The sequence below is a fragment of the Haliotis rubra genome, unplaced genomic scaffold (assembly GCF_003918875.1).
Source record: "Haliotis rubra isolate DU_JTF1 unplaced genomic scaffold, ASM391887v1 Scf21, whole genome shotgun sequence".
Taxonomy (NCBI): domain Eukaryota; kingdom Metazoa; phylum Mollusca; class Gastropoda; order Lepetellida; family Haliotidae; genus Haliotis; species Haliotis rubra.
Genome location: NW_025766114.1, coordinates 720,394 through 864,572, shown reverse-complemented (window position 1 = coordinate 864,572; position 144,179 = coordinate 720,394). Strand labels below are relative to the sequence as shown.

At 38.4% G+C, this 144,179-nt stretch overlaps 1 protein-coding gene across 1 annotated transcript; it reads left to right on the top strand.

Moving 5' to 3' along the window:
• Nucleotides 1-37,572: 37,572 nt before the first annotated feature.
• Nucleotides 37,573-135,921, top strand: LOC124276542 (protein MON2 homolog). The gene is given in 18 exon segments (XM_046712180.1): nucleotides 37,573-37,674; nucleotides 62,687-62,752; nucleotides 63,495-63,605; nucleotides 69,334-69,509; nucleotides 71,747-71,909; nucleotides 73,397-73,657; nucleotides 77,257-77,388; nucleotides 77,391-77,457; nucleotides 81,711-82,303; nucleotides 83,252-83,395; nucleotides 84,580-84,708; nucleotides 126,278-126,395; nucleotides 129,234-129,300; nucleotides 129,973-130,033; nucleotides 130,544-130,670; nucleotides 133,733-133,940; nucleotides 134,500-134,582; nucleotides 134,995-135,921. Coding segments are annotated over 17 exon segments (2,613 nt in total). The 5' UTR covers nucleotides 37,573-37,674; nucleotides 62,687-62,749; the 3' UTR covers nucleotides 135,165-135,921.
• The last annotated feature ends 8,258 nt before the right edge of the window (nucleotides 135,922-144,179 follow it).

The window sequence follows — 144,179 nt, the reverse complement described above, 5'->3', positions numbered from 1 at the left end:
ACTGAAGATGATGGTTGCAAGGGACTGTCGTTACTGCAGTGTCAAAACAGCCCAGGAAAAAAATATCTGTGCAATTAAAAACCTGCTTGATGACTCCTGCTGTAGGCAGTAATTAGTAATTTTTTATTGTCCATTGAACTCTGCTCATGAAAGAAAAGGACGCAATCCTATTTTATCAAAGAGAAATGTTTAAGAAAGGCAAGATATATGGTCGTCAACTTCTTTATTGTGAATAACACGACGTTTCGGAGCGTATGCTTGCTCCTTCATCAGGTGAATTCCCCATACACTCCGGAAAAAACCGTGTTATTCACAATAAAGAAGTTGACATCCGTAAATCTTGCTTTTCTTATGCATTCCACTTCTAAATGCCCTTGAAAGATTTGAGAAAGGTTTGGTCTCAGGTTATTTTGTAAATGCAAAGGTACAAGGTGGTGTGGTAATGCTACATAAAATGTCTAAAAGTGCAAATGTCTTAAACTTTTGATTGTTTTAAGTATGGCATTAGATAAATACTATATCTGAAATAGAATGTATTATACCCTCATAAAAACAGTATTTATGCCTTTCATAACATTAATTACGTACAAGGCAAAAAGCCTCTAGGTATGTTTGAGTAGGTACTTAAATAAGTAGTTTGATTTGACCTATGAAAATACAAAATAATAATGTCAATAAAAACATAGGTAAATGTTTATGAAAGTATTAGCATTTAGCTTTAAGACTTAAGTTGTATTCTTCTAAATATCAATGTCATTACTTACTCAACTTCCTGAGATAATTTATTGACAGTTTAAATGTTATATAGTTACCAGTGTTTTATCCCATTAGCACCAACCAGACCAATGTTTTATCCCATTAGCATCGACCAGTCCAGTGTTCTATCCAATTAGCACTGACCTGTTCAAAGTTTTATCCCATTATCATCAACCAGTCAATGTTTTATCCCTGTGAAGACCACCGTTTTTATCCCATTAGCTGACACCAGACCAGTGTTTTATCCATTAGCCAACACCGGACCAATGTTTTATCCATTAGCTGACACCAGACCAATGTTTTATCCCTTTAGCCGACACCAGACCAATGTTTTATCCCAGTAGTGCTGACCAGTTGAGTGTTTTATGCCATTAGCTTACACCAGACCAATGTGTTATCCATTAGCTTACACCAGACCAATGTTTCATCCCATTAGCCAACACCAGACCAATGTTTTATCCCTTTAGCCGACACCAGACCAATGTTTTATCCATTAGCCGACACCAGACCAGCGTTTTATCCCAATAGCTTACACCAGACCAATGTTTCATCCCATTAGCCGACACCAGACCAATGTTTTATCCCATTAGTGCTGACCAGTTGAGTGTTGTTTTATGCCATTAATGCCAAAAGCCATCTAAGCATCTTTTCACAAGGCAAGTTATATATACATATTTTAACATCTCTTGGTACAACATGACCTGGGATTGAACCACAGACCTTCTGCTCCAACAGCAACCACTCAATCCCCTAAACCACAGAGACGGTCTCATATATTTGGACACCAAATTTCTTACACAAACACACTAGGCTATCATGAATAATCCAGGTGCCTCACATAACTTTTTTTAGTTTTGTTTTTTATTTATATTTATATTTTTAATACAAAAAGATGAAGAAAGTTGCTTAGTTTGCCACCTTTCTTTACATGGGAATTCCAGTGTTGATGACTTGTTGTTTGAGTGTATGAATTTTGTACATTTGTTGACAAACAGTAATGTATACAGATGTCTTAAATGGTTAGTGTTCACATAAAAAATACAAACCAACAAAATAAAAATATTTTTGCTTCAATGTATCAAAGATTTGGATGATAATCTATTGTTAATGTTGTTGTTGGTGAGTGTGGTTTAACGCCGTTTTTAGCAATATTCCAGCAATATCACGTCCGTGGACACAGAAATAGGCTTCACACGTTGTGCCCATATGGGGAATCGAACCCGGGGCCTTCAGAGTAATGAGCGTACACTTTAACCACTGGGCTACCCTACCACCCCTTGTGACTTTAGAGATAAATAATCAAGATAAAATAGTTGTGATGTTAGACTTGTCTGATTAAGTTTCATTATACCCAATCAGTGTTGATCTTTTTGGAGCACAAGTGTATCTGCTTCCGTATATTTCAGACTGCCTTAACTCTGCCAACACCAGTCAACCAGAGGCATTTACTGCCATGACACCGAGTTCCCAGAGACTCTGAGGTCATAGATGAAGCCTATGTTTGTGAAGGAAATTATAAGCTTGTAAAACGTTATTGCTACTACATCCCATACACCATTTAAAAGATCTAATCCTACTGTTGATAAATATGAAGTTTATTTTTATAATATTATTCAAATAATACAACTACAACTTAAATAAAATTATTTTTGAATGAAAATGCAAGCTTACATTTATAACGTCCAGATAAACCACGAAAGAAGCAAAAACTATGGCGATTTTTTTCCATTTGTGACATGTCATAACATACCCGTGCCTTTTTCTATTATATTTTCATTTTTATGTCATCAGAAAATTATTATAAAAAGATTTCTTAAATAATATGTATGGTCGCTTATTTCCCGATATCTGTGGCTTTCCGCTCGGTAACATGACATAACAACGGAAAATACCTCCGTTTTCGAAGCTTCGTATGAATGACATGCGAGGCGAATCGTTTGATGTCGGGCATCGTTCGAAAGCTCTGAACATCAACAACATCACTGAACCCTTGCCAAGAGTATTTTCACAGTTGTAAGAAGCGATTTTATTGGATAAAGATTGGTTTCTAATGACGCTTTTTCGCTACAGTCTGCTATAAGGGTCGTGATTGGTCAAAATCAGACATGTGACAACCAGTCATATTACGGCAATGGATACCGTCCTCGTAGATGAAAGTTTTGGGTAAAATAATGCTATTTTGAACATATTAAGCAAGAAATCGCTACCGTAAATTATGGAACTTATTGGACGTATCGTGCTAGGTTATGACCTGTGACAAAAATGCTTCATGTATATATTTTCGCATTAAACATCGTGTCCGAGCGTGAAGATTGAGGCGGTGAGAGCCGAGATGTCACTTGTCAGTGACTTGACTTACATTACATGATCGCACAAAAAAGATGGAAATAGTAATTTTATATGTACGTTTGACAACTTTTATGAATGTAGTTGTTGATTTTATTCATTAGTTTATTCAATTTATTTAATGAATTCCTTGAAACATCGTTACTTTGCACTTTGACAATGTTATTGTGGACTCGCTGCCGAAGCATGTGTCCGAGAATCGTTGTTTTCAATAACATTGCGTAAAATAGTTTATAATTTTAATTCTGCTGATAATATATGACAAATTGAAATTTAATAAGTGTTTTCAGACTTTGTGAAATGTGATAGATTTAATATATGTCTCATTTTCTCATAAGTCAGGTAGGTTCCTAAAATATGTCTCATTTAGACGTGACTACTGCCTGGCCGATTAATCGGCCTCCGGTGTCTGGGGACTCATAAAGTTGAGGCCGATTATTCGGCCTGCGGTGTTGAATGGGTTAATGCAGCTGGAACATGTCAGCCGTAAAACAACATTCACTCCTCAGACACACCCTCTGAATCAGGATTCTTTCCATGTAATGTTATCTGATAATTACCCCACAAATAATGGTTGTTTACTCACAACCGCCTGATATTTAAAATATACCTCCTCTGAGACGAGCCTGGCTTTTGTACCCACTGACTACGTATAGTCTCAGTTTGGTGTGCTTTCTCTCAAACATAGTCTTTACCGATAATCAGTGACATTTTGATAGGGAAACATTAGGTTATACAACAACGTACCTGCTTCAACCTGGTGCGTATTTCCAGAATGTACTCAGCTCGTAGATTACATATCAAGTAATCAACAAACCGATAATTTGTGACACAAGCCTGAAGAGTGTTTGAGACATTTATTCTTTATTTTGCAAAGGAGCTTCGTACATTTAGTGCTGGAGGAAGCGAGACGCCAGGTAGTGTTGATAAGAGCGGCATCGAAGCCAATTTCCTTATGTTGTCAGTTTGGGGTTTGTGTCAAGTATGTGGCCCTTTATCGGATCAGTGTAATGTACATGGGTAATTTGTCAGGACGAGTGGTTTACCTATCTGTATGTACATACTTGCTGCAGGATTCTTTACAGTGTGACCTTGTAAACAAGATATACATGACAAGCCAACAGCTGTTTCCTGATGTAAATATCAAGTGCTTGTACCTTTACGTTTTGGAATGGTAAAAAGGTTACATGCATCGTCTTGACTGTAGAGGTTCTAGAAGACGCACTCTTGATGCAAACAGCAGAAAGTTTGTAAGTGGCTTGATGAACCCAATTGGTCACAGATGGTACCAGTCGACGACTCTGACTGAACATGACAATGTGTGTTTTTAATGGCTTAATGCAATGGACACATAATGTGAGACTAATCCTTCTCTGAAAATAGCGGCAGTGGGGTAGCCTAGTGGTGAAAGCTATCACTCGTCACGTCAAAAACCAGTGTTCGATTCTCATTTCTGGTGTCCCCTGCTGTGGTATTGCTGGAATATTGCTGAAAGTGGCATGAAAACTCACTCACTCACTCACCCAAACTCACTCAAATTCTCACTCACCCAAACTCACTCACTCACTCACCCACCAAAACTCGCTTCTCTCTCACAAAACTCGCTCACTGCTCACTCACTCACCCACCAAAACTCGCTCGCTCGCTCTCTCACTCACTCACTCACTCCCTGAACATGGGGAGAACCTTGCTTGTTGCAGTTAGGTCAGTCGGTTGAAGGGAATATTATGATTCATGGACTTTGAGATAGACTAACATATTACCCAGAGTGTTAGATTTCAATTCATGGAGCTCTTATCCTCGCTAAAATCACTAAAGTTTGGTCATTTTGTTGGATGCACAATTCAAAGGTGGCCTCATTCAAGATTGTGGATATAGAGAACTGAACTGTCTCCATTATCCATATCTGTGTGAATCAAATACAGTTGCGCCTAATCTATGCATTAATTCATGATCTTGCCGTGCCACACTTTTCTTGCTCTATCTGGTCATTGTGGCACAGCAGTCATGGTGATCAAGTGGCCATTGTCGCGACAATATGGCTGACCCTGTTGTTGATCCCCTTTAACCAGTCACACATTCTTCAGAATATTACTGCATCATAGCAGATCATTTAACCTGTCACCAATATTCTTCACAAATATAACTCCATGATAGCATATGATTTACCCAGTCACACATTACTCAGGAATAATACTGCATCATAGCAGATCATTGAACCAGTCACCAATATTCTTCACAAATATAACTCCATGATAGCATATGATTTACCCAGTCACACATTACTCAGGAATATTACTGCATCATAGCAGATCATTTAACCAGTCACCAATATTCTTCACAAATATAACTCCATGATAGCATATGATTTACCCTGTCACACATTCTTCAGGAATAATACTGCATCATAGCAGATCATTGAACCAGTCACCAATATTCTTCACAAATATAACTCCATGATAGCATATGATTTACCCTGTCACACATTCTTCAGGAATAATACTGCATCATAGCAGATCATTGAACCAGTCACCAATATTCTTCACAAATATAGCTCCATGATAGCATATGATTTACCCAGTCACACATTACTCAGGAATATTACTGCATCATAGCAGATCATTTAACCAGTCAATATTCTTCACGAATATAACTCCATGATAGCATATGATTTATCCTGTCACACATTCTTCAGGAATATAACAACACATAGGCGAAACAGGTCCGTACGCTCGTAACAGTGTTGATATAATTCAGATGTATTCCAGGCAGATAACTGAACTGGCAAGTTACTAGTCTGGCTCTTAGGTAAAACTACATTATCAGTGGTTCATATTTTGAAAGGGAAAATGTGTTTGTGCTAGCTTATAATGTTATGTGGTGCTGTGGACAGACTGGTGTAGTCTTCCGAGAGCTGAAGTTCAAACCCCTTTAAGTCAAAACCAAAAGAAGAAAATGGATGTTGTTGTTGCCCTGGCTGTCACTTGGCATGATTGGGATCAGAGATGCACTGGTTTGTTGGAATTTAGTAGTGTGTAGGTCACCCTCACCTCACCTCACCTCACCCTCAACCTCAACCTCACCTCACCTCACCCTCACCTCACCCTCACATCACATCACATCACATTACCCCTCACAGCACATCACCCCTCACCTCACCTCACCTCACCCTCACATCACCTCACCCTCACCTCACCCTCATAACACCCTCACATCACCCCTCACCTCACCTCACCCTCACCTCACCCTCATAACACCCTCACGTCACCCCTCACCTCACCCTCACATCACATCACCCTCACCTCACCCTCACATCACATCACATCACACCTCACCCTCACATCACATCACCCTCACATCACATCACATCACCTTCTACATCACATCACCCTCACATCACCCTCATAACACCCTCACATCACCCCTCACCTCACCTCACACCTCACATCACATCACCCTCACATCACCCCTCACATCATCCCTCACATCACCCTCATAACACCCTCACATCACATCACCCTCACATCACCCCTCACCTCACCCTCACATCACATCACCCCTCACATCACATCGCCCTCACACCTCACCTTCACCTCACCTCACCCTTACATCACCCCTCACCTCACCTCACCTTCACATAACTCCTCACATCACATCACCCTCATAACACCCTCACATCACCCCTCACCTCACCTCACACCTCACCTCACATCATCCTCACATCACCCACATAACACCCTCACATCACACCTCACCTCACCTCACATCACCCTCACCTCACCCTCACCCCTCCACCTCACCTCACCTTACCCCTCACATCACATCACCCTCATAACACCCACATCACCCTAACCTCACATCACCCTCATCACATCACCCTCTCATCACATCACCCTCTCACATCACCCCTCACCTCACCCCTCACATCACCCCTCACATCACATCACCCTTCACATCACCTTCACATCACCTCACCCTCACATCACCTCACATCACATCACCTCACCTCACATCACATCACATCACATCACCCTCACATCACCTTTCACCTCACCTCACACATCACCTCACTTCACCCTCACATTACCTCACCCCTCACCTCACCCTCACATCACATCACCCTCACATCACCTCACCTCACATCACATCACCCTCACATCACATCACATCTCACCTCACCTCACCCTCACATCACATCACATCACCCTCACATCACATCACATCACCCTCACTTCACCTCACATCACATCACATCACCTCACCTTTATTTAAGTGTTCTCAAAGTTATATATACAATCAGGAACCATTTTTTTATTTCCTTAACATATATGTTCTACAAGCCTCTGATTCTACTATTTTCCTTCAATTAATCACAACCAACAAGGTTTATGAGAAAACTTTAATGTTACCATTCTAGGAAGAATATCTTTGTCACAAGTGACTGCATCCTCCACAAAACCGGCTTTTGACATTTTCCCATTTAAAAATCAATTGACTAAATTCATTTAATATTGATTTATGGTTGATAAATGAGAAAAGTTTATACATAATAACATCTCTTGTGTTTGTGTTGCAAATGTGTTTTATTTTTATATAAATCCTACTGCTACATTGATAGGCTTACATGAAATATTTTTGGATATTTTTCGGCTTGACAGATTTAAGAGCTTGAACGTAAGCAAAATGAAAGATTGTAGGTAATAAAAACTAATTCAATTATGTTTATACTGCAAGCAATTGGATCTTTGGACTTTGTCGACAGTAATCTGCTCAAGGGGGGAATCATTCCTGTTTGTAATTACTGCCTTTGCGTAAAGTTGCTGCACAGATTTCTTTTCTGGTTTTATTCAATCGCTTCTTTTGCTTTTAAAGTGGAAAAATCTCATACATTTAAAACTTTTTGGGAAGGCAATTTGAATTTAAAGTAGAAAATGAGCTCCCTTCAAGCAAGAACAAACTTCATTTCGTGGACTTTTTCAAAGGAGCTTTGGCTTTAAAATTCAATAACTTTTATGAAATGATTTTCACCCTGATCATGGAGGAAGGCTGGGGTTTGTTATCATATCTCTGGGGTAACATCTGGGAGGTGATTGTGATAAGTGCTCATGTGAGAGAGTATGGCAGAAAAGATTCAATTTCTGTATCTGAGACTACCAAATCACATTATCAGAGGGAAAGAATCTTTGGGATCCAATTATGTCCATTAAGAATAGTAATAATTTGTAAGTTCACAGTTGTCAGGCTCCCCATTGTTCTCGGTGCCCTTGGTTCGGTACCTCCTGATCTCTTGGCGCAGATCAGGAGAGTGCCCGGGTTTTCCACCGGGAGCACTGCCCTTCTGACACTCTGGGTAATGCAGAAGGCTGCAGTGTTGGGGAGTCTGCATATTCTCCAGAAAGTTCTTTCTCATGCTTGTCCTGTGAGACAGTAGGGGAATATTGGTCAGAATAGTTCCCCAGACCCTCATACGAGTCTCAAGAGGAGACAGTAGGGGAATATAGGTCAGAATAGTTCCCCAGACCCTTATACGAGTCTCAAGAGGAGACAGTACAGGAATCTGAGTAGTGGACCCCCAGTACTTCTGCGTTATTGTAGATCCTTCGGGAATCCATGTCAAAACATATTGCTTTCTGTGACAGACCCTATAGGAATCTGCATCAACATAGGTCCACTGTTCTTCATGCCTGTCTGAAGAGACCCTTTTGCAGTCAGAGTCAAAGAGGTTCTCAGTACCCCGAGACCCATCTTGAAGACAAGGTAAGCGTTCAGTGGCAATGTACAGTTCACCATTTTCTCAAGATCTTGACTTGATAGTATTATATGAAACAGGGACTCCCTGGTCGCCCTTGTTCTATTTGGATGATATTTGGTCTCAATTTGTTCCATTCAGCCTATCTTTGGCCTCCCAATGTTCTGTTCAGACCATCTTCAGTCTCCCTTCTGTTCAGACCATCTTCAGTCTCCCTTTGTTCTGTTCAGACCATCTTCAGTCTCCCTTTGTTCTGTTCAGACCATCTTCAGTCTTCCTTTGTTCTGTTCAGACCAACTTCAGTCTCCCTTTGTTCTGTTCAGACCATCTTCAGTCTCCCTTTGTTCTGTTCAGAACATCTTCAGTCTCCCTTTGTTCTGTTCAGACCGTCTTCAGTCTCCCTTTGTTCTGTTCAGAGAGTGGTGGTGGGGTAGTCCTAGTGGTTAAAGCATTGGCTCGTCACGCAGAAGACCTGGGTTCGAATCCCCACATGGGTACAATGAGTGAAGCCCATCTCCGTGATATTGCTTGAACATTGCTAAAAGCGGCGTAAAACCAAACTCAGTCAGTCAGTCAGTCTGTTCAGACCATCTTCAGTCTCCCTTTGTTCTGTTAAGACTGTCTTCAGTCTCTCTTTGTTCTGTTCAGACCATCTTCAGTCTCCCTTTGTTTTGTTCAAATGATATTTGGTCTTCCTTTGTTCCATTCAGACCACTTTTGGGCAGATCCATGGGTTCTTCTTTTCACATAACGTCCTCACCTAGGTTTATTATTTGTATAGTGTTAACTACAGAATAAAATAACATTTTCTCAACTCATGAATCTTAAAAGACCTTTGGATAGACCTTACACCTATAACAAGACGTACATCCTCTGTTCTCTGTAAGCCGTGAAGAAGTAGGATGATCAGTTTCACATCATTCAAATCCTGATGGTCAAACCCTTCAAACACATTCGTCACTGACCACCATTAAAGCCATTGTCCAGAGTCCACCTAAATCAGCGGGACTCATACGTCTGTCTTAACGTCTGCACCCTTGAAATACGCTATTCCTCAATGTGAAGTCTGCCATTTTTCAGCCCGGATTTCCAGTCTACCACGTCATTTTTAACTAATGAGAAGGCAACAAACTATGTCATTTATTTATATACTTGACAGAGAAAACTGTGGGTAATGAATAAGTTCCATATGCATACCAAAGTGAAATACTACTTTTCAGTTGTATTAAAGTTCATACATCTTTAATCTGTACAGAAGTATTTTGTCTCAATGGAACCATAATTCTGTATTTCCATACTTCATAGCTCCTCGCCATTTTTTAAAGATCAGTTAACATTTCTAAGACCATGAAAAATATTACTTTAGTGAAATGTTGTATTTTACTGAGTACATCATTTAGTAATAGTCACATCTGTTGGTACCATTAGGATATTAGCAAATTACATCGGGACACCAGAAATGGACTTCACATATTGTACCCATGTAGGGATTTGAAAACCAGTTCTTCAGCGTGACAAGCAGGCACTTTAACCAGCAGGCCACCCCTGTAGGAGAGAACCAAAATAAATTGCCATTAAAAGTTTGTATGTTTTGTATTGAAATTGGGTCACTGGTTAATGGACCTGTCAGAAGAGTGAATGCTGTAAATTTCGACAATGTCAGGAAAAACGTTCCTTCCTACAAACTGGACGCAATCATATTGTTATTCATTTTTTGCCAGATTTGGTTTCTTCAATTCAAGGTTGTTGTTGTTGAATTGTTGTTGTTGTTGTTGAATTGTTGTTGTTGTTGAATTGTTGTTGTTGTTGTTGTCATTAATTCTAAATACATGGCTGAATGCTGCATGCTAGGCGTGCCATGCTTGGTAAACCAGGTCTTATTGGTTCGGCATTTGTGACCACTTGTTGTTATTTCGGTGTCCTCCCATTACGCAGACAGGCAGTTCGCAGACGCCTTAAAACAACAACATTTACAGTTCAATGAACAGCTACTACCTGTTACCTACACAATATAATGGAATAGTCCAAATAAAAACACAGGAACAATCTGAAGCTAGACAGTAATTTGAATTTTTGTTGCAATATAAAAACAGTTGATATTCATAAACATTTCGGTTTAACCTAGTCTAACGTGAGTTGGCATCATTTGCTACCAAATAGAATAACTCCAGTTTTCTTCAGGATTTACTCCCACCTGTAGTAGGCAACCGGACAAACTATGAGTTAAGAAACTCTGATTATTTTAGCCAACCATGTACAAGAATGAGGTACTCAACATCATCTTTTATTCCATCAGCAATTAAAATGTGGAATAGTATTCCCTTAGCTATTAGAAATTGCGACGAGAAGAGAAATCATTTAAGCATTTATCATTCAATCACAACAAAGTTCTATTTACACACAATCAAACTTCTCTGTAACCTGTTTCAGACTTACCCTACTCTACTCAAAAGACAGTGGACTGTTCCATTATACCCGTAGGTGTTACCCTAATTAACCTTCTAGTTCAGTGTCTGTCACCTTGGTGTCTGTCAAATGGGAGATAACCGTTATTTCGGATAACGCTTTGGAAGTACTTCATATTGTCATATGAACATGAGAACTACTTTAAACAAGAACGATAACTCTATTCTTGCTTAATTCCATTGGTGAAAAACATCCTTAAAGCACCTGTATATTGTATTGCTGGGTTTTGTTAAAGAATTAAACCTGTTTAAAGCAACCAAAAGGAAAAAACAAATATTTGTTGAAAACACATTCTTTCATAATTATTACCAGCTGTTCCCCATTTGCCAACTGTACATTTCTAAGTATGGTTAAAAAATCACAAATGGGTTATTTTTATTGAACAGGCAATCAAAATAATATTATTGTTGCTGTAATAAGTCTGAAAACACATAAATTACTTAATTATGTCTCAAACTGAGGACTTCAAGTAATCTTGTTGCCATACCCCAAGTGGAATTGTAAAATGAATAGGTTGAAAAATCTGAAGGACCCCAAGAACGTCCAACTAAAATATCCACAGTGAAGGGAAATGTAAGCACAATGTTTTAAGATTAGTGTTGATTTGTTTTATGTAGATATATTGTTTTGAAACTCATATTCATAATTACATTACTTATAGTATGCACAAGCTCCTTCGCACTGCTTGACACCTTTGTTCCACATGGAGTATTATCACTGCCAGTATTCTCAGAATCTCACAATTTCACCTCTAAACCCAAAACAGTGCCATGACATTTTTGTGTTTGTCCTCGGAAGTGCAATTATTGTGAAGTGGAAAAAGGTTCTTGAACAAATTACTATGTCGTTGATGAATTTACATTTCTTTATTTGGTTTAAGATTGCAGACTTTAAGTTCACCCTTAGGTTCTTTTCATACTAATGATATGTTTGTTGAAATGGTAGTGAAATTAAAACTGACAGACAAAGAAAATAGTTTGGGAAGAGTATTTGGCATCATGACAGTCATCACTTGTTTTCAAACAAAACTGTCAATCGGTAGCAAATTTTCAACTCCTTGCATGGTTGTGTCTGCCCAGCACAGTGAAGAGCTGTGACCGGTAGAGAGACAGCCAAGTGAGCTCCAAGACTCTGTTATTGCTGTAAGGAGCTTGATGAATGAACAATTAAGGAGGTTTTAGTTTAGTTTTAGTTTTAGTTTTATGCCCCACTCAGCAATGTTCCAGCTATATGGCGGTGAATGAACAAGGAATATCACTGATCATTTGGATCTAACAAATTATGTTTGATCCATGTGTTTGTCTTAATTCTCTTTTATGATATTTTCACTTTTTTGTGTGTGAAAACTGCACAATCAGCTGACTAATTTGTCCCATGTCATTTCTCCCAGGTCAACAGATATGTAAACCAAGAGTGTCCATGTGCAACTGATTATTTGACATAGCTCAGGAGTCAAACTTTCACAGTTTTTATCCACATGAAAATATGAGAAATTTCATGATTTTATTGACATACTGTCTGACCTGTATTAACTTGAGCTTGTTTTTAAAAAATGTGAAAATTTCATGGAAATGGTTCTGCAATGATAGGATTTGAGAAAATGTTTCCATTTGGTATTATCACAGGGGAACATTTCTGCTGATCTCCCAATTCCGCAGATTTAGTTACACTTGGGCAACTTTTATCACAGATGCTATTACAATATACACATGAAACATAATAGTCATTCAGTCTTCCAGATAACTTACAGTGTGTTTTTCTGATTAAAAAAACCCATTCTCATGCTTGTGTTATTGTTTATCAGAGATTTCATTTTAATGTTAGAGGTTGTGCAATTAAGCACAAACTGTCTGTCATATGTGAAGCAAACATAAAGTGTCTAAAATTGCTTTTGAAGACAGACAATATGTTCCCATGCTTGAGTTACTCGGTAAATGAGGGTGTAAATAATATGTTATAAATAATGGATCTCTCTGGGCATACAGAGGGCGGTGGGGTAGCCTAGTGGTTAAAGCGTTGGCTCGTCACGCCGAAGACCCAGGTTCGATTCCCCACATGGGTACATTGTGTGAAGCCCATTTCTGGTGTCCCTTGCCGTGATATTGCTGGAATATTGCTAAAAGCGACGTAAAATCATACTCACTCACTAGTTTCCCATCATTACAGTATTGGCCATCTCCAATGCCAGTTTTTAACTATTTTTCTGGTTGTTCAATCACTATAGCACTCTGCATTAAGGAATCACATCCCAACTAGAACAAAGCAAATACTAATTGGTATGTTTTCACAGGATGACAAGAGTAAACTTCTTTTCTCGCTCGTTTTGACAGTTGGATTGTTTCATGTTCATCTCCTGGACATGTATCATTTCTGTACTCTGTCCTAGCTGGTTGCACGAACATAAACATGAAAACGAAGTTGCGGAAGAAATGGCCTAGCTAGGACAGAATCTCCCCCTTTTGATATAAGAACAAGGGTAGGGAAGAAGTAACCTTTAAATAAAGTTGATTCAAGGGGAAGGTTTCGCCAGGGGGAAAATTTTGCCAGTGTTACACCGGGTTCGATTCCTCACACGAGTACAATGTGTGAAGCCCATTTCTGGTGTCCTCTGTCGTGATTTTGCTGGAATATTTCTAAAAGCGGTGTAAAACTGAACTCACTCACTCACTCACAAATGTATTTTTTATCACCCGCAACGTGTTTTGCGGGGTGTATTAAAATGGACTCCGTCCGTCCGTCCGAGCGTCCATGCACATTTGACCTTTCCGAAGCATAACTCTAAAACTGTTCTATATTTCTTCACCAATCTTGGCACATAGATAGATCTGATGGTCTACTGGAGCTTTTTGGTAGTTCTGGATTTCTGAATAAAATATTTTTTGTGTTTCCATGGCAACAAGTTTGACAGACAGAAATTGGTGGTAGTGCTCTTTTCCGGAGCAGAACTTTAAAAGTTCTTTTTCTTCACTAAACGTTGCACATAGATAGATCTGGTGAGGTACTGGTGCCTTTTGGTAGTTTTGGATTTCTGAATAAAGTGTCTTTGGCATTTCCATGGCAACAAATTTCACTTTGACTGAAATTGGTGGTAGTACTCTTTTCCGGAGCAGAGCTTAGAAACTGTTCACTGTTTCATCACCAAATTTCATACATAGGTAGGTCTAGTGGTGAACTGTTGCCTTTTGCTAGTTTTGGATTTCTGAATAAAATGTCTTTTTTGCGTTTCCATGGCAACAATTTTGGCTTCATATGAATTGGTGGCAGTGTTCCTTTCTGGAGCAGAACTTTGAAACCTTTCAGTACTCTCCTTCCACTTAGCTATATACACACCAAAACATTTGACATCATCATAACTCCGCTTAGTATTTATCACAATAAAGCAACATTATTTTTTATTACAAAGTTACATTCTTCATAATAAAATAGAGAAACTTCTATTAATTATCTTATGACATCTTTTGACATTCAGTTTCTTCTGTTTCTCGGCAGTATCTTATACCTGCAAACATTTGATAAATTGCGATAGGATGTCTGTGCTATTAAGTCTTTAGTGTCAGGGAAATGTTCACATCTTTCAGGGAGAAGTTTAGAATAGCAACCATTAATTTAAATGTTAAACTGTCATTGCACTCTATGAATTCTAAATTTCTTAGTACCTCGAAAGGTCAGTCTTCCTTATCCATATTCATTGAAGATGTTTTCTGGGCTTTAATTTGTACGACAAACACATACAAATCAAGAAAAAATAATTTAAATATGTCCTAATTGAATAACTTTTCTCCAAAAAGGACAAAATAACGACTGGGGCTAGATTTAGTCTTAGATTTGTATCTATTTACATTTTTAGATTTGAAATTATATTTTTTCTTCTTCGTACTGTCTGTTGATAATGGCATAATTTAGAGAATAGCTTCTCTACCCTTTAGGTCTCTCTTTGGGCACCGACAGTGTTGTTTGTAACTCCAGCAGCATCTATTCAACCTATCCCTACAAATTCTATGAAGCTTGTTCCTTGTTCAAGAATCCCAGCACAATCTATGATCATATCGGATAAATGCAAGCATTTTCTAGCTTGATCGGCTGATGACATGTCCCATCAGATCTGTCATGTTGTTCGCTGTTTGTTTTTTTCGACTACCAAATCAATCAGTCTTGCAAAGTGTTCTTTCTGAAGAGGTGTTCCCCCACCATGATATTGCTGGAATATTGCTAAAAGCGGTGTAAAACTAAACTCACTCACTCACTCACTTTCTGAAGACTGCACCTACTGGTCATAATTCATATTCATTTTGACACGTCAGTCTAAGTAAACTTAGGCTCAGTATCGTTCCTTACACTGCTATACTGAGTCTAACAAACCCTAGTAGAAGGTCGCGTCAGCTAACCTTTATAGCTACCTATGACCCTCCAATCAAACGCGAGATGGCCGAACGGATTTAACCAATCAGACAATGACTACTTGTTAGGGTTCGGCGAGACTTACAAAACGGTTTTTGGATTTTCTCTTCCCTGGTCGCTGACACTGATCTATCAACAAACGAAAATCCACATAAAACACAGATGTTTGAGCTGCAGTATATACGCTTATGGGTTTCTAATGACATGGTTACTATTTGCTTATATTTTCGCAAGATGACATCCTTGAATATTGACAAAAACGCTATTTTCAGCGACTGTTTACTCATTGCGGGTATCACTTGGAAGCGATCGTGCGGAAAATAGCATTCGGAATTGTTTGAGTTTTTTAGGTAAAGGTTCAAATGGTATGTGCGATGTTAACTTTCGCGATTTGGTAAGCAGTGTTCTATTTGGTCAGTCCAAAAGGTTAGCTGACGTGACCTTCTACTAGGTTTTGTAAGACTCAGTATAGCAGTGTAACGAATAATACTGGGCCTAAGTTAACTTAGACTGTTTGACACGTGGAAAATTTTTCAAAAACTGACATCAGTGACAAAAATTATGTCCGATAAATTTCCCTATTTTGACTTGTGCCATACATTCCCAATTTGTTTCAGTTGTACAGTTGACTACAGTCCGTTTGATTTCATTCGAGACCGATGAATTGCTCACTAACACAAAATCTAATAACTGCAACAAAACCAAATTTTGCACAGTCACATGAAATCGACAGACCAACTCTGATGATTTGTCTCATAATTTTGGTTATCCGAATAAAAATGTTGTTTAACAACCAATCCATATTTTGTTGTCAATTTTCGCTATTTTCTACAAGGGGTACCACTTGCTGGTAGAACAGCCGTCCGTCCGTCCCGATTCTTGTTAACGCAATATCTGATGAACTGTTGTACCCAATGTTTTCAAATTTGGTGACAGCCTACATTGGGGGATTACGCCGCACCAGTCAATTTGGGTGACCTTGACCTTATTTTCAAGGTCACCATGACACTTTGACCACATTCAAACTCTTGTTAAAGTGATATCTCATGAAATTTTGTACCCAATGGCTTCAAATTTGGTTACAGCCTACATTGGGGGATTACACAGACACTAGTGTATTTTAGTGACCATGACCTTATTTTCAAGGTCACCACGACACTTTGAACACTTTTCAAACTCTTCTTAACACGGCATCTCATGGACTGTTGTACCCAATGTCTTCAAATTTGGTGACAGCGTACATTGGGGGATTACGCAGACACCAGTTGATTTTTGGTGACCTTGACCTTATTTTCAAGGTCACCACGACACTTTGAACACTTTTAACTCTTGTTAACGCGATATCTCATGGACTGTTGTACCCAATGTCTTCAAATTTGGTGACAGCGTACATTGGGGGATTACGCAGACACCAGTTGATTTTTGGTGACCTTGACCTTATTTTCAAGGTCACCACGACACTTTGAACACTTTTAACTCTTGTTAACGCGATATCTCATGGACTGTTGTACCCAATGTCATCAAATTTGGTGACAGTTTACATTGGGGTATTACACAGACACCAGTTTATTTTGGTGACCTTGACCTTATCTTCAAGGTCACCACAATACTTTGACTGCTTTTTAAAGGCGATATCTCATAAAACTTTGCACCCAATGTTTTCAAGTATGTTGACAGCCTACATTGGGTGATTATGCAGACACCAGTCATTTCAGGCATCTTGTATGTGACCCAAAAATAAAAAGTAGTAAATATAGATATTCCATGCTTTAGCGGCGGGGTACATTGCCATATCAGTGGCAAACACTTGTTAGATTTTGTGTTAGTGAGCAATTCATCGGTCTCGAATGAAACCAAACAGACTATAGCCTTTGCATGTGTTATTGATAGGTACCACCAGTGGGGCAGGATATACTCAAATTTTTATCACCACTATTTAAATTACCCGTGAAGATCCAGGTTAGATTTGGTCTTCAGTAACCCATGCTTGCCGTAAGAAGCAACAAACAGGATTGTGTGGTCAGGCTCGCTGACTTGGTTGACACATGTCATCGTTTCCCAATTGCGTAGACTCATGCTCATGCTGTTGATCACTGGATTGTCTGGTCCAGACTCAATTATTTACAGACCGCCGCCATATAGCTGAAAGATTGCTGAGTGCGGCGTAAAACTAAACTCACTCCCTCACTCCTATTTGTGTACTATGACAAGCAGAGACAAGACTGTGAGTTAAATTATGGTAAGGGTCTTCGGGTCCAAGTGATGGTTCGGTGAAACCCCTTATCTAACTGGCGTGCTGGTCTGCTTGGGGAATTAGCTCAGCAAAGAGTCCGAAGTCACAAGAGGCTAATTACAGTTTTATTAACAAGAACAAAAATAACATGGGGTGGCCACAGAGAGTCGGTACAACCCTCTGGGCTGAGGGTTAGAGATGACCAGTGTTGGGAGTCTAAACCCTACTGACTAACAAATGGAGTTGGTGACTATTTATCTAAAATTGAAACAATAAAAGATTCCTTGAATGATACAAAATGGGTGTTCCCTATATTAACCAATGAAATACAGAATATGCGGTATGGGGTGTGTCCTACAAATGAAATGACCAGACAGGGAGAGTACTTAATCCTACTAATCCTATTTCAACTGGCACTAATTGTGTTGACACATGTCCTGGAAGCTTCCTAATTTAACTGGCACTAATTGTGCTGACATGTTGCTTGGATAGTTATGGTGTTACAATAGATGGCTTAATGACCCTAATTTAAAGTGTTTGCACAATATATTTTAATGGAGGTGATGACATGTTTACTTTATCAAAGCAGTTCATTAAATCGTCTAGACATTACTTTGTCTTACTGAAAGGTTTGAGTCCTTGAAACCTTGGGCTAGGATTTATCTTGAACATCTGTGATATTGTAACTTATATCTTTTTCAATAGTATGTCTGTGAGATGAGTTATACTACTTTTGACTGGAGTCTTTCTCTAAGCTATTACAGATACATGATGAACTAAATATATTCTATATTTTATATTTTCCTAATATCTGAATCCTAATATATCGCTTGTAGTGGTTATAATTAATAATGAATTTTCGTATGAATTATTATTCCATGATAACTTCCCCGCTGTCTGAAAAAGTTTGGTCCCCAAACTTGGACAAAATAAAAAAAATGATTCTTAGATGGACAATGGTACAAACTTAGTTGATGGACAATCATCTGAAACTGGTAGTACAGTAAATAATAATTATATATATAATATTCTTTCTTGGTATTTGGGCAGAGGTTGTTTCTGTTGTCATCAGGGTATCTGGATGTGGAATCTGGCTGGTTTGGCACTGTACTGGTTCATCTTGAAGTGATGGAGGTGCAAGAAGCGCCTTGTGATGGTTCCACATCTCGAGTTTGGAGTTGATTTGTCAATTATCCCATGCAGATAGATGATTTTCATGAAAATACAAAACAAATAAGAGTTAGCTTGCGGTCAAAATATATGAAAACTTATTCTGATGGTTTCAAGTGTTGGAATTACATACAAATGAAATGTACATGAAGTAAATATATGGAGATACATTTCCCTGCAAATAAATTTGAGTTGTTAATGCATAGAAGAAACAAAATGACAGTCGTGACCTGGAATGAAATGATACTATTTGCGTTGGACTACACAATGTATGTGGGTATATTATATATTGATATATAATATTGTGTATGAGCAATTATATATAGATGTGCTAGTACATATAACAAGTGCATAGGTTCATTGAGCTCATACATATACATATTTTGTTTTGAACCATTTGTTAGGTACCTTGTTAATTTGGCTGATTTTGTTAGTTTCAACTTTTAAACATCTTAATTGTTCAGGGATTTTTGTTTAATTCTATTTTATTTTAGCTTTGGTTTATTTTGAGTTTACTTCACTCAAATTTTGGTTCGATTTTGTGTTAAGCTAAGTTTGTTCTGCTTGATTGCAGAGTATTTAAGCTTTTCGTTTAAGTGTTTGCTAAGTTCATTCTGCTTGATTGCAGAGTATTTCGCTTTCGTTTTCGTGTTGGCTAAGTTCGTTCTGCTTGATTGCAGAGTATTTAAGCTTTTCGTTTCGTGTTGGCTAAGTTTGTTCTGCTTGATTGCAGAGTATTTCGCTTTCGTTTAGTGTTGGCTAAGTTTGTTCTGCTTGATTGCAGAGTATTTCACTTTCGTTTTCGTGTTGGCTAAGTTAAGTATGAGTTCACTTTGCATTTGAGATTGGTTGATCAGGTCAATGCTCAAAATCTGTTGTGATGCAAATAACTCAGATGATCAGGCTGATGTCATTTGCTCACAACTAGTGATATCAGGTAACACTAAGTGAAATGACAGGACAAATATCGTTACCCAGAGCTAACAGATCCATTTATTAGCGAGGTACTGTACCTTTTGCAGGAATATGACTATCTGGCGACCACAGGTGTGGGTAGGAAATGAATATTGGTAAGGTATATGGCATCTGTAATCAGTGTGCACTGCGGTATTCAAAGGAGCCAACAATGCCGATGCCTTCTTCTTGTACAAAAGAGCGTTTGGATTTATAGATGGGTAATTCACCAGGAGTATCATAATCCTCTGGGGTGTCAGTATCAAACCATTTACAGAGATCCACCCAGCTCTCATTGATGTAATCCTGTATGAGGTGGAAGGAACAGCTTCAAAATACGCTGTATGATATCTATGATCATTTTGTCATAGTTATATGAGACTTTGACATAGCAGTCTCCTTGAACTATTTCAATGCCCACAACTCTCTTTATATTTGGATTGATTTTCGTAGGTGTATAGGTTCCATTGGGTATGGTTCAACGTCAATACTTGGTCTGTAATGTTTGATTGCTGTCTGAAACTTTTTGACAGTACATTGACTGATTTATCGTTTTGTGTTGATTCTCTTTGGTTGAAAAATTTGTGATTCTTCAGTGGCCGTTTTAAATCGTTTTCCTGACATGTTTTTCTTGGCGTGAAATTCTCTCGGATTGAGTCTGGAATGGTGCTGCCATATTCCCATGTGTTTCCTCTTTCTGGATCTGTCCATTTCACTCTGTAGTAGATTTTGTTATTTGCTCTCTTGGAAGCAAGAATTGAGTGAATGTCATCAGGATTGAAAACCTTAGGATCATTTGTTGGCGTTGGTTGTTGGGTTGGTTGTTGAACTTGACTTGCTTCTGATTGTGGCCTTGATTTTGGCTGATGATGCTTGTTGTTTATTCCTCGTTTTCCCTTGTTTGTATTTCCTTTCTCCTTGCGATTGGTTGGATTACTTGGACCTGGGGTGCTCTGCTTCTGCTTAGTAACTGTTGCTGGGGCCAGCAGAGTTTTCGAGTGGATTTCTTCTTCATTGGGAGTATTTGGTTTGTCTGCCTTCGTTTTGGATTGGTTTTCTTACGTCTCTGTTGTACAGGTGATTGATCTTTGGTTGAACTTGTTGACTGGGCGTTGTTGCTGTCAAGCTGTGGGTGGATTGACTTGTTCCTCGTTGTTATCTCGGCGTCTGAATCCATATTGTTGCTGTTGTTGAGGTATGGTTCTGGCGGATACTGTAGGCGATCAGCTGGATCGAAATATAGCTTCAGGCGATTGGCATGGACCAGTGGTTTGTGTAATTTGTCGTCAGAACCCGGCGTAGTTTGTAGGTGAAATTTGGACCTAAATGAACAATGTAGTAACTACCATACCATTTTTTTGTTAACTTGTTGCAGAGGCCTTTTTCTACTTTTTGACAATATAGCCAAACTCTTTGGCCTGGGGAGAAATCTGGCTCTTTAGCCTTACGATTGTATTGTTCAGAATACACCTCCTTTGCTCGAGTGGTGTTTTCAGCTGCAATAGTCCTTGTAATTTCTAACTCCTCAAGCAAATTTGAAAGATAGCTTTTGTGGTTGTGGCCTAAATTTTCCTTTGGAATTAGCGAAACATCTTGTGGAGCTCTCATTTCTCGGCCAAAAGCATAACAAGCGGGGACTTTTGGGTTGATGAATTTGGAGCCATCCGATAGGCCATCATGATGCCTGGAAGAAACCGGGGCCAATCATTTTGAGTTTTGTTACAATAGGCTCTTAGTGATTGATTGATGTAGGAATTGAGCCTTTCTACACAGCTATTTGTTTGGGGATGGTATGGGCTGGTATGAGTGAATTTGATTGCCAAAAGTTCACAAATAGCCTTGATTAATTTGGACATGAAGTTCTGACCTCTGTCTGAAATTAAGGTCCTTGGAGCGCCATATCGGCAAAATATTTCTCTCACGAGAACATCTGCTACCTCTGTGGCTTCTTGGGTTCTGAGGGGAAAGGCTTCACACCATCTAGATGCTGCATCAGTGATGACCAAAATGTGCTTGTACTTATCTGGTGTTGTTGGCAAAGGACCAAGGATGTCAACATGCCATCGGGTGAAGACTTCTTCAACAGGTAGTGGACGTAGAGGTGCCTTTTTGCTGTGGTAGTGCCTCTTGGTCTGTTGACATACCTCACATGTCTGGACATATGTCGCAATTTCGGTGTACATCTTGGGCCAGTAGTATTTTGGTCTCATGGTGTTGTGCATCCTTTCTTTTCCATGGTGGCAACCGCCAAACTCAGAATCGTGGTAGGATCTCAGGACCTGATTCCTGAGAGTTCTTGGAACTGCCAGCTGTTTAATGAATTTGTCCGCATGGCCCTTCTGTCTCTGTGGGACAAATCTGTATAAAATTCCTTCATCGATATCAAAGGTAGTGGCTTCAATAAGAATCTTTTGGCGATCCTTTTCATTTTCTGGAAGGACATCATCTTCTTTGTAGTCGAAAATCTGTGTGAAATCTGGACAAATCCTTTGTAGATGGCGTAAGTTTGGATGTGCATTAATATTTACCTGAACCATTGTGGCTTGTGTGACATCGTCACTTGTAGCGTGTAATGCTGCAACAAGCGTTTGCTGGTACTGTTTGGTAGTCCGCTTCATATTCAAAGGTGACAGACAAATGAGTTGTCTGTGTTTCACTAACTAAGTGATTAACACTTGAGTGTGCGCAATCATCCTCAGTCTGAGTTGATTGGGTGGCGTGTGAGGATAGTTGTGGGCTTGTTGAAATGTTGGTATGGCTTCTTTTCCCAAGTGAAGTTACTGTAAAGGCGGTTTTCTCAGCATCTTCTTCTGTTTGATTCTGACAGTTAATATTTTGCTCATATTCCCTGCGTGAGCGCATCGGCATTCCGTTGGCTTTGCGCTCGCGATGAGCGATATCAAAAGTATAGGTAGACAGTTCTAATGACCATCGCCCTAACCTACCTGTGGCATCCTTGATGGATTTGAGCCATTTTAATGCGATGTGGTCTGTAGACAGTGAATTGGGAATTTGCAAGGTATGGACGAAATGATCTAATGGCTTCAACTAAAGCTAAACCTTCTTTTTCTGTGATGCTCCAGTTCTTCTCGCTGCCGTGAAGAGCTCTGCCTCAAAAGCTATAGGGTGTTCATTATTCTTCTTGTCTTTTTGACTTAAGACAAACCCTATGCTCATATCGCTGGCATCAGTTCGCGAGAAAAATTCTTTGTCAAAGTCTGGATAAGCCAGAGCAGGGTGTGTTACACATAGCATGTTTGAGTGTGTTGAAAGCCTGATCACACTCAAGTGACCACTGGAACTTTGGTTTCTTACCAGTTTCTGCCTCTGAATGCTTTTTAACAATGCATTCAATGGCAGTGCTATTTTAGCATAATCTTTCACATATTTTCTGTAAAAGTTTGTGAGGCCTAAAATGAGCGAATCTGTTTTGTGATTTGGGTATTGGGAAGGTTTTAATTGCCCGACCTTTTTGTCATCAACTTGAACACCTCCTCCATGGGATAAAACATGACCAAGAAATGAAACCTTGTCTGTTGCAAAATTGCATTTTGATGGCTTCAGTGTTAATTTTGCCTGTTTGAGATAGTAGAAGACTTGCTCCAAATGTTGGAGATGTTCTTCAAAGTTTTGCTGTAGATTATCAAATCATCAATGTAAATCAAGCGCAACTTTGAAAAGCAATTTTCTTAGCACTTTGCTCATGAGTTGCTGAAAACAAAGTGGAGAATTAGTCAAACCCTGGGGCAAACGTTTGAATTGATAAAGGCCTTGATGGGTGACAAAAGCAGTTTTATGCTTTGAGTCTTCATGTAATGGCACTTGGAAGAAGCCATTGGCAAGATCTAAAGTGGAGAAAATTGTAGCTTGGCCATTGCCGATGTGATCAACAACATCGTCAAAAACAGGGAGTGGCCATGACATTGGTAATGTGACAGAATTTAATTTTCTGTAGTCACAAACAAATCTATATGAGCCGTCACGTTTCTTAACTAAGATGATGGGGGCTGAATACATTGAAGTGGACTCCTCAATTAAATCATATTTGAGAAAATCTTCTACAAGTTCTTCAGTGACTTTTTGGAGATGAGGAGACTGACGATAAGGCCTACACTTAACAGGGGGATGGTTGCCCGTGTCAATGACATGCTCGTGCATGTCAGTTTTCCCTAAATCTGCAAGGCTTGTTGAAAACATGTCTCTATTTTGTCCTAAAAAGCTGAGTAGTCTTTGTTGTTGGTCAGGCGTCAGTTGTGTCATGGTCAAGTCGAATCCTAAATCTTGAGCAATTTTGACATAATCCCTAGTGTCAATGTCTGTTTTCTTAACGTCAGTGTTAACTGTATTGATGAAAGGTTGGTTGCAGTCAATTTCAAAGATAGAGTGGCTGTCAATGTAACTAAATTTGCCTACAACTGTACCCTTGTCTAAAACCTTTTCTTCTTGGGAAGGATTCATAAGCCTAAATGTAGCAGTTTTCCTGTGCGCTTTTGAGAGGGTCCTGCCACCTGCTACTTCAGAATGAGCAGTGAGGGAGGCAATTGGTTCAATGAGGATGAGGGAATCATCTTTTGCCTCAGGCAGTTTTACCTTAAAATGAATTTCACTCTGAGGGGGCATATAAATTTGATCTATTGTTTTTGCTAGTCCACAAATTTCTTGAACTGCAGTGGCAATGAAATTGATGTATTGCCTATCTGAGGTGCTGTTGCCTATTATGAGGGAATGGCAGCTATAATCTAAGACTGCATCATTGTCATTGAGGAAGTTTTCACCTAGTAGGACTGACTGTGGTAATGAGGGCAGGATATAGAATTGCTGTGAAAATTCCTGATCTTCAATGACAAAATCTAACACAACTGAACCCAACACTTTGTGCAATTCGCCGCCAACACCTTGAATGTGTGGAAAAGGTGAGTTTCCAAGTACAGGGTTGTTGAAAGCTTTGTTTAGAAAAGCAAAGCGAAATGCAGCAAATGGATGCCCTGTATCTATTAAACAAGTTGTTGTTTCAGTGCCAAATGTTACCTGAATTACACTTTTGGCAAGGGGCGTAACTAAGGACACAGTTGGAATTTCACTTGCAAAGTTACTTTCCATACCAGACTCCATATTGGCCATGACACCTTATAGTATGTACCGTACTATAATTAAGAAAGACAAGAAATCAACAATGTAAAGTAGTACTTACAATTTTTGAAGACTTTTTCTTCTTTGGTTGGTGACTTTAAGAGTTGGTGGTCCTTAATCCAGTGCTGAGATCAGAGGTGGATGCAGTCTCTTGTTATTCCATATGTTCTTGTTACTGGTTGTAGTTAGTTCCTGGGCTCCGAGGTTCGAAAATCGTTGATTCTCCGCCAACTATTATGGTAAGGGTCTCGGGTCCAAGTGATGGTTCGGTGAAACCCCTTATCTAACTGGCGTGCTGGTCTGCTTGGGGAATTAGCTCAGCAAAGAGTCCGAAGTCACAAGAGGCTAATTACAGTTTTATTAACAAGAACAAAAATAACATGGGGTGGCCACAGAGAGTCGGTACAACCCTCTGGGCTGAGGGTTAGAGATGACCAGTGTTGGGAGTCTAAACCCTACTGACTAACAAATGGAGTTGGTGACTATTTATCTAAAATTGAAACAATAAAAAAGATTCCTTGAATGATACAAAATGGGTGTTCCCTATATTAACCAATGAAATACAGAATATGCGGTATGGGGTGTGTCCTACTACAAATGAAATGACCAGACAGGGAGAGTACTTAATCCTACTAATCCTATTTCAACTGGCACTAATTGTGTTGACACATGTCCTGGAAGCTTCCTAATTTAACTGGCACTAATTGTGCTGACATGTTGCTTGGATAGTTATGGTGTTACAATAGATGGCTTAATGACCCTAATTTAAAGTGTTTGCACAATATATTTTAATGGAGGTGATGACATGTTTACTTTATCAAAGCAGTTCATTAAATCGTCTAGACATTACTTTGTCTTACTGAAAGGTTTGAGTCCTTGAAACCTTGGGCTAGGATTTATCTTGAACATCTGTGATATTGTAACTTATATCTTTTTCAATAGTATGTCTGTGAGATGAGTTATACTACTTTTGACTGGAGTCTTTCTCTAAGCTATTACAGATACATGATGAACTAAATATATTCTATATTTTATATTTTCCTAATATCTGAATCCTAATATATCGCTTGTAGTGGTTATAATTAATAATGAATTTTCGTATGAATTATTATTCCATGATATACTACACTGGAAATTTTGTTCATTTCGGGCTTCAGCTCGGCCTGTACGTTTCATTGAGGTTCGGTTTAATTCACCGAATACAGCATTTTGCGCTGTTATTTTTTTGTTTTCGGCACGGCTTATTTTCGTTTGTTTCACATTGGTTATGTTCATTCCATTGGTAGGTTTGTTTCGCTTTCATTTCGCGTTGGTTAAGTTTGTTCCACATTGGGACGGTGTATTTTCGCTTTCGTTTTGTGCTGGGTAAGGTTTGTTCCATTTCAGGACGGTGTATTTCGCTTTCGTTTTGTTGGCTAAGTTGGCTGCTTCGGTGGGATGTTCCGGCTTTCGTTTCTGTGTTGGTTTGTTCTGCTTCGGTTCGCTTTTGCTTTCGTTTCGTGTTGGCTAAGTTTGTTCTGCTTCGGTGCAGAGTATTTCGTGTGTTGGCTAAGTTTGTTCTGTTGGCTAAGTTTGTTCTGCTAAGTTTGTTGCAGATGTATTTCGCTTTCGTTTTCGTGTTGGCTAAGTTTGTTCTGCTTCGGTGCAGTGTATTTTGCTTTCGTTTCGTGTTGGCTAAGTTTGTTCTGCTTCGGTGCAGAGTATTTTGCTTTCGTTTTGTGTTGGCTAAGTTCATTCATGAGTTCACTTTGCATTTGAGATTGGTTGATCACGCTCAATGCTCAAAATCTGTTGTGATGCAAATAACTCAGATGATCAGGCTGATGTCATTTGCTCACAACTAGTGACATCAGGTAACACAAAGTGAAATGACAGGACAAATATACGTTCCCCAGAGCTAACAGATCCATTTATTAACGAGGTGCTGTACCTTTTTGCAGGAATATGACTATCTGGCGACCACAGGTGTGGGTCGGGAAATGAATATTGGTAAGGTATATGGATTCTGTAATCAGTGTGCACTGCACGGTATTCAAAGGAGCCAACAATGCCGATGCCTTCTTCTTGTACAAGAGCGTTTGGATTTATAGATGGGTAATTCACCAGGAGTATCATAATCCTCTGGGGTGTCAGTATCAAACCATTGACAGAGATCCACCCAGCTCTCATTGATGTAATCCTGTATGAGGTGGAGAGGAACAGCTTCAAAATATGCTGTATGATATCTATGATCATTTTATCATAGTTATACGAGACTTTGACATAGCAGTCTCCTTGAACTATTTCAATGCCCACAACTCTCTTTATATTTTGATTGATTTCACGTAGGTGTATAGGTTCCATTGGGTATGGTTCCACGTCCAATACTGGGTCTGTAATGAATGATTGCTGTCTGAAACTTTTGACAGTACATTGACTGATTTATCGTTTTGTGTTGATTCTCTTTGGTTGAAAAATTTGTGATTCTTCACTGGCCGTTTTCGTCGTTTTCCTGACATGTTTCTCTTGACGTGAAATTCTCTCCGAATTGAGTCTGGAATGCTGCTGCCATATTCTTTCCCATGTCTTTCCTCTTTCAGGATCCGTCCATTTCACTCTGTAGTAGATTTTGTTATTTGCTCTCTTGGAAGCAAGAATTGAGTGAATGTCATCAGGATTGAAAACCTTGGCATCATTTGTTGACGTTGGTTGTTGGGTTGGTTGTTGAACTTGACTTGCTTCTGATTGTGGCCTTGATTTTGGCTGATGATGCTTGTTGTTTATTCCTCGTTTTCCCTTGTTTGTATTTCCTTTCTCCTTGCGATTGGTTGGATTACTTGGACCTGGGGTGCTCTGCTTCTGCTTAGTAACTGTTGCACTGGGGCCAGCAGAGTTTTCCGGAGTTGCTTTCTTCTTCGTAGGAGTATTTGGATTGGTTTTCTTACCTCTCTGTTGTACAGGCGATTGAACCTTTGTTGAACTTGTTGACTGGGCGTTGTTGCTGTCAAGCTGTGGGTCGTTGACTTGTTCCTCGTTGTCATCTACGACGTCTGAATCCATATTGTTGCTGTTGTTGAGGTATGGTTCTGGCGGATACTGTGGGCGTTCAGCTGGATCGAAATATGGCTTCAGACGGTTGGCATGGACCAGTGGTTTGTGTAATTTGTCGTCAGAACTTCAGCGCAGTTTGTAGGTGAAATTTGGACCTAAATGAACAATGTAGTAACTGCCATACCATTTTTTTGTTAACTTGTTGCAGAGGCCTTTTTCTACTTTTTGACAATATAGCCAAACTCTTTGGCCTGGGGAGAAATCTGGCTCTTTAGCCTTACGATTGTATTGTTCAGAATACACCTCCTTTGCCCGAGTGGTGTTTTCAGATGCAATAGTCCTTGTAATTTCTAACTCCTCAAGCAAATTTGAAAGATAGCTTTTGTGGTTGTGGCCTAAATTTTCCTTTGGAATTAACGAAACATCTTGTGAAAGCTCTCATTTCTCCACCAAAAAGCATAACAAAAGGGGACTTTTGAGTTGATGAATTTGGAGCCATCCGATAGGCCATCATGATGCCTGGAAGCAACCGGGGCCAATTATTTTGAGTTTTGTTACAATAGGCTCTTAGTGATTGATTGATGTAGGAATTGAGCCTTTCTACACAGCTATTTGTTTGGGGATGCTATGGGCTAGTATGAGTGAATTTGATGGCCAAAAGTTCACAAATAGCCTTGATTAATTTGGACATGAAGTTCTGACCTCTGTCTGAAATTAAGGTCCTTGGAGCGCCATACCGGCAAAATATTTCTCTCACGAGAACATCTGCTACCTCTGTGGCTTCTTGGGTTCTGAGGGGAAAGGCTTCACACCATCTAGATGCTGCATCAGTGATGACCAAAATGTGTTTGTACTTATCTGGTGTTGTTGGCAAAGGAGAAGGGTGTCAACATGCCATCGGGTGAAGACTTCTTGAACAGGTAGTGGACATAGAGTTGCCTTTTTTGCTGTGGTAGTGCCTCTTGGTCTGTTGACATACCTCACATGTCTGGATATATGTCGCAATTTCGGTGTACATCTTGGGCCAGTAGTATTTTGGTCTCATGGTGTTGTGCATCCTTTCTTTTCCATGGTGGCAACTGCCAAACTCGGAATCGTGGTAGGATCTCAGGACCTGATTCCTGAGAGTTCTTGGAACTGCCAGCTGTTTAATGAATTTGTCCGCATGGCCCTTCTGTCTCTGTGGGACAAATATGTATAAAATTCCTTCATCGATTTCAAAGGTAGTGGCTTCAATAAGAACCTTTTGGCGATCCTTTTCATTTTCTGTAAGGACATCATCTTCTTTGTAGTCAAAAATCTGTGTGAAATCTGGACAAATCCTTTGTAGATGACGTAAGTTGGGATGTGCATTAATATTTACCTGAACCATTGTGGCTTGTGTGACATCGTCACTTGTAGCGTGTAATGCTGCAACAACGTTTGCTGGTACTGTTTGGTAGTCCGCTTCATATTCAAAGGTGACAGACAAATGAGTTGTCTGTGTTTGTTATGTCACTTGTTATGCAATCATCCTCAGTCTGAATTGATTGGGTGACGTGTTAGGATAGTTGTGGGCTTGTTGAAATGTTGGTATGGCTTCTTTTCCCAAGTGAAGTTACTGTAAAGATGGTTTTCTCAGCATCTTCTTCTGTTTGATTCTGACAGTTAATATTTTGCTCATATTCCCTGCGTGAGAGCGCATCGGCATTCCCGTTGGTCTTTGCCGCTGCGATGAACGATATCAAAAGTATAGGTAGCCAGTTCTAATGACCATCGCCCTAACCTACCTGTGGCATCCTTGATGGATTTGAGCCATTTCAATGCGATGTGGTCTGTGTAGACAGTGAATTGGGAATTTGCAAGGTATGGACGAAATGATCTAATGGCTTCAACTAAAGCTAAACCTTCTTTTTCTGTGATGCTCCAGTTCTTCTCGCTGCCGTGAAGAGCTCTGCCTCCAAAAGCTATAGGGTGTTCATTATTCTTCTTGTCTTTTTGACTTAAGACAAACCCTATGCTCATATCGCTGGCATCAGTTGCGAGAAAAAATTCTTTGTCAAAGTCTGGATAAGCCAGAACGGGTGTGTTACACATAGCATGTTTGAGTGTGTTGAAAGCCTGATCACACTCAAGTGACCACTGGAACTTTGGTTTCTTACCAGTTTCTGCCTCTGAATGCTTTTTTAACAATGCATTCAATGGCAGTGCTATTTTAGCATAATCTTTCACATATTTTCTGTAAAAGTTTGTGAGGCCTAAAAATGAACGAATCTGTTTTTGTGATTTGGGTATTGGGAAGGTTTTAATTGCTTCGACCTTTTTGTCATCAACTTGGGAAGGTTTTAATTGCTACGACGTTTTTGTCTCTTGAACACCTCCGCAGGATAAAACATGACCAAGAAATGAAACCTTGTCTGTTGCAAAATTGCATTTTGATGGCTTCAGTGTTAATTTTGCCTGTTTGAGATAGTAGAAGACTTGCTCCAAATGTTGGAGATGTTCTTCAAAGTTTTTGCTGTAGATTATCAAATCATCAATGTAAATCAACGCAACTTTGAAAAGCAATTTTCTTAGCACTTTGCTCATGAGTTGCTGAAAACAAAGTGGAGAATTAGACAAACCCTGGGGCAAACGTTTGAATTGATAAAGGCCTTGATGGGTGACAAAAGCAGTTTTATGCTTTGAGTCTTCATGTAATGGCACTTGGAAGAAGCCATTGGCAAGATCTAAAGTGGAGAAAAATTGTAGCTTGGCCATTGCCGATGTGATCAACAACATCGTCAAAAACAGGGAGTGGCCATGACATTGGTAATGTGACAGAATTTAATTTTCTGTAGTCACAAACAAATCTATATGAGCCGTCACGTTTCTTAACTAAGATGATGGGGGCTGAATACATTGAAGTGGACTCCTCAATTAAATCATATTTGAGAAAATCTTCTACAAGTTCTTCAGTGACTTTTTGGAGATGAGGAGACTGACGATAAGGCCTACACTTAACAGGGGGATGGTTGCCCGTGTCAATGACATGCTCGTGCATGCCAGGTTTTTCCTAAATCTGCAAGGCTTGTTGAAAACATGTCTCTATTTTGTCCTAAAAAGCTGAGTAGTCTTTGTTGTTGGTCAGGCGTCAGTTGTGTCTTGGTCAAGTCGAATCCTAAATCTTGAGCAATTTTGACATAATCCCTAGTGGCAATGTCTGTTTTCTTAACGTCAGTGTTAACTGTATTGATGAAAGGTTGGTTGCAGTCAATTTCAAAGATAGAGTGGCTGTCAATGTAACTAAATTTGCCTACAACTGTACCCTTGTCTAAAACCTTTTCTTCTTGGGAAGGATTCATAAGCCTAAATGTAGCAGTTTTCCTGTGCTTTTGAGAGGGTCCTGCCACCTGCTACTTCAGAATGAGCAGTGAGGGAGGCAATTGGTTCAATGAGGATGAGGGAATCATCTTTGCCTCAGGCAGTTTTACCTTAAAATGAATTTCACTCTGAGGGGCATATAAATTTGATCTATTGTTTTTGGTTAGTCCACAAATTTCTTGAACTGCAGTGGCAATGAAATTGATGTATTGCCTATCTGAGGTGCTGTTGCCTATTATGAGGGAATGGCAGCTATAATCTAAGACTGCATCATTGTCATTGAGGAAGTTTTCACCTAGTAGGACTGACTGTGGTAATGAGGGCAGGATATAGAATTGCTGTGAAAATTCCTGATCTTCAATGACAAAATCTAACACAACTGAACCCAACACTTTGTGCAATTAAGCGCCAACACCTTGAATGTGTGGAAAAGGTGAGTTTCCAAGTACAGGGTTGTTGAAAGCTTTGTTTAGAAAAGCAAACGAAATGCAGCAAATGGATGCCCCTGTATCTATTAAACAAGTTGTTGTTTCAGTGCCAAATGTTACCTGAATTACACTTTTGGCAAGGGGCGTAACTAAGGACACAGTTGGAATTTCACTTGCAAAGTTACTTTCCATACCAGACTCCATATTGGCCATGACACCTTATAGTATGTACCGTACTATAATTAAGAAAGACAAGAAATCAACAATGTAAAGTAGTACTTACAATTTTTGAAGACTTTTTCTTCTTTGGTTGGTGACTTTAAGAGTTGGTGGTCCTTAATCCAGTGCTGAGATCAGAGGTGGATGCAGTCTCTTGTTATTCCATATGTTCTTGTTACTGGTTGTAGTTAGTTCCTGGGCTCCGAGGTTCCGAAAATCGTTGATTCTCCGCCAACTATTATGGTAAGGGTCTCGGGTCCAAGTGATGGTTCCGGTGAAACCCCTTATCTAACTGGCGTGCTGGTCTGCTTGGGGGAATTAGCTCAGCAAAGAGTCCGAAGTCACAAGAGGCTAATTACAGTTTTATTAACAAGAACAAAAATAACATGGGGTGGCCACAGAGAGTCGGTACAACCCTCTGGGCTGAGGGTTAGAGATGACCAGTGTTGGGAGTCTAAACCCTACTGACTAACAAATGGAGTTGGTGACTATTTATCTAAAATTGAAACAATAAAAAGATTCCTTGAATGATACAAAATGGGTGTTCCCTATATTAACCAATGAAATACAGAATATGCGGTATGGGGTGTGTCCTACAAATGAAATGACCAGACAGGGAGAGTACTTAATCCTACTAATCCTATTTCAACTGGCACTAATTGTGTTGACACATGTCCTGGAAGCTTCCTAATTTAACTGGCACTAATTGTGCTGACATGTTGCTTGGATAGTTATGGTGTTACAATAGATGGCTTAATGACCCTAATTTAAAGTGTTTGCACAATATATTTTAATGGAGGTGATGACATGTTTACTTTATCAAAGCAGTTCATTAAATCGTCTAGACATTACTTTGTCTTACTGAAAGGTTTGAGTCCTTGAAACCTTGGGCTAGGATTTATCTTGAACATCTGTGATATTGTAACTTATATCTTTTTCAATAGTATGTCTGTGAGATGAGTTATACTACTTTTGACTGGAGTCTTTCTCTAAGCTATTACAGATACATGATGAACTAAATATATTCTATATTTTATATTTTCCTAATATCTGAATCCTAATATATCGCTTGTAGTGGTTATAATTAATAATGAATTTTCGTATGAATTATTATTCCATGATAGGTACAACAAGGACTGGTCGGCTCTTAGTGGGGTATTCATGCTTCACTGCGGCATGGTATCTCAGTGGGCTAGCACTATAAAACCAGCTTAAGTCTGGGCTAGTGCAAGCAGCCGCACATACACATACATACACACGCATGCACGTCATCATATGAGCGAAATATTCTCAAGTACGACGTAAAACCAAATTTCACCTCACCACACCTAGGTCAAATGCCTTTACCAAACCCTAAGGTAGAACGCTGTCAAATTTATCCAATATAGTTGGCTTATTTTCAGTACCTCTTTGTACAATTTCTAACAAAAATATTTGAAAACATGTTGTTTTTCTTAAGAAGTCACATAGAAAAGGGAAGGTTTAAAAATCTTATTTCATAGCTAAAAGTGGCCCACACTTACTGTACACTTTCATGTCAGCCTTATTCAGCTGATCACAGATTTCAGGGGGATTCCAGGGACGAATGGGATCAACAAGGGCCCTGTTGTCTAAACTTTTGTGCAGTTGTATCACTTACACAATCCAGAAACCTTTTTCATGGGTTCGAGTCCCTAATTTGCCCCAACAATGTTTCTAGGTTTGCAGCTATGTTGATAGTTTCAGCAAGATTGTGACATCTAAGACACGCGTCAGTCCAATCTTTCCTCCCACAATCAACACGCATGCACGTCGTCATATGAGCAAAATATTCTCAAGCACTACGTTAAACCCAATTTCACCTCACCTCACCTCCCACAATGAGCTGACATATACTTTTAACAACTTTATTAAACTTAGATCACTTGTTGAGTAATGAGGCTTGTGTCGCTGTATTGTTTACCTGGCTGGTGGATCATCATCGTGCTCATGCTGTCAACCACTGGTTTGATTTACTCTTGTAAATGAAGATATGGATTACTTGAATTACAATAGTTGGTGCTTTAATGAAGACATGGATTACTTGAATTACAATAGTTGGTGCTTTAATGAAGATATGGATTACTTGAATTACAATAGTTGGTGCTTTAATGAAGATATGGATTACTTGAATTACTATAGTTGGTGCTTTAATGAAGATATGGATTACTTGAATTACAATAGTTGGTGCTTTAATGAAGATATGGATTACTTGAATTACTATAGTTGGTGCTTTAATGAAGATATGGATTACTTGAATTACAATAGTAGGTGCTTTAATGAAGATATGGATTACTTGAATTACTATAGTTAGTGCTTTAATGAAGATATGGATTACTTGAATTACTATAGTTAGTGCTTTAATGAAGATATGGATTACTTGAATTACTATAGTTAGTGCTTTAATGAAACTATAGATTACTTGAACTTCAATAAAAGTGCTTTAAATGAAGATATGGATTATTTGAATATCATCTGACAAAAGAAATAAGGATTTTGTGAATTTTAGTTGTCAAATCTACTGTCACTTCATCTAATATAGTAATCTGCTTTGTAGGATGCATTGGTTGTTACTTTGGACAAAGAAATTATCAGATGGTTGTTTACACGATATAGGTGAGCTTCTGTACCTGTAATACACTTGTTTCAAGGATAAAATTCAATTTAGAAAGAACAGACGCATTACTTAGAGTTACACTTTGAGGCAGGTGCTTTCTTACCCTGCACCTGAGACAGATTTGTCATCCAAGAAACTTTACCATTATAACTAGAATTTCTTAATAAACTACTTTTTTCACAAGCATGATGGTTTGTTGACAGTGTTTTTTAGGCAAGGAGAAATATGAGGACTCGGCACTTTTAAGTTTTAACTTTTGACTTGAGTCTAAAACTTGAAGCATGTCAAATATTCTTTGATGCTGGACTCCAAAGCTCCATAAAAATCCTAACAAAGAGAGATGTGTCACTGGTTCCAACATACTTATCCTCAAATCCCTATATCAAAGATTATCTGTAATCCCCAATACTGCAGTCCTCCAAGGGCTCACTATATTTACAGAGTGTATTTGAGACAAGTGTAATATGTACCATGTTTTCTCAAAAACTCAAAGAATTTGCTGGACGTTTTAAGATCTCAGATAAAAGAACCAAGTTCAAGTCTGTCAAAATACTTCATTTTTCAGCTTGGTACACCACCATTCCATAACACAAACTATAGGGAGAAACTTTATTCCTTGATCCGTGGGACTTTTGTCATAATGTGTGGTCACCATAGATACAGTTACAGTTATCTGTCTTCAAAGGTACAGGATAGTGTTTCAATAACAATCAAATAGCCACCCCTTGGTTGACACATGTCATCGGTTCCCAATTGCGGAGATCGATGCTCATGCTGTTGATCACTGGATTGTCTGGTCCAGACTTGATTATTTTCAGACCGCCGCCATATAGCTGGAATATTGCTGAGTGCAGCGTAAAACTAAACTCACTCACTCCCTCCACTGACTGACCTGCTAGAAGTAGTGAGTGAGTATAGTTTTACGCCACACTCAGCAATATTCCAGCTATATGGCGTCGGTAGAAGTACAAGTAAAGGAGACAAGTGAGACTGCCTCATCTGTGTCGTATTCAGACCTATGCACAAAGATTCAGAGACAAAACACTTTCCTCAAGAGTGTATGACAAGAGCGATAACTTCAACTATACAACAATCAACTTTCTTCTTTCAAGAATATTCCAGCAGTTTCAGCCTTTGTTGTTTACATTACAAACTTTTGAAGTACAATCAAGCATGTTCTTTCCACCAAGATTTCAAAGGATGCCATATGCTGAGATGTTTCTCAATCAAGATTACATCAGTGAAGGCTTTAGTAAAGCTTTCAAAAAGTTTTACGGTGGAGAATGTTTCTAAACTTGTTGCATCAGTTAGATATATTGTCTGATGCAATTTCCTATAAAGATTTACACCATACGTTCTTGATTCTTTTCAGGTTAACAATTAACGTGCCTTCACATGTATTTTTGACTGGTGTCACTGGGTAGGGTAGGATACACCTGGTATTATACTCCCTTTATTGTGATTCATAAAATCCTCTTCACGATATAGTTGGAATTGTACAATCCACATTTTTGTCAGAGATTTATGATGAATGTAGAAAGGGTGTTTTCACCTGTAACATAAATGTCTCTATATTAAAAGAAGTTTTGACTATTTTGTTACTTTCCTTTATAATTTGGTACCTCTGATGCAGATATTTTTCTGATTCACATAAGTTTTATGATAAACTTTTGGGCATTTTTTTCAAGGCTTAAGTTGGTAATCTCTCCATGATTAGAAAAAAGACAACCCTAGAAACTATTATTAGCTTTCATCAGTCCTTTTTCGGGGGTTACGCAAGATTTGGATTATCAAAGGTGCTGCAATTTGCTGTGCAGAGTTGTGTCCCTTTGGCATACCAGGAACCTGTTCTTTTAGGTTTGAATCCCAGTTCATCTTGAAATGTTTGTAGGTTTTGCAGCACCATACCTGTGCTTATGGGTTTCGACATGGCGGTAAATGTCTGAGGCCTGCATTTCTTGTGTCTGTCACACTCCCTGACAACCATATCCATTTAGCTGAGTGAGTGAGTTTGGTTTTACGCCATTTTTAGCAATATTCCAGCAATATCATGGCCGGGGACACCAGAAGTGGGCTTCGCACATTGTACCCATGTGGAGAATCAAACCCGGGTCTTCGGCATGACGAGCGAATGCTTTAACCACTAGGCTACCCCACCAACCATCTGAACTCTTACTACAAACATAGATTACAGGTACTTAAATGGGAATCAATGTGGCTGTTAATAGTTTATTTGGATTTATTGAAAAGTTTTCATATCTCCTATATTTATAACTCAATGTAGACAAATATACAACCATATAACCCTAAATACTGAAATTTAGGGACAATGAGCAGGAAGTAATGATAAACATTATCATCCTTAGATAATTGTACCTCTTAATTTCCTTGGATGGTTTTACTAAATAAATAATAATTATGATGTCTTTATAGTAACGCATGGCTGTCAGGTTGTGTGAGGGGTTTTATGCTTCTCATATACAAGTGACAAGATCCTGCCCATATTTGTGAAAAAAAACATCTGCTAATCAATATACAGAAAGCTGATTTATCTTCAAGTAAAAGTAACAATTATCATCAGTGCCGTTCATTTCATCCTAATTAGCATCACAGCAGCCCCCAAACCACATATCTGTAAGCACACTAGGTCTCTGACTTTCACAGGGAACAGATTGTGTCAACACCTGTTTGAGGCAGGATCTATTTTTAGCATTGCCTTCGTGTACAAGGCTTGTAAAGCGGAAGTGCACTGGGAGAAACAGACAGGCCATTTTATTCAGTATTGAACTCCAAGCATTAATGATAAGGCTGAATTAGGGTGAGTATAATCCCAGGGTGCATTGTAATCCTAAACAGGGATGCTATATACCATGATATCCAATGGTGATGATAATGATCACACAAACAGGCTGTCAGTCATATGATAATCTCAGGTCTTCATCATCTTTGAAGATATTTATCTCTCTAAATAACATTCCGATCTCAATGCTTAAATAGTCATGTGATACATGACCTGCACGACAGCATGACATGCTGTCTAAAATATCTTTTCAAACTTGGAGGTGATCTTCACTATTTACCCAGTTTGGGATTGACAGCCATTACCCAGTTCATCTTGATAATCTCCTGTTGTGTTGGGTTACTAAGTGATAAATCCAAGCATTATTCTGATCATGTATCTATGATATATCTACGATTGGGTAATGATTTGTGTTATGTAATCATTGTCATTGTTGTTGCTAAACACAGAGTTTAATGAAGATGAATGTCGACTTACTTTAAATAACTGGCATTTGTAAGCACCTTCGTGCGTTAACATCGAAAAGAATTAAATGTGAGAAATGTGATACAATACCGGCATAATTCTTTCTAACAATGATGATGAAGCTTTAAAACCAAACCATTGTGATGTTAAATGGACTCTAATTGATGTGAAATACTACGATGTTCAGGACATAAGTTAGACACAATCATCTCAATTTAGACACAATCATCTCAACTCATGATGGATAGACGTTTCTTTTACTTTGAGATAAGGTTGTTAGATAAAAGTGTATGGAAATGTGATTGAAATAGAATTCAATTCACAATAAAAATGTTTTTAAGCTCTTAATTGTAGGAAGCACACGGAAAATGTGGCATGCAACTATGTTGCAATGTTATCTTCATGAGATGGCATTATATCACTGTTTCCGTGGAATTTATGTAAGATATATCATATATCTATGAATACACAATGCCAGTTACAAAATGGACAAATGTAACATATACTATACTATTTTGGGATTACACCTTCTCAGTAAAGTACAGGTTCTAGACTTTTGTTGGGTTGAGTCCCATCTGGGATTTGAACCCATACTCTCGGAGTCAGACACCTAATTGCCAACAAAAGTACTAGACTCTGTATTTTACTGAGAATCTGTACTCCCAAATATAACATATGTTACATATGATATCTAGACTGAAAAGTCACATGGAAGTACTCATGATATAAAGAAAATAACCAGCAGCAATAGTTGTGTCTCAGAACCAACATATATTCTTAATAAACCAACCCTACCCTAGCCTCTACTTACATGTATTCTTCAATCTAGCACCCCTACCCTCGGTCCGTACATACCTCTATTCCTCAATCTAGCACCCCTACCCTCGGTCCCTACCTACCTGTAATCCTCAATCTAGCAGCCCTACCCTCAGTCCCTACCCTCAGTCCCTACCTACCTGTATTCCTCAATCTAGCAGCCCTACCCTCAGTCCCTTAGTAACCTACCTGTATTCCTCAATCTAGCACCCCTACCCTCAGTCCCTACCTACCTGTATTCCTCAATCTAGCACCCCTACCCTCAGTCCCTACCTACCTGTATTCCTCAATCTAGCACCCCTACCCTCAGTCCCTACATACCTGTATTCCTCAATCTAGCACCCCTACCCTCAGTCCCCTCAGTCCCTACATACATGTATTCCTCAATCTAGCCCTACCCTACCTCAGTCCTTACATACATGTATTCCTCAATCTAGCACCCCTACCCTCAGTGCCTACATACCTGTATTCCTCAATCTAGCACCCCTACCCTCAGTCCCTACATACCTGTATTCCTAAATCTAACAGCCCTACCCTCAGTCCCTACATACATGTATTCCTCAATCTAGCTGCCCTACCCTCAGTCCCTACATACCTGTATTCCTCAATCTAGCACCCCTACCCTCAGTCCCTACCTACATGTATTCCTCAATCTAGCACCCCTACCCTCAGTCCCTACATACATGTATTCCTCAATCTAGCAGCCCTACCCTCAGTCCCTACCTACCTGTATTCCTCAATCTAGCACCCCTACCCTCAGTCCCTACCTACATGTATTCCTCAATCTAGCAGCCCTACCCTCAGTCCAAACCTACATGTATTCCTCAATCTAACAGCCCTACCCTCAGTCCCTACCTACATGTGTTCCTCAATCTCGAACCCCTACCCTCAGTCCCTACCTACATGTGTTCCTCAATCTCGAACCCCTACCCTCAGTCCCTACCTGCATGTATTCCTCAATCTTGACCCCCTACCCTCAGTCCCTACATACATGTATTCCTCAATCTCGACCCCCTACCCTCAGTCCCTACATACCTGTATTCTTCAGTCTAGCACCCCTACCCTCAGTCCCTACACACATGTATTCCTCAATCTAGCTGACCCACCCACAGTCAATACATAGGTGTTCATGTACCCAGACCCTATCCCTACATACCTGTATTCCTTTTTCTGCTCAACCCTCAGTCCCTACACAGATGTGTTTCTCAATCAAGAAGACCAACCTCAGTATGATACTGATTTGCCCTCATACACAGCACAAAACTCTCTCTTCATAGGTGTATTTCGTAATCAAACAAGCCAACCCTCATTTTCTGTACGGATGTCTTCCTCAGTTAAGTAAAATTCCCACATGGGAAAAATGTGTAGCAATCATTTGCATCACCACCTTTGAGGATATGTGCTAGTCTGTGTCTCACATTCCTGATCACATTACTTTCCCTACTGCCCAGCCTAAGTGAAGCAAGTCTAGATTTCCTCCTAATTTCCCATCTCACTGAGGCTTCTTTTCATTTAACTGAGATAATTGAGATTTTTTGTTACTATCAAAATTATTTATATTCAGAGACTAAGAGCCTGACTGTGCCTGAGATATTCTGAAACTCAACACCAAATAACCGTTGGATTTAGGCAACACCTCTCTGTTAAACCTCTTCCACAGCCCCACTCCCAAATCTATATTACTCGCTTTTCCTGGATGCAAGGCATTGATCGACTCCCATTTGTCCCCAGACCTATCGTTCTGTCTCCATCCTCCAGCTGTACACAACAGCGTTCACCGTTCAACCCTATCACATAGCGTTCAGCTCACATTTCTGACATCAGCCTTCCTCACACGAGAGACTGACAGATTGTGCATTGGACACGTATCGGTGCATCTGTCCGGCGTAACAGTGTTACCTGGTACATGTTGCACATTAAGGTCAGCCAGGCTTATGTATGTAAATATTCATGATGAAAGAGGCATGTGTTCTGTTAGTAGGGCTGAAGGGGTCGTTGTCGGCACGGGTACTACAGATATGTACCCCAGGTACGTTTCTGTATACAGAAACGTACCTTGGCCATTATGAGAATACAGAAACGTACCCTAGGATGATTCCATTCCCATTGTGTCGTATTCTTGACCGGAACTGTCATACTGTTGTATTAGATACATTTGATTGCGTTATGTAAGTAATGAGAATACACAGTAACGGATATTTCGTGATGCACATGAATACCACTCGGAATCAGTTGAACAGGGAACAACTACATACAGTTTCGCTTTTGGATTGCGGAATATGGACTCGTCCACCTTTTAGGGGTACCGGGTACGTTTCTGTATTTTGACTTTGTTTAGGGTACATATCTGTATACAGAAAGGTACCTGGGGTACGAATCTGTAGTACCTGTGCCGACAACGACCCCTTCAGCGTTAGTAAGCATGTTGAATTTTTGTGTGTTGGGGTCTGTGAGACTCATCCTATTGGGATCCAGAGTTTGTTTTGTTTGTTGCGCTTGTTTGCAAGCTATATGATGATGGTCTGTAAGTATTGAGTCTGGACTAGGTAGTCCAATGATTGACGTCATGAGCATCAATGTATAAACTTGTGACATGATGACATGCATCAACCAGGTCCTCAGGCCTGACCACCCGTTCCCGTTAGTCGACTCGACAACAAGCATGGGTTGCTGAAGACCAATTCTAACCTGGATCTACGTGCATATTGGACTCAAAAGAAACTACTGATCTCCACTCTTGCCTGCTATATCCCTAACAACTGTTTTAAGATAATTAGGTGATCCAGTTTGATGCTGATTCTCCACCCCTATTTGCATGGACTGGTGCTCATGCTTTCAACCACTGGTTTCTCCAGTCTATACTTGATTATTTATATGTATTACATACTAGCGCATGTGAAATATAACAGATTTATTACACTTTAATATTAAAGGAGAAAAAAAAAGATGGTTTATATACTCATGGAAAGAAATAAGGGAACATTTCATGAGAAAATAATTTTTATGTGTGATGTCCCATGTGAAACACAATGGTGAGCAGTGGTTGTTTATCATGTTTGTGACACTCTCTGGGCAAACATTCAATTCAATGACTTGTCTCAAACATAAAATTGAAGCATCGAACACAGTGGCAAATGTACATCTACACCATTTTGTGTTCAAATAACATTAGTGTTACCTCAATCAACTGAAGGTCAAATACGCCAATGTCTGCTGTCTGTCATGTATAGGAGAAAACACGCCCCCACTGTTTTGGTAGAGAATGTAAAACCGAAGGAAGAGGGAAATCATGAGGGGCTTTACCCCCCAGGGATTTCCCTCCTCCCAAGGTTTTACATTCTCTACCAAAACCGAGGGGAAGTGTTTTCCCTAACATATAAACCGTCAATGATGGATAATTATAATGTAGATGATCATTTAATGAAGCTACATAACAATAACTGCAGCGCAAATAAAATGAATTTAATGACAGTAACTATAAATAGATAATTCAACCCCCAACATCTTACTTAGTCGGCTGGGTGGCCGTGAGGTAGAGCGTCCGCTTATTAATCTGATAGATGCGGTTCTAATCCTGCTTGGGAAAACATTTGCACTTTGAAATTGATCTTGGACGATATTTTTTAATTGATTTCAAACACTCATTTATCATTTGAATGTTGATGTTCATATAGAGTTAGCAAAAGATAAAACCTGGGAAAAGGACTTACTTGCAAAAAGTAAAACCTGGAAAGAGGTCTTACTTACAAAAAGTTAAACCTGAGAGCAAACAAAAACCTCAAATTCCGGGAAAAGAAGAGATGCTTAATATATAGTGAGAAGCACCCTTCAGGTGTATATGCATTGTAAACAACCTTCCCTCAGGAACCACTGGACCAGTGAAGGTGAAACTTTATCACAACAGTAATGAACCCCTATTGGTCAGGAGATCTGAAAACAAATTTCTGAGTCTTATTGAAAAAAAAGCAATTTATGTCCTTTGCTTAGTCATTTTTGTTCATTATAATTTTGACAGCGTTTTGGCCTTTGTGTTTTTAATTTGGTTGCCTATAAATTCTCTCAAAAAGCCTACAGTCAAACACTGTGGTTTTGAAGTTGAAGGGATTTATGTAAATACTAAAATTATCCGAGGTTAGGCACAATAGAAAAGTGAATGCATAAAGAAAGAGTATGAAGAGACCAAGGTTTTGCTTCATGACAACAGCAAGATCAACACTTCACCCTTTGACATGACGTTTGACTGTATAGGGTGTTAAATGTGTCTTCTTAGATGAAATCTAGTGGTTAAAGCGCTGGATTGTCTGCTCCAGCTCAATTGCCCACAGACTACCATCATAAGACCCTGAGGCAGCAATCCCCATATGGGTACAATGAGTGAAGCCCATTTCTGGTGTCCCCCGCCGTGATATTGCTGGAATATTGCTAAAAGCGGCGTAAACCCCAGCTCACTCACTCACTCACTCACTCGCTGTGTTCTTGCTGACATTTTAAACTGCTGAGTGTAGGTGAGCTACAGTGCCCTATTTTTATCTATCAGTACTTTAATGAATCTATAACAGCTTGGAGCTGACAAGAACTACAGTACACTTCAAGGTGTCCAAAATATTTGCCAACCCTCTGTCATTTGAAAGGAAGCGGGGAGTTACCTCTGGTCACCATCAGCCTTTTAAAGCAGCTCATCTTGCCTTTTCCACCGTATCAGTTATGTTTATGTAAAATACACTTTGAAGTGATGGACTCTATGCCAGTGCTCTCCTTTGAAGACTTTCCAAACCTATTAAGAAGGTAATGTTTGATGTCAGAAGATAAAACATTTTGTGTCAGGGCTGGGCTAGATGTTCGCATCAACCTCAAGCTTGACACGATTTGACTTGAAATGAGCTAAAGAGCTATTTTTGAACTTTGCATTGCAATTGTTGGTGTATGAAATGCTCTTAGACAGGAGTATGACACTCAGATTGCCTTGGTTGCTGTCACTCTCTTGTTCAAAATAACAGCCATGATGTGACGTCTCTGAGAAGGACTCAATTACTATATTTAGTGAAGTGAAAGTGTTATATATACCACTGACTGTCAAATATAAAAATGCTGATTTTTTGTAGTTATTGTAGATAAAGAGCACACTGGGTAAAAATAATGAAGTTGTGTTATCCATATGATTATAAAAATGATTATGGCTTGTCCATGAATCTGTTCTGACCAAGCTGTCTGTAGTGAAATGTAAGCAGAGTCAGAATACTGGTTTCAAAATGGTTGGACAATTACTTAAAGTATAGGCCATGGATATGTTGACTTTTTAGCATGGGTTTATTTTCATGTCCCCTGTCAGAATGCTATTCATGCAAACACAGTTATAACATGCAATGTGTTTTTGATGATTGTTCTGTTCTAGTGATAACAAATTACATATTTGGGTTGAAGTGGTATTTTTGGATGTCATCTGGATTATTTCTGCTGCCATTGGATCTGCTTAGTTTAACTGGGTGTATCATCAGTTGCTTAGTGGTTAATAATACGAGCACCATTCCTATTTGTGTTGCGACTATGCTTGTCGTAAGAGGCGACTAACGGGATCGGGTGTTCAGGCTCGCTGACTTGGTTGACACATGTCATCGGTTCCCAATTGCGCAGATCGATGCTCATGCTGTTTCATCACTGGATTGTCTGGTCCAGATTCGATTATTTACAGACCGCCGCCATATAGCTGGAATATTGCTGAGTGTGGCGTAAAACTAAACTCACTCACTCACTCCTATTTGTGTACTATGACAAACAGAGACAAGGCTGTGAGGTAAATGCTAACAGCAGAGTTTGGGGCATTTAGTGGGGAAATTTGGAGCCTATGCCTGTATAATTGTTGTGAACATTTTGTGCAAATATTGTTGGAAGCAAATTTGCGAGTTTAGTAATAATGAGGCAAACGACTGTATTTAAACAGTGGGAAACAACCAACTTTACTGGATAATGAGCCAGATCAGAGTCTAAGCCATGAAATTAAAAACAGCAATATAACCAGTTGGGCTGGTTATGTGTTTGTGACTTAATCTCTGAAAATACAACTTCTCCAATGGGCCAACTAGAGTTCAGAAACGGACAGTTATGAGTCGATGCCTTGGACTTTATACATCAGTATAGCCAGGGATACTCTACAACAGGGATAGGTCACTCGCTTGCTTTCTTTACCATTTGCACTAATTAACGTGTGCCTCGTCATGCTCCAACGCACACAGTGACTTGGTTCGGCCCCAGCGCAACTTCGGCTGCGTTTAACAGTACTTCAGCCAGTGTATTGTATAGGTCGGAATTTTACAATGAATGAATGAATGAATTAAGAGCAAGAATTTTATGTGAATGAATGAAAGAAATTAAGAAAAAGAACAAAAGAAAAAGAACATATGTGAATGAATGAAAGAATAAATGATACACCACGGCCATCCCTCCCCAAACATGTTAAAGAACGCAAAACTATCGGTAGAACACATGTTAACATCAGCTGTCCTTTTTATAAAAAATCTACTTTGAGACATTTTTTTACATTAGTAACTAATTCAGATATCTTATTGCATGTGTGGAATGACATGGGCATTGAAAGAATGTTAACTGACACTGTCACAGACCCCTCAAGAACAGAAAGTTTAGAACTATCACAAAGCCTTGCAAACACCTTTCCAGTTTTGTCAAATACTAAGATCAACAAGAAAGAAAGAAGTTTTAGAACTATAACACTCAAGCATCACAAGCACCATGCAATGGCGTATCAGAACAGATCGGCGATATGTCATATTTTTCACACACCTCAAATACACAGTAACAAAAAATAAAAAATAAAACTATCACTATTACTTGCAAACACCTTTCACCTGATGGTATATTCCCCTCATAAAAATTAAAGGTGTATGTGAAAGATGTTTTAGAACACTAACTAGAAACACTCAAACAACGCCCTGTAGTATTTCAATGGCAGATCGGCGATATGTCATATTTTTCACACACCTCAAATACACACTAACATTTTTTTTTTAATTATAAAACTATTACTATTACTTGCAAACACCTCTCACCTGATGGTATATTCCCCTCATAAAAATTAAAGGTGTATGTGAAAGATGTTTTTGAACACTAACTAGAAACACTCAAACAACGCCCTGTAGTATTTCAATGGCAGATCGGCGATATGTCATATTTTTCACACACCTCAAATACACCCTAACAAAAATTTTTTAGTTATAAAAATATCACTATTACTTGCAAACACCTTTTAACAAAAGGTATATTTCCCTTCTAAAAATTAAACGAATATGTGAAAGAAGTTTTTAGCGATATAAGTTAGTCTTTCTTCACTGTGTACTGAGAATTGAAGCCAGTGAGCTACAACATGCCCACTTGAAACTTTACTACAAAGCTACTGTAATTATACTGACACTAATAACAAGTATTTGACTTAAAATGAAGTGACAGAATAGGTAACTTATCTTCTACATGTAGGTTTTCAGTTGTCACAACACTCAGCGTATGTAATCAGCTGTTGAAAATAAACCGGGCTCAATCTTAAAAACTACGCTGCCGCCATATTGGCTGCACTGGTCACGTGACGAGCCGAGGCATAGCTTAGGAGCTTTCCGAGGAGTGACCACTCCCCCTTATAGAGTCTCCCTGGTATAGCCAACCTTACTACAGCTTGTTCAGCTTGACCTGAGCTACTCTACATATGCATGACCCGGGAGGTCAAATGGCACAAACGGCAGGTCGAGTTAACTTCATTAGATAGGGGGAGCAGAGAATGTTAACAATGTTGCTGCTCGCTACCTAAAAGCCTGGATCGGAAACATTAAACCATCTGTAGCTTCTTTTGTAAGTTTAAAGAAAGTTAGGACATTGCTGGCGATTTCTCGACACTGAGATGTCAAAAGGCTACTTTGTCTCTGCTGTTCGGACATGTTGACAATCAACTGACAAAGATGCACCCCTTCACAATAATAGACCCAACCAGTTGTGACACGGTCATGTAATGCATTAGTATTCACTTGATCAGGTCAAACTGAACAAGCTGTAGGACAGGGGTAGCTGTTGATCTATGACTTCAAACAGCAGGGTTTTACATGGCGCGGGATTCCTGCGGATTTGACGCAAAAATTTTGTTAAAGACTCTCAAAATATTATCATACAAGTCAAGCTTGACGCAAGTTTTATGAGTGACCCTCAGAATTCAGTTCAGAGTCAATAAAATCGATTTGATAGCAAACAATGATAGTTTTTTGTGAGGTCTTCATTAATTTAGATATTTCTTTCAATTCATGTTAATAACTGTATGTTACAGTGAATAAATCACAAGCCTGATTATTTGTTCAGTATAGTGGAGTTTGTTATGACTGAACTGAACAGTGAAAAATATACTATTTATTAACTAACATATAAATGACAATACAACACAAAACAATAAAATCTTTGCAAAACTCTTGCTTTTTTATATACACACATAAATATTATGCAAAAATGTCCAGGACTCCCAAATATTGAAAATGACTCCCAAAAATAAATACTGTGGGTCACTCTTTTTTCAAAGTCTGTGCAAAACCCTGAAACAGCCAACTTAACCTGCAGATGGTCCAGTTCTGGACCAAGGACAAGGCCTATAAATAGCTTGACAGTTAACTTAACAGGGGATGGATTAGACTTACACTAGTCTCTAAGGTAATAAATGATAGCTTAAATGATAATTTCTAAAAAATATCAATAAAAAACCACATTGTCCCCCTAACAGCCAACTTGGCAGGGGATGTATTAGGCTTGCACAAGTCTCTGATGTAATAAATAATAGCTTAAATCATAATTTCTAAAAATATTAATAAAAAGCACTCATTGTCCCTCTAACAGACTGGTAAACTGTCCACTTATCTAGACTCTCAAAAGGAGAGAATTACTGTACATCCATGGGTTTAGCACTCATACATTCTTGTAGCATGGCTAGGAATGGATGATCTAGTTCTAAATCGGTGCCTAGGACTTGAATAGCAAGGCAGCCAACTTTACTAGGTGATGGACAAGTTCTGTTCCATTAAAAGAAATGGTAGCCTCTGAAAAAGTTATTTCAAAAGACCAAAGCAGTAACAAAAGTTCCAGCAAGGTTTGGGTTGAGAAGTATCCTCTATACAATATAGACTATGGTCAGTAACTAATCTTGTCGAGGCTGCAGGCTGACAGTGAATCTTGCCTGGTCATGTAAAGCAAGCACCTGTCAGACTTTGACCAAACACAAAATCATGTTACGAAAACTGGTAGATTATCGTTTTCTGAGAAGGTTTAGTAAGGAAATGCCTCCAAATTCACTTGATATTTGTTAAGAATTAATTTTGATGAATGGTTTAGGCTTAATGCATTTTACACTCTCAATCCTAAATATTCTGTGATGGTGCCTCTCGGGTAATTGGATCTCTTCAGGCTGCTGAAGTTCACTATCACGCTTTTTCCGTCTCCCCCATGTCACATTTATTCAGAGGCATGGAAAGTTGTGCAAACTGATCAGACAGGAATTTTGTTACATGGCTGTTTCGATTTAGTGGAAAAGTGTTGTTAGTCATTGTAGATGTTTTGTTTGGTACGAATCGCAGCACTTTAATTCAAATTTAGGGTAACATGTTTTTGCAAAGAAGTAAAAGCACTTTGAATTATTTTATTTAAGAATTAAATTGATACAAAATTGATACACCTTGTTGGATTTAAAAAAAAGAATAATGCCTTTGGCATTGTGTGTTGCAGTTTGGGGCCATCTGCACAAACGTGGCTTTGAATGTAGCTGTGTTATTAGTTTCAGTGCTGTTGACACAAATAGGGTAATGAACACCAAGGGCACTTCCAAAATTGACAAATGGGCTTTAAAGTTTTAAAACAATACATGCCAATGAAACTAAATATTTTTGAAATACACAGCCAAGGGTGATAGGCAATCTTAATAGTATTTGATGTCATTTTTTTACGCTGTAATGACGGTTGTGTGTGAGCACTACCATTGCAGTACACAATTGGACAAAATGACTACTTCGGTGATTGTTTAGTGCATTGATTGAACATCAATGTGTCAACATTATTGTGAGTGAGTATAACTCTCCCACTTGTTATTCTTAATATTTTTTGTCATTGTTTGAATTTAGGATCGCCAGATTGTCATTTTATGTATGTTTTTAGGGTCACCGTTGGATGTTGATCAATGAATAACATTCTAAAGTTGATGTTTGATGACTTCTACTACCAACATTCAGTTCGGTTTACTGGCAGTTAGGGTGTCAATATCAAGGCACCAGTGACCCTTGAACTTCCGGGTTAGAAGTGATCTTCAGTAACCCATGCTTGTTGTAAGAGGCGACTAACGGGATCGGGTGGTCAGACTCACTGACTTAGTTGACACATGTCGTCGTATCCCAATTGCGTAGATCGATGCTCATGCTGTTGATCACTGGATTGTCTGGTCCAGACACGATTATTTACAGACCGTCGCCATATAGGTGGAATATTGCTGAGTGCGGCGTAAAGCAAAACTCACTCACTCACTCAAGGCACGAGTAACACTCAATCTGGTCGGTGTCACTTAGTGTTTTGCTCATCAGTTTCTACACGATTTTACTGAGAGTGAGATTCACACCGCTGAACTAAATGATCATTCATACAGTACACTAGATACACACTGCATGATTTGATCAAATAAAGTAAACTGTGGTAATAGTGAACACAAATTGTCATACATAATGCAATGAGTCAAGACCCTAGGTGTATATACATGTATGGTCAACCAAACACAATGATGGATAGCATAGTGGTTAAAGTGTTTGCTTGTTATGTTGAAGTCACAGGTTTGATTCCCCACATTGGTACAATTTGTGAAGCTTATTTCTATTGTCGTTCCCTATAATATTGCTTGAATATTGCTAAAAGTGGTGTAAAACCTCACTCACTCACTCACAGTTGACTTTTGAGGCTACAATGGGGAATTTTGGATCTACTCACTTGTTTGTTTGTTTGTTTGTTTGTTTGTTTAAAGCCACATTTAGTGATATTCCAGCTTCATGACAGCAGTCTGTGAATAATCATGCCTGGACCTGACAATCCAGTGGTTAACATCATGACCATTGATGTACACAAATGGGATACAATGACGTGTCAACCAAGTCAACAAGCTTGACCATCTGATTCCGTTAGTCACCTCTTGCAACAAGCATGGGTTGCTGAAGACCAATTCTAATCCGGATCTTCACAGGTTCTGTAATGGAATCTTTACACGAACGCATTAAATAGAGAGAAAAAAATGAAGAATTGTTTTTATCTTTCATAGCAATGATCAAACAACTGATGATATAACTTTAAAAACTAAAATATTTCCAATAAAAAAGTAATAAAAATAATGTTTTTGTTGGATGCAGTTACATTATAACATTTACTTGTAGTAATTAAAGAAGCGCCAACACCATAAATGTTGAACAAGTATAGTAACAAAGTCATTAGTTTCAAGCTTTGTACGCTATAAAAACATCAGTACTTATATAATGTAAACCTATAGGTACACACATACTTTATGACATTCAGATCTGTATTGCTTGTTTATACGAGATGTATATTTGGTAAATCTGGTTCTGAGATAATACAGAGCATAAAGAATGTATAGGAAATGTCTAGACTCACCCAGTACCAATTGTTTTGGATTATTTTGAGCCAAAGGAAACAATAAGGGGTAAACAGCCTATTGGCTGCATATGGTGTAGAAATTACAGATTCCCTTTTATGCGAGTTGTTATGTAGTTAGACGATTAACAATAAGACTGCAGACCACAAAATAACATTTACGTATATTTGTGTTTTACTTTTTGATGACCTGTTTCGGTCTTATGGTTCGTGGTCCGTGTCTGTCGCTGAAGTTTCATCTTCTCCTTTGAGCTGGCTATAAGAATGTCATTTAAAGTTCACCTTAAATCATTTTCTCTGCTGGCTATAAGAATGTCATTTAAAGTTCACCTTAAATTATTTTCTCTGCTGAAAGGAGCTAACAGTAGCAGTAAATCTAGACTAACATCTAGTTTCTGAAATGAATATATTTTATAGACAAAAAATGTTCTTAAAAAATACTCATAAAATATAATGAAAAGGAGCCCAGAGACTTTCTTCATTTTCAGAAACTGTGGCAATCTAGACTTGCCACATATTCTAGACTTGCCACATATTCTAGACTTGCCACATATTCTAGACTTGCCATATATTCTAGACTTGCCACACATTCTAGACTTGCATGGGCTTTCTGGGATATATTTGTTTCAAGGTCTGTATGACAGATTACAGTAAATCTGAATTGCAAGGATAATGTCTATAGTCTGTTTGGAGTGAACACGTACCGATGAATTTCACATGGTAGTGAACCACAAGTTTTGTTAGTCATGTTTCATGTGTATGTGATTGTACGTGTTTCAACCATTTGGTCGTCTGCCATTGGCCAAGTGGCTTCTTTAGCGTGTTGTAACCACCGGTACTGTATACAAAGGTACTGAACATTGTTGATCTGTCGGCTGAATAGCAAACTGCTCACTGACAGGATACAATCTTAGCACCTGACACTTGCCAACCAGAGCCCCATTCCTCAAAACGATCGAAGCGCTACGACTGTCGTAAGTCTATGTTAAACTATGGGAGATACGATCATCTTAGCGCTACGAGCACTGTGAGGAACTGGGCCCTGGATGCCATTGTACAAAGATAAAACAATCTTAGTACAAAAGTGACCATAACTCCCATTCTTTAACATAGACTTACGACAGTGTTAGCGCTAAGGTTGTTTTGTACAACTGCACCTTGGTGATCAGATCACGCCCACCTAAGAATGATAGATAAAATTCATCACTCATGCTTTATCATGTCTTTGTTACCCAGTATTTGGTTTTTTATCAGTAATTATCATTATCAGTTAAACAACATTTTTATCTCTCTATTAAGTAAACTGAAATAGCGTTTGATAGACAACTATTTCACATCTGAAGATTTACACTCAGTGTTCATATTACAGGCGGTTGGACTGTTGCAACATGATCAGAATTTAATGTAGGACAGGATATCCTCAGTAAATAACAAATTTCGGCAAATTTCAAAAGTGTTTGACTCTCCTCGTCACCTTTAAGCAGAGTTTTATAAAACTTGATTTCGAAAATATTATCATTTGCAATAATCTTGATAATATGAAGGAAATGAGATATTTTGAGATACAACGTAAAAGTGTTCACATCTAATATCAAGAAAAACAGTTTTTCCGCTGTTTCTCAGCTGGCGTTGATTGTTCAAGGTTGGCACCAAGTGAGGCTTTCTGCTTTTGGTAAAGGAGATCATTTCTGAAAGTTTGCAGTATAAATTTTATATGTGTTTCTTGAAAATATTGAATTAAATTCAGTAATTTATAGAAAACACTGAAGAAGGTCAATTCAGTTTATTTAAAGTCCAACAATATTACGCTGTAGAAAAATCACAGATTTAGCATGCATGGAGAAAATCGATGGATTTGTGCAAATAATTGAAATTGCAGACATTCATGTAGGGGATTTATCAAAATCATTGACACGTTATGACAGAAAGTGTCTGATTTTCTTGCTTTCTGTGAAGAATCCTGCAACTTTAAGACATTATGCAAATATGTTGATAACGGTTTTAAGCTGAAGTGGATCTGCTCTATTTAGTCCCTGATCTCTATGGACGTTTGCTTAAGGACAAAAGTCGTATTGGAACAGGTGAAAAGTTCTGAACTTGGAGAAGATTTCATCTGCTTCGTTGAAGAGATGTTTACTAGAATCGACTTCAGATTGGCGCTTCTGTTACAACCTAGAATACATGTTGTAGTGATTAACTGAAAGGTTCTGAGATCAGCTAACAGTAGTTAAACATATGGAGATTGTTCAGACCTGCATGGTTATGTCATACTAGTGTCTCATATTTACAGTTATGTTGCAACATTATTAGTTTTGATCAGCATTAAACTGCTGTCAGAGTGCCATATTTTGCATGTCTTGTAGGACTAGTATTTAAGTTTAAAAGGTATGGAAACTCACTTTAATCTTGTGATGCAGATTTCATGAATTTCACACAAAACATCAGAATGACATAAATTTCATTAAACTTTCCTTCTGTTCATTGACTTGACTTCAGCAACATGAAGTTGATATAAGATTCATTGAACCGTCTTTATCGTCATTAAGTTTACTTCAGCATTGTCATCTTCATAGAACTGACTTCAGCATCATAGAATCGACTTCATCTTCATTGAATTGACTTGTGTCATTAAACTGATTTCGGCTTTGTCTAACTGACTTCAGCATCATAGACCTGACTTCAGCATCATAGAACTGATTTCATCTAAAATAGAACAGACTTCAGCATCATAGAACTGACTTTATATTCATAGAACTGATCACGCCGAAGACCTGGGTTCGAATCCCCACATGGGTACAATGAGTGAAGCCCATTTCTGGTGTCCCCCGCCGTGATATTGCTGGAATATTGCTAAAAGCGGCGTAAAACCAAACTTCAGCATCATAGAACTGACTTTATCTTCATAGAACTGACTTCAGCATCATAGAACTGACTACAGCATCATATAACTAACTTTATCTTCATAGAACTCACTTCATAATAGAACTGACTTCATCTTCATAGAACTGACTTCAGCATCATAGAACTGATTTCATCTAACTCAGAACTCACTACACCTTCATATAACTGACTTCAGCATAATAGAACTGACTTCATCATAGAACTGACTTCATCTTCATAGAACTGACTTCAGCATCATAGAACTAACTTCAGCATAATAGAACTGACTTTATCCTCATTGAACTGACTAGTGTCATTGAAATGGTTTATCAAATGTGCTTATCTGTTGACAAACTGAAGAGCTTTTTTCATTCCAGCAGGATTATCAGACAAAGTTAGAACACAATGAAGCCAGCGCTACATTCTCCATTTTTAGCTTGTATATTGTGTAAATACGTGACGAGAAAGACAGAGACGAAACCTGACAGGAGTATCGCAGGTATTTGTGTCTCTTGTACAGTAGACGTTAATCATGTCTCATGTGTTCGACAAAGACGGGACAATTTGTTGGATGTTTCTCATCATTTTCATTCATTGGTCTCAGGTGCCTGTGTCTTTGTTATCTCCAGGAACCATTGTCAGTGTTGATTGACACGTTGTAATGGACAATGGTTGACACCGGTCTGGAGTTGTATTTTACAGGGTCTAACAATGATCCTAACACGCACATAATGATTCATTATTCTGACGATATCATAATCATGCATTGCTTCAGGAGTAGCTTAACTTTCACAAAAGTCACTTTGGAATTGTTTGTTGCCGAGTTTATTATGCAAAGTATGATGGTTACATTTTCACTTGGTTTGAAGTTGAATTAATTCATGAAAGCCTAATGATGTCATACTGGTAGCATAAATATATTTTTTAAATCAAACTTTCTTGTTCTTTCACATTCTTTTGTGTTTTTTAAATTTTGAGTTTTTCTCATTAATTCGAAAAGTTAATGAATGACTTTGTAATGTCTGTTGTTTTCAGTATTTTCATGTTTATGTTAAAAAATCAAATTGAAAATTGAAAAAATATATTGAGCTACCAATGTGGCACCATTAGGCTTCCATATTAATTTGTTGGGGTGAAATTGTCAGGAATAGAATACTAAAATAGAATCATACTTTAATGCCTTTTCAGGAATTTGTGTTACATCAGCAGAGCTACTGACACATCAGAGAAATACAAAACATATTTACATAAATTCTTTGATTTAGGTATCTTCACATTTGTTTAAGAGAGATATGGTACTAGGAATAAAGGATGTACAGGCTCTCTTAGTTTTCACAATTGGAACTTAGCGGCGGCCTGAAGGGAGGAGGTTGTATTTTGAATTTAAGTAGTGAGTACGGTCAGATATCATTTTGACAGCTTGATTCACGATTTTCCGCTCATATATTGATGACAAACATTCAAATCTGACTCCAGCGATTTTACTTGCAGTAGAGCAGTGTTAACAATTTTGTCTATTTTAGATTTGAGATGAACTGAGAGAGACCCGTACCAACAATGGAAGGAAAATGTTAAAATACTCTGAATAAATTTTTCATAAAAAGAGGACATCACAGATGGGTTAACATTAAAAGGTCTCAGTTTACGCATGAGATGAAGACAAATAGCAGAAGGATCATGTAAAAAGTCCTGAACAAGTTGAAGAATGTAGCAATTCCTGGGTAGGACAAGAGAAGGAATCTGACTTGAAGATTTTGATTTGAAAAATAGATGCAGAATGAAATGGGTGATAACTCTGATAGCTGAATTCGAGATCATCTTTGTAGGGTTTTATGAAGATGTAGAATGAAATGGGGGATACCTTTTATGTAACACTGTTGTTTTTTTTATACAACAGGATCTATTAAGGTGAAGTTGAAAAACTGTAGGTACCAAATTTATTTTCCTGAAGCAGACGTGAATAGAAGGAATTACCATAATGAGGGTCGACTGCAGACACTTGCAGTAGATACGGTATAACTTCCACCAAGTGAATTTACTAAGCTGTAGCTGATGGCAGGACCACCCAAACAACAGACTTTTACAATATGAAAAGTGACATTTTTATCTTCACACTTGTGGAAAATGCTACATTGATGATGAAAGTAACATCATTTTGTTGTTAGTGTCAGTATGAAGTAAACAAGATTTAGTTCATTTGCAAGAAACAGTTTCTCTTTATGTTTGTTGAAAACACATGCTGAAATAATATTTTTGATATTTCATGAGAAATAGTTTTGTAGTGTATTATTATTCATATCTGTCTGTCTGTGTACTCTTGCTATATATGAGGTTATAATTCTGTCAAAACATAATTAGCAGATAACAAGATTCACTTGTTTACAAGTTCAACACATTGCCCCACCATGTGTTGTAAAATTCTTCCTTCCCATGGTTGTTAACATGTGATATTGATGAGTGATATTGACTATCGAGTGAGTGAGTGAGTTTAGTTTTACGCCACATTCAGCAATATTCCAGCTATATGGCGGCGGTCTGTTAAAGAATCGAGTCTGGACCAGACAATCCAGTGATCAACAGCATGAACATCGATCTATGCATTTGGGATACAATGACATGTGTCAACCAAGTCAGTGAGCCTGACCACCCGATCCTGTTAATCACCTCTTACAACAAGCATGGGTTACTGAAGATCAATTCTAACCGGATCTTCACGGGTCGATATTGGCTGTTGAAATTTGAAGAGTGATATTGATGAGTGATTATTGTTGTGTAATGTTGACTAGTAAAACTGACAAGTGATATTGACTAGTGAAACTGACGTGTGATATTGCTGAGGTATATTGACGTGTGATATTGCTGAGTGATATTGACAAGTGATATTGCTGAGGTATATTGATGAATGCTATAATGTGTGATATTGACTAGTGAAACTGACGTGTGATATTGCTGAGGTATATTGTCAAGTGATATTGCTGAGGTATATTGATGTGTGATATTGCTGAGGTATATTGACGTGTGATATTGACTAGTGAAACTGACGTGTGATATTGCTGAGGTATATTGACGAGTAATATTGCTGAGGTATATTGACGAGTGATATTGCTGAGGTATATTGATGAATGCTATAATGTGTGATATTGACTAGTGAAACTGACGTGTGATATTGCTGAGGTATATTGACAAGTGATATTGCTGAGGTATATTGATGTGTGATATTGCTGAGGTATATTGACGTGTGATATTGACTAGTGAAACTGACGTGTGATATTGCTGAGGTATGTTGATGAGTAATATTGCTGAGGTATATTGACGAGTGATATTGCTGAGGTATATTGATGAATGCTATTAATGTGTGATATTGACAAGTGAAACTGAGGAACTATATAGACAAGTCATATGAATGAGTCGTATTGATGAAGTGTTTTGATGAGCTATATTGACAAGTGATGTTCATGAGTGATATTGACAACATCATCATGCTCCCATGTCAATGACCCCGTTGTTGTATGTAGAGCTCCTCTGATTAGTTCTCTCCTGCTTGCAACATTAATTCCAAATTACACACAGCTCTCAGCAGTAATCATCAACAGTAACAACGGTATCCATGGAGCTTTGATGAAACACCTTTCTGTATTGTCTTTTCAAGGTTATATTGAATTGGGGTGTAGGTTAAGACATTAATCCTCGCATTCTGCACAAAACATGACCTATTTGGAACTATGTTGATTATTTCCATCACAGTTTGTTCAACATGAAAATTATTTTTCTAGATCTTTGCCAAGATTTCACCAAATTGATTTCTTATTCTGCTTGACTTTCTGGCTTGCTGTCATGAGATGCTCTGATTCTTAATATTTGTAAACTGTCACAAGAAACATAAGTATTTTTGAAGTAGCTAATGGTTGATAACGGATGATATTTACAATATTTACAATAATACTTTTGTCAGTTCACATCTGTAAGACGCCTGAAGATAATGCAGAATCAGATTTTGGCGACTAATGGAATCGGCTGACTTGGTTGACACATGTCATCATATCCCAGTTGCATAGATTGATAATCATGTTGAGCACAGGACTGTCTGGTTCAGATTTGATTATTTACAGACCCCCATCATATAGCTGGAATATTGCTAAATGCTGCATTAAACCACAAACAACATAAATAGTAGTCCATCACCTGATTATGTGATTCGTTCACAGGCCGTAGTCGCTTAGCAAAAATGTTTCTGTGTGGTGGCAGCATACAAACACTTACTTTTTATGAAGATTGTTTGAACGGCAGACACTACAGTAATATGGGGTGGTGGGGTTGCCCAGTGGTTAAAGCGTTTGCTCATCACGTCAAAGACCTGGTTCGATTCCCCACATGGGTACAATGTGTGAAGCCCCTTCAGGTGTCCCCACTATGATATTACTGGAATATTGCTTTACTGGAATATTGGTAAACTCGGCATAAAACCCAACTCACTCACTCACTCTGGACATACGTCCCCACTTCATGAACACCTGGTGTCTTTATTGATTATCAGTGATCCATTACTCTAATGTTCAGTGGGACCGCCTCCGTGGTGTAGTGGTTAGAGCGTCCGCCCGGAGAGTGGAAGGTCGCGGGTTTGATCCCCGACCGCGTCATACCAAAAGACATTAAAATATGGTACTTGTTGGTCCCTGCCTGGAGCTCGACACTAATGGGTACAACAAGGACTGGTCGGCTCGGAGTCAGTATAATGTGTCTGAGTGGGGTATTCATGATTCACTGCGGCATGGTATCTCAGTGGGCTAGCACTATAAAACCAGCTTAAGTCTGGGCTAGTACAAGCAGCCACACATACACATACACACGCATGCACGTCGTCATATTAGCAAAATATTCTCAAGCACGACGTAAAACACAATTTCACCTCACCTAATGTTCAGTGGTGTTTTCCAATGTTTTTGCAATGGAATCTGTTTTAGTTGATATAGGAGACTGGTTATTCCATGGTGTGTGTTTTATTAAATATTTTATTGAATTTAGATTCTCACAGAATGCTTCCTGGATATAATAAATCATGTTGATGGCCTACAGAACCTATTGCTCGTATTGAGTTGCTGACCATTAACCAGTCGTTCAACATTTGCAAGCAAAGTGCTTTAACTCTTTTAACCTTCAGGATGGTCATTTTAAACCCATTATCGCAACAATTCAGTTCTCCTTCAGTGTTCAAACACACGGCAACAAACACATGTCCATTATCATGATATTTGATTTTTCAAAATCCACTAAAGTTTGCAAAATAATTTTTTAACATTCGATCGCAGTCATTTTTTATGTCTTCAATGACATTTCCCAATGGATGCCCCAAATATCTTCTGTTTAGACATCAGCTGAGACAAGTCTGTCAATTTCGATATTTCCTCATTCTTGTTTTTTGTTGCTACTGCTGCTACAAATGATAGTGATTGACATATCTGGTATGTTAAGATTCAAGTTCAGAAGGACAAAACCTCAACTATCATATTGGGACACAAATCTGTTGATAATTGTTTTGCCCCTTTCTGAGTATTAAGCTATCAGATTGAGTGCTTCTTCTTTAAGTAAAATCACCATTTTCGAATGTTTCCATGTTGTTAACATCAATCACAGTTTGTTTTTCTTGAACTTAAAAATACATTTTTGTCATTTTGGAAAATAATCCTGGTCCATTTTTCTCCCTAATGTACATCATCTAAAAATGAATGATATGTTCTTCGTTTGAATCTTGATTGAAAAGATGTAAAATCTCTTTGACAGTGATCATTTTGGTGAAAGAAATGTCACAAATTGCATGTCATTTTTAACAAAACAGGTAAAAAGTGTTTTTAGCTGTTTTGTACTGTGTTTCAAATGTAGTCTCAAGGCCATCATATTTGACAACATTTTAAAACTTTTCAAAGTTGTTTGCGATATTTTTGATGTCATCTATGTAATGACGAGAGATTAGGGCATACTGTGATTGTTGAAAAATGTTTGCCATCATGAGAGTTTCTAGTGTCACCACTTTGAAATAATTGTGTTTGGTTGTGATATAGGGAGGCGTATATAGGTTGACATTTGGTATCAATATTGATGACTTTAATATTTGACCAACGATGATGATCCCTTTCAGTGACAGATGTAGTCCAAGTTGGTCTTCTGTCGAGGGGAATGGTGTTGTCTTGATTGGCCATTGTGGATTGTACATGTCATCTGTGAGCGAGTGAATAGCTCTGAGTGTTGCCATGAAATGACTGTTTGACAGATGCAATATACACCATTATTACAGTGATATTGTTAGAATGATAGTAATCAGAGAACGCGCTGGTCACTAAACCCATGAATACAAAGGGGAGGGCCATCGCTCGTACTTCATCATCTCTTTCAGCGTGTCAGTTGTGTTTAAAGACGCTTTAAGTAGTACTATCTCAGTGATATCATGGATGTCAGGGTGGGAGGGAAGCCCTAAGTGATGCCTGTCTTAGACGTTTAAGACAGAAAATATTACCATGACACACTTAGAAACATTATCAGCTCTAGGGCTGTAATGAATCCAGTATGAGGCGAATATGATACATTATAATCACAAGGGTTTTGCGCAATAAGCAAATGTAGAGAATGGACAGAAAAAAAATTCACTGCTTCCAGCTTTTCACACAATATTATTGAGTGTACCCACAACACATCTCTGACTTTGCTAAGTGTTGAACAAACCCACTTGCCTATGGGGAGACCACACGTGTGCTTTGTTGTGGGGCAGGACTGAAGTCCTAGAAACTCTCTGGAGTCAAGCTGTCAAACACTGTCATCCATGCAAAGACTCTCCACGCCCAACGTTGCTTAACTTCAACTTAAATGTGACCTGGGCTCTATGCACAGGACCACACACCACACACCACACCACACACCAAACCACACCACACCACACACTCCACACCACACCACACAACACTACACTACACAACACACACACTACACACCACACTACATAGCACACACCACAGCACACCACAACACACACCGCATCACACTACACACAGCACACCACAACACACAACACCACACAACACACACACTACACAGCACACCACTCCACACACCACACCACATCACACTACACAACACATCACACACCACACAACACACACCACACCACACAACACAACACACAACACCACCACACACCACACCACACCTCACCACACCTCACCACACCTCACCACACCACCATTTTGTCACTTTTACAGATGTTACTTAGTTGAATCTCGTTCTATTCAGCCAGTGTTCGTTCCATCCAACAGGGGTGTACGTTATCCACTTCTCCACAAAAGCTGCTAAACAGAATTGATTGAGCTTCTATGTGTGTTTCATTGGAACTCTAATGGTGTGCATCTCATACCTTGTTCATCCAATTTCTTAATTTTGTCACTTCTACAGATATTTGAACTTGAATTGGCTCTATTCATCCAGTTCGTCCAATACAACAGGGGGTGTACTTTATCCACTTCTCAAAAACCACTGCACAAAACTCATTTAGCTTACATATGTCTTTTATAGAGACTCTAAAGGTGTGCATCTCATATTTTGTTTTCGTATTTTATAATTTTTTGTATGTTTAGAGAATTTTGAACTTAGATAAATTTTCCTGAATTTCTCTCTGATGATAGGGAAATAGGGGATTAAGTCTATCCACTTCTCCACAAAAACTGCTCAACAGAATTGATTAAGCCTATACATGTGTTTCATTGAGACTCGAAAGGTGTGCATGTCATAGTTGCATAGATGTTTATTGAACTTGTTCGTGAATGTTGTTCAATTATTGATCTTTATATGTCTTATGAATGTCAGCGGGGGCATCCGTGTCCCTGGACACAATTTTTTCTTGTTAGAGATAATGTCAACCTCTGACAACAGAGATATAAAAAGTACATCCTGATGGTACAGTGACTGAATTCAGGGCAAAAACTGAGCATTAATCGAGACAGTTTAGTTCTCAAATAACATTTCTGCAAACACAATAAAACCTATAAAAACAGATTCATACATTGGAGGTCTTTTACACTGTACATGGTGTTTTGCTCATCTGGCTTTAGGGTTATTTCATAAGTATCATCTGTCAGCATCGTTTTAGAGGATATGGTGACTGCCTTGAGAGATGAAGATTGGTGGCTTGATTTCTGGAACAAAAGAATGTGTGAATAGGTGTAGGACAGCTGATGTGGTGCAAGGCAGTTATTTCTCACTCATACTGAAAGATGGTGGTAGATGGTAGATGTTGTCTAGCCTGGTCAGCTCGGGGTCAGTATTCCGTGTGTTCTGAGTGTTGTATCAAAATGCAATGTGGTATCTCAGTTGGATGGCACTATAAAAACTGATACTACTCTAGACCAACAAGCCACCCACACCCCACCCCACCCCCACCCACACCCACCCCCACACTCCCACCCCGGCTTTCACCCACCCCCCACACACCTGTGCATGTTATTCTCTCTCTCTCTCTCTCTCTCTCTCTCTCTCTCTCTCTCTCTCTCTCTCTCTCTCTCTCTCTCTCTCTCTCTCTCTCTCTCTCTCTCTCTCTCTCTCTCTCTCTCTCTCTCTCTCTCTCTCTCTCTCTCTCTCTCTCTCTCTCTCTCTCTCTCTCTCATTCATACATCCACACAACACCCACACAAGAATGATCATGATTAATTGTTGTTCACCTGGGGGTAAAAGTGAGTCTTGCTCAAATTTTTCAGCTTGTTTTTATAGAAGTCAGTGAAACTTGCTCTCCTTTACTTGACAAACACCCCCACACTCTTCTGAAGGTGATACAATGGAACAATCACAAATAACTGGCAATGTGAAAGGTCATCGTTGCAGCATGTGGCACATGTAATATACCTTCAGTACATAATGAGATATCACTGCAAATGACACAAGTAATACCAGACCCAACACAAAGCAGTAACTTTGCAAATGACACATGTTACCAGGGGCTCCTTTCACGAAGCAACCTTTACTAAGGTTAACCTTAACTCCCATTCTTTAACATTGCACTAAGGTGTAAGTCACTAAGGTTACCTTAGTGACTTACGATCACCTTAGTGCTTTGTGAAAGGAGCCCCAGTAAATGAGAAAACCCAGTAAAATATTCTTTATAACCAAGTGAGGTTAAAAGTCCATTCAGATATATCGTCACAAGAATGATATTTCTTTTCAGGCAGTTTTCCAGAAAGGATGGCACCATCGTCACAAGTGGTTTGTAAGCTGGCTGTCAAGATGAATGGTATGTTTGACCTTATGACCTGCATATGATGTCGACTTAGTACTAACTACCTAAAGCATGACTTTAATGTAACACATCACATGCTTTAGGTGAATGTGTATAATGTATCAGGGTTTCAGTAACAGGTTTCATGTTGGCACATGTTTAACTGTTGTGAACATCAGTATTATTAATGGTATCTTTGATTTCCCACGTCTGATAATTATCCAAATGCCAAGGGCAGAATCTATGGTCATTGGTATCAATTCTGAATGCCGTGTTTAGATCAGAAGATGATATGTCAATTATGGCCTGATTGTAGGATTGATTTGAATGTTTTAATCACTTTTCTCTATTTTTTCAGGACTGGATCTTTGTCAACAATATCGTGTTTCCCAACTGAGATCTTCCTTTTATTACTTGTCAACTTGACTTCTATTTCAGCAACTTGCACATACACAAACATACATTTTGTCTATTATGCAATATTGTGAGAGATCATACTGTTTTGTTGAATATTTTGTATTTATGTATTATATGAACAAGTGGATTATGCATGTATATGTCTGATTTATTGTTTGAAAATTTCCTTTAAAATTGAATCTTAAAAAAAGCAAAAAAGATACTCTGAAATATAAATATGCCTTCTGGGTACTTGTTTGAAAGGAAATTTTCAGATATTATCAATGAATACTTTATTTGACCTTTTTATTGCATTTGATGTGGTTTTTGTTTACAAATATGTTACACTGTGTTATCCTAGGTATGTCAGCATCCATATGCTGGTATGAGGAGTTGGGGAGCAGAGGCTGTTACAGCCTTAGTGAAAGCAGCGCTTATGTTCAAATATGACCCACCGCTGCATGGCAACCTTGTAAGTATATAAACATTTATATATCATGTCAGTTATAACACCCCTTTGAATACCAATACTTGTGGTTGAAGGGTTCAAGAATAAACACCCTGAGAATTTATACTTCGAATAGGCCAAAACAAGCTGTGCTGGTTGTAAGAGATGGATTGGGTTGTCAAGCTGTGTGACTTTGTTTACAGGACCCCGTGCAGGTCCGGGTTAGAATTGATCTTCAGTAATCCATGTTTGTCATAAGAGGCGGGGTTGGTGGGGTAGCCTAGTGGTTAAAGTGTTGGCTCGTCATGCCGAAGACCCGGGTTCGAATCCCCACATGGGCACAATGTGTGAAGCCCATTTCTGGTGTCCTCCGCCGTGATATTGTTGGAATATTGCTAATAGTGGCGTAAACTAAACTCAGTCAGTCAGTCATAAGAGGCGACTAACAGGATCGGGTGGTCAGACTCGCTGACTGGGTTCACACATGCCATCGTTTCCCAATTGCGTAGATCGATGTTCATGCTGGTGATCCCTAGATTGTCTGGTCCAGACTCGATTATTTACAGACCGCCGCCATATAGCTTGAATATAGCTGAGTGCAGCGTAAAACTCACTCACTCACTCACTCACTTGGTTGACAATGTGTGGATGGTTGTTCACAATATCAATCACTTGATTGTTGTCCCCCGCCGCAACGTGGAATGGGGACTATGTATTCAGCAGCGTCCATACGTACGTACGTCCCTATTCTTGTTAACGTGATATCTCATGAACTGTTGTACCTGATTTGGTGACAGCCTACATTGGGGGATTACGCAGACAAGAGTTGAGCTTGGTGACCTTGACCTTATTTTCAAGGTCACCATGACACTTTGACCACTTTTCAAACTTATTTAAACGTGATATCTCATAAAACATTGCACCCAATGTCTTCAGTTATGTTGACAGCCTACATTGGGTGATTATGCAGACACCAGTCATTTCAGGCATCTTGTATGTGACCACAAAATAAAAAGTAGTAAATATGTTATAAATATTTCATTCTTCTTTAGCGGCGGGGGACATTGCGATATTAGTGGCAAACACTTGTTTTACCTTAAGTTCATTATTTACAGTCCTTCAACCTGTAGCTGAAAAATTGCCATGGCATTGAACAAATAGCAAACATGTTGACTGCATAAGCCACTGTAGCCCATAGCATAAGCTGTAGCAAAACATGAACTGCATGCTTGTTTCCAAGTTATATAATAAGATCTATAAATAAATTGTTTTTGTCATTACCATTTATTGAATAGTTTTCAGCTTGCTTATAGCAATAAATAGTCTCATTTGAGGAATTTGTTTCCTTGAATGCAATGTTTGGTGTTCAGTAAAATTTATGTATTTCCGTTATCTGGGACTTTAAAAAGATACACATCGTTTTCATTGTTTATGCACAGAGAAGTCATTGTTAGATTTGTCTTAGAATGTATTTTGTCTTGTGGTTGATTTCTTGTAAGATTTCATCCACATGGCACAGAGAGGGTTCATGGTCAAAGGGAGATAACTATGTAGATCTTATTTTTTCCATAAAAGCTTTTCTGCTTGTAATTTATCAAGTATCAACATATTAAATTCATTATCAAAATTTTTATGTGCACATTGATAATAGTAATGTGTGCCTTTTATAATTTCACTGATTATAAAAATATATTCAGAGAAATGTTGTTTCTTAGAAGTTTTGAACAAGCTTTAGAAGCTCCAGTAAAATCCTGCATACATGTTGGTGTGTGAGTTTTGTTTTATGCCACTGTTAGCAATATTTCAGCAATATCACAGTGGGAGACACCAGAAATGGGCTTAACACATTGTACCCATGTGGGGAATCGAACCAGGTGTTCGGCTTGACAAGCGGATGCATTAACAACAAGGCTATCCACCTCCCTCCTACTCAGTCTCGTCACGATATGGCTGAAATATTGCCGATGTGACGTTAAATATTAACTCACTCACTCACTCCTACTCAGTAATTTCATAAAGCACAAATAGCCTGTACCAACTACCTGAAATGGAAATCAAAAAGAGGAAAAAGAAATAATAACCATTTAGATATAGGATGAAGCAGAATAAGTATTTTTTTGTACAACTGGACATGTCAGTTTATAGTTACGGAGACTTTTGAATTATTAAAGTTTTGAGTCACTGGTTGACAGCTAATGTTTTTACTGACTTAAATTGAGATGTTTGAACTTCATGATCAAATGCATCATGGCTGAAATTAGTGAACTTATACTTCAAGAGAAAATGGAACAGTGTCCTGAGATGATGTTATTTGAGTGAGTGAGTTTGGTTTTACGCCGCTATTAGCGTATTTTCAAACAATATCACGGCGGGGGACACCAGAAATGGGCTTCACACATTGTAACCTTGGGGGAATCAAACCCGGGTCTTTGGCGTGACGAGCGGACGCTTCAACCACTAGGCTACCCCATCGCCCCTGATGTTATTTGAAATGTTTGTACTCTCATTATTGTACATTTTTTTATGTAATAAAAACTGTGGCTGTCCCTTGCTGGCATCAACAAAGTGACACATTTACATTGAGTTACACTTGAATGCATCGTCATGCCAGTTTCCCTGCAAGGGTTTGCCCTGATTCAGAAATCTTGCATAATTGCCGCTATCTGTGTTGAAAATACCCAGGTTCATTTTGACTCTGATGATAAGTGACATTATCATCTCCTTAACTGTTGGGTGTGGTGGGGTAACCTTGTGGTTAAAGCGTTGGTTCGTCAGTCCGAAGACCCGGGTTCAATTCACCATGTGCGTAAAATGTTTAACCCCATTTCAGGTATTCCCTGCTATGATATTTGTGGAGTATTGCTAAAGGCGGCGTAAAACCATACTCACTCAATCCTCAACTGGGGGTGGTGGGATAGCCTTGTGGTTAAAGTGTTCGCTCGTCATGCTAAAAGACCCAGGTTCAATTCCCCACATGGATACGCTGTGATATTGCTGGAATATTGCTAAAAACAGCGCAAAACTAAACTCACTCACTCTCTCCTCAATTGTGCTCACAAGTTTCACCCAAACTGTACCTGTGAAGTACCTACTTAAACCCAGGCTGCCTCAAAACAAGCTGACAGGCAGTGATGTGACTGAAATATTGTTTAAAGCAGCGTAAAGGGGCACTGTTTGTTTCTTTCTTTCTTTCTATTTTGTTTAACACCGCACTCAGCAATATTACAGCTATGAGTGAGTGAGTGAGTGAGTGAGTTTAGTTTTACGCCGCACTCAGCAATATCCAATCTTTATGGCGGCGGTCTGTAAATAATCGAGTCTGGACCAGACAATCCAGTGACCAACAACATGAACATCGATCTGCACAACTGGGAACCGATGACATGTGTCAACCCTATCCTGTTAGTCGCCTCTTAAGACAAGCATGGGTTACTGAAGATCAATATTCTAACCCGGACCTTCACGGGTCTACAGCTACAAGGCAGCAGTAGGTAAAGAATCAAGACTGGGCCAAACAATAAAGGGGTACTGATCTAGAGCAATTCCCAGGGACTGCTTGTTGCTTTTGTTATTGTTTTTCTGTTTGTGGGTACAAGGATGATATTTCAGAATTCATAACCTGTTCCCAACCTCTGCTGTGCCAACTGTAAGCACAAATGATAGTATAAGGACTTATCCACACATTGATCAACGATGAAATACAATTTTTGTCTTAGAATTAATTCGGAAATGTAGTCATTTTTTTCCCTTAATTTTTCAGTTATTTTCCAAAATGGCTGCCAATATGGCCATCTACTTACCGTATATGACCGTCTATAAGCCGAATTTTGAGGACCAAAAAAAGCAGTCTGTAGAAGGGGGTCGTCTTATCCATGAGTTACACTTTCGTCAAACTTTTTTCCAGGGGTAAGAAAACAACATCGTATCACTTCGAGGGAACAAACAACAGAAGACGACTTTGTCAGTAGAGACGTCAAATTTGCAATTAAACATCACTAGACAAGATTATTTACCATTTAAGTTATAAGTTGTTTTTGCTGGGCATTGTTTTATTTGCAGGGATTAAGATTACCGTGCGTATTTGTCTCGTACACAAAGCCGGAAATAGCAATCAGCTGTGCACATGTTTCCGGCTAACAAGTTCAAACATGCACAATAATATAGCGGGGCCTAATTCTGACGCAGTCATCAGTAAAATATAACCCATAATACCGTTATTTAACCCAAAGAAATATATCCTAGCATTGTGTAATTTTAGTTACAGTTTTTGCTCTATAAATTAATTAAGATTACCGTCATGTATCTGTCTCGCATTACACAAAGCGGAAATAGCAATCAGCTGTGCACACGTTTCCCTTGAACAAGTTCAAACATGCACAATAATATAACGGGATGAATTCTATTGATTGAATACTATTATTTAACCCAAAAAAATATATCCTAGCATTGTGTAATAGTTTTTATGTAAAAAATATATAATCAACACTAAGGTTATACGGACCATCATGAGCGTGGTAAGCACATTGACATGGAAGCAGGCGGTAATCAGTTTGTGATTGTTGAATGGGGTAAAATAAGCAAGCCAGTTTGTTGCTACAATAAATATGATATTTAGAGAAGCAAAATATATTATGCATTTTCTGTCAACTACACTTCGTTTCGATCCGTGAGTAGACACAATATATATGACAGTGAATTCTTTGAATAATGTGGATCGACAGTGACACGGAATTTGATGGGTTTACGGCCGATGACTTGTGAAAATCTCAGAACTCTCTTGCAGAAATGTCAGTGTTTATTGTTAGTGGACTATTTTTCTTATTGTCATATATATATAGATGAAATATGGACACTTAAATAATATATTTTGAAACAAAAGTTGACTTCAGTTTTTATTTACCGATGGTACTTTTTCACAAAATGGCGTCTCGTTGTTGATGCAAGCAGTGATCTTCGGGATATAAAAAGGAACACAAACACATGTTGCCACAATACACCGGTAATCTTTATTATGTAATATTCTCACCAACACTTACGCTGTATATCCACTTTCCAAATGGCGTCTCGTTGTTGATGCAAGCAGTGATCGTTAAAAAAAGGTAAACAAACACCGGTAATCTTTATTATGTAATATTCTCGTAATGGTGTCTCGTCGTTGATGGAACATACTTACCGGGTACTCTGGTCTCTGTTGGCCGCGACCCATCGCGGGGGGTCGGCCTATCCATGAGAGATATGATTTTGACACTGATTTTGAGGGTCAAGTTTGGGGGTCGGCTTATAGACGGTCATATACGGTAATTATGATAACTACTCTAAATATTTTGAATTTCAGTTTCATCTTCTATTGACAAAAAGTGTTACAACTGAATGGAAACGGAAGTCTGGTTGTTAAAGTTGAATAAATGTATTGAAACTCGCACTTTGGCATGCATACATGTGTATAAACATTGTCTCAAGTTTATGTCCGCCATCCTCACAAAATAGTAGCCCAGTCTCATGTCACACTCAGTTTCATCCATCATCGTCTCATTGCGGCTAATGAGACCTTGGTGGCAGTGTTAGGCTGCTGAGTTGATTCCATAGATCCGTGCCCCATTAAAACCAAACTCACTCACTCACTGACAGTCCTTAACTATATTATTAGAGTGTGGTAATTCAAGTCCAGACTCACAACCAAGTGATATTTCTGGTTGCATTAAACAAAATTGATGTTTTTTGGCTAAATATCTGTGAATTTTTAATTTTGCAGAAGCTGCAGTCTACCATCATGGTGCCGCTCCAGGAGTTGTCCGTGATCAACCAGGGCGACGTCAGACAGAAACAGCTGGACTGTGTCCATCAGATCCTTCACAACAATGGTGACACCCTGTCTCACGGCTGGCCTCTCATCCTGGGTGTCATCGGCGCCGTCAACAACCAGCAGGGGTAGGTATAGTGTTGTGACTCTCTTACCCGGAGGTCCATATACCCAGCATAGTGCCTCTACCACAGGCAGGGGTAGGTATAGGGTTGTGTACTCTCCTACCCGGAGGTCCATATACCCAGCATAGTGCCTCTACCACAGGCAGGGGTAGGTATAGGGTTGTGCACTCTCCTACCCGGAGGTCCATATACCCAGCATAGTGCCTCTACCACAGGCAGGGGTAGGTATAGGGTTGTGCACTCTCCTACCCGGAGGTCCATATACCCAGCATAGTGCCTCTACCACAGGCGGGGGTAGGTATAGGGTTGTGCACTCGCCTACCCGGAGGTCCATGCAGCCACCATGTGGCAGTAATGTTATGCTAATGGTTGTGCCTACCAGAAAGTGTGAGTTAATATACTCAGTTTATGTGTCCCATCCTACATCTTACCAACATACCTCCCGCCATGGAGAGCGGAAGGTCGCGGGTTCGATCCCCGACCGCGTCATACCAAAAGACATTAAAATATGGTACTTGTTGGTCCCTGCCTGGCGTTCGGCATTAATGGGTACAACAAGGACTGGTCGGCTCGGAGTCAGTATAATGTGTCTGAGTGGGATATTCATGCTTCACTGCGGTATGGTATCTCAGTGGGCTAGCACTATAAAACCAGCTTAAGTCTGGGCTAGTACAAGCAGCCGCACATACACATACACACACATGCACGTCTTCATATGAGCGAAATATTCTCAAGCACGACGTTAAACCCAATTTCACCTCACCTCACCTCCCGCCATGATATTGCTGGAATATTGATAAAACTGACAAAAAGCCATACTCACTCACTCACCCATCAACCCACTACCAAAATACCTACTCAAGGATTTACATGGAGTCCTGTATTTGAGGGTCCCTGGGACTCATACTCTTAATTTCCAGGGGTCTTGGGCAACAAAATGGGGGTCCCAGACACTTAAATATTATTATTAATACTGTTATTGTATTGTGTATCATGATCATCACATTGTTACAGTAATTATATTGCAAATAATACCATAATCCAGCTAGTTGCAAACTCAGTGATAACTTATTGTCACTTGATTGGAATTTTTACAAAATGTATTTGGAGTTTTTCTGGGTCCCTGTGGATGCGCTAATATATTTGGTTGCGTCCATTGTCAATTTTTATGCATATAGAACCAGTGTAGGAAAGATGTAGAAAATCTAGCCTGTCCACAGGACTGGCTGGTCAAATTTTTTACCAGTCCTGCCAAAATCTAGCCTGTCCTCCTAATATAAATAAAACACCATTTCAAGACTTAAAACTGGTTTGTTTTATTTTAAGCTATAATTTAATATGCACACACAGAGCTTGGACTGTTAAAACTCTCCTAGTGGAATCATCTGATTATTCTAGTATCCTTTGGCAGTAAATATTCAAAAAGGTTATAATATAATAATGATTATGTCATTGGTTTGCTAAAACTGACCTGACATGAGGACGGACCAGATATTTTTTTAACCCGTCCTCCACAAAATTCACCCGTCTCGGACGTTGGGACGGGCTATCTTTCCTACACTGATAGAACACAGGAATTGGCGTCCTGTATATCCCTGGCCTACTGTAATCTCCCAGTCAGTACACTGAGTCGGGTATTTGCAGGTCAGGGAGTAGTCCCAACTTCTATAAGCTGCCATTTTGTATATACAGTCGAGCACCGTTGTCTCGATATTTATGGGACCAAGAAAAAATATCGAGTTATCCGAACTTCGAGACATCCGACCAGGGCATATCATCACATATCATCACATATCACTATGAAAGAAAACAAAATGCTTCTCAGTATGTATTGATTCAAAACTATAATCCGTTATCAGTAGTGTTTAGTCGTAACAGTGAGTACTTCCTAATTAATTCCTTCTTAATTAATCCTAATTAAAAAACAACCAGATGACACCTTCAACTCATTTAGCCCTAATTAGTTTACACTACCACATCCCTTTGATTCATGTGTGAACGTGTGTAAACAACCTTGTTGGAATCATGATATTATATCAAGATATCTGAAATATCGAGACATCCGTATCGAGTTAAAAGAGCTTGAATAATGATAAATTATGAAGGATTTTGCTGGGACTGAGATGTTATATCGAGACAGCCGAGATATTGAGTTATCAGAGTTGAACACAACGGTACTCGACTGTATTATGATACTGCCAAAGTATTTTCATTTCCTATGTTTTCATGGTTGGTTTCAGGGAAAAGCTGGTTCAGATGGCATTCCAGTCGCTCCAACTCGTGGTGACGGACTTCCTACCCATAATCCCCAGCATCTATCTGCAGGTGTGTGTGGACGTTGCCGCTAAGTTCGGTCTGCAGAACCAGGAACTCAACGTCAGCCTCACTGCCATCGGGCTGCTGGTATGTGGATTTTGTGAAGTTCACTGAGATCTTCTTTCAGGCTCTGTCTAAAAAGACTTGTTGTCAGCCGACATCTTTCCAATCTGTTTGTTGAAAACTTGAATCACATTCGCCAAATACAACCACTTGCTGCAATACCCTAGTCTCTCATATAGACCCTGAAGCAAATATATCCAAGAAAGCCCACGGAAGTCTAGAAAATGTGGCAAGTCTAGATTTCCACAGCTCCGAAAATGAAGAAAGTCTCAGGGTTCCTTTTCATAATATATTTTTTTTTTACTATGAACTTTTTTTATCCCCCGCAACGCATTTTGCAGGGGGGTTTTAAAATGGACTCCGTCCGTATGCGTGCGTGCGTGCGTGCGTCCGTCCGTGCACATTTGTCTTTTCCGGAGCAGAACTCTAAAGCCGTTCAATATTTCTTCACCACACTTGGCACATACATGGATCTGGTGGTGTACTGGTGCCTTTTGGTAGTTTTGGAATTCTGAATAAAATATTTTTGGCATTTCCATGGCAACAAGTTTGACTTAGCCTGAAATTGTGGTAGTGCTCTTTTCCGGAGCTGAACTCTAAAACCGTTCACTATTTCTTCACCAAATTTGGCACATAGATAGATCTGGTAGTGTACTTGTGCCTTTTGGTAGTTTTGGAATTCTGAATAAAATATTTTTGGCGTTTCAATGGCAACAAGTTCGACTTTGACTGAAATTAGTGGTAGTACTCTTTTCCGGAGCAGAACTCTAAAACCGTTCAATATGTCTTCACCAAACTTGGCACATAGATTGGTCTGGTGGTGTACTGGTGCCTTTTGGTAGTTTTGGAATTCTGAATAAAATATTTTTGGCATTTCCATGGCAACAAGTTTGACTTAGCCTGAAATTGGTGATAGTGCTGCTTTCTGGAGCAGAACTTTAAAAACCTATTCAATACTCTCCTTCCACTTTTCTATATACACACCTAAATATTTCACATAAACATAACTAGTAGACATAATCATGAAGAGTATTTTGCCACTGCGGGGGATATTGATGACTTTGTCTTCTTGTTTCAGTAATATATGTTCATTTCAGAGACTAGTTGTTAGTCTAGCAATACCCCTAAAGGTGCTGGTTAGAATTGGTCTTTTTAGCAACCCATGCTTGTCGTAAGAGGCGACTAATGGGATCAGATGGTCAGGCTCGCTCCCAATTACATAGATCAATGCTCATACTGTTGATCACTGGATTGTCTGGTCCTGAACTGATTATTTACAGACTGCCGCCATATAGCTGGAATATTGCATTGTGCAGCATTAAACAACAAACAAACAAAATTGTATACCATTTGCGTTTTTTAATGCTCACGCTATTGATCTCTTGATTGTATAGTCGTGGCTTGAATATTTACAGACCATCGTCGTATTGTTAAAATATTGCTGAATGTGTCATTAAACAACAAATATACTTACCCCACCCACTGATGCCATCTTCCTCCCTCCCTTGCAGTGGAACATCTCAGACTTCTTCTATCAGAACCGGCAGCGAATCAAGCAGGAACTGGATGAGAACCTGTCGGAGTCAGAACGCAATAAGCTCGGGATGCTGCCATTTGATGCCCTATGGATGTGCTTGTTCTCCAAGCTGGGCGACCTGTGCGTGGACCCCAGACCAGCAGTACGCAAGAGCGCTGGCCAGACTCTCTTCTCGACAATCTCAGCCCATGGTGCCTTACTTCAGCAAGAGACGTGGAAGAAAGTGTTGTGGCAGGTGGGCTTCGTAGAAGAGTGGGAATAAAATTCATGCGTACAATCGGTTTTGGATTCAGACAAGTGTTTTATATATTTCACAGATTTCCTTTGTTGTTTTGCAAAAAGCGAGAGGACAAGTTTGAAATTATGAATTGTTGTTGAATTAAGCATATGAATTTAGAGGACCAGTATTTCTTTTTGTAAAATTATAAAATATTGTTTAGCCCACATTACAAATTCATAACCGGATATTTAATTCTAAAGGTTATCATCGCCTGTATAAGTTAGAGAAGCACTCATAAAATGTCAGTAAACAGCCCTACAAAGTTACTAGCAAAGCACTGTACTGAAATTCTCACTGCAACAAAACTCTTATCTCCTTTGGCTCATTGGTAAAGGGGAGCACAACAGGCCCATTTGTATGGTGCTAACATTAGCTACTATAAGATTCAAACTCTTGTTTTCCCTTATAATTTGTCTTGGATTGTCATACTGGTACCATGCCATACACAAGGGTTTGACCAAAGTTGTAAATACTATATACCAAAATCAGGGCAGGACCACACTTCTCTCAATGAAGCTGGCAGTATGGACAGCAAAACATATTAAAAATATTGAAAAATATTTATTATTGATGACAAGTGTGGACATTATCAGAAACAGGACATTATAAGTAATCCATAGGTGATACTGTCGGAAAATATTCTGCTGTGCATTGTCTATTTTCATTCTTTAGACATGCATAAAGTACCCCCTTGTAATACAAACCAAAACAACCAATAACATACCAGTCAGTTTACATTACGTAGTCATAGAGACACTAATAAGCGGGCAATAATGGGCAATAAGCGATTGAGCTTCTCATGAAATTGTTGACCCTAAATGAGGAACGGGATTTTATGTGAAAAATTTGTTGTTCTAGTGAAAGTCTTTTCCCTGAAATATTTATTTAAAAATATCCTTTGTGTGTTACAGCAAAACAGCATTTTTGAAGTGTACTTGATTTGTTTCCAAGTTTCAGAATGTTACTGTCATTGTCTGTGTCTGCGTCTGCGTCTGTGTCTGTGTCTGCGTCTGTGTCTGTGTCTGCGTCTGTGTCTACGTCTGTGTCTGCCTCTGTGTCTGTGTCTGTGTCTGTGTCTGCGTCTGCGTCTGTGTCTGTGTCTTATCAAAACACAATTGCATTCATTTCTGCAAACCTGGTCTATGATTTTTATGTATTTATCATTATTATTTAGATTCCACATTTCATTATGATCATATGTGTCCCATATTTTACTTTTAAGTTCAGAACCAATCCAAAACAGGATTATACATATTTAAAGCATGCTCTATAGAACAAGAAGTGATTGGTTAGTCCACATTGCGAGCTGACACTTGTGTATTCAAACAAGGCTGTATCTTATACCGCGTTCATATAGTCATGAATCACTCATAAAATCTTTGCAGCTTTGCAAGGTTTTAGCAATTTCTGCATCTCACTTCAACTAACAACCTAAACTCTTGCTTCAACAGAGTCCAGCAGTATTATGAAAAAAAAAAGTTAATGAACAAAACTAAGTTTATATCTATGAATTGTACTGACTTGGCTCTTGAAGATCTTGGTCAGAATAGGTCTTCAGCAACCCATGTTTGTTATGTGCGGTGACCAGCGGGATCATTCGTGACCAACTCATGTTATTCCGGGACAAGCCGAATAGCGACTCTGGAAGGATTTCATATTGGCGCATGAACATCAGAACTACTTTAAACAGGAACGATAACTCTATTCTTGTTTGATTCCAATGGTACTTAATATCACCGAAGTAATCATACATTATATTGCAGTTTATGTTTTTAAAGTATTAAACCTTTTTGATACAACTAAAATAAGGAGAAAAATGTATTTGTTACAGACTTATTCTGACCTAATTATTACCAGATGTTCACCATATATTTCCAATAATATTTCTAAATAGGGTTTGATAATCACAAATGGGATTTGTTTTATTAAATATGTAAATAACATTTATTAAAGCTACATTAAATCCCAAAGCAGAAACTCAAAAATGACTTTAAACTATTTCTCAAACTGAACATTCATGTAACCTTGCTGTCATACCCCAAGTGGAATTTTGAATGAATTCGCTGAAAAATATATGAATGACCATAAAAAAAGCGTCAGACCAAAATATTCCCAAAGATGTGAAATATATGCCCAATATTAAAGATTAAAGTTGATTAGTTACATGCAGATATATGTCTAATATTATTGTTTTGAAACTCGTAGCGATTTATAATTACATTTCCTAAAATTGTTGGAAGCGCACTTACAATCTCCATAGCAAGCCGGCAAGATCGTCAGAAATACCCTCAGTTGGAAACATGAGAGCTGTAATGTCAACAAACGCATGTGCATGTATTTGAATCTCTCACCGTCAATCACATGATTCTTATCGAAAACTTCATACCAGGCAGCAAAATCCTGTTAGCTAAGTTCTTTGTACTTTCAATATGACGATATATATTTTTCATGATTTTTTAAACAATGACATAATGCCATAAACGATTTAAGTACTCAGGATTATTTTTACCAAAGCACCACAGTCCTTTTCGCGCGTTCTGATTGGTTTGTCGTATTTTCGCACATAACAAGCATCGAGAGGGGGACGAGTCTTCTTGGAGGTTACGGAGAGGGGCGAGTGGTGACAAATGCAGCGGGATCGGGTGGTCAGGGTCACAGACCAGATTGAGTCGTGTCATCATGCCCCAGATGCAAAGATCAATACTCATGGTGTTAAATACTAGATCTTCAAGTCCAGACTTATTTATTTACAGACTGCCGTCATATAGCTGGAATATTGCTGAGTGTGGCATTAAATTAAAAGTGAGTGAGTTTAGTTTTACGCCGCACTCAGCAATATTCCAGCTATATGGCGGCAGTCTGTAAATAATCCAGTCTGGACCAGACAATCCAGTGATCAACAGCATGATCATCGATCTGCCCAATTGGGAACCGATGACACATTAAATTAAAAACAAACAAACAAACAAATGCCAAGGCAACTGAGACATCCTTAGCGCTGTGATTCCTGATTCCGAGTGTCTTTTAGGCCAGAAGCTGTCATAATGGGTATAAATCAGGATTTGCCTTGAAAATGTTTCCAGCACTGTAATGTACCATTCTAGTGGGTTTCAATAAATTGATATAAGTAAGATCACGCCGAAGACCCGGGTTCGAATCCCCACATGGGCCTAATGTGTGAAGCCCATTTCTGGTGTCCCCCGCCGTGATGTTGCTGGAATATTGCTAAAAGCGGCGTAAAACCAAACTCAGTCAGTCAGTGATATAAGTAAGATTTGCTTTATTTAGAATTTCACACCACTAAATATTGTAGCTATAACAATCTTATGAAGAAAAATGATTGCAACAGTGTTGGCTTATTCAATATCTTATTGTAATATACATGGGCTTTTTTAATTCTTGTTCACTTTCCTCTTGACCATATATTTCCCAGTTTCTTGGCTCAAGCAAACAGTATGCACAAGGAGCAGTGTCATCTTGCTGAAGTAAAGCGTGAAATACTATAGAATAGAATGAACCATCCACTTATTATGTTGATGTTCTTGACGTTGCAGGTGCTGTTCCCCCTGCTAGAGAGGGTGCAGAAGTTCTCGAGCAGCGCATCAACTATAAAGGATGAGTTGTCAACCGGCAACATCCTCATCCACCACTCGCGTGACACCGCGGAGAAGCAGTGGGCGGAGACGCTGGCGTCCTCACTCTCGCCGGAGTAGCCAGGACCTTCAACTCCAAGAGGAAAATATTGCAACAACTTGGTATGGACATAGTTTATGCTGGAACTTTGTTGTTTTTTGCTGTAATCGGAATTATTACTGCTATTTCACAGCGACCTGAAAATGATCACATCTGGACTAGACAAACCAGCGATTGATATCATGAGCAAGACCATTGGTGTGTGATAGGATACATTCAACAAAGGCACCTAGTCAGATAACTCGATTCATCTTGTCTCCTCTTTCGACATTCATGAATTTGTGGTTTGCGATCCAGAGCGTCCCTTCAAGAAATCCCAACATTTTTACCTTTGTTTTTTGTTTAATGCTGAATTCAGCAATATTTCTGCAGCCTGTAAATAATAAACTTGTGATTGATATTCTGAGGAGCGATTCACATCTGAACATAGTGGGGGCGGTGGGGTAGCCTCATGGTTAATGCTTTCGCTCGTCACGCCCAAAACCTGGGTTGGATTCCTCACATGGGTGCGATGTGTGAAGCCCACTTCTGGTGTTCCCTGCCATGATATTGCTGAAATATTGCTAAAAGCGGCGTAAAATCATACTCACTCACTCAGTGATCTGTATTTGAAGCTGCCTGCTTCACAAGAGAAGTGGTTCTAACTACCTTCTGTCCCAGCAATGCATTCATTAGCAATACCGTAGTTTACATATGTTTATACAACTGCCAATCAGATTCATGGATTCTACAATGTCATGGGACCGCCTCTCCGTGGTGTAGTGGTTACAGCATCCGCCCGGGGAGCGGAAGGTCGCGTGTTCGAGCCCCGACCGTGTCATACTAAAAGACGTTAAATTATGGTACTTGTTGGTCCCTGCCTGGCGCTCGGCATTAATGGGTACAACAAGGACTGGTTGGCTCGGAGTCAGTTTAATGTGTCTGAGTGGGGTATTCATGCTTCACTGCGGCATGGTATATCAGTGGGCTAGCACTATAAAACCAGCTTCAGTCTGGGCTAGTACAAGCAGGTGCACATACATACACATGCATGCACGTCGTCATATGAGCGAAAATATTCTCAATTACGACATTAAACCCAATTTCACCTCACCTTACAATATCATGGCAGAGTCACATTGAAACCAAAGCAGGGTATTATTTAAATTGCCAACAGGCTGACAGCAATTAATGTCCGGTTACTTGATTGCTGTTAGGTGATTAAGTATCTCCTTGCAGTACTGTCTGCAATCACTCATCGTTCCGTCATTCATGTGTGGATGTGCAATGAGGCGGCCATTATCACCGATGCATGTTCCAGATGGGATATCGATACTTTGGGTCACTAGGGTAGAATTAGTTGGATTGGTTGGTTCTGTGATGCTTGCCGCCAGTAAACGACATTGTCACCTCTGGAATCTCAGTAAATGACGTATGAAGAAGGAAATATAAAATATACTTTTAGTCTGTGTATGTATAGATAGTGAAGTTTGAGTCAGTAAGATTCACTGTATTTTTTAACATTTCATAAGATAAGATGATGCACTCAAATACTAAATCAGTTTAATGAACCATATATTATGATACACTTGAACATTGAATATCTTGATCAGTAGATATTATGAGACACTCAAACACAAACACAAACATTCTCGTGATGATTCAAAGCAAATGTTATTATACATAGAGAATAAATGATGTCCCGTGTAATACCATATTTATGAAACGAGGGAATGGTTAGATACCAATACCATTCACGAGTTTCATCAATATGGTATTACATGGGACAAAGTTAAGTATTTTATTTATTACTCAACCAACAAAATATTATCGAACAAAGTACTTCTTTCCTCAGAATTCAATGAGTGTGATGACTCTCAGCTTTCTGTGAGTCAAGCAAGGTCTAAGACTATTGTGACAGAGGTATTGGCATTGTGACGTCATAACTGTAAACCACTTTGACGTCATAAGTACGGCATCGCGCGATGCTATTACCCAATGTGTAATAACATTGTAAAATTATTAAACAGTGATATCTTCAAAAGGTGAGTAATAGACTCAAATATTACAGTGATGGACTATGTTATCATACTCTCAAATTTTATGAAATTTTATAAAATCAGCAGTTTTTGCTTAATACTCAACTTAAGATGTGTCTCAAACCAAAACTATTAAAGTCGTTTTCAGTGCACAGTGAATATTGAGATGGTAACAGGCAGGCATTTAGACGGTGTTGGAGAACATCAAAGTGGTATGTCGATGGACAAGGTGATATATGAATCATTCGTTCTCAAACTTCATCGTGGTATTGTGATGTCTGATATATATGTTGATGAATGCCTTGTGGTGTCTGTCGGACAAATGCTTTACTGCCGACGAACATGCACCAGGAACCCTAATGCAGAGTCCCACTGCTCAAAGCAATCTTTGTGCTAAGACTTTTGTAAGTCTGTGTTAAAGTATGGGAGTTATGATCACCTAAGTGTAAAGATAGCTTTGTACAATGTGGAACCTTAATAACAGGGTTCAGACTGCTATGAATGTGTAAGATTTGCATAATTGTCATGCACTGACATCTTGTATCACTGTCGCCATTCATTCATAAAGGACTCCCAAAACACTTTGAAGTTTTTATAGTAGGTCTTTTCTTTTTAATTATCTGTTTACCGAAAACCTTTGGATTATGGTTGAAATAAAAAAATAATAATCGCATCCTTTTAATTTTTATGCATTTTTTTTGTGTGTGAAAATTGGAGTCTGTAGGATAAAAAAAATAGAACTTCAATTTTGTAACCTTTTGCACTGCGTAAAATATCTAAAAAATACACAATGAAAACTACTGGAACAAACATCCACTGTGTAGAGTATAGATGGAGCAATGAATTTTATTTGTCATGACTTCATCCGATTTTGTAATTAACTGCGTTTGATCGGATTTAACATTGAAATTTTTCACTGGAACTTTATTTTATTTAACTTAAAGGCTTGTGGAGTTAGTGGATACACAAAACTAATAACAAAAAGCTCCGACACCTTAGTTGGGCTGGTAGGAATTGGTTATACATTCTTGATTATGGTATATACAAGGTGAATTCGTGAATTCAGGGAAGAAGAGAATTCTTAATTCCTGGCTATTAAAGTTTGGGAATTGGTTAAATGATGATGATGATGATGATGATGATGATGATGATGATGATGATGATGACGACAGAAACTATTTAGAAACAACTTAGAATCACTTGAAGATTGTGTCCATAGAATCTTAAAACTATTCCTTATTTCCTCAAAAGACGTGTATAGTAGGTAGGTTGTTTTGTTGTTTAAAGCTGCATTCAGCCATATATCAGCCATAGGGCGGTGGTATATAATTAATCGAGTCTGGACCAGACAATCCAGTGATCAACATCATGGGCATCGATCTACGTAATTGGGATACAATGATATGTGTCAACCAAGTCAGCCAACCTGACCACCCGATCCTGTTACTTGTCTCGTATGACAAGCATGGGTTGCTGAAGACCTATTCTAACCCGGATCTTTACAGATTTTGTGTATAGTGGGAAATATTTCATTTTGGGATGACATGTGTTTACCTTTTTTCGTGAACACATGGTGTCATCAATAATTTTCAATGCTCCATTCATGTGATTTTCAATGCCCTTTTGTGTCATCGTATCCCAGTTGTGTAGATCGATGCTCATGCTGTTGATCATTAGATTACTGCTTATGCAAACTGTTGTGAGAAAGTGAGACTAGTGTTCCCTGGCTTCAGGGGCGGTGGGGTAGCCTAATGGTTAAAGCGTTGGCTCGTCATGACCGGGCATAGATCTTGAAGCCCATTTTATTATGATGAATGAATATAAAATGTCCTGATGTAGTAAACCTTTAGTGTCATGTTAGATGACTGCATAGATCTTGTATGTTCCATGATGTTGAATATGATCTGATCAGTAAACCCTTTATCGCTTGCACCCGCGGAAGGTCCAGGAGAATTGATCTTCAGTAACCCATGCTTGTCGTAAGAGGCGACTAACGTGATCGGGTGGTCAGACTCACTGACTTGTTTGACGCATGTCATCGTATCCCATTTGTGTAGATTGATGCTCATGCTGTTGATCACTGGATTGTCTGGTCCAGACTCAATTATTTATTATTTTCACATACCTGGAATATTGCTGAGGTCGGCGTAAAACTCACTCTCACTCACTCACTACTCATGTGTACTCACTCACTCACACACTCACTCAGTACTCGTGTGTACTCACTCAGTACTCGTGTGTACTCACTCACTCACTCAGTACGCGTGTGTACTCACTCACTCACGTTCTCATTGCAGGTGACTTCCCCCGAGCCTGGTCCCTACTGCTGGACCACATAGAATCCGCAGCAATGTGCCCCAACGCCGAGGTCTCCCTGGCAGCCCTGAAGAGCTTCCAGGAGATCCTGATAAACAGAGATCCATCCAAACCCGAGGATCTCCAGGACCTGACCTCAGACTTCATCCAGCCTCCTCTGGAGGAGGTCATCAACCGAACTGGTGATGTCAAATCACATGCCCACACCAAAAACCCAGAAAACACAACCGAATCAGAAAGTGATCTGTCTCTCTGGATGGCCGCCTGGAAGGTCTGGCTAAATATAGGTCAGATCGCAACACAGCCGCCGGAAAACGTGGACAAGTCACAAAAAGTTTACGTCCCTTCTCAACATTTCCTGACGGCTCTTCTTCAAACGTTTCCAGCTCTTTTCATGCACATCAAAATCCGTTTTGTAACTGCTGACTTACACAAGTTGTCGACAGTGTTGCGACGGGCGCTGTCAGTGCCTGTGCAGGGGGAGGCCTCGCCGTTCATTATCCCGACATATCCTGACGTCATCATTACACCACTACAAGAAACTGCCCTTCAAGTGGTCGATGTTCTCATTAGGGTAACGTCTGGTTTGACATCACCCCTCAACCTAGAGCAGTCTACATAGTACCTCTGTCACACGGCGTGTGAAATCTTACAGTCCCTTCAGCTTATTTTATATGTTGTTCATTTATTCATTTTACAAAATTTCTACATATTTGGATACAGAGGGCAAAATTAGGTAACTTTTATTGAGAAAAAAATGTAAAATATGAACGACTCAGAATTTTAACAGCTCTGTGATCAATGCCCTTGAAGTGTAAAGATATATTTTAATTCTCTTCATTGTTATAGGTGTAATAGCATGTCTAAATAATTATTGAAACCTATGTGCACACTGAGATGCCAGTCTGACTTCAGGATAACCATGTTTGTTGTGTTGTGTTAGACCGCCTCTGTGGTGTAGTGGTTACAGCGTCTGCCCGGAGAGCGGAAGGTCGCGGGTTCGATAACCGTCATACCAAAAAGACGTTAAAATATGGTACTTGTTGGTCCCTGCCTGGTGCTAGGCATTAATGGGTACAACAAGGACTTGTTGGCTCAGAGTCAGTATAATGTGTCTGAGTGGGGTATTCATGCTTCACTGTGGCATGGTATGTCAGTAAGCTTGCACTATAAAACCAACTTAAGTCTGGGCTAGTACAAGCAGCCACACACCTGCACGTTGTCATATGAGCAAAATATTCTCAAGTGCGACGTTAAACCCCACTTCACCTCACCTGTTGTGTTGTGTTTTGGGTGTGTTGTAGTCTGCTGCTGCTGACAATAAGGGAGGTAACTCTAACCAGTTCCTGTTCTATTTATAGGTTACGCGATCTCACGTATCATCTTTACATAAGTATCAATGATATTGTAGGTATATATGAATTGTGACAGTAGTGATGGGTATAGGATTTGTCCTGGATGGGTGGGTGGTGGGTGGTGTGTTTTAGTGCCTCACCCACTGGACTAGATATTGGTATTTCAGACTGTGAAGACCGGCCCCGACTCGATGCAGTCCATGTACCCGGACATCTTCAACCAGCTGCTGACCTTCATCCAGTATGGAGTCCGAGCACCCAAATATGGCGGCATGGAAACAAAAGCTTTTGGCACAGTCAAGGGTCCACAGGTGATGAAGGAAAACGTCATCTTGCATGAACACAAACCTACTTCCCTGACACAATTCTCTGTAGATGAACAGACTCTGTCCCTGTTGTAATGAAACTGAAATTATGTTAACATGCAGCAAAAAATTGAAAATTAACACATTGTTTCAAAATATCACCAACAGTTGGGTAGCCAAGTGGTTAAAGTGTTCACCCATCACGCTGAAGACCCGGGTTTGGTTCAATGCATGGGTGTGTGTGTGTGTGTGTGTGTGTGTGTGTGAAATTGAAACATTGTTTTAAAATATCACCAACGGTGGGGTAGCCTAGTGGTTAATTGGTTTGATCGTCAAGCCGAAGACCTTGGTTCTATTCCCCACATGTGCACAATGTCTTAAATTCAGCAATTCTAACACGTTATTGCTTTGTGCCACTTATGGATTCAGAAGGGTACAGGAAGTGCAACTACCCCCACCCCATTGATTCCAGACACCTGGTGTCAACCTCACCCTCTAACGGGGGGGGGCCGCCTCCGTGGTGTAGTGGTTAGAGCGTCCGCCCGGAGAGCGGAAGGTCGTGGGTTCCATCCCCAACCGCATCATACCAAAAGACGTTCAAATATGGTACTTGTTGGTCCCTGCCTAGCGCTCGGCATTAATGGGTACAACAAGGACTGGTCGGCTCGGAGTCAGTATAATGTGTCTGAGTGGGGTATTCCTGCTTCACTGCGGCATGGTATCTCAGTGGGCTAGCACTATAAAACCAGTCTGGGCTAGTACAAGCAGCCATACACATACACACGCATGCACGTCGTCATATGAGCGAAATATTCTCAAGCACGACGTTAAACCCAATTTCACCTCACCTCACCTCTAACGGGGGAAGTGTGGTAGCCTAGTGGTTAAAGCATTTGCTTATCATGCCAAAGACCCGGGTTTGATTCCCCACATCGGTACAATGTGTGAAGCCCATTTCTAGTGTCCCCTGCCGTAATATTGCTGGAATATTGCTAAAAGTGGCATAAAACTAAACTCACTCACTCACTCATCCTCTCTATCAGCTACATTTCTTCACTTTTCAAACGAATTCCTTCTGACAGCATCCATCATACTGTTTACTAAGCTATAATCTTAAAACATTTTCCAGTTTTTAAGATAATATTTGATTCATTTAGACACTGCTTTGAAAAAAAGGAGAAATGTTTCAGGTTGACTGGGTAACGATGAACTTTGTTCCCTTCTCTGAAAAAGCTGTGGAAATGGTGGTGGACCTGTATCGACAGAACGCCAAACACCCAGCCGTCATCAACGCCCATGTTCTCCAGAACATCATCAAGGTAAACCATTCATGTTGTTCAAACAAACACAGAAGGAGCTCTTTGTAACCATAAGGACCTATTCCACAAACCTCTATTGACATGACATCAATCCCTGATGTAGGCGTAAAATATATGTAGAATACTTTCTCATGTGTCTCTTTTAAGGTGTTGTGATTAAAATATGACCGTTTTTACTCAGAAACATTGGCATCATGAAAATACAGAGCAACAATTGCTTGTGGAATGGGCCAATAAAGTGAAAATGCTAAAATATTTAAATTTCACTTTACAAGAATATTTGATCTCAAACATGACATTTTGATTTTGTTTGTGATAATATGTGTCATAATATAAGTAATGTTTCTTGAAGTAGCAATCACTTTCTATGCTTTACTTAAGCTTTATAGATATTTTTTCGTCACGACATTTCCTGTGCAATGAATACCAATAAACATTCACTCAAAGTTGTGTGTTTGTCAGTATTATTTATCCAAGATTTGCAAGTTAATATTAGAATATATTTAACCCTCTTTGTACCCAAAAGTTATACGATGAAGTTTTTATCTTCTCCATATTCAAGAAATCTAAACTTGTAAATGTCACTCTTCACAGTATCATAACAATATGATTGTTGCATTAGTCAACAAAGAAAAGTGTTTGTTGTCTTTTCAAGAATATTTCCTATTTGTAAATCCCTGTTACATAATCACTTATGTATTCTGGCTTATGAGTTGTCAGAGTAAGATATGAAGATTTTGAAAAAACAAAGGCAACATCTTTTATTAATTTTATTATTTTAAAGGCAGAAATTTGTAAAGAACTATAGTTATAATGACTCAGAAGTTTACCATTGACAAAGACACTTTTGATATTGGAATTCCCACTGTTTGTGAAAGTAATAAATATTCTTGCGCGTATGTCAATGAACTGTGCCAGACCTAAAAAGTCCTGATGACATGTTCTCATCTTTCCATATGAAACAATTCATTGAGATATCACTGTCATTGTTGGTTGTGATTTCCTCTGTCCATCATTTAGTCCACACAGACATGTTACTCAGGTAAACGGCTTTTCCATTCACTGTCAGCCAGACAACTGTCTATTATACCGTGATACCTCGGTAAGGGCTTACATCATAACGATCATCAGCACGTGCCCAATGTCTTCCTTTTCTGGATAACCGAGCCCGTGGTAGTAGCATTCACTGTTGACATGCCAAAACCCATCCAGCCATCCTTACAGAATGGCAGACAAATTGCTGGAACAAAATACCTCCTTCGCTTCTGAGCTATCTCATTTTCATTAGCCCTGTAATCTTTATCCTATCCCAAATTTATCCTAAAATGATTCTAATGACGTGAGCAAATTAAGACCCGATCTTGTGGATTGCGGGCAGGTGTTGTCTGTTTACACCCTGTCTGTGAGGTCAGTTGAAGGTCAGAAGTATTCTGCAGTTGTCATTGTCGTCTGCGTAATGGAGCAGACGTACTAAGTCTTCGCAATCATTGTGTCATTTCCCCTAAGAGAGCAAACGAAGAGTGAGGGTTGTCCGCTTCTAAAAATATGATCCAGCGATCCCGGTATTGTATCTAAAAATACTTGGCCATCTGCATGGAGAAGACTTGGTAGGATGTTTGATCAGGGAGAAGAATAGAGCCAATTAAATCTTCGTTTGGGCCCCTGAAAGTTTGTAAGTGCATCTGCCTGAACAATTTCAGATGTGGTCAATTTGTTTACGGTTGGTGATATAACATCTTGAGAGAGGTCTGTTGTGCTTGACAGCTGTCGTAACAATGTCCACCTCCCACTGACCACTCGGCCGTGACATAACGACAACAGAAATATACCACGCACATCCATAGCTTTCAGAAGCTCTCGCCATCAAACAGTCGAAACCAAGGCCCATCAACATCAAAAGCAATTCTTTTGGATCAACATCAAACAGAAAAAATGGCTATTACCTAACAAAACTTGATACAGATAAAGATATATTTCTTCAACATCTATAGCTAAGTTAGTTTGGCATGACATGACTCCAAGACACCTTCATGATATGAGCTGTTCAGATGGACCATAGTATGTAATATCCAACTAGTGATAAATGAAGCTGACTGTATAAATGAAGACACATATTGTGCTAAAATTGAACTATTGTATTTCAGGAGTTTATATTTATATGAGATATTTACCATGAAGATCTTAAATAAAAAATTTGACTTTGGCAACACAAAACTGACAAGATGTGATTCTCATATGCTGCAACTTTGGCAGATGAAGATTATCTGTATCCAAGACCTAGAGGCTAAATTTAAAAGAAGTCCAAATTAAGAATGATTTGGCAAGTCGAGGTTGCTTCAGCTCTAAGGATTGCACTGGGCTTCATTTGAATTTTATTTTTAATTATTTTATTTATTTTATATGTATTTTATAACAAGGTTTTTCATTGAGTAAATGTGACTGATGAAGATTAATCATATGTACCTTGGACTCTTCAGTCACAAGGCCTTTGAACTCTTGGTAATACATATTGGAGTTCTACTCCAGATTTCATGGTCCCAGGATGACTGCTGTGTAAACAGCACATAATATACAAACCTCTGTGATATTGCAGCATCTTAAATGTCACTTAAAGTTATCATCCAACATTGACTGTTATCAGGACAGGAATATCAAGATAATTTTACAAATATATATGATATATATTGTTATCAGGACAGGAATGTCAAGATAATTTTACAAATATATATGATATATATTGTTACCAGGACAGGAATATCAAGATAATTTTACAAATATATTTGATATATATTGATAATTTTACAAATATATATGATATATATTGTTATCAGGACAAGAATATCAAGATAATTTTACAAATATATATGATATATATTGTTATCAGGACAAGAATATCAAGATAATTTTACAAATATATATGATATATATTGTTACCAGGACATAGATCCTCGAACATTCAGCTGCTTTCCTGTGGAACTTTCTCCCTACAGACATTAAATCTGCTCCAATTCTCTCAAGTTTTAAATCTCATCTAGAGACATTTCTTTTTCTTCGCTTCTGACTGTCTTGTGTTTACGCTTAGAGCATGGCCAAGTGTTGTGGAGTCAAGCGCATTACAAATGATCTGTATTATTATTATCATTATTATTAATATCAAGGTGAGGTTGCAAATATATATTACATATATTGTTATCAGGACAGGAATATCAAGATAATTTTACAAATATATATGATATATATATTGTTACCAGGACATAGATCCTCGAACATTCAGCTGCTTTCCTGTGGAACTTTCTCCCTACAGACATTAAATCTGCTCCAATTCTCTCAAGTTTTAAATCTCATCTAGAGACATTTCTTTTTCTTCGCTTCTGACTGTCTTGTGTTTACGCTTAGAGCATGGCCAAGTGTTGTGGAGTCAAGCGCATTACAAATGATCTATATTATTATTATCATTATTATTAATATCAAGATATGTTTACAAATATATATTACATATCTTGTTATCAGGACAGGAATATCAAGATAATTTTATAAATGTATATTCTTCAATTTTATGAATGTCAGTCATTCCTTTCTCTTATACATCCGATTGGCTTTGGATAATATTTCTGAATATCCTTAATTTTTACGTTTAAGCAACATTTTCACAGGCATTATGAAGCCAAATTCCCTCTCCTTTGATAAAAACAAAATGGCCATTCTGTCAAGACTGTCCATCTGTAATGAAGTATACCCCAAGCATCCAAAGTTATTTTGGGATTCAGATTTCTGTTTGAACAAATACACTATGGTTGATTTTATGGGTGTATGACACTGAATAAATAATATGAGATAAATATATATTCTCTTTAAGGTCAATTAATACAGGCATAAGGTATCTCCTTAACCCACTTGTTCTTCAGCAGAACAGACATGTTCCAACAGTGTTAGATATAATATGTTTCAGAATCTACAGTATACACCTAGGAGATTAATATCAGCTTTCTTGCTCTAAGAAATCTGCCTTACGTTAAAGTGAGTGAGTTGGGTTTTATGTCGCTTTTAGCAATATTCCAGTAATATCATGGCGGGGACACCAGAAATGGGCTTCACTCATTGTACCCATATTGGACTGACTGACTGACTGACTGACTGACTGAGTTTGGGTTTACCCCGCTTTTAGCAATATTCCAGCAATATTATGGCAGGGACACCAGAAATGAGCTTCACACATTGTACCCATGTGGGGATTCGAACCCGGTCTTCGGCGTGACGAGCCAACACTTTAACCATTAGGCTACCCCACCACCCCTATCCATATTGGAATTGAACCTGGGCCTTTATTGTGATGAGCAAATGCTTAACCCCACACTCACCTTATGTTAAAGGTAACTTATGACAAGAGGGACTGTCTTGTTTTTGTCAGGTTGACTGCATGTTACAGATTAAGGAGTTAGAATGAACAAAACACTTGATAGATTGGCTTGTACGGTGTCTGAAATATATGAAGATTACACATATAATTCTTCTTGTAATGAAGACAAAGAGTCAAAACAAATCATGTTTTAGAATATGTGAAAAAATATATTAAGTATTTTTAAACAATGTGTTAACAGCCGCAGTATTCAAAGCATATGAAATACAATGTCAGTTCTGTTCACAGTGTGTTTTATGACAGAACTAAGTTTAACATGATATTCACATGGAATAATTTCCCAAAATGGCAAGTTTAAGCAGAATGAGAGCTAGGCTACATCTTACCAAAGGAAAATGAGCCAAGTTTTTATAGAATATAATAAAAATAATTTACTCCCAAAATTAAAGTGTAATTTAATTTTAACTTAAATATTTAATTGTAGTTTATCTCGAAGCAACTAATTGAATTAATTGTGAAATTCTCTGATGATAAACAATTGAACATAATGAGCATAATCATAATAATACTAGGAATGAGAAAAACTGAACATTTTTACATAGATGCTCACCTTATAAATGAAAGTATTTAAAAAAGAGTATTTCCTGAATATTTCCAAACTTCCTGATAGTCGAAAAATTTCACCTCAGATAAACTCATTGCCTTTGACTTTATTGACCAGAAACACTGAATTCCACAACATTTCATAATATTGCTTCAGAAATCGCAATTACTATTGCAGGGAATGCACCAAGGTTACACAATTAATTGAACATGTCCTCAACTCAACCCATTTCAAGCCAACTTTGTCCAATATCCCCAAACTTGCAGTCTAATCTTAATGGTTGTTGCAAGGAGTGTGACAATATTACATAAGACAACATCAGCCCTGTCCCTAACATTGCACCAAGCCTACGGAAGTTGTAACCAGCAGTATTGTCTGTGAATCTTTACGGTCTAACGTTATGGCTTCATTTAAATCCTGCTGGCCTGAGTTCAACTTTTGCATAATCTAAGCAAGAAAGATAATTGGGGTGTGCAAGACTCTGTAACATTGCCGCTCTGGTCTCGGCGGCATTAGGCTTAGGATGCTAATGTTACAAAACTCACCCCAGTGTGATTCGAATCTTATCTGAAGTTACGGAGATTCTTGTTCTGTGCTTAATGTTAAGCAATGGCGGACTCGGCAATGAAAGTGCTGGGCCCGCCGACGGTGTTACTACACAAATCGTAAAAAGTGTAAGAGGTTGTAAGAGATTGTCTCCAGCTAATGTTGTGGTTTGGGATGGTGTGTCCTCAGACTCTCAGATACCGAAAACTGTGGGTGACTGTTAAAATGGCTGCAGATCAAAGTTCTACAACTAAAGATAAAACCTTTGATTCTTGACACAAATTATCACTTTATAAAACCTTAATCAGTAATAACAAATAAATAAGGATTGTTTAATTTAATTCTTGTTTGGCAATTTTTTTAAGCTAGATGTTTGGGCAAGGCTAGGCTTGTTAGGATCAGTAATAACTAACTAGATCAGTAATAACATAAAACAAATAAATGTAAAATAAAGGCGTTATGCTCCTAGATTTTGTTTCTAATTCTCATCTATTTCTAAAAGTTGATATGAGAGTCTTTGTGCCAAAATGAGCCATGGTCTCTATATATGCTGCTCAAAAGAAGTTTTTATAAAGAAGTATTTATATAACTATGACAGATTAATATCAAGCAAGGAGTCCTTGACTTCTTTTGAACAGGATATTTTGGGCAGTTATGAATTACTAGACTGTTATATATGATAAAAATTTAGTTTCACGACAAAATGTTTTTAGTGATTTGAATCAAATTTAGTGGGACTGCCATTTAGCATGAGCCAAATCTCCCTTTAAGAAATATAACAATATTTAGTTATATTCCAAACCAAATGTAAAAGCAAGTATGATAGACTAATGATAGAATAAGATCATGATTTTGAAAATATTAAAAATATTGTGAAAATACAATTTATAAAGCCCCTAAACTACCCAGACACAACATCTATTTACACTCTGGAACTCTAGCAATAGCTGATGAATTCTGATATATATTTTTCACTGTCAACCATTTGATAAACACAGACTTTCACTTATACTCAGCAATTGTTTATCTTGATCAAATGTGTCTTCATTAAAAAGTCAATTTTCAACAACTAAAGTAAGTGATTTTAAACTATCAAGTGTGTTATTTGAATAACATCTTTGACTTCTAAACATAAATGCACACAGCCTTCTTGATGTACATGCTATAACTATGTTTGTATGAATGCACAGTTTGTATTGTATATTTCCTCTGGTATCTATGGTAAAATAAAGAATCAGAATCTGATAAATCAGTCACTCTAAACTAACAGTCAAACACTGTTGTGTCAAACCCGATGTGTCCAAATTACAGTTGTCTTGAAGTAAAAGCTTGATCCAATACATTAATGTTATTCATATATCATTTGAGTAGCACCTCCGATAACTCAAGTTATCTTCGTAAGTCCCTTCAACTTTGGCATAACAGTGTTTGACTGTGTCTCTTACAAACCCCAGAACATCCAGTTCGCCTATATTCCACTTGTGCCTTCTCAGCATATACTAATCCCATTTTCAGCCAAGAAAATTAAATGGTTTGAATGATTGTATATACTTTAGTTAACTTGACTGCAGGGACTATATAAGTAGTATCAGTCTAGTAAGTATGGCCCACCCTCATATACCATGCAGTGTACAAATATTATCACATCGACATCGACAGAAGCATTCAGAATTTTGATCCTCGTTACAGTTGTCAATATTCAGATGAAGTATGAACCTTTAGTGTCTCTGTTACACCAGAAACATGTTTGATGTCACACTTCACAATTCATAACATGTCATAAATTTTATTTTGAAAGCATTTCCAGCACAACTATCATATATCTGTGGTACGCAATTACAGCTAATGGTACTCTCTATTCAGGGTATGACAATAACATTGCTTTTAAAGTTTCAATTTCTAAATTTAAACAGTTTGTCCTCGTGTTGGTAAGCTTTTTGTTTGCCTTCAAAATAATATTTCGTACTGAGGTTTTAAGATTCAATATATTTTTGCATTTGTTCTTAAATCATGGGGGCCGTGGGGTAGCCTAGTGGTTTTGAAGATTCATGGGTAGAATGTGTAAAGCCCATTTCAGGTGTTGATGTTGCTAAAAGCGGCGTAAAACTAAACTCAGTCAGTCAGTCTTAAATCATGGACAAGAGACCATGTTGAAGTTATGATTTAGGAAAATGTTTTTTAGTTTTATAATTTTGATTAAATAAATTACATTGGTTCACAACAGGAATATGAGATGACATTCAAACTTTAGAGAACGGATACCAACTTTCACTCTGAATCACACAAAACATCTTGAGATTAAAATATCATGATCTTTAGACTAACTGTTGTGAGTGCTCCTCATTTTCTTATCAGCCTAAAACACTTCTTTCATATGAAACAGTGCAGTATACCAGCTTTCATGTGAAAACAGTGCAGTATACCAGCTTTCATATGAAAACTGCAGTATACCAGCTTTCATGTGAAAACTGCATTATACCAGCTTTCATGTGAAAACAGTGCAGTATACCAGCTTTCATATGAAAACAGTGCAGTATACCAGCTTTCATGTGAAAAATGCAGTATACCAGCTTTCATGTGAAAACAGTGCAGTATACCAGCTTTCATATGAAAACAGTGCAGTATACCAGCTTTCATGTGAAAACAGTGCAGTATGCCAGCTTTCATGTGAAAACAGTGCAGTATGCCAGCTTTTATGTGAAAACAGTGCAGTATGCCAGCTTTCATGTGAAAACAGTATGCCAGCATTCGGTTATACCAGCTTTCATATGAAAACAGCGCAGTATATCAGGTTTCATGTGAAAACAGTGCAGTATGCCAGCTTTCATATGAAAACAGTGCAGTATACCAGCTTTCATGTGAAAACAGTGCAGTATATCAGCTTTCATATGAAACAGTGCAGTATAACAGCTTTCATATGAACCAGTGCTGTATACCAACTTCCATGTGAAAACAGCGCAGTATATCAGCTCTCATATGAAAACAGTGCAGTATATCAGCTCTCATATGAAAACTGTGCAGTATATCAGCTCTCATATGAAAACAGTGCAGTATATCAGCTTTCATATGAAAACAGTGCAGTATACCAGCTTTGACTGTCATCACCAAACTGAAAACCATATTCATGGATTGGTCAAGATATCACCAGTGAGTTTCAGTGACAGGGCATAGTGTTGTGTAATGGACGCTAGATGTCCTTGCCTGCAGTGGTCACTCAATGTCCTTATCATGGTCAACAGGGTGATTTATATCCTGTGGATGACAGATGATGAATGAGATCTACTTGGACATTGTATCATAGATCTGGGCTGATTAATGAAGTACTTCCCACTAGGATCATTCACTCAGCTAGGGTTGTCGAGGTGGTGGGGATTTCTTAGCTGTACTTTGTGACAGAAGAAGGTATCTCTGTTTACAAGAAACTGGTTTCATTATTTGGATCAAGGATATTTCTATAGATGAGCTCCTCTTGGTTGATGATAAAAAAAATATTTTTAGTGGAAAAGCAGATTTTAAAATTTTCATCACTTAGATAAAAGATACATTGTGTTGAGGAATTTGGGTTGAAATTGAAAAAAAAATAATGAGCACAAAAGCAGGTTTTTTAAAAATAATTTGTTCAGTTCTATTTCACTGGCTTAAGAGATACAGACAGAATTCACCTGACAAGTTGTTCTTTAGCCCAACTTTAAATCATTTTCTTCAGTTACAAATGAATGCTATTGAAAATAAGAATATTTAACATCACATCAGCAGTGTTGAACGATAAAGAGACAGGAATAAATTATTGAATTTTGGTCATTGTCCTAGTTGTCTTTAACTGAAGGAAGGACAGTGTTTTGTGAGATTGTTAGTAACTATGTACTGATGTACTGAACAATGATCCGACCCATCAGAATCAACCAAACATTTGTTCCAAGTGTGATGCCCATTACGTGTGTCCATAGCAGTGGGGGCGGTGGGGTAGCCTAGTGGTTAAATCGAAGACCCGGTTTGATTCCCCACATGGGCAAAATGTGTGAAGCCCATTTCTGGTGTCCCCCGCCGTGATATTGCTGGAATATTGCTAAAAGCGGCGTAAGATCAAACTCATTCACTCACTCCATAGCAGTGATGTAGCTGGAAAAGGTAAATAGGTGAACAACCTTCTGTATAATATAATAGTAAATACTAGGGCTGTTACGATTCACTCACATATTCCGTGAATGTAACCATATTCCATCTTGAATTCAATTTGTTATTCACGATCACTAGAATCGAATATTCATGAATGTTTTTAAAAAAAGGTTTTTACTTGATTTTGGGTGTTATTTATCAAAGCGAGAAATTTGAAATGTAGTGTATACAAGCCAGACAGAAGATAGTCAACCCTCTTTAAAATTACATTTGACAGTAAGTAGCGTGGTCAATGGTCATTCTCATGACACATTGACACTGTCTACATGGTCAAAGCATGTCAAATAATGCACTTTGTTATCACTTGAGTGAATATAATTAATAAAATATCAATTCTTAATGTGTTATGGTAAATGCAAAATTAGTTGAAACTTTCAAAAACCAAAAACTCATGGACCATGTCAAGATTTCTCCTCTGACCATCTGACAGTAATAAATCAGGTTCCAAAACACACCACATTATCTTCCGAATCTAGACACCTTATCTCCAGGCACTCAGTCCAGTCTCTGTTTACATTCAGACAGTAATTGTTCCTCTAATCAAGCCAGCTTTGTTTTAGTTGCAATGAACCATAAAACCTGTCTTTGTCTGACGCATGCATCCCACCTGCCGCCCCGACCACCCCGTCAGAACAATCACAACCCCTCGTGTTGCACAACTCAAAACAGGATGGTCCCAGTTTTCAAATTTCTACTCCTGGTTGTTGTAATTGAGGCATCAATTAACATTGTGTTGACTGTAAACAGGGACGGGTTCCAGAAGTGTGGTCGGTTGTGTTCTTACCGCTGGAAATGACCAGTGAGTAACCAGAGGTTACTGCTGTCCACTGCCTTACGATAACAGGTTTTTGATGGTGTTGGAGGTCGTTCTGGATTGTTGAATTCCTTATGAGATGACCTATGTAGAAAGCATCTTCTCTTTGGCTTGTCTGTAAATCATGAAAGATGGTTGGGTAGTCTAGTGGCTAAAGAGTTTGTGCATCACGTCATGTCATTGTAAGGCCAGTTTCTGGTCTCAACCCGCCATGATATACCAAAACTATTCACTTGCCCATTCATAAAATTGCTTGAAATTGGTCTTCAGCAACTCATGTTTGTTGTAAGAAGCCACAAAAGGGATTGGGTGGTCAAACTCACTGACTTGGTTGACACATGTCACTGTATCCCAATTGCTGATCACTGGATTGTCTGGTCCAGACTTGATTATTTATAGACTGGTTCTATATATCTTGAATATTGCCGAATGCAGCATTAAACAACAAGTAAACAAATAAACAAAACAAATCACAGTTGGTCAAATGATGGATTAATTGTCCTCAGTGTAATGCAACTATTCAAATATTGTCAAGAAAAAGAATGTGGACAGATTTCAATCTGAATGTCACTAGGGGTGGGTATTGCAGAGAATTTTCATATTGCGATATATTCCGATGCGAAAGCATGTATTGCGATATGTATTGCAATATATTGCATGAAGTATTTTTAAACAAAAAACTACTTATAATCGAGTTTATTCTTGATTTATAGAGCAAAAACACAACAAAATCACTAGGCTTGATTAAGCTTTAATAACAACTTTTAATCATGATAAAATAAAAATATGAATAATATTTGGCACAAATGAAACAAGGACATATCCGAAGATTTCCGAGTGTTACGAAGTTTCCGAATGCAAGTCAAAATACCGGTTTTCAATCAGCGTATCGCAATACGTATCGTTTTCATGTCTGAACCGGTAAATACCGGTAAACCGGTTATATTGCGCAGCCCTAAATGTCACAAATCTGTACAGTTTCTGATTCTTGGAAACACAACAGTCATTCGTGTCAGAGTTATGGTTTTAGTGTCTGGCCTGGTTGACTATCCCATCATGCACTAGTGGAACTAGTGGTGCTCATGCCATCAACCGCTGGTTTGCCAAGCCTCATCACCTGGTTTTAATTGATCCATTCAGATAATTTTCATTGGTGTTTAGTCTTTTGCGCCTTAGAATCTGTATCATTGATTATGATGAGATCACTGGATTGTCGGGGCTGTAGGGTAGCCTCGTGGTAAAAGCATTCACTCGTCATGCCGAAGACCCGGGTTCGATTCCCCTCATGTGTGTAATGTGTGAAACCCATTTCTGGTGTCCCCAACCGTAATATTGCTGGAATATTGCTAAAAGCGGCGCAAAACCATACTCACACACTCACTGGATTGTCTGGTCCAGACTCGATTATTTACATATATCCAGAATATTGCTGAGTGCAGCAGCAAACCAATCATTGGTTATGAAGGACATCTGGGTCCTGTTTCACAAATCTCTCGTAACTTTCCTCCTAGCATTCGTACTTCCCATACTGTAACATTGACTTTCGATAGTCATAGTGCTACGAGAGCTTTGTGAAACGGGGCCCTGGTGTTAGATATGTATATTTAGTAAAATATATAGCCTCCATAAATAACTGATGGAGTATTTTATCTAACCAACATATTTTTTTCTTTTGCGGTATATTCAAAGTTCTTTGCATATTTCTGTATTTCTCTGCTGCCATTCAGCAGGAGGTATGTAAGTGTCCCATCAACGACTTAACCAGCCCAAGTCCATCAAATGAGCCTTCCAAGATCTATGACAAATCCAGTAATCCCCTAAATTCTCTCTTACAGCATCATTTTCTCTCTAATTGTTGCCTGATTTACCCCAGACCATCCCCACTATGTAAGAGGAATGCACACATGTGTACCAACAGCAGCCCAGTGTTGGCCATCCTCGTAACAGTGTTGACAATCCATCCGGACCATTACCTCCAGCCGTAATCTGACCACTACTGGTCACAGCCCACCCACTGGGCAACTCCAGCACTCTTGTGGTCAGCATGCCTGGTCGCTGTAGGGCCATTAGTACCCCTTGCTGCTGCAGTTCATGCATACCATCAGATGAGAACATGAGATGTGTCAAACCTCATTTATGTGGGGTCTTCATTTGGAGTTCCAGGGACAACTTGAGTGATGGTTCGTTGAGGTTGTTGTGGTTACTACAGGTGTGCTGCAATATATTGGAAACAATAAAACTAAACTTGGGATTTTCTTCCACAGTTGTATATGTATTAGTGCTATCTTTTAAGAAATATACACTAAATGGTTGGTGTTTGAAGTGTATAGCTTCACACCACCATGTAGACCAAAATCTTGTCTGAAATGAAAATATTTCATGTAAAAAACAGTTGTTAAATTATCTAATGATACAGAATTAAAAAAGGAACCCCAAAACTCGCATCATTTCTTCATAATGCAGAAAAGTAGATTTGCCAACTGTTATAGACTTGCATGGGTTGTATTAGATTTATTCCTTTCAGGACAGATAAGCCATCATGTTTTGAGATGTTTTGCTAGTTAAGGATAACCTTTTTGCCAACATAACCATAATAATAATAATAATAATAATAATTGATTTATGGAGCGCCTATTTCCAAAAGATATTGCTCAATGGCGCTATAAAGAGAACAGATTGTAGACAATGTCTATGGAAAAGAGAGTTTGAAAAGATGAGTTTTGAGGGCAGTTTTGAAAGTGTCAGCAGATTCTATTTCTTTTAGGGCGAGTGGTAGGATGTTCCAGAGATAGGGGGCTGCAGCAGAGAACGCTCTTGTGTGGTACTGCTTCATAAACATCTGATATTTCGAGTCAAAGTCCTACAGTCTTTGATTCTGGAAGTTTGGGGTTTTTTTTACTTTAATTAACACCATGTTTTCATTGTAATCAGTATCTTCATTTTCTTTCTGAGTGTCATCAATTCACTGATTTTTCACCTTAAATGGACATAATTTGGCAACCACATCGGTGGTGTTCTGGTCAAGGTCTGTGGACAAATCCTTTTCATCATCTGATCTTCCAGGTAGTATTCACAACAATTGTATTAGAGTTTTCAAACAGACAGTATTCTAGAAGACTCATGATTGTATACCTGCACTCCATGAAAATATCATCACACAGTAACATCCTTTTGTCAACATTTAGAAAAGAACTGATTTATCCTTAAGAATGCTGAATCTTTTTGACTCTCATCAAACTTTCTCCAAATCCATGTTTTGGCTCAGCATATGCAAACATTGTCATATTTTTGTGGTCATATTTGCAATATTTTGGGGTATGGCCACATCCCCAGTATTATGTTTTATAACGTGACCTATGCGTGTTACTCTGATGCCTATTTTCAATAAGCTGTGCTTTTGTAACGTTTACTTTCAAACCATAATATCTCAATGAAAAATCCATCAAATGTAGATTATTTTGAATAATTGGAAAGCATGTGATTTTGTCAGACAGAATATGTCGTTTGACTTATAATCCAATGGTAATTGATGTGCCTTTACTAAGCATACAACTTTCCTGTTTCCGCTGCAGCAATTGTCGCAACAGACACTCGGTAGACCTGCATGACTATTGTCATGATAAGCATTTGAAGGCTTACAGCTTGCTTATTGTCACCCAGATTGTTCAATTTATATTAAATGCAGATGTTAATCAACCATGGTGGTTGATTATTCCCATATAATATACAAAAATCAGTGCATCAATGGACATATGCCCACTGTTACAATCAGATCATGTTCAATATTTTCAAAGTAATTTTTTTATCAATTGCCTTGAAAACTGAAGTCCCTAGATTTTGTCAGTTTACTAGACATTTTACTGTAATAATTTATGGTGGGCGGGGTGGGGGTTGATGATTTTAGGGGTGGGGGTGTGGGGGCATGTCACCCATTTTGTTCTCTGAGGAGATACACATGTACATAAAAATATTAATAAAATATGATTAAAAACTACAGGAAGGGGGTAATTGATTTTGTACATGACATGCAGGGAGGGTCACTTACTTTGTACATAAATTTTCGGTGTGTGTGGGGTCATTCACATTTTATATGTATCTTCGTAAAAATCTCATCACACCACACCACACCCCACACCACACCCCACACCACACCCAGCCATAAATTATGAACAGTCCCTAAGTAGCTGTGCATTTCTTTTGGTGATGAGTATGTCACTGGTGTATTCATGAAAACCCAATAGACCCTATCAAATCTGAATGTGGTGTCCAAACCTTTGACCTACAAAACAGAAACCGCTACTCCCTAATTTGACCACAAACCCTCAAAAGGATACATTTCAAACACAGAGATGCCAGCATCAGGTGAAAGTTTGGGTTGGGTAGATTCAAGAGGCACTTGACAATTCAAGGTTTGCTGCTGATTAAAGCCAAGGTGATTATTTTCTCCTCGCTGCACCTTTTTTCTAATCCCTGCCCCCAGGACCTTATGACACAACTGAGCACTTCCTGTGAGTTAGCCGGAGTCAAACTTGATCCCTCCAGTGGTGTTGTCAGACCCTTGGGTGGCTCTTCTGCTTCATTGAACATTCTAGGTATGGGGGAAAGGGTGTGTAGTTTGGGGACAAAAACATGCTTAGAAACTTACATAGTTTTCATTGCACTGAAGGAAGCAAACATTATTTTCATAGTATTTAGCATAGCCAAACAGATCTTTAATTTATAAAACATTAGGACGACTTAGTTTTTACACCTCCAGGCTTATGTTAAGGGAACAATTGTAAAACCCTTTTCAAGATGTTCTGTAATTATACAGTTAACATCTTCATTGTGTATTTCAGATTTTGTATTTACATAAGCCAAGTTCATTTTTCTACTGAGGGATATTTGTTCCTGAGATGTATTATTAACTTGGTAGCATTTTACAAAAAAATGTTCAAAGATTCCGCTGACAGCATAACAAATGAGAATTCAGAATCTTATATTTACATATACCCACTCATAAACCCAATAACCCACTCAATATAATGAAAGTTAAAAAGAATGGTAATTACTTGACATCCTCGAAAGGCATTTAGAAGTTGGAAATTTATGAATGCATGACAATTTTTAAGGATAACACCTTCTTTATTCAGAGCTATTTCCTGCTCCTTCATCAGGTGAATGTACATGAAGAAGGAGCAAGATTAGCTCTGAAAATTTGTGATAAAAAAATTAAAAATAAATTGTTATCCTTAAAAAGTGTCATGTATTAATGGTCTGTATTTTTCTGCCAAATTATTCCCAAGTCTTAATGTTCCCTACATCAAGCAAGATGTTAACCAACTCAGCTATGGTCATATAAACCAAACCATGCTGTCTTTATTCTATTCTTTATACACTGGACTTCCTTCCTACCACAATCTATGGGCAGGAAACAGACCATGATTACACATGCCTGTTGGAACACTAGCCAGCCAGTCCCCTCTGGGATTACCCACTGACCAAATGGCTGGACATTGATGAGGAAATGGACAGTTATGTAACATTACCTCAGGGCATTCCTCCTCTCCCTAGCTTGGTGTATACCTCTTACTGAAGTATGTTTGCTTACTAGTGGGGGGCAGGGAGATAGCTTTCTTCCCCTACTGTTCATGTTAAATGTTGGAGACTGTGTTGAGATTTGTATCATGTCAGTTTGAGGGAAATGAGTGTTGCATCATGATATAAATATGTTTCTGATTGTTCTGTCTGTATCTTATATCTAAGAACAAATTATATCATTTGTCTTTAAATCATGATGTTGCGTTATTTATTTTTAACTTATTCAAAGCACAAAAGTACAAGTTGTAAATGTGTGAAGTTAGGTTCAATTGTGTTCTTGAATGTATTTTTGCAACAAAAAATGCTTTACTAAAAGTTGACGTAAACATTTTGGCAAGATGAGTCTTTATATATGAATGTTTTTGTTGATTTTTTTTTCTTTCAAACCAAGGACATTTCAAACGTAAAGACTGTGTTGAAGATATTTTTGCAATGAACTGAGTTTTTAAATACAACCATCGTTGTCACTATGAAAACAAAACTGACTTGTTATCCCCCGCCGTGAGTTTAGCGCGAAGCGGGGGATATAGTATTAGGCTCCGTCCATCCGTACATCCATACGTACGGATTGGAATATCTTAAGAACCGTTCACTAGATTCTTTTCATATTTGGTACCTAGGTTGATCACAGTATAAGAAAGGTCCAAATCAGGTTTGGTGACCTTGACCTTCATTTCAAGGTCACAAGGGGGACTTTTACGTTTTACCTGCTTGTTAAGCTATCTCAAGAACCATTCACTGGATTTTATTCATATTCAATACCAAGCTTTATCTAGGGAAGGCGCAGGGCCCAGTTGACTCTGGTAACCTTCACATAATTTTCAAGGTCATGGCGACACTTTGAAGATTTCAGCATGTAAACCTGCATGTAAGCTATCTCAAAAACTGTTTCCTGGATTTTCTTCATATTTGACACCAAGCTTCATCCAGGGAAGGCACAGGGCCCAGTCGATTGTGGTGACCTTCACTTAATTTTCAAGGTCACAGAGACACTTTGAAGCTTGTTAACCTGAATTGTCAGCAAGATATTTCAAAAACAGTTCACTGGATTTTCTTCATTGACTTTCAAGACTTCCCTTGAATGTTTTTCAATAAGCAATTTCTTTAGTACTATTTGTGCATATTTCATACACTATGACATTCATGTCAAGGTCAAAGTCTTGAAAACGTGTTTGTTTGAACAACTAAATAGCAAGATATCAAGAGAGGTTGACTGGTCATGTTTTTGTTGACATTTAACTTCATCTTAAACTTTCATTACTTTATAAGTTTGATTTGATAATTTGCGTCGGGGGATTATGTCACCTTAGTGACAATGCTTGTTTAATATATGTTGGGACATGTAAATGTTTTTATGTTAGTTAATTTATTTCATCACATTTCATTTCATTTAAATTTTTTAATACACTGGTGTTACAGAACACATCAGATGACTGGTTCTAAATATTAAAAAATGATCATATCAGGTATTGCATTGAGAAAAGTGTTGATGTCTGTGATATTAAACTTAGTTACACAATAAATACCCTAGTATGTACAAGTACACTTCCCTCCCAGTTTTAGGATTACTTTGCGAAAAAGTAATTTATCATGCTACATGGGATGACTATGTTGAAAACAATTGTTCAGAGAAAAGGGCAAATTGTTCAGCTTCATTTTGAGGGCAAAAAGTGTTTTTGAAAGCAGTGGCAGAAAAGATTCCATCACAATTGTACAATCAAATCTGCTTTTAGCAGAGATTTTTTAAGGATGTGGAAAGGGTTTGTCGTTCTATTCACACAAAACTCCCCATTCCATCCCCCAAGTTTTAAATATAATTAATGGTTGTCCATTTGAAGGCTGTCATATCTCTGTTACCTTGAAGGTAGCCATTTACCCTAATGTGCTGAAACAGCCTGCCCACCATCAACATCCGCAGACGAAGTGATAGACTTCACCGGCATTGACTTTAATCCCACTCTGAATGGACATGCCTCAAACTTTTCATCCCTCAAAGAAGTCCTCAGTCCTCAGGGCTTTGAGTAGATACCTGTTAATACTGAGGATTTTGAACTCTTAATCTCCTGTTGTGTTCCATCAAATATTTCAAACTACAAGGATGTAACAGCTTTAATTATGATGTTCGTGTTTTCAACAGTTGTCAAATTCAACTGATATAAAAATATTATTATTTCTTACAATAGAATGACTGACCATTATTTAACAAAGACCTTAGAACAAATTTTCCTTAACACAATCCACACTTCTCAGCTGAAGTCAAACAGTCCTTGTACTATGATACCGATATTTTCCTTTCCGCCCAGCCCTTATTGTAATGCTTTTGCCATCTAGATTTTTCAGACTGATGCTCCCATCTCACTTGGACTCCTTTTCAGTTTATGTGTTGTTGCTTGTTTCTATTACAATTATATAATTCAAAGAAAATCCATTGGTCTACCTTTAGTTCTTACAAACTACCTTTAAACTTATGAACATGTGGCTTCCTATATATTTTAGGTTTCCACATGGTACCATGTTTATGTAACCTTACACATAACATCAGGGACTTACTCTATACCCAACACTGAAAAGGTTGTCAGAAACCATTTTTCTTCTGCTTTCACTGAAAAGCCTTGTCCCTGCTGATTAAGACTTATTGAAAATGTCCATTAAACCAATATCACTTTGGGTGCAGATGCAAAGATGATTGGTTGTGGTTGTAATAATTCAATTTGTAACAATATTCGAACAACCTGTACAATTTTCCAATTATAATGTTATCTGAAGCTAGACAACATTTTACCAATTTCAAGATCAGGAAATTGTTCATGATCTCAGGATTTGAGATACACAGAATGACCACAAAAAATGTCTTGAATTTGGTATGAGAATACAGAACAATAAAACTAACATCCTCTGATGCATAGCTTCAAACACCATTGCATCTTCAGCTTCAAATGCTGATTAATCCGTCACATCCTCACCACAGTGCAATCAAATCCCCCACATAATAGTGACCCAATCAAATAAACTCAAGCACAAACATTTCCAATCTGATTTAAGGTCTTCAAAGAGATTGCAAAGGATATTTTCATGCTTATCCGAAATTCCATTTCATGGTGGACTGACCACCAATACCTAGGTTCCCCCTCAGGGGTCTACACCTACCTGACCAGTTTACAGTGAAGCCTATGTCCTTAGGCAAACCTTCAGGCCATTTCTCTGTAATAGCTGTCATTTCTTACCATGTGCATCAAGCCTTTGTTGGATCTCTGGGGTACAATGGAAGGTGAATACAGACTAATTAGTCTCTGTTGGGGGTTGATATTATCCCCTCAAAGTGTTACAAATGTACCTTTCAGGAAGGCTCAATGGTGTCATTACTGATGGACGTGTAATCACATGTCTTACCTTTCAGTTTTGCCGTAATGGGTGTCTGTTGGTAGTACATGGCTTTCTGGAACCTGAGATGTACACTGGGCAAATTATTGCAACTGATCATTGATCTTTAGTGAGATACATATCGGTGGGGTAGCCTAGTGGTTCAAGCGTTTCCTTGCCATGTTGAAGACCCAGCTACGGTTCCCCACATTGGTACGATGTGTGAAGCACATTTCTGGTGTCCCCTGCTGTGATATTGCTGTAATATTGCTAAAAGCAGCATAAAACCACACTCACCTTAGTGAGATACAGAAGAAACACTTTGCTGAGTGTGGGTAAAAACTAAACTCACTCACTCATTCAAGAAACACTGATGCTTCAATTTTTGTTCAAGTTCTGTCAAAGCGCTGGACCCTGTTTCACAAGGCTATCGTAACCGTACAACTGTTGTACCTCCTATACTGTAACACAGACTTCCGACAGTCATAGCAATACGATAGTTTCGTGAAACAGGGCCCTGACTTACAGAATGAGGTGGTCAGACTCACTGACTTGGTTGACAATTATACAGAAACGTGTGGAGTCAGTCATGCGACTATCTAGTCCAGACTCGATTAACACATTGATGTCATATTGCTGTAACTTGCAGCATTAAACAATAAGCAAGCGAAAATATATATTTCATGCCTTTGAACTCCTGTAAAGCATCAAACCTGTCCATGATCAGACATTTTGACGGACAGGTGCAGTCATATGGTTTATCATTACATATTTGTTGGATGGTAACCGGCCACTTAATAGCTGGTGTTCTTCAACATTCATCAACAAATTACATATGTAGCATGAAGAAATTCAAAGTTTTAAGGTGTTTTTTTGCATTTTAGATCATAGCATTTATATAGCTGCCTGCATATGTGTGTAGCCGCTGGTACTAGTCTGACTGATGCAGGTTTTTTAGTGCTAGCTCCCTGTGATGCCATTCCTGCAGTTCCCAGGGCCGAGTATACTGACCAGTAAACCAGTCTGTTTAACCCCGTGATGCTGAGCTACAGGGTAACATGTACCATCTTTAATGTTCCAAGTGACACATTCACTGATTCAGAGATTGAACCACAGACTTTCCATTCTCCAGACAGACACTGTCCACTAGACCATGATGGCCAACATTCATTACAGATGTGATGTTATATTTTGTTAGTTAATGTTCAGTATTCATTTGAAACAAAATGGTGTTAAAGAACAAGATTGCTGTGTTGGATATTGGTGATTATAACGGAAGCACCTCTGAAGTATCATATACTTTTCTCTCTCACTTTACTAAGAAAGTATAATCCCAAATATAACATATGTTACTTTTCTCTCGTAGCATTGCATTCTTAAAGACCTGTTCTATTTTTGGTTTTGTCATATTTTGCTACTGTTATTTCTAGTACCAGTATAGTTAGTTTTTGCATGAAGATTTCTTGGTGGCCCATCAATATTTGTAGCAGTTGCTAGTGAACCAGTTTCAGGGACCAATATGTTTCACTTCCATGAGGTTTTGTTTTCAGTAAATATCATCAACATTAAACCAGGAGCATTTTGTTAGTCATTTTCAAAAGAAGTATAGTGTCACTATATGTTGGATTCCCAAAATGTCCACCATGGGGAACCAGGCTGATGTTAAAATAACACCCAAACAAAACAAAATGACAATCTATGCATAAAAGTTTTATTTCAAGCAAACATGCAAATTCATGTCAAAACCTGAACAGAAACAGTGACAGATGTGTATAACAAGTCTCCCAACATCTGCATCACAATAAAGACCCAGCTATCTCTCACTAGAATTATATTCTAATGTTTCTAACATGATCAAGTGAAATTTATCACCTTCAATAACAAACTTAAGTAGTATTGCTTAAACATATACTTCTAGTACAACTTGACATTACTTGGTAAAACATTAATTGTGATGCTTATTTGGTTAATAGTACAATTCATAACTGAATTTTAATCTTACCTGGTTTAAAACATGGAAATAGGTAATTTATTCTTGATAATTCAATATTACTTGGATGCATTCCTTTTTTCAAGATTGTAATAAAATTAATAACATGTTCCAAACATATATTAGCACTTTCAGCAACCTTAATGTTCACAACTGTCATCTTTTAAATGATAAATAAACTCTGTCCTATCAAACAAATAGTTGTAATGAAATTAGTATTTCATATTTTGCTACTGTTGATAAATATGTAATTCATTTTTCATATTCATGCAGTGAAAACAAAATGCACAAGATTCATAAAATAAGTCTAGATTAGATGAAAATTTATACATCATTTAAACCACAAGCACACATGAGCAATTGTCCATTTCAAAACATGTACATTTCAGATTCCATACACACAATGCACACATTCATTTGGGAATGACGGACGTAGTAGGTTATATATTTGAGAAAACATTTTTGTTTTGTAGACAAAATAGTGAATGATGGACATTTAACAAACCTTGGAAAAATTCCTGAGTTTTCAGTTTTGCATTGATAGTCTCAACAGTCCACAAATCTTGTAGATCTATGCTCAATACTGATGTGAATTTCAGCCACGCTTGATCTTTCAAGTCAGTCTCTTCTCCCATCCACAGATGGTTTTGTGGCTGTTCATATATTGCTGTCCTATGCACACTGGCACTTTTCAAATAAGACCATGTTGGCTTCATTAGAATGTCAACCATTATACAACATGCATCGTAGCTTCTCAATTTCACTCTTCAGCAATGAAACCTCAGTACGAAGTTGTAGATTTTCTTGTTCAAGATAGACCACCCTCAGAGCAATCTGTTCTTCTTTCATACGCCGAGCTTCACGAGATCGTTTTGCTGAGTCATTGTTCTTCTTCCGCTTCTCCCAGTAGAGAGCATCTTTCTGTTGATCCGGTACATTCAGAGGGCGTTTCTTTGGTGGCATCTTGAACATGCCATCGTCATCTTTTAGATCCTCCCCAATATTTGAATGTGATGGACTTGATCCAGAGGTTATTGAACTAGATGAAGCATTTGGAGAAACATTGTTTCCAGTTCCAAATGGATCCTGTTCCATCTTTTCAGACTTTGCCATCAACGGCAAACCCATTCCATGAAGTCCTTGGGTTGGGTCTGAGGAACCAACAGACATGGGAAGACCTTGACCTCCACTACATGATGAGAGGTTCTGACCATTACTTAGATCATGTGTGGAACTGATGGGAAGCTGCATGCCACAACTAGAAGGGGTCTGGGACATATATCCCGAGTTTGAGAACGGGTTGCTCATATGACCACCATAGAAGGTCGTGGGGATCTGGGCTGATGGATGGTGAGGGAAGGATTTAAAGGGACGTTCCCCAGCGTCCCGGGCTTGCATCGTGAGGTCGTAGGAACTATGCATCGTACATGCTCTGTAGCACTAACACAAGAAAAATTGTCCACACAACAGGATAAGCGGGGATCCTGAAAAGTAGAAAAGGACAGTGTTACCTCATGTCAAAGACAATTCATTGTTTGACTGAATATGCTATCAACATCAACGGCATCAGATTTACCCACAGTGACAAGACCCGACAAGATGGCTGCAGCTTGCACACGGTCAATAATACCAGAATCCACAAATTGTGAATAGTCACATAAATGGTTATCTCATGAATCCAAATATTTTCCAGTCTCATGCTAGCTACCTCTTCAAAAAGAATGCTTTGTTTGGAATATAGTTGATGTATTACGATGGCCGATATGTGGATGCAACTTGTATTGTTGCCATCGTTGTATTTGGACTATATTCACCTCTATTCACCTCTATTCACATGATGGACTCGCTGAAGTTTCTTTGTATAAAACCTTTACATTTAAACCATCCAATGCTAAAAATGTACATAGCAGAATGAAAGTCATTCTTTGCTGGTACCTCTTTCTGTCGCAATGCCAAATTTAACCCACAAACCACTTTGTTTGACAACCACTAATTTATTCAGCACCAACATATCAACCATGTTCTGTACATGCTTTAATCATCCTGGTCATGAATATGTCATTACAAGCCAGCATGGTTCCAGCTTAGTCACCAATTTGTTTCCATTCAAGCAGCCAATAAGTTATGGGTCGGCCTACAGTATAATGACCTGTTACGTCATGGGAATCCCAGGAGTAAACATGGCTACATGACCTGTGCTAATCAATGGCTGTCATGCAACATTCATGTCAATTTCATTAAATGTCTACAGGCTGCCGATGATGTTGTTGATGACTCTAGATGTGTGAACTATCAGGCGATTGTATACTTGGCGTGGTGGAATTCATTATAGATATTTGGGTACCAGTATGTTCAGTTTGTTGGATATTTGATAGTGATACCTTATTAAGAAAAGCAAGATTTATGGATGTCAACTTCTTTATTGTGAATGTGTGAAGCCCGTTTCTGGTGTCCCCTGTCGTGATATTGCTGGAATATTGCTAAAAGCGGCACAAAACCAAACTCACTCACTCAATCTATTATGAATATAGAAGTTGACATCCATAAATGTTGCTTTTCCTATGCATTCCATTTCTAAATGCCCTTGAAAGATCTGATACCTTCTTCATCAATACAGTTCATATAAAAATAATGTGTACCTTCCTGAAAAATAAAACAAGAAATACCTTTCTGTTATTATAGGTAACCTCGGCTAAGTTAAATCAATAAGAACCCTTCCATAACCATAAGTCTGTATAACAGTACATTCTGAGATTCCAAACTATGCAAAACCATAATTTTATCCAGATAACATCACACACCCATGTATTAAAGAATCACAACACATATATATTTCCAAAGAGCAAATCTCTTTCGATTCTGATAATCTCAAGTTCAAATTGTTGAAAACCTTCTCCAGCATACAAACCCAAAGTCCAAATATCAAGGAGTGAAAGACGCTGGGTTATTCATTTTGGTATCTTTGACAAAACATGAAAAGACTAAAGCACAGAAAATGGAAGATAACCTGAGTGATGTAACTTCATATACACCACATAGTATAGCTGCAGGATGTTATCTCCACACTTAAACCATGCCTGGGTTGGTTGACAGAAGATTGACATGCTGACATGTATATTTCTTGAGGGTGTTTGAAATCAACATGTAATTTACACAAGTGTTACCCATAATTACAAATGCCATTAATGTAATAAACATGCCATCGACCCTTTAGTCATTAGGTGGAATGTTGACTTAGATGGGATGTCAAGAATAATGATTTGATTTTATGATGTATGTTTTGGTGGGGTTTGCTTAGATTTGTCAGTGATATAATAATATTTAAATATATGCTGACAACTATGCAATTCAAATGCTATTCAGCTCAGGAATAACCCTTAGATTATACTGTTGAGTATGCTATGCACAATTCAAGTACTTTACAGATCATGTTTAACTCCTAAAATTATCAAATCTTTAAAATCATATTGACCTTTAGCAATTCAATTCAAATACTTTACAGTTGATCTTTATGGTCTGAAATAATATTATTGACTATTAATTCAAATATATTTCGACTAATGTTAAACCCCAAATAACATATTTATTTTATAATATTCAAATACTTTACAGCTGATGTTGAACCCCTAAAATCACATTGGATATACACAATTAAAATACTTTACAGGTGATATTTACCCCCCTAAACACCTCTCTCCCCAGCTATTCCTCCCTCTTGTCACCTTTCTTTAGACTGTGACATTCCTGACATAGGTGTTGTGTTATATCCTTTATTCACCCCTATTCTCTGCCGGTGCCATTTCGTGTAGCCAGTGGGCATGTATCTAGCTGCCATGAGGGTATTGATTGATACCACTGGGTCTACAGTTCTATAGCTCTATTGTGTAACTCAGTATAATCTCCTGTAAAAGGGGGTAATTAACAGCAACTGTTAGGGGGGATTGCCTAGTTGATGGCGAGACCAGGGGGTCAGTAAGGGTTAGGGAGGGTATCATTTATGATTTTTTAGGACTAGAAATTTCAAAAAAGTATTCTTTTTATATACAGTTTAAATGTAGCTTTCGACCTGAAACTTTCATTTGCTCTTGCAGAACTTCTTAGAACTTGAGAATAACAGTTTCTTTTTATAGAGTCCTTGAACAGCATTTAGATGAGATGGAAATTAATGGATGTCAATTTCGTAATATTGGGGAACATGATGTTTTGGTGTAAATCCTTACTCAGTTCTCTCTTTTGACAAATTAGGCCTTGTTTTTTGTGTGTTATGTAATCTATACAAAGTTAAATGAAATATTAAAGTGACTTGTCAATCTAAACTTTCATTTTCTTGAAATAAGACTAAATAAATTGCATTTCACAATATATTTACCACATATGGTGCTAACCTTTCTGTGTTAGTGTTATGATACTCAAGAACTATTTCCAACAGACATGATTACCAGTATAAGATGCCAAACCAACAATCACCTTACTGTAGTTCTGAAGGGTAACTAGTGAGAGGATTGCTTCAACTACCCAACCCCAACAGGGCCCCTTTATGTCTTCCCATCTACATTGTTGCATAATGGCCGGTGATGTTACATAACGTTACATCAGGCAATGAGGGGGTGATTGACTGGGGACTAGCCTGTCATGGCTGGATGACCACTGTCCAGGGCTTAGTGTGGGAAACTGCTAGGCATGGGGTAAAGTTGGATAGTGGGCAGTCAGTTTGGGTCAGTGGCCTTGTATCAGGGAAATATTCTTGCATAACATTACATATTCAGTTGGTAACTATTGGGCAACATTGCCACAAAGTATTTGTACTGTTTCACAATCGCCTTTTAAGGTGAGGTGAGATATGAATTTCAGGAATTTAGTGAGATGAGAAATCTGTATGCAAATATGTATTAACAAATTATCCAATTGTTTATTTATTGGCTGTGAAATAATTTTGGACGTAGTCATGTAAAATTTAGATGGTCTCTTGACTCTCACAAGATCTCACAAGGTTCTCTTGTGATCATGTACGTACTATTGCATACAACTTTCCAGAATTATTTGAATTGGATTTTGCAAGATGTTGCCAAAATATATTCATGAAGAAAAGTACATTAATCTATCTTTAGCAAGTACAGACAATGTCTGCAGTTTAAAAACTTTGTTTTTCACTGTTGCAAAAATGCAAACATCATTAAAATATGTAGAACTATACTTGTACCATAACATTTCGTTTTACTACAGTAATAAAAAAAACCTTAAACAATCTATTAAGTAAATTAAGCACAACACCCTAAGTGTATAACATTCTTTCACTACAACCCCTGTTAAAAATATTACAAAACTAAAACAGCATGAAGAAAATTACACCATGTTTATCTTTCTATATTTCATTTAAACAGTATTTTATTTCCCCAAAGACATGTCATATACATTAAACATTAATAAATTACAAAAGGAAAAAGGTTCAGCAAACAGGCTGCATCAGCCTATGTAAATGCTTCTCCTAATCTTTCTATATTTAACAAATTCCGTACAATATCTTTAGTGTAGGTAGCATTCTCCACAATAACTGTATTGTTCCTATAAATTACTGACCATCACAGAATAATTGTCATTAATTAACAGGCTTTTTTGTTAGTTACATATCACTAATTACAAACAAACATTAATAGTATTCTACATTTCATATTCTAAGGAAGAAATGTTTATAGTCAATGAAATCAACAAATCACTTCTGCATAACAGGGTACATCCGTAGAATACTTTCATGTTATGAGTTTTGAGGTGGTTAACTGTATTATGCTAAAGAATATATGTGTTAAATGATAATAAGTAATCATTAAAAAAGAAACCCATACGTTTAGGAGCCACAAGAAAGTACAATACAATTTGTTTTAACATTTACTAACATATATTATCTAATATTACATGACATACTTAAGCATGTGATAAAATCTATATTATCCAAAAAACTATCGTAGCATAATTAATGGTAATGTAGAATGTAAATACCTTTTTGTGTAGCAGGTGTGAGGAGTTATTCCAATGGGTGAATAAGTCAGGCTTTAGGAACTGGCTAGAATGCCTTGTCTTACACCATGTGCCAGTTACTGTTGGGCTCTCAAGACCAGCTGACTGCTAATGTCCAGTTACACTGACCAACCAAATCTTACACCAACCCTACTCACACCAAACTGACCAATTAACAGGCAGCTTCTCTGACCTGACCTTCTCACCTTGCTATTTTTAGACTAAGGTCATGTGACTGTTTGGACAGTCAGTAATGTTACATAACCATCTCTAATGGCTGCACACAATGTGTGCTAATGTCAACAGAACCAGGATCTCCCCGGTCATCCATGCGTGTATTAATCCCCATTCTTTTAAAAACAATTGAATAGGGATTTTCATGAGGGATTTTTAGTGGATAAGAGATATGGTTATTGGCATAAGCATTGTTAGTTGTCTACATACTGTTATTGTTTTGAGCATCTTTTGTTATTGTCTCAGCTTTGACAATAGCTCTGTTCACACGTGCTTGTGTTATGTTCATTAGTCGTTGATGAGGGATCCTTTTTAAAAATAAATATTATTTTGATATGATAAATTAAAAGTATTTTTACATACTGTTATTATTTTGAGCATCTTTTGTTATTGTCTCAGCTTTCACAATAGCTCTGTTCACACGTACTTGTGTTGTGTTCATTAGTCATTGATGAGGGATCCTTTTTAAAAATAAATATTATTTTAATATGATAAATTAAAAGTATTTTTACATACTGTTATTATTTTGAGCATCTTTTGTTATTGTCTCAGCTTTCACAATAGCTCTGTTCACACGTGCTTGTGTTGTGTTCATTAGTCATTGATGAGGGATCCTTTTTAAAAATAAATATTATTTTAATATGATAAATTAAAAGTATTTTTACATACTGTTATTATTTTGAGCATCTTTTGTTATTGTCTCAGCTTTCACAATAGCTCTGTTCATACGTGCTTGTGTTATGTTCATTAGTCGTTGATGAGGGATCCTTTTTAAAAATAAATACTGTTTTAATATGATACAATAGTATGTTTTATATTATATTTTTACTGTCAGACATGACTGATTCTGGATTTTTTAATGTATGAATTTGAAATGACTAGTTAATATACTTAAAACATTTAATTAGATGTGATGTAATAACATTGATTTACATTCTGATGTGAAGTGGTATATCAAGAATGATTTATTGAGTTAATGTTATAAAAATGTGACAAAAGAAGACATATTAGGACAAGTTTAAATAAACAAGCAAGGGATCAATATATGTCTGTAAGTGTTGATTTGAACTTTGATAAATTTCAGTAGATTTCTGAAAATAATTTGTTTATAGGCTGAAACACAATTTTCAAAACTACAATGATTTCAGTACTTTACTTTATGGTGTATAATGTCTAAAAATGTCTTCAAACGAAAAAAAGTTTGCTTTATTTTGTATTTTATTTTTCACTTTACTTTAAAAAAATCCTTGTTTTCAAGTTTGGTCAATATTTAAAGTCATAAATGTCAGATCAAATTAAATGCACTGATGGCACCATGGTGCTATAAGACATAGATTAAACATCTCCATTCAATGAAAAATTAACCCTAATAAAATGTTCATTAACCCCAGCCTGCCCAATCCCCTTCATCAACAGATAAAGTAATGAGTGTCAGAAACTTGTACATGTGTTGGCATTAATGCTATCTCCCAAGATCCTTATCACATTATAAAACAGAAAGTGTCAATTAATCCCCAAATCTTCAACCAGCCAACCCTCCTGAACCTACTTGGCTAGTCTCAGGAGACCAGGAACCGAAATGGATATGCTTGAAAGACCTTGAAGCAGACCAATCCTATCTGTGGGGCCACCTTGATTAGGGGGGTAGGGGTAGCTGGACAAAGGGGTAGGGGGTCTGATGAAGACTTCTTTGTATTGTTTCTGGTCAGTGATCAGAGATTCTCCTTTCATGGTCATTAATGTGTAAGACAACAGTGTGGTTAATTAACTGTTGTGTCTGCAGTTTGTTTGGATATCGACCCTGTCTTGTGTGGTTAGTGGTTTAAGAAATGTTATCTTTGTCATTGACACTTTCTGGTTGGAGATATACATTGCTGGAGAAGGTTTATTCACCTTTCATTTCTACCACATTCAAACACTAAATCGCCTGGTATTAACTCCATTCTTTAAAAATTGCTTATTTCTTAATAAGTAAGCTACCCCGTCACCGAAATACCTTAGTTGTGCGTGCAACGTTAAACAAAGCAAATAACAACAACATAAATCGCCTGGCAAGCCTGTGTGCAAAATATGATTTATGTCGGAAAGCGCATGTTAAATCTCCAAATCATAATCATCAACAACATCAAAGTTGATGAATAAATAGGTTTTTATTACAATAGGACTTTCCGGATTCTTTATTACCGAGGACCTTTTTCCTATAATTATTGATTAGTCTACTACCCCGTCGCAGAAATACCTTAGTTGTGCGTGCGACACTAAATAAATCAAATAACTAACTAACTCTTACAATCAGTACCCAATACGTCAACCAATATTCCTAATGAAATTCTTCAAGGGCATTTAGAAGTTGGTGTTGTAATACAAGACAAATATTATGGATAACAACTTTTTTATTTGTTAGTAATTAGAAACAAATAAAGAAGTTGTTATCCATAACATTCCTAATGTATTCCCCTTTTAACATTTATATAAACATCACATTACATACCCCAAATCATTTCAAAATTCATACAAAACTTAAATATGCCTCCCTGATGCCAACTTTAGGTTGCCACATCTTCCGGTCAAATCACCCCTCTTTCAGTCAAACACCGAATGGCCTGGCAAGCCTGTGTGTGGCATATGTGTCCAAAATGACACAGTATTATCAGTATAGGACATTCCCAATATTAACTTTATTTAAGTATTATTATTTTTTATTACAAAAGACATGTTACCATATAATATAGTTTATTTTCATTTTTTTATGAGTTCTAGATATTACCACCACCATTTAAAGGAACTGAAGAAAAAGTTTGAAGAGTATTATAAATGTTATAAGATGTTTATTAAACAGAGGTTTGTTTTGTAAACTCCTTACTTAACCAGTGTAGTATGCTTTAATTATCTACTTGTAATGTAATTATGCTATTGCTCAACTGTTAGAATTAAACTAGTATATTGTGTTTTCAATTTATAACTGTGTTTGATGTGTCAAATAATACATATTGTATTGTACATGTACATTATTTGTCAATCCATTTCAGTATAAAATGAATATGCTTAAAACATCCTTACTCATTGATTCCGATGTCTTCAGCTTAATCTCTTTATTGAAATGTTCTCCAAGTGATAAAAGAAACTTTGTCTGAGGAAGCATATAGTGGGACATGTTTTATTTTTTTTAAATCATAGTATATTTCTATAATATTTGTAACTTTGTTTCATCTGTTTATTATGGTTACATTTATCACTATTTTATTGCGAAACTGTGTCTTTTTGCATGTTGGGTGAGAATTCATCTGTATAGGGAACTATCCTGAGCCCAAAGGGTAAAAAACATCATCCTATTATCTTTTTGTGGTAAAAAATATCAGCCGTGGGAAATTTAGCCTTGCCCCAGGTCATGAAAGTGACCTGCATTCATACTGTCCTAATTATCGGGATCTTAAATTTCAGAGTGTTAATTAACTTGACAGTCATTTAGAAATTTTTGTATCATAAAAGAACAATTACGAGCTTAGAGCATTTCCTTGTCTAATCCCATATTTATATCATGAAAGGGGATATACAGTAGAAGAACCATTATCTTGTCTTTGAGAGACAGTAATGATGAATTGTGACCTTTCACTAAACATATGTCTAAACTGTAGAATTGTCTATAATCATCTTCTTTGACTATTTTTTATACTACATTAATTTTCATTCTTTCATATATCGGACCTGTGAAGGTCCGGGTTAGAATATTGATCTTCAGTAACCCATGCTTGTCGTAAGAGGCGACTAAAAGGGATCGGGTGGTCAGGCTCGCTGATTTGGTTGACACATGTCATCGGTTCCCAATTGTGCAGATCGATGCTCATGCTATTGGTCACTGGATTGCCTGGTCTAGACTCAATTATTTACAGACCGCCGCCACATAGCTGGAATATTGCTGAGTGCGGCGTAAAACTAGACTTAATCACTCACTCACTCTCATTCATCGAGATGGAAGAACTTTATAGATGATCAACTTCGTTATTTTCAAATAGCGATGTTCTGCCTAGATTCTTATACTCAATCATCAAGTATAAGAATCTATACCAAAACGTCGAAACGTTGCTATTGTGAAAATAATAAGTTGATCTTCCATATAGTTTTGCCATCTCTATACCACCAACTTCTAGAATGCCACTCAAACAAAACTCTCATACATCAGTGTTAATTTTGTCAGATTTACTATTCAGTACTTTTTTATTGGTTAAACATGATGATTTTACATGTGGCTTAGGATCCTTTATACTGAAATAATCTTATATTTGTATGACAACTTGAAGAATAGATTAGGAACAACCCCATGTGCTGCTTCTTATGAAAGGTATGATTTAAATGATAACTGTAATTTCATGATATCAATGTCAACAGGGGATGGTGGGGTAGTCTAGTGGTCAAAGCGTTGGCTCGTCATGCCGAAGACCTGGGTTCGATTCCCCACATGGGTACAATGTGTGAGGCCCACTTCTGGTGTCCCCCGCCGTCATATTGCTGGATTGTTGCTAAAAGCGGCATTAAACTAAACCCACTATATCAACAGCAGGGGTGGAAATAACCCATTGCCCGATGCCCGAGTCCAGTGTTTTCTTCTGTCGGGCAAGCAAATTTGTATATCACGCTATACCGGTGTCCAGTTGACTTTCCAATATTAATTATGTTGTTTTTTTTAAAAATCAACAAGAAAACGCCCGGTATAGTGGAAAAAGTATCAGAGCAAGTGATTTTACATGTGCCACTGTACCGGAGTACACTAGCTATTTTAAATTTATTTCCACCCCTGAACAGACAGACTAGTTAAAGATCTACCTTCTCTTCACACCTTTAATGGATTGTCTCACCAAATTATTTTTATATACAAATAAAGGATCTTTGTAAATTGTTACGTTGCTGGGGCAGTATTTATATAAGCATAAAAATGCTTCTTTACCAACCCAGGTTTCTGAAAATAATATGTTTAAACCGGAATCTTTGTAATTTTGGAATGAAGTCAGTCGAAAGCAAACCAATGACAATATAAAATTTTAATACTGAACATTTGTCAATGTAGATGTAAGTTTGTAATTAGCATCTGTCTGGTGATTAGGCTGACCCTATATTAGATAGGGGATAGTGACAATAAACTAATCAGAGGGGGATTATCTGGGCTGTCATGACAATATACAATCAACTAATTATGTTTATTGCATACTCATTATCATGGGCCTTCAAGTTATTTATAGAACCAGTGTTATTACTTGTTTTATGGCTTTTCTTAACATATATAGTATGACCAGAAATTATTGAGAATTTTAGGAATATGTTTAATTGGATTTCTAGTATAAACAACCTTGACCACCTATCAAGTGCTTGGTTTCATTCAAGAGAGACAACTCAGTTAATCCTTTTTCATTAGTTTGCGAAGAGTTATCCCCCTTAGTTTACTTGCTAGCAGACGACATTTTCAGTGATCCTCAGTCTGGATGAATTAGAGAAGAGGAAGTCGATTTTAGAGTATTATAACAAGGACATCAGATCAGCTAAAGTGATTTCAAGTAGAACAGGCATCCCTTTGTCCACTGTTTATCGTGTTTTGAAAAATATTGCAAGTGGATATGGCATTGAGCACCAGGGAGGCGCAGGTAGGCCCAGAAAATTGACTGTCGGTGACAGGAGGCAGCTTGGTATTCTTGTTTCTTAAAACAAACGAAGGAGTTTAGAAAACTTAAGGCTGGATATGATTGATAAGAGGAACTGTGGCTGTCTGTCAGGAGACAATTAGAACTGAGCTGCATGCAATGGGTTGGCAGAAAAGTCGAGGAATTCCATCACCGATCATGAAACCTGAACAAAAGGAGCGAAGGTTGAACTGGTGCGTACAGCATAGAAATTTTAACTGGGACAATGTGGTTTTCTCAGATGAAAGTTATGTGTGGCTGTTTCCTAATACACTGAAATTCTGGACCAAACAAACTGAAAAACCTTTGTATCAGCGCCCAAAGTACAGTCCGAAATTTAACGTGTGGGGTGGCATATCTGTGAGCAGTTCACAGATATTCTCGAGGGACATTTACTTCCATCTGCTCACGTGTTCTATGGAAATTTTTGGATTTTTCCAGCAGGACAACGACCCATAACATCGTTCAAAGCATTCACAGGCCTGGTTTCGGACCCAAAATATGACATTATTAGATTGGCCAAGCTAAAGCCCTGACCTAAATTCAGTAGAAAATGTTTGGGGGATTTATGAAGGAAAGTGTCAATAAGAAAAATCTGACAAATATTGCTGAAATGAAAGAAGAGGTGGTCCGATATTGGGACAGCATGGACCACGCCTTTCTAACTTCTTTGATCAGTAGTATGCCCCGCCGCATTGAAGCCTGCATTGCTGCCCATGGTGACTTGACAAATTACTAACTGTTCACCTGTCTTTGAATCTGGAGTTATTTTTTGCTAATATTCACATTTAATACGTGAGTAATGAGTGTAATTTTTTTTTTTAAATTACAATCTTAAATTCTCAATAACTTCTGGGTGTACTGTATATATTCTATTTTAAAAAAAGTTAAAGCACGTCAATTCAGTAAAATGATGTTATTTGAACAGACAGCCTCCACATTTCCGGACTAAGGAACTACTTGCAGTGCATTTCAGTATTCCAAATGTGCAGATTTCATTTATTGGCAAGTTGGTGATATTTTCTAATTTTTTATTAATACAATTCAACTTATGTCTACATGAATGACTACAGAGGTGAACAGAGAGAGTTCTGCATACCACTAGTGGAAAACACTGTCAGAATGTTTTGGCTTTTTTTTTATATGTTTTTTTGCAATATTCAATAAATATAACACCAGTGGATGAATAATCAAGTCTAGACCAGACAATCTAGTGACCAACATCATGGGCATTGACCTATGCAATTGGGATACTATGACATGTGTCAACCAAGCCAGCAAGCCTGACCCCCGATCCGTTAGTCGCAAGGCTTGCTGAAGATCATTTCCAACCCGGATCTTCATGGGTGTACTGGTTGACCCATGAACTTCACAGTAGCAGTTGTTACTTCATTGGCTGTTTTACAAAGTGCTCGATGAAGACCTTTAACCGTTACACAATATAAGAAGAGAACATTTAGTTCGATGGTATATCAGCTCTGGTGTACTTACCGTCATGCAGATTTAGCTTGGTTTGAAATATTGATTTTACATAATAGCTCTTTACTGAGTCAACCAACAGCTGGTGTTGCAGGTATCGGTTAGCTGCTGTCCTATTTTAATGTAGGGCTCGAAAACTTAAAGAATCTGCACTCTCCCTTCAGGGCGAGTAATATGAACTTTCCACTCGTCCTTCTAACATTGTACTTGCCCTATAGATCATGCATCATAATGAATATAAATTTAAATTATTTCATTTCAAAACGTTTGGCTGGAATAAAACTACAATAACCATTACTTACTTTGTCTTCTGTACAAAATGTTTGACAAAATTGAATTCGTTCACAATTTAAGATAGCTGAACTTCAAGGAAAAAGAAAAATGTTACTTTTGGGTCAGAAACGTACTCGTTATGCTTTTCACTTGCCCGAAACAAATTTTACTCGTCAATACGAGCGGACGAGTGGAATTTATGAGCCCTGTAATGTATATGTTTATATATACTGATGAAACAAGAAGATGGATATTTTTGGCACCTTCACTACAAACAATATTCCCGAACTTGTTTTGTTCAGTCTATATGACACCAAGGTTTAACTGATTCAAAGGAAGGCTTGAATTGATGCAAGTGTAAGATAGTCATAACGGCATCGTCAGGCTGTTTGACTTGGTTGACATGTCGTCATTTCCCAATTGCTGCTCATGCTGTTGATCACTGGATTGTCTGGTCCAGATTCAGTTATATACAGAGTGCCGCCATAAACCTGGGCTCCGTTCCTCAAAGCGATTGTAGCGCTACGACAGTTGTAAGTCTATGTTAAAGTATAAGAGTTACGATCATCTTAGCGCTACGATCGTTTTGTGGAACGGGGCCCTGGAATATTGTTGAAAGTGGCGTAAAACTAAACTCATTCGCTCTCTGTAAGACGTTACCACTTTGGGGAAACAATTAAACCGGGATATGAATCTGACATACAGTGGACTCTGGCAATACCGGCCTCTGTAAACACCGGCACTCTGTCTACATCGGCACAAAGTTTCAGTCCCGGCAGAAATGCACATAATTATCATTTAGAAACCTCTGTTAACATCGGCATCTGTCTATTTAGGATATCGGCATTGTTTTTCAGTCCCAACGAACAAGTTGTTATGAAAACGATTCTGTAAAATCCGGCACATAAAAAACGGCGTAACCCTTTGATTCAATTAGGTCCAAATGATGTAATAACACAATTCGCTGTGACTCCCGAGATTATTCAGAAACGGGAAGTGTTAATCAGTATCTTGTTAAACAGTGAGTGGTATTTACGTTAAGAAGTTGGAAATTAAAATGAATGATCAAGCTAAGCGTGTGTTGGAGAACAGCAAATTTGACAAGATCAACACCATGACACATGAATGGTTTATGGCAGCTCGAAGTAAAAGCCTGCCGATTTCAGGACCTATAAAAAAATCAGTGACTTTTTCACAAAGTAAACAAAACATATCTTGTTTTATTTAAATGAATAAACATGATGTGCATTCAGACACTGCCTTGTTTCTTATTCAGACATGTTGTTAATGCTAAAGTGACAGTACGACCATGAACTTCCCGTGTGCGCAAGCATCATAAGCGAACTTGCAACCTGCCTAAACCGGCACTCTGTCAACACCGGCATTTTTATTTGGTCCCGAGTGATGCCGGTATTGACAGAGTACACTGTACCTAGAAACATGACCGTGACCCCATCAGTCTGTTATGTTAATACAAGATGACTTCATAGACTGGAGGGTCATGGTATTCTGTGTCATTGTAACCTGACAATGTGGATCGGTGCTCATAATGTTAATCACTTGTTTGTCATATCCAGATTTAATTAGGGGCGGTGCGGTAGCCTAATGGTTAAAGCGCTGAAAACCTGGGTTCGATTCCCCACATGGTACAATGTGTATAGCCCATTTCTGCTATCCCCTGCCGTGATATTGCTTGAATATTGCTAAAAACTGCGTAAAACCATTCTCACTCATTCACTCATTGATAATAGCAGCGTTCAAAATTCCCGCCTGCCCGACCGCCCGGAATGGTCTATTTTCATCTCGGACAGTCAAATTTCAAAAGTAGCCTGTCCGGTGGTCTAGTAGATATTTTTACCCCAAACAGTAAATATTTCCTAATATCAGACAGGTTCTCTTGTCGTCAGTTTAACATTATTTGGGGTGTTTAAGGTATCATGAAAATTTTGTTTAAACTACTTACGATTAGACACTTCATGTTACAATAACCAATCACAACACGTGTAATTTCAGATTATTGTTGAAAACCGGACAGGCAAGTTTGTATCCGGACTGGTAATTTTTTAAAAGTTACCAGTCCGGCTTGGAATTTTAGGAGTTTTAAACACTGATAATAGACATACATAAATTAACTAAGGGGATTGGATGGTTGATACATCATTGTATCCAAGTTGTAAAGATCAGTGCTCATGATGTCAACCGCTGGATTGCCAGTTCAGACACGATTACTGACAGACTGCAATCATACAGCTGGAATATTGGTGAATGTTATGGTTGTCATTAAAAATGTGTTACCTTGCTCTCATTGTAACCAGCTCTCAGTGAAGCAGTGAAATATAGCTATCACCATCCTCCATGACACTGTGATGAAATCACCACTAATTACTTCAATTTTAACAAATTTCCCCATTACCAGTTTAATATTTGTCAAATACAGATGGCCTATACTCTTGCCAAGGCTGTGGTCGACTGACTATAGGACCTAGCCGTGTTGTTTACTCAGTCCGATGTCCAGACAGTGGCCACCCTCATATCTCCCTCACCAAGTGACCATAGGTCATTCTACTCCCAACTGGAAGGTCAAAGGGTATTGTCAGTGCAGATAGGAGCCCATGCTGGACAAATGGCCAGGCATTGACTTTGGGTAACCCGTGTGTCGATGTTGCGAACTGCTGTTGGAAGTAGATTGTGACGATTGTTCTGATGGTGAAGGACTATTAGTGTTGTCTCTTTGTGAAATAAATCCATCTGAAGTTGAATGAAGATAAAGGAGGTTAGGATTAGGGTTAAGTTTCACGAGAGCGGAATATGGATGTGCCATGTGTGACGTGCATTTGATCTTCACCTCAGCTGAAGAAATAGCTTGAATCATGAAAGTTGGGACTGTTTGTAAACAATTTCTTAATCAGAGATGGTTCATGGGATAATCTTGTGCTTAATGCAGTTTTTGGTGAAGCTTGTTTAATTCACTCTGTGGGTGTGGTCTGTGGGGCCCATTTCTGATGTCTCTTGCTGGAATATTGCTAAAGCCATACATGTTCTGTTCTCTCCTTGAAATCACTTGAATTACATTTAAAGATCTCACTCAATCACTTACCTCCCTCCCCTACTCACCAATGAGTCCCTTACCTATCTCATTCCGTCCCTTACCTTACTCCCTCACTCACTCCTTCATTCACTCACTCACTCCCTCATTCACACACTCACTCCTTCATTCACTCACTCACTCACTGGCGGCGTCATAATATGATACATTAAAATATGGTACGTGTTGGTCCCTGCCTGGCGCTCGGCATTAATGGGTACAACAAGGACTGGTCAGCTCGAAGTCAGTATAATGTGTCTGAGTGGGGTATTCATGCTTCACTGCGGCATGGTGTCTCAGTGAGCTAGCACTATAAAACCATCTTAAGACTGGGCTAGTACAAGCAGCCACACATACACATGCATGCATGTCGTCATATGAGCGAAAGTACGAAGTTAAACCCCATTTTGCCAAACTCACTCAATGATACTTGAAAACCTGCGTCTAAACCTCAACCTGTTAGAGAGTGGGTTCCTGGATCCCAAGTCATCTAATGGTAGACTCACATTAACACAGTCTGATAAAGCACAGTAGTTTAACCATCAGAATAACCCCTATATAATTCCATTAGCTGAAAACAATATCTATATGTCTCTGGCTTCACACTATAGTGATAAACAGCAGTCTGCTATTGAACAGTAATTGATTGATTGTGTTTTAAAGCCATTCCCTCATCTGAAAGACGCTATATGGCTAGAGAAGGCTCAGTGTTGTTGTCACCAAATTGTCCCGAATTGCCTCTTTTTGTGTTCCAGTCATTGATGTTGAGAGTACTCTGTCCTGGTGATGTAATCCAGTACCGTCACACAGGAGAGTCAAGTAGATGTGTTTTACAGGGATGTGTGTCTTTGTTTAGGCCACTTTGATGTTGACATCACACCCGTGGCCCATATTCTACACAATACAGCCTCGGGTACAGGTGTACTCAGGTGCCCTTAACACATGTTGGAAGGGGATAGTGATATTTTGTTATTATGAACAAATGCAATAACTATTTGTGGGAATTCTGATACAGATGATATTTGATATTATTGTGTTTCCTGCTCTCAAAGCTTTCCTGGTGACTAAAACTATAAAGGTTTTGTCTGCTATTCATGTCAGCACTTGCAGGTTTTAAAGATTACTGATTAAGTGTAGTGTTTGTAAGGGTTTTATAAATAAAGTTCCTGTTTCAGTGGGGGCGGTGGGGTATCCTAGTGGTTAAAGTGTTGGCTCGTCATGCCCAAGACCCGGGTTCGATTCCCCACATGGGCACAATGTGTGAAGCCTATTTCTGGTGTCCCCCGCCGTGATATTGCTGGAATATTGCTAAAAGCAGCGTAAAACTGTACTCAGTCAGTCAGTCAGTCAGTCAGTCAGTCCTGTTTCAGTGATAATGAGGGCTTAATAAATAGTGAGTCATGGGTTTCACTGTTAACATTTTCACAAAGGGAGTTGTGAATGAATTATGGATTTCACAAACACAGTGTATCATTCATGTTACTGATACCAAGAGTTTCCAGATGATACTCCCTGATCATCAGTAACTGACTTGAAGGAGGAAATACTTTTGTAAGACTCACCAGAGTGAGTGAGTTCAGTTTTACGCCACTTTTAGCAATATTCCAGCAATATCACGGCGGGGGACACCAAATATGGCCCTATTTTGAATTCCCTAATTAGATTATAAAGTAAATATGTTGTTCCAGTAAAATTATAAGTCCTGAAATAACAGGACTCTTTTTGACTAAAAGAAAGAAAATGCCTCTCAGCCAATTTAATCAGTGCGAGTCAGTTATGTCCTCATTTTTATTGCCAGTGATAATTATTTTTCAATGGTTCTGTGTTGTATGTAACAGATTCTGTTATCCATTCGTGGTTACTGAGTGTATAACAGATGTGAGGCCAGTTGTGTTTGATATTATACTAGTGGACCAAAAATCAAATGTTTTCATCCCTGATGCACCAGAGCAACTAAGATTCAAAACATCATATTTCCATGTCTTTATTAATGAACACCATCACAAACTTTGGGATAATTTTGTCTCTAAATGGAACTGTTGATTAGCACATTACTAGAGAGAAAAATAGAAATCGTTCATTGTTCAGTTAAGCAATAAGTCTTCATTATGATAAATCATCAAAACCCTTTTCCATAGTCATAAGCAATCTCTGTTCAAAGCAGAGTCCCAACAAACACGGGCGGTGGGGTAGCCTAGTGGTTAAAGCATTCGCTCGTCACGCCGAAGACCCGGGTTCGATTCCCCACGTGGTACAATGAGTTAAGCCCATTCCTGGTGTCCCCCGCCGTGATATTGCTGGCATATTGCTAAAAGGGGCGTAAAACTAAAATCACTCCCAACAAACACTCTGTGAGTACACTGTACAAGAGGCGGTGGGGTATGAAGTGGTTAAAGCGTTCGCTCATCACACTGAAGACCTGGGCCTAGATTTTCGAAGCTCTCTCAGCGCTAAGATAGTCGTAAATTAATGTTAATGTATGGCACTTACGACTATCTTAGCGCTAAGAGAGCTTCGAAAATTTAGGCCCTGGGTTATATTTCCCACATGGTATAATGTGTGAAGTCCATTTCTGGTGTCCCCCGCCGTGATATTCTGGAACTGGTGTAAAACTAAACTCACTCACTCACTCACTGCAAGGTTTCCATGCAGTGCACATGGTGACTGGCTGTGTCATGTGACAGGAATGTTGTCCTCCTCAGTCTTGTCCTTGTGCCCCAGCAGTGGGACGTGTGTCATGGCTTCATGCAAGTGTTGGTCTCATTTGTTGGATGGTGGTGTTAAGAAAATGCCTTGATAGCACTACCATGTGTTCTGTGTTGAGAGTTATTCAGTGTCGATAAGAGTTCGATTTAAGTGGAATATTGCGAAAAGTGGTGTAAGTCCTCACTCACTCACTCACTCACTGATTTCAGTGGTTTTGATACAACCAAAGCCCTTCAGATATATTTCTAGACTGAATTTTAGTCTCTGCATATTTATAATTTTTACTGAAACAAACAATTCATTTTAAGTTGAAAAGGTGCCCCATTGAGACGGGAGATTTTGAAACAGGAAATCTACACTTGCTTCATTTACAGTTTTAGCATTGCAGGAATGACTAGGCAGAAGGGAAAATAATGAGGTTCAGCAACTGTGAGACAGACTAATATATTTAATTCATGTTATTAGTAACAAACAAACATTCAGATGTGTTTTACACCAGCGGTATGCAGAACTCTCTCAGTCACTCTTTGCCCCAGTAGTCCCTAGTGACAATCAGGAGTAGAGTGGCCCCTTGTATAATTCCAGGTTCGAGAAGCCTATTCCAGATGTCACTCTGTCACTGAGAAAATCTGCCGAAAACAATTTGTGTTCCATCCATGTTATAAGATATGTTTTGCTTTGCAGACATTCCGCCTGCCCCTTGGGTTGAAGTACAGCTGCCCCGCCCCATCAACATGGATGCTGGTCATCAACTCCCTCTTCACCATCCTCAACATTGGACTCCCCGTTGCCAGGAAACACGGTCAGTAGAACATGGCGGAGTTTATAGACGACAGAATCTAGTGTGACAAAACTCAAAACATTGATATTGAGAGCATTCTGGGGTTTGATGATTATTCTGTCACTGCTTCAAGATGTTTTGTGTTTTCCTGTGTGCAGTAGTAAAACTTGTTAATAATAACAATAATAATATGACATGTTAAACATAATAATAACATTTGTAATGCGCTGAATTCCACACCACAGAGGGGCACACTCACAGCGCTACAATCTGATTATTATTACCCCAGATAACCCAGCTGCCTGAAGGCGCTAGAATGTTATTAGTCACATGACCTATCCCACCGGGTACCCATTTATTCCACATTTTATTTAACATCACAAGACATTATTTGCAATTTTGAAGTTTATTTCGAATATGTTTGACAATGTCATATATGCAGACATTAAGGTTACCATGCATAATGGTCTTGCCCTCCCCTGTCCGACCGCCTCCGTGGTGTAGTGGTTTGAGCGTCCGCCCGGAGAGCGGAAGGTCGTGGGTTCGATCCCCGACCACGTCATGCCAAAAACATGTTAAAATATGGTACTTGTTGGTCCCTGCCTGGTGCTCGGCATTAATGGGTACAACAAGGACTGGTCAGCTCGGAGTCAGTATAATGTGTCTGAGTGGGGTATTCATGCTTCACTGTGGCATGGTATCTCAGTGGCCTAGCACTATAAAACCAGCTGAAGTCTGGGCTAGTACCAGCAGCCGCACATACACATACACACACATGCACATCGTCATATGAGCACAATATTCTCAAGCACGACGTAAAACCCAATTTCACCTCACCTCCCCTGTGCATCCTATTATTTGGGGATCCTCCCTAGATACTATCTGATCCCTACTCCATCTTATAATATATGACCAGTCCCTAATGTAACTGGACCGGTGAAGATCTGGGTTAGAATTGGTCTTCAGCAACCCATGCTTGTCTCCACCATGAAGATCTGGGTTAGAATTGGTCTTCAGCAACCCATGCTTGTTGTAAGAGGCGACTAACGGGACTGGGTGATTAGACTCGCTGAGTTTGTTGCACGTGTCATCGTATCCCAATTGGATGCTCATACTGTTGATCACTGGATTGTCTGATCCAGACTCAGTTATTTACAGACCGCTGTCATATAGCTGGAATAATGTTTAGGTCGGCATTAAACAACAAACAAACCAACCCAAATGTAACTTGATGTTCAGTTCCCTGTCATTTATTCACTGCAGAAATGAGGTTATCTTTCAGGGCTTCTTATCAAAGTTGTCCCAACTGATAACAAAGATAATATACAGTAGTGGTGGTCCGATTAATTGAAATAATCGAAGATTGGTCTCAGTGACTAAACGACCAAGCAATCGATCATGTTTTCTCATAATCAAACACAAACAATTCTGGAACACTTATTTTCATAAACAATATTTTTCACAAGGTTGGTTTTGTCTGTTACATTTCATAAGCACTACAAGTTCGTTTCAAGTCATGATTGAATTTATCTTAAAGACTCCAAGACATTTATGTTCCTGACATACTAGTCATCCTTTAAAGATGTGGTCCCATAGTAAGTTATGCAGCCCCACATCATTAACTGTAAAGTGCAACCAGGTTTGTCAGCTAAGTAACCAAGGCAGTGGCCAAGCCACCTTTCAGACTTTTTTCTCCAGATTTTGATTTTTCCATCTGGCTTGATAACTATTGTCATTTCATCACTGAATATTACTTTTCGCCAGTGATCAACATTCCAGTGTAATTTTCCTCTACAGTCTTGGAGACGTTTTTTCCGATTTACCTCACGAATTCCTAGCTTCTTACAAACAATCCTCCGATCATAGCCCAAACGGTGTAATTCACGCTGAATGGATCTAGTTGAAGCAGGTACAGGTACTGAAGTATTATATTCACTAGTAATGTCAGACAAACTTTTACGCCTTCCTTTCTTAACACTCCTGTGATAATGTTGTCTGGCCACGAATCCCAATGACTTTCGGTCTTCCGCTTCGAGCAGAGTTATTTATTTTTTCCCTGTCGCGATAACGTTTCAAAAACTTACTGATTGTGCTCTTGGACAAATGCAGTATTTCACAAATTTCTGACTGTTTTAATCAACTCTCAGTTAGCGATACGATGCTTGTTTTCACAGAGGTCGACAGATCTTTACCCCTACGACCCATTGTATTTACCTCGATCTGATGTCGAAAGCAGACGACAAAAATCTCTTCCGCCTAGCACATGTCTAAAAATAGCATGCGCTGCGTTTGCATGCTAAGTTTTAGTGTGATACGTTTCCAACTCGCACAACGGGACACGTTTGAAATAGTGAAACATCACAAGTTATTGCGGGCAAGTTGCTAAAGTTGACATACTTTTGTCATGGGAGTGTAACTCCTACAAAAATTATCCAAGGAACCGTCCTGAATTTTGTTTTGTTTTCAATACAAGGGCCTCAGTGGGATTCACGCTTTGGGGTAGCCTAGTGGTTAATGCGTTTCCTTGTCACGCCGAAGATCCAGGTTCAATTCCCCACACGGTACAATGTGTGAAGCCCATTTCTGGTATCTCCCACCGTGATGTTGCTGGAATATTGCTGTAAACCCAAACTCACTCACTCTCTCACACACCCCTGTGGGATTCAGGGTCTCCAGCAACAAAATAGATCGGTTAGACTATGTGACATGGTTATATTCATATATGGGACAATACTTGTAATATCAGTCTCTGGTCTATCTGGCCTTTTGTTATAGCTTGTGATGAAGATTACTTATTGAACAAGTCACAGTGAATCCAAGTTTCCATAGCCCAGTAAAACCTGGATGTTTGTGTTTCAGATGCTGCCTTTACTGGGATGTGGGAGGATCTGTCGGGGGCATTTGAGGACTTCCTCTTCTCTAAAAAGTAAAGACATTTCTACAGACAGATTTCATGTTTTATCTTAAGTATAAACTTGATATCATCAGAAAATACTTTAAACGTATGAAATTGTGAATTTATCCAGAAGTACCAAGTTGTTTTTCTTATTGAGAACTGTAAAAGAAGTGGATTGAAATTTGTTATCCAGATTTTTAAACTCAAAAACAATATCGTGTGAAAAAGTGTATTACAGGAAACATACTATTGAAATAGATTTGTGGATTTCTACCTTTTGACCCTGTCTAAATTCTGAATATTTAAGAAGTTGGAAAGTGATATCCAAAAGATAGTGCTCTATGTTGTCAAATCTGACTGTAAGTTTATAATTAGGTGATGGCAGACATTAGAAACAGTTTTGCATTTAGTAATATTGTTTTCCTAATAACTGGCAAACAATTTTAATACTTCATTAACATTAGGTACTTCAATTTTAAACACCTGACAATTGTGTTTATTTATTTACATTACCTTGAGTTGAGTATCAACCTTGAAGTGTTGTGGTAGAGCTGATGTGAGAGGTATTTTATGATCACTTCAAGAACTACAGAATACCATACTGGCATGTTGTGGATAAGTCAGCATGGCAAGATCAGCAGATTTTACCTGTGCTTCATATGTCAATCTTTACCTGAAGCTAACAAAAGTGAATGTTTGCAGCCCATCACCACCCACACTGTCGGTCGAGGACTTTCAGCGGGACGAAGCCATTGATTGCAAGGTATGGTTTTAGGCTGCATATATAACATAAGTGTTTCTTGGGCACATTTATCTCAGAACAGATAGATCGGACAAGGTGTGGTGTTTGGTTGAATAAAAGACCCAGTTGTTTCCTTGGCACATTTCTTTTTTGAGACAGAGAGGAAGGGGTGAGACTCTTTTAATTTAAATATAATTTATTTTGAATTCAAAAAATAGAAACCAAACACTGTGACTGAGGAACTTTGTTTCTTCCCCAATAAAAATACCAGCACAAACAACTGCCTACATATTGAACTTGGCCCTTTAAAGTTGTGCTATTTGATTTCCACTTTATTGGCCTTTCATGGAATTAAGTACTTTTGGCTACACATTTTTTTTCATCAAATGTTATTAGCAACAACTATCAATGGGCAAGAAATATGCTTATAACAGTAATTCATTGTCAACCAATCCTTTGTGGTATATATTAGTGTAATATACCCTGTGTACGCAGGCCTGGCAAACAGATAATATATTGTGTTTTCAACAGGTGGTGCAGCTGATCCGAGACGACATCCTCCCTTACGCCAACAGCATGCCACAAGACTTCGTCGTGAAGGTCATGGACATCCTCAACAAGGGGTCAATTCATTCTGCTACATCTGATACTTTCATAGGTAGGTGCATCGTCCCAAATGTTCTTGCGACTACCATACTTTGTTTTCGCCATGATGATCCTTCTTACAATTGGGGGGCGGTGGGGTAGCCTAATGGTTAAAGCGTTGGCGCGTCACCCTGAAGACCCGGGTTCGAATCCCCAAATGGGTACAATGTGTGAAGCCCATTTCAGGTGTCCCCCACCGTGATGTTGCTGAAATATTGCTAAAAGCGGCGTAAAACCAAAACTCAGTCAGTCAGTCAGTCTTACAATTGGTCTTCAGCAACCAAGGGGCGGTGGGGTAGCCTAGTGGTTAAGGCGTTCGCTCGTCACGCCGAAAACCCGGGTTCGATTCCCCACATGGGCACAATGTGTTAAGTCCATTTCTGGTGTCTGATCTTGTCATCCGTGAAGGTCCAGGTTAGAATATTGATCTTCAGTAACCCATGCTTGTTGTAAGAGGTGACCAACAGGATCAGTGGTCAGGCTCGCTGACTTGGTTGACACATGTCATCGTATCCCAATTGCGTAGACCGATGCTCATGATGTTGATCACTGGATTATCTGTTCCAGACTCAATTATTTACAGACCGCTGCCATATAGCTGGAATATTGCTGAGGGCGGCGTAAAACTGAACTCTCTCTAATATAGACTGATCATCTATAGGATGCCCTTTCACATCTGGAAAGTTGAGTCCAGCAATAACAATTCATCATTTTAATGGGGTTGTTGAGGTAGCCTACTGGTTAAAGTGTTCACTTGTCCGGACGAAGACCCAGTGTAGCAGGCCATTTCTTTCCCGGTCTAAACTTTCCCCAGGGAGAATCTGGCCTCGGCCACACTTTCCCGGGGAAGTTTTGCCCTGGGATATTCTTACACTCCCCTTGTTTATACCAGGATATTTTGTTCTGTTTTCTATGAAAAGATTGCAGATTCTGGCCTAGCTAGGCTACTTCTTCCCCACCCTTTTTCTTATATCAAAAGGGGGTGATTCTGGCCTAGCTAGGCTACTTCTTCCCCACCCTTGTTCTTATATCAAAAGGGGTGATTCTGGCCTAGCTAGACTACTTCTTCCCCACCCTTGTTCTTATATCAAAAGGGGGAGATTCTGGCCTAGCTTGGCCACTTCTTTCCCACCCTTGTTCTTATATCAAAAGGGGGAGATTCTGGCCTAGCTAGGCTACTTCTTCCCCACCCTTGTTCTTATATCAAAAGGGGGAGATTCTGGCCAAGCTAGACCACTTCTTCCCCACCATTGTTTTTATATCAAAAGGCAAAGATTCTGGCCTAGCTAGGCCACTTCTTTCCCACCATTGCTCTTATATCAAAAGGGGGACAAGAAGTTATTACAAACATCAAACCAGCTGTAGTTTTGACTTAAATTTTTGTACACATTTTTGCCAAAGAGTCCATTCTTGCCTCTGACTTGGGTGTAGTGATTTGAATGCATACATGTTTGAATGGCATGTATCTCTAAATCCATCCTGCTCCTGCCGCCATTGCACATTGCATTAGTTCTTCATCTGTCCAAATCATGTCACCATAAGATGTAAACATTGAATCACACATTTGATGGGTAAATAAGACGTAATCTACACAGGTTGCTTGTTCTCTTATCATGCTGTTTAATATCTAATATTTGTTGTATTTATGTATAAATGTCATGGAACATAAGTCACAGAAGCTTGTTTATTAATCCATAATCACTTTTGGTGAATATGAAATATGTTTCAGATATCCATGGGCCAAGTATACACCTTATCAAACCTTGTCTTGTGAATTTAGAATAAGTCACTATAGTGGAATGATAGATGGATAATACAGCATTTGATAAAGATATTGTGTTGGGTTGTTGTTGTTGTGTTGATGTTTATGTCTGCTTCCACCTGTTAAGTTGATGCTCCAATATTTAAAGTCATGAGTTGGAGAATCAAATTTGGAATATGTATGGACATGCAAGTAAAAACTGGGTATTTAGTTAAAGTTTCGAATATGGTAATGATTTTGAGGTAAGCCAATTTGGAATAAGCAGGGATAAGTAGATTATTGAAATATAAAAATAATTAAATGATAGTATAAAACAATTGTAATAATATATTATATAATAAAGTAAAGATAAACTTTTTAATATTAAATCTTTTTTAATAATTTGGAATTAGGGAATTGTGTTGGGTCAGACATGATTACTTTTACCAGTGGTTTATATTTTAGTACTCATGTCACAGAGATACGTATAGATACAAAACTATTTTCTTTAATTTCATGTAAAGCTAAAGGGTTATCTGCATACATAACAATCAGGTTGATGTTTCACCCTTAATTCTTTGGTATTTAATTGAAAGAAATCATCCATACTATATCTACACCCAAGCAAACTGTTGATGGTCCTCCTTGTTCCCGCTATAGTGAACTTGTCTACTTATCTCTCTACTGGTCAGTACCCATCATCATTAGCTGATGTAGAAAGTCTTAAAGATAGAAAGAAGATCAAGAGACAACTCTGATCTCAAGCAACTGCATTCACGACCCAAGATGGCATGCTCTATCAAAAGGGATGTCGCATTCTTTCAAGACGAACATAAACATGAAAACATGGTTGGGCAAGAAATAGCCTAGCTAGGCCAGAATCTCACCCTTTTGGTATAAAAACAAGGGTGGGAAAGAAGTAGCCTCTAAAGTTGATTCAAGGGTGGGGAAACATTGGCCAAGGACAAACTTTCCCCGGGGGAAGATTAAGCCTAGGGAGGGAAAGTTTGTCCAAGGCCAAAGTTTCCACGTGGAAGGTTTGGCCAGGGAAAAAGTTTGGCCGGTTACAGTGGGTTGGATTCCCCACATGTGTACAGTGTGTGAAGCCCATGTCTTGTGTCCTCCACTTTGATATTGCTGGAACATTGGTAAAAGTGGCGTATAACTAACATTATAATTTTCATGAGAACTGTTTGAATGCTAAAAATTCTTTTGATTACCAGTGTGTAACAAGACTCCCCAATGTTGTAACATTCCCTCTTACAATACCCAAGTATAATGCGAAAAATATATTTCGCTGAAGCACAGAATTTCTGCAGTGTCATCTGTTTCAGATACAGAATCTAGTCGTAAGCTGCGAGAGGATTTTGCCAAGACTTGTTTTGAAACCCTTCTCCAGTTCTCCTTCGTCAACAAGAAGTCCGAGTCCGAGGAAGGGTCCATCACAAAGCTGGCTGTTCTGTCTCTACTACAGAGGTGTCAGGAGGTCGTCAAGAAGTACGTAGAGGATGAGAGGCTCAGCGGGAAGTGTCCTTTACCCAGGTAAGACAACTCTTGTAGGCCAACCATTCCATGATTTGAATGTGTGAGTGCAGATTTTATGTAGTTGTTGTTGCGATTTATTGGAATAATCAAACATTGGTCACAGTGACCAAATGACCAAGTGAGTGAGTTTAGTTTTACGCCGCAGTAAGCAATATTCCAGCTAAATGGCAGCGCTCTGTAAATAATTGAGTCTGGACCAGACAATCCAGCATTCAACAGCATGAGCATCAATCTGCGTAATTTGGAACCGATGACATGTGTCAACCAAGTCAGTGAGCCTGACCACTGATCCCTTTAGTCGCCTCTTACGACAAGCATGGGTTACTGAAGATCAATATTTTATTTTTATGTTTTCTTAAATTTTATTTGAGTTCTTTATGATGCTTATAGCTTGTACATGTATTACGTGAATACTGGAACAGAATTTTTTTTATGGATCTGACTGAAAAATTGTACAAAGTTCATAATAGTCATAATGTTACCAAACAGTCAAAGTAATGTTTGTTTTCAGCATCAGGTAACATAAGGAATTGTTATCATTGGATTTCTTTTTCAGGCCAAGACTAGCGGAGATGTCCTCGGTTCTCAAGGCCATCACAACATTGCTCCAGTCTCTCAAGAGGGCTCCAGTCAAAAACAGTGAGTTGGGTCGTTGAGTCAGACACCTAGTGACTGTTCGTGTTAATTTCTTTTTCAAATCCTGATTTATCATGTAATTTTGAATTTAAATATGAAAAATACCAAATATTTCAGTCAGTTTAACACCTTAACACTTGAAATCTGAGAGATTCGTTTTTGTTTCTTTTGTCTGGTACAAAAACATGTGACAAGGCCTTAATAGTTATCTCCCTTGACGATGACCAACAGTACTCTGCATAGGCATAGCCAGAAACACACAGAATCGCAGCTTGCAGCAGGATACTTTGCGAAAAGCATCCCTTTCACATGCCCTTTCGTAGCTGCAACACTGCACATTAGATACATGCCCCATTAGATATATGTTGTAAACATTTGAGAAATATTTAACAAATTACCTCCCTTGTATTTCCAGTAGAGGGCAGCGTATGGCAGCAGGTGATTCAGTTGTTCCCTTCTCTGGTGGAGTGTACCACCTCGTCCTCCCCACAGGTGTGCAAGGCTCTGAAGGAGGCGCTACACAAGTACCGGGACCTGCTGGCTCCTCCGAACCCCACCGTCCATAATGGAATGTACCAGAAATAGTGTCACAGTGTCCTAGTGATGTCTGTAAGATCTTGTGCCCCTTGACCGATACAGTTTCAGTCAGATGTTGAGTCAACAAACCAACTTTTATATTGTCTAAAAACAGAAACAAACAGAAATAAATCTATTTCATGACTGAAAAATTACTTGCGGTTTGTAATGTGGAGGTAATGATCGATTGAGTCACATGCTTTTCTTTATTTTCTTTGATTCACAAATTTACAAGTGTTCTTTGCATTTGATAGACAATTTGGATATTAAAGGACCATAAGCAGAAGCAAATATTCAATTGATTCAGCAAGCAAATCTTCTTGGTATAAGATCCTTTGGATTAGTAAGAATTGAAGTGTTTCAATCAACATGTTTTCTGATCCTGCGAAACTTATGAATGAAGATGACTCAACCTTATGTTAGAGCAAGGGTAATCATCATAAGACTCTACTGAACTGTTCCGTCATGGTTCCAAGACAACTGTAACCTAATCAACTGTCTTTCATAACTGTATGACCTTCAAAATGTACTGCTAGACAAACTTAAGAAAACAGTTTTGGACAGTATGCGTTTCAAGTGCAATGGAAGAATGCATTTCATAAAACAGGGCTGCCCGGTGCATGCCGTGTTCATGCAGTGTTGACTGATCCATAAGCGAGTGGGGTGGTGTGGGGTGTGTGTGTGTTTGGGGTTGGATAGCCTAGAGGTTAAAGCGTTCGTCACACCGAAGACCCTGGTTCGATTCCCCACATGAGTAGTGTGTGAAGCCCATTTCCGGTGTCCCCCGCTGTGATATTGCTGGAATATTGCTAAAAGCATCGTAAAAACACTCACTCACTTCCCCATGTGTAAGGGGCAGTGGGGTAGCCTAGTGGTTAAAGCGTTCGTTCGTCACGCCGAAGACCCGGGTTTGATTCCCCACATGGGTACAGTGTGTGAAGTCCATTTCTGGTGTCCCCCGCTGTGATATTGCTGGAATATTGCTAAATGCGGCGTAAAACTGAACTCGCTCACTCCCCATGTGTAAATCAAATCCTGTTGTTATCGGACTCATGGGTTTGTAGATCCAAGGTTTCAGTAGTCCAGTTGTGTTTTCTTAAGTTTCTTTAGCAGTAGAAGGATTGTGAACATATTTCTCCTGTACAGATGTGCATCTGTGTGTATGAATCACTCAAAATGTATTCTCATTAACATGTTCTGTAATGACTTTCAACATATGCATGGCAAGTTCTACAATACACAGACTCAACTGTAATTTGTTCCTACATACTGAGCGGAGGTGGGCTAGCCTAGTGGTTAATGTGTTTGCTCGTCACACCAAACACGGGTTCGATTCCCCACATGGGTACAATATGTGAAGCCCATTTCTGGTGTCCCTCGCCGTGATGTAACTGGAATATTGCTAAAAGCAGCATAAAACCATACTCACTCCTACATACAGAATGTCTGAATGATGCACTGTGGGTTTTCAAAACAATGCTGTATATGATGTAGTAAAGTTTACCCACAAATCCTGCATAGCAGCACATAGCAACTGAACAAAATTCATGTCACATGTGCTGTCTTTGTTTGTGGAAGGTGCAATGCGCAAGTAACAAGGTTACCACGGTAACTACACATACTAATTTGGGAAACTGTCTCTGAATGTAACATTTATTTATGTTGAATTAGCATTAAGTTTTACATTGATATGATGAAGATTAATATTAATTATTTTTTGTTTGTTTATGGGTATGCAAAACAGCAACATGATTTTTTAAAATATTTTTGGGATATTTCTGACTGATTTGGGAAATAAGAAGTTAACATATTATATCACTGAAATTAGATTACCGGATGTTTAAAAAAAGGACTCCGTGTGAAATAACTGCAGAATATGAAGTGATGTAGACTGACTACAGTTATGGCCTTTTGATGTGACAGTATCAGTTGTGCAGTTATTTTGGCAGGAAGTTAGCAACAATTATGCTCCTAATAAGTGCAGTCAAGGGGCATTATTTATGATACGTTCATTTGGGGACCTTTTTAATTTTGAAATTAACATTGTTAAAAAAAAATTAAATCTAATTACCCACAGAAAAATAATATATTAGCCTTGTAGCCACCTCATTTTAATCTCAATGTAAAACAATTATGTTGACATACAAGGACATTATTTTGAAAAATATGTAGCTATTTTTGTGTTCCCTTAGCTATCTGCACCTTCTTCATGCGAGGGATTAACCGATATAAAAAAAAACTATTACTTTTTTGTGTTATTGAAGAAAAATGGTATTTTCAAGCAGCATCCTAATGTGTTAATTTCACGCTCTTCACAATTGTACATTGTTTATTTCACGCACTTGCTTTGTACCCCACGCCTTAATGAACATTATTTTGTATATTTACTCAGCAACTGTAAAAAAAACCTTGGATGCTATCATGTGTAAAAATTTAACAATTCTAAGATGTTAATAATGAATGTTTGTATTTATTATAATTTGTAAACCGAGATCTGAGTTTGTTTATTCCATGGCTTCTTTAAACAGTTTTGTCTGATTCCACAGTTGTCTGTGGATCGTTTAGAGGGGGAGGGGAATTCTAGAAGTTGGGCACCAGTGTAATCAATCGCATTGAAATCAGTTCTTTGTTCTGCTACTGAACAACATTGGAGGATATCTCATTTCAGGTCTCATCAGAGTGAAATCACCCACTGAAATGTACAATAAGTCATCAGACTAAGCTTTAGTTCAGTTTTCACATTTTGAATCAATAAATTTGAATATATTCAAAGAACATCCCAAAATGTGCAATGTAGGGCAAAGAATGCATAGTCCTTGGCAAGTACTGCCATACAGTCTCTTCCTTTATTGCCCAACAATGGGATAACATTTCAACCATTTTGACTAAATCTGTTGTACAGCCATAGTCCATTGCCATGCAAACCTTTTTTAACATGGGGGGAAAATGTTATTTCTAATCATGCAAACTGGTAAGCACACATTTACTTGAAAAGTTCCGACTTGACCTGAAATGGGATGTGCTTGAACCAGTGTTTTCAGTAAAAAGACCTAAGATCTGACTTCAATGGATTGCCAATATTGTGGTCTAATTGGGCCGAGTTTTTAAAAAACATTTTATTGCCTTTGTTGATTATTAATGAAGCTTAATTTCATCTCTCAATAAGTTGAAAGGAAGTAAGAAATTGGTGAAAATATTTGCAATGGCCCTTGGTCACAGAATAGATCAACATGGGGGGATACATATTTTTTTCCAAAAATATTGTAACATGAAGATTATATGTACAGAAATAATGTATGTTTACTTTGTAAAACAGGACGAAAATCAAAATGTTGACTGCTCAGAAGTTACTGAACCCGATTCATAGGAACGAATCACTTTCTAGATAACTTCTTTTTGGTATAATTAGATGTTTTAACACTAGTTAGCTATGCACGCACTTTATATTTGTAAGTGTATGATATCAGATGGTTACAATCAATATTGTCAGCAAGTTATCAACTTATTTTTGCTCAAAGAAGTGGCAGTGGTCATTTCTTTGCCTGTTTATTCAAGAGCTGTACAAACAAGTCTGTGGATTGTCTGTATAATGTTGCACAGTGTCAAGAGGGGAAGGGTTTTTATGTGGTTCTTGTATCATAATGTGGTCGGTAGAAATAAATTTTTCTACATAATGATGTTGCATTGATTCCATTCTTTAAAGATAGCTTTCCGGTCATTTCAAGGGACCATGATGCCATCGGTCCAGTTTTTCCTGGATCATCATAGTCTGCAGTTGTGTTTGCAACAGATTTATGCAAATAGCAAAACCTTGGCCCGTTTCACAAAGCTATCGTAGCACTACGACTGTCATACCTCCGATACTGTAACAGGACAGTCTTAACGTTAAGTTTTGTGAAATGGGGCTGTGTTTAACCCAAATGTGCCTTTATGGAATCTGTTTTGATGGACTGTAAAGACCGTTTCTCCTTTGGTGCCGATACCTTTCATGATTACATGCTAGTTTTAAATGTTCATCTGTATATTTATTCATTGACATATTTATTTTGACGAAGTTTATTTTAGATGGGGCTCTTATTGTATCTATATGGCTGAAATACTCCTAATGTGACTTTAAATTCTAACTCACTCTTTGCTGCTGATGTTTTGAATTTATGAATGGTCATTGACTGGGCCAGACAAACTCAGTGTACAACAGACGTGATTTACGATCAAAATTGACACAAACATGGATCTGCACAACGGGGACGTTTACATAAATCTGTTGCAAATTGTTAGTTCTGCATTGTAGAATGAAGACCGACATTTTAATGTAACTCCTCGGGCACTCTTCAAACAAAACAAGTCCATCGAATAGGCATATTTTTTTTAATTGACATTTTATTTCTGAAACCCTGTTACAAAAATGGACCCTCACCCAGGGAAGGAAAGGGCCCAATGACATTTATGATTTAATGTGAAGACAAGTTTCAGGTCTTTTTTTATGCATAACTAAACACACAGACACACCCGCATTCACACCCAGTCATACAACTGCACACACGAAGATGATTGTAAGTCAAGTAATTAATGATACCCCCCTCTATTCTCGCAGTACAAAATTGTGAAGTAGAGCGAACAGTTTCCACAAAAAGATGTCATGTCATACACTTTCACCTCTCCTTTTAGGGGTGGTGGGGTAGCCTAATGTTAAAGCTTTGGCTCGTCATGCCGAAGACCCAGGTTCGAATCCCCACATGGGTACAATGTGTGAAGCCCATTTCTGGTGTCCCCTGCTGTGATGTTGCTGGAATCTTGCTAAAAGCAGCGTAAAACCAAACTCAGTCAGTCAGTCAGTCACCTCTCCTTTTGACGGAATACATCTATAGCTGCTGCTGATTTTTATTATTATTATTATTAAATTTATAATGTGCTAAACCCCATTCACTAGGTGAATGCTCATAGCGTTTACAGTCGGTGTAAACATGTCAGTCCAAACAGTATAATGTATAGCAAAATCAACATCCTTCAATATACCAAGTCATGACAATTTGTCTATAAGAATTCGCTGAGCCAATTCATTAAAGATTGGTCAAGCCCTGACATTATCTGCATTCAGCAATACCACACATTTGCCTGGCCCTAATAATGGAAGATTTCAGGGTAAATAAAATAAATACATATGTCGAAAGCTACTTCAAACCCTCTTTACAGATCTGAAGCAGTTGACTTTGGTGAAGCCCCGTTGGGTACACAAAATACAAAAATGGCACTATGAGGTGTTTACATGAAAGAGGTGGTGAGGTGAAATTGGGTTTAACGTCGTGCTTGAGAATATTTCGCTCATATGTTGACGTGCATGCGTCCCCATGAATGCATGAATACCCCACTCAGACACATTATACTGACTCCAAGCTGACCAGTCCTTGTTGTACCCATTAATGCCGAGAGCCAGGCAAGGACCAACAAGTACCATATTTTAACGTCTTTTGGTATGACGCCAGGGATCGAACCCGCGACCTTCCGCTCTCTGGGCGGACGCTCTAACCACTACACCACGGAGGCGGTACCCCACTCAGACACATTATACTGACTCCGAGCCGACCAGTCCTTGTTTTACCCGTTCATGCCGAGCGCCAGGCGAGGAACAACATGTACCATACTTTAGCGTCTTTTGGTATGACGGAGCTGGGGATCGAACCCTGACCTTCCGCTCTCGGGCGGACGCTCTAACCACTACACCACGGAGGCGGTACCCCACTCAGACACATTATACTGACTCCGAGCCGACCAGTCCTTGTTTTATCCGTTCATGCCGAGCTCCAGGCGAGGAACAACATGTACCATACTTTAACGTCTTTTGGTATGACGGAGCTGGGGATCGAACCCGCGACCTTCCGCTCTTCGGGCGGACGCTCTAACCACTACACCACGGAGGCGGTACCCCACTCAGACACATTATACTGACTCCGGGCCGACCAGTCCTTGTTTTACCCGTTCATGCCGAGCGCCAGGCGAGGAATAACATGTACCATACTTTAACGTCTTTTGGTATGACGGAGCCAGGGATCGAGCCTGCTACCTCTCTAACCATTACATCACGGAGGCGGTTATTGCATAAGGGGCAATTAAGGTACTGACAATTATTTGAGGAAATATGGTATGTATAACTAAGATCAGTTTTTACAAAATATCACAATGTTCAAATATATTAAAAATATGTAAGCACCTGGGTATTTTAGGAATTGAAATATTACACTGAAATTGAACCAAAATACGTCTTGGCTCATTGGAGTTTGTCTAATTAATCACACTTTCAATGAATCATTGTATCATTTGCAGAATTCTAGGCATGCCATTAGGACACTGAAAATATTTCGTCCATGCCATTTTATGCCATTAGTTTCCATTCCATGACATGCAAATTAAGCACCATTTCCATCAATAAAGTCAAAAATACAACATGTGATCAACATATACATGATCAACATTGATGAACAAACAAAAAAATCCCTGAGATTTAGTGTCCATTAACTACAACAAGTCCTGGTTCCTCTCCTTGCCATTTCAAGCCTACAGTTCTTGGCTAAATCAAAGGCCAACACTAATTGTGACCCTGGTAATGAACCCTTGACAAACAATTTGACTGATCTTCACAAAGATGACTAACGTATATGACCATAGATAAGCCGAACTTTGAGGACCTAAAAGAGCTGTCTGTAGGGAGGGACCGGCTTATCAACAGGTTACACTTTCATACTTTTTTTCTGGTGATAAGAAGATGACATCATGATTTTGAATGCTGTGAATATTGCCTACCGAAGTTCTAAGTATCAGAGGGACACAAGTTTTCATCGCAGTTATTATATATATTTTTGAATGACAATTATAAATTTAATAAACTTCATAAACTGTACATAAAGGTTTTACACACAAGTCCATATGTGCAAAGAACATGTTTTACTACGACATAGTGTAAAACAGTGGCTTAATCCTATATGTATTTGATACTCTATTTCCAATGACTGATCATGATGAGAGGATGAACGAAGTTGGTGGTTCGGCTTATGTACGGGACATACCATTTTGATACTGATTTTTAGGGTCAAGTTAGGACTTTGACTTATTTATGTGAGGTGAAATTGGGTTTAACGTCGTGCTTGAGAATATTTCGCTCATATTACGACGTGCATGTGTATATATGTGTATGTGCAGCTGCTTCCACTAGCCCAGACTGAAGCTGGTTTTATAGTAATAGCCCACTGAGATACCATGCCGCAGTAAAGCATGAATACCCCACTCAGACACATTATACTAACTCCGAGCCGACCAGTCCTTGTTGTACCCATTAATGCCGAGAGCCAGGCAGGAACCAACAAGTACCATATTTAACGTCTTTTGGTATGACGCTGTCGGGGATCGAACCCGCGACCTTCCGCTCTCTGGGCGGACGCTCTAACCACTACACCACGCACGGAGGCGGTCGACTTATTTATGAGGACAGCTCGTAGGGTAATATACGGTAGCAAAGAAGACAACCAGGGCCTAGATTTTCGAAGCTCTCTTAGCGCTAAGATAGTCGTAAGTTAATGTAAATGTATGGCAGTTATGGCTGTCTTCATGCTAAGAGAGCTTCGAAAATCTAAGACTAGGGTTCTATTGTACTGGGCCAGCTTAGCTCTATGTTAAGGTATGGGAGTTAGGATGATCTTAGCACTATAATCGCTTATTACAGCAGCACCATGATCAATAAGGTAACAATGATTTGGTTCTTCATCCTTGAAAAACAAAGCAACAGTCTGCCATAGTAAAGATGCCGTAACCTAATTTATAACTTGCTTATAACAGACTGGATATTTTAGTCAAATTGAATCTAAAAAAAATATGGTTATGAGAAACTAAAATTTGAGATCCCTTTTGAATTATTTACACTCGGAAGTTTACTGTACATGTAATTACTGAATTTTGGTATTTGAGACATACAGAGTATACTGTACAAACTGGTGAGTGTGTTCTTAAGCTGATTCTAACAATATTCCAACAATATCATGGCTGGGGACACAGAAATGGGATTCAAACATTGTACCCATGTGGGGAATCAAATCCGGGTGCTCGGCGTGACAAGCGGACCTCTTTAACCACTAGTCTAGCCCACCGGCCCTGTACAAAGTAACACTGAACTTTCAGTTACATGAACTGCAAAGCAGGGGTTTGTCTAATTATAGTACTGCATTGCAGGCATTTCATCTGCATTCTAGAAGTTGGTGAGGCAATAATGAAGCATACATCTTTATGGAAAACAACTTTTTGTTTATAGCATACAGGGATAGAAATACTTTTTTTTCTAAGTGTGCCATAGGGCACCAGGCAAATATTTTAGGTGTGCCTTTCAGAAATCAAGTGTGCCCACATGTTTTTAGAATGAATGACCGTAGCAAGGATGATGATCTTTTGAAATGTATTGTCAAAAAACAACAAATGTAACCTGTTTTCTGTTATCACTGATATGTCTTCTGTCTAAGATAGCTTTCTTATCTTTCATATGTTCTGCTTTTCCCACCTTCCTTAAATAGGTAAGAATTGTGTGAGAGGTTATCTTGTTCAACATATCTTACATACACAATTTCCAACTGAACTATTACTACTCCCAACACTCTAAATGAGAAAAACAAAACAACAGATTTCTTTATATCATCTATCATAATTCAAGTGATTTCCTGGACCAGAAAGTCAATAAATGTGTTTGCTTGTTTGTCATTTGCTTAGTGTTTTGTTTCGGGATTAAATGACTAAAGGTGTCTCTAAAATAATTAAGCTTGCCATAAGGGCACCGAGGACATTTTTTACCCGTGCCATTTCAATATTTACCGTGCCATGGCATGCTAATATATATGGTATTTCGAACCCTGGCATAGTTACACTTAGCTTCACAGTGGTGTAAGAACCTACACAGAAACGTTGCTTTGTGCAATAAACAAGAAGTTGTTATCCATAAAGTCGTATGCTTCATTATTGCAGTTCAGTCATTGTGAAAAGACAATGAAG